Source organism: Salmo trutta, chromosome 6 (assembly GCF_901001165.1).
Source record: "Salmo trutta chromosome 6, fSalTru1.1, whole genome shotgun sequence".
Taxonomy (NCBI): domain Eukaryota; kingdom Metazoa; phylum Chordata; class Actinopteri; order Salmoniformes; family Salmonidae; genus Salmo; species Salmo trutta.
The window spans coordinates 44,846,035-44,990,213 of record NC_042962.1 but is presented as its reverse complement, the minus strand read 5'-3'; the positions used below and the strand labels follow the sequence as shown (position 1 = coordinate 44,990,213).

At 42.3% G+C, this 144,179-nt stretch overlaps 1 protein-coding gene across 2 annotated transcripts; it reads right to left on the bottom strand.

Annotated features, from left to right (window-relative positions):
• Positions 1–38,665: 38,665 nt before the first annotated feature.
• On the bottom strand, positions 38,666–110,759 carry LOC115196001 (neuroligin-4, X-linked). Of its 2 annotated transcripts, XM_029756432.1 has the most exons (7): positions 110,152–110,759; positions 104,491–105,271; positions 91,092–91,151; positions 83,443–83,595; positions 48,081–48,266; positions 44,131–44,920; positions 38,666–41,088 (listed from the first exon to the last, which is right to left on the bottom strand). In XM_029756432.1, the coding sequence occupies exons 2-7, from the start codon at positions 104,996–104,998 to the stop codon at positions 40,194–40,196; spliced, it is 2,592 nt and encodes an 863-aa protein (XP_029612292.1). In that variant the 5' UTR covers positions 104,999–105,271; positions 110,152–110,759; the 3' UTR covers positions 38,666–40,193. The 2 variants fall into 2 exon arrangements, with proteins under 2 accessions (XP_029612292.1, XP_029612293.1); XM_029756433.1 differs by lacking the exon at positions 91,092–91,151.
• Positions 110,760–144,179: the final 33,420 nt, after the last annotated feature.

The window sequence follows — 144,179 nt, the reverse complement described above, 5'->3', positions numbered from 1 at the left end:
AGCAACACCCAAACATGACGGAGAGTAAAAAAGGAGAACCAATCCCCAAAAGAAAACGAGACTCTTCGACGGACACAGACGATTTAAGCTTCTCACCACTGGGAATGGTAAAGGTAAAAACCGATCTGTGACAAACTGGGCATACTTGAATTAGTCAGCAAAGATATAAAGGAGTTGAAAGCAAGCCTCAAGATGAGTGACGAATAAGCTGCGACATTGGAGAAAGAAACAAGCTTAAAGGGACAGTCAATAAGATTGACACCGACGTTAATGAACTAAAAAAGGAGAACATCTTCCTGAGAGAAGCGTTACTTGACATACAGACTAGATCCATCAGAGAAAATCTGGTACTTACAGGTATCCAAGAGAAAGAAGGAGAAGTTCCTGATGGTGTAGTTGGGGAGTTCCTCCTTACAGTGCTTCAGATCCCACGCGAAGCTGTCGACAAAATCCAACTCGAATGTGTGCACCATTTCGGACAGAGAGTACAGAGATATGAGCCCCCAATCATTGCCAAATTTGCTTTCTTTAAAGATAAAAGAATGGTTAAAACCCTGGGTAAAAGACTTGCTGGCATGAAATAGGCATGAATGATCAACTCCCAATGGCAATTGCAGAACGGCGCAAAGTTCTGTACCCAATCTTCAAGGAAAATAGATTTAAAAGGAAACGTGTAGCTCTCGTAGTCGATAAACGGTATATTGATAATCAAATGTTCCAAGACACAAAGACTACTCCATGACTATTCTAAATATAGCAAAGTTTCCATAGGGGAGTCAATTAATGGAACACCCAATACTAGCCATGGTAGGGATTGAAATAAAAAAAAATACAGATTTCCACTCCACAAATTTCTTGTTAACAAACTATAGTTTTGGCAAGTCGGTTAGGACATCTACTTTGTGCATGACACAAGTCATTTTTCCAACAATTGTTTACAGACAGATTCCAGTGGGTCAGAAGTTTACATACACTAAGTTGACTGTGCCTTTAAACAGCTTGGAAAATTCCAGAAAATGACGTCATGGCTTTAGAAGCTTCTGATAGGCTAATTGACATCATTTGAGTCAATTGGAGGAGTAACTGTGGATGTATTTAAAGGCCTACCTTCAAACTCAGTGCCTCTTTGCTTGACATCATTGGAAAATCAAAATAAATCAGCCAAAAGTTCAGAAAACAAATTGTAGACCTCCACAAGTCTGGTTCATCGTTGGGAGCAATTTCCAAATGCCTGAAGGTACCACGTTCGTCTGTACAAACAATAGTACGCAAATACTAATTGAGTTTATGTAAACTTCTGACCCACTGGGAATGTGATAAAATAAATAAAATCTGAAATAATTCATTCTCTCTACTATTATTCTGACATTTCAAATTCTTAAAATAAAGTGGTGATCCTAACTGACCTAAGACAGTGAATATTTACTATGATTAAATGTCAGGAATTGTTGAACTGAGTTTAAATATACTGCTCAAAAAAATAAAGGGAACACTTAAACAACACAATGTAACTCCAAGTCAATCACACTTCTGTGAAATCAAACTGCCCACTTAGGAAGCAACACTGATTGACAATACATTTCACATGCTGTTGTGCAAATGGAATAGACAACAGGTGGAAATTATAGGCAATTAGCAAGACACCCCCAATAAAGGAGTGGTTTTGCAGGTGGTAACCACAGACCACTTCTCAGTTCCTATGCTTCCTGGCTGATGTTTTGGTCACTTTTGAATGCTGGCGGTGCTTTCACTCTAGTGGTAGCATGAGACGGAGTCTACAACCCACACAAGTGGCTCAGGTAGTGCATCTCATCCAGGATGGCACATCAATGCGAGCTGTGGCAAGAAGGTTTGCTGTGTTTGTCAGCGTAGTGTCCAGAGCATGGAGGCACTACCAGGAGACAGGCCAGTACATCAGGAGACATGGAGGAGGCCGTAGGAGGGCAACAACCCAGCAGCAGGACCGCTACCTCTGCCTTTGTGCAAGGAGGAGCAGGAGGAGCACTGCCAGAGCCCTGCAAAATGACCTCCAGCAGGCCACAAATGTGCATGTGTCTGCTCAAACGGTCAGAAACAGACTCCATGAGGGTGGTATGAGGGCCCGACGTCCACAGGTGGGGGTTGTGCTTACAGCCCAACACCGTGCAGGACATTTGGCATTTGCCAGAGAACACCAAGATTGGCAAATTCGCCACTGGTGCCCTGTGCTCTTCACAGATGAAAGCAGGTTCACACTGAGCACATGTGACAGACGTGACAGAGTCTGGAGACGCCGTGGAGAATGTTCTGCTGCCTGCAACATCCTCCAGCATGACCGGTTTGGCAGTGGGTCAGTCATGGTGTGGGTTGACATTTCTTTGGGGGGCCGCACAGCCCTCCATGTGCTCGCCAGAGGTAACCTCACTGCCATTAGGTACCGAGATGAGATCCTCAGACACTTTGTGAGACCATATGCTGGTGCGGTTGGCCCTGGGTTCCTCATAATGCAAGACAATGCTAGACCTCATGTGGCTGGAGTGTGTCAGCAGTTCCTGCAAGAGGAAGGCATTGATGCAATGGACTGGCCCGCCCGTTCCCCAGACCTGAATCCAATTGAGCACATCTGGGACATCATGTCTCGCTCCAGCCACACACACTACTGAGCCTCATTTTGACTTGTTTTAAGGACATTACATCAAAGTTGGATCAGCCTGTAGTATGGTTTTCCACTTTAATTTTGAGTGTGACTCCAAATCCAGACCTCCATGGGTTGATAAATTGGATTTCCATTGATTATTTTTGTGTGATTTTGTTGTCAGCACATTCAACTATGTAAAGAAAAAAGTATTTAATAAGATTATTTAATTCATTCAGATCTAGGATGTGTTATTTTAGTGTTCCCTTTATTTTTTTGAGCAGTGTATATTTGGCTAAGGTGTATGTAAACTTCTGACTTCAACTGTATATACACTACTGTGCAAATGTTTGGGGTCACTTAGAAATGTATTTTTTTTTGTCCATTAAAATAACATTAAATTGATCAGAAATACAGTGTAGACATTGTTAATGTTGTTAATGACTATTGTAGCTGGAAACGGCAGATTTGTAATGGAATATCTACATAGGTGTACAGAGGCCCATTTTCAGCAACCATCACTCCCGTGTTCCAATGGCACGTTGTGTTAGCTAATCCAAGTTTATCATTTTAAAAGGCTAATTGATCATTAGAAAACCCTTTTGCAATTATGTTAGCACAGCTGAAAACTGTTGTTCTTAATAAAGAAGCAATAAAACTGGACTTTTTTAGACTAGTTGAGAATCTGGAGCATCAGCATTTGTGGGTTCGATTACAGGCTCAAAATGTCCAGAAGCAAAGACCTTTCTTCTGAAACTCGTCAGTCTATTATTGTTCTGAGAAATAAAGGCTATTCCATGCGAGAAATTGCCAAGAAACTGAAGATCTCATACAACGCTGTGTACTACTCCCTTCACAGAACAGTGCAAACTGGAACTGGCTCTAGCCAGAATAGAAAGAGGATTGGGAGGCCCCGGTGCACAACTGAGCAAGAGGACAAGTACATTAGAGTGTCTCGTTTGAGAAACATACGCCTCACAAGTCCTCAACTGGCAGCTTCATTAAATAGTACCCGCAAAACACCAGTCTCAACGTCAACAGTGAAGAGGCGACTCCGGGATGCTGGCCTTCTAGACAGAGTTGCAAAGAAAAAGCCATATCTCAGACTGGCCAATAAAAATAAAATATTAAGATGGGCAAAAGAACACAGACACTGGACATGGGATCTCTGCCTAGAAGGCCAGTATCCCGGAGTCGCCTCTTCACTGTTGTTCTTCTTTCAAAACAAGGACATTTCTAAGTGACCCCAAACTTTTGAACGGTAGTGTATGTGGGTATGTGTATGTATGCATATATATATATATATATTTTACCCCAAGAATATATGGGGGATTGGAAATGATGCAGACAATTACATTGATGAAAGCTGAAATTTTTCCGCAATATTACAGCTAATTTACCCCCTAAAAGAACAAAAACAAAACACTGTTCACACTGAAAAGGACGTCATTAAAATTGTAATTTGTGTGTGTAGTCTGTTAACGTAGTTGGCTCTGAGACATACAGACGCTTTTGATAACCAGCCTATTGTGACTTGGACAGTGTTCCTCCTTGGTCTTGTTGTCTCTATTGGGATGAATTGAATATGGGCATTAATAGCAGCTCAATATCCCAGTTTTTATCAGTACTGTTGATAGGAGGAGGGACATGAACGCAATTCAACTCGTCAAACACCTCCTACCTCCAAATCCATTATGGCCGTTTATCTTCCTTCTCTCCCTCTGGTGTCATTTTGGTCTAACATCTCTTACTCAGTGAATCCAGGAGAGGGGGAGGAGGGGGAAGAGGGAAGGGGAGGAGGAAGGGAGGGAGAGGGTAACAATACATCTAAAAACAGCTGTGGAATAGAGTATGTGCAGTGACAAATATTTAACTATATTTTCCTAATACATATCTGTAGATCAAACAGGGTAAGGGGGAGTGAAGTAAAAATACCCCCAAAAAATACAGATTTCTTGGACTGTGCCAGCTACTCAGTTCTTTTGACTTTAATGAGCCACTGCAAAGGTCATTGAACCTAGGACTAAAATGTTATACCCTCTACATCTCTACAGTACATGACCCTCTAATACTCCATGCGTATTCTGGCTATTTATAGTTCCAATCAGAGTCAGTCAAGTGTACATGGGTCATACAGTATATTTCTCCTGAAGACCCGAGATATTATGGCAGGTGTGTGTATTACTATGGTCTGATGGGGAGACTAGTGCAGTGATTCTCTCTCTTAAGAAATACACCTCAATGAGATGTGAATCATTAAAATGACACAATGCTTTACAACTAATGATGGTTTATCCACCACAAAAAAAAGGGCATTTGTACGTGTACTTATTACAATCGCTAGTTTCAGGTCTACACACTACAGTTTAGTCAGTTTAGATGAACATGTTGGCTAGCAGAGTTCATACATGGTTGTGTGTCAACCTCAAGTGCACCCATCAGACCCATCTTCAAAAAATGCCATTTCTGTATGTATGTACGGGGCGGCAGGAAGCATAGTGGTTAGAGCGTTGGACTATAGTAACTGGAAGGTTGCAAGATCAAATCCCTGTGCTGACAAGGTAAACTGTCGTGCTGCCCCTGAACAAGGCAGTTAACCTACTGTTCCTAGGCCGTCATTGAAAATAAGAATTTGTTCTTAACTGACTTGCCTAGTTAAATGAAAATAAAAAAAAGGCTTTGAACTCAAAGTGCTTTTCTGTTAGCATAGTTTTCCTGATATGTCTGGAACACATAATACCATAGGGACCTGAGTAAGGTCTTCCTTTTGTGTTTCCTTTTGGGAATAGACTCAACGTTCATCTCTGTTTCACCTTGTTCTCTATCAGAGACATCTCTTATTTTCAAATTCCCTTGCTTCTATTTCTGCTCTTGTTCATTTAAAGTTCATTAGTTCTTACCTACAGATCCCCTCTTCTCCGTGTGATAAATAATTATCTCGCTCTCTCGCTCTCGCTCTCTCTCTCTCTCTCTCGCTCTCTCTCTTTCCTTTTTTCAAAGACGGCTTCATGAGTTTATCCAAAGAAGCAGCAGCATCCCACACTCTCTGATCAGAGTCTGATGATGAGATGAATATGAGGCTACCGCTATTGGGAGTAGGATAAGAAGCTCCGTGAGTCAGCTGCTTGAGTCAACAGTTGTTCTAATCTATTAAATCATTTTCAATCACTATGAAGTATTTTTTGTAGTGTGCGTGTATGTGTGTGCTTCGGGTTTGCGTTCACAACCCTTTGAAACAACAAGCATCGCAGATCACACTACTCTTTTGCACTACAAAAAAAGTGCCCCATGGTAATAGGAAATGTTCAAATAAATCTGAGCTGTCCTTTGGATCTTATGAATATAGACTTTGCAGTTCCCTTCGACTCAAAATGCCCATCACTGGAATTAAAATGTCAAGACACAAATGAGCTCCTAAGCCTCATATTTTATAATCAAACAGTGCACTAGGGATAATTTCAACGCCAGAAATAGAACCAAATCAAATGCTTCAATGGAACAAGACGAGGATCGTGCTCCCCCCTTAGACCATGTCTACACTGTGCTCAAAAAGGCATCGTGGCCAGATTACTCTGCATATGAATTTCCTTGCGAATATTGCCACTTCATAGCACCCATCTAAGAAATTCATTTACAGCCACTTACAACAAATTGATATTTTGAGGGACTGAGCAAGTGATTACTGTACATCGGCTGGTTCATGAATAATTTCCTTGAAATGAGCCTCTCGACGAAGAGTGGGAGAGAGAGAGGGGGAGAGAGAAAGAGAGAGAGAGATAGAGAGGGGGAAATGGGGAGAGAGAAGGAGAGGGGGGAGGAGATAGGAGAGAAGGAAAGGGGGAGAGAGGGAGAAAGGGAGAGAGAGAAAAAAATAGAGACAAAGGAGAGAGACAGGGAGAGAAAGAGGGTAAAAGAGGAAGAGAGAGAGGGAGCGAGAGGGTTCCTCTTCACCGTGTCACTCGACCATGGTGTTTGAGTTTCACACACTGAAGAGCCATCTTCGGGGCTGCATCTCTGATACAGAAATGGCATCCCATCCTCGTCGAGAGGAGAGTGGAGGAGAGGGGAGCCAAGGGCTGCGGGGCCGCAGCAGCAGCCTCCTTTGCATGGTAATTTGAATAGGAAACAAGGGCCCTGTCATTAGTGCATGTCATCTCACCCACTCAGACAGAGAGAGGGAGTGAGAGGTAAAGTGAGCAGAGAGAGAGAGAGGGAGAAAGCGAGAGAGAGAGCGAGAGAGAGAGAGAGAGCGAGAGAGAGAGAGAGAGAGAGGGAGAAACGGGTCGGCAGCGGGACTCGTTCGTGGGCTGCGACACCCACCTCAAGGTAGGGAGAGGTCCACAATACTAATGCCAACGTAATTAGTGGGTGAACAGACAGACAGAGAGAGATGGAGATGGATTTGTTCCTATCTCGCTTTTTCAGTGACAGACAGACACAGTTAAACACTGACATGCTAGACAGCCGACTGTTAGACAGGGCAATCCCACTCATTTGTTCGAGGAGTAATGATATCAATATAACCCAGTAATCCTTTTGTTTATGTTACTGGGAAAAAAAGGGTTATATGCTGTATTAATTGCTGAAGAATGGTAGACTTTGGCAGTGCTGTTGTTGAGAGGTTATGGCAGTGGGCAGGATACCCAGTCACCCTGTTACCCAGCTGACTTCATTCAAACTAATGAGGGTATGAGTCGCTCACGCCATACACACATACACGTGCGCGCCGTGGACACACACGTGCACATACACACACACACACGTGCGCGCCAGTACACACACAAACACCCCACACCACACACATGACAGTGTGTCTGGGCTGGGGAAGCTACATGTCCCAAAGAAAGGTCATGGTAGATGACGATAAAGGCTATGGAATCGAGAGGGTTCTCTACTGTCACTGACAAGAATCTCCCTTTCGCTCCCTTTCATCAATGGGCAATTATCAGATATGCTGACTGGGCCTTCACCAATACCTGTCAATCACACTAGCCCATTCCAACCACCATTACACTCACTCACCCTGCAGTAGAGAGAGGAGAGAGAGAGGATAAAGATACCATGTTAGGGTTGTCTGATCCAGTGCTGCCTGCTGTTATAAGTCCATTTCAGTCCAGGGCAGAATGCAGGGCCACGTTCAGTGGTCTAACATTGAAGAGAGAAATGCCATGATTAGAGCTTTGGTCTACATGTCATAGAGGCATGTTTGTTCCATATAACATATTTCTATCTGAAAGTTCCAAAACATTGAGTCCTACATAACCTAAAAATATATTTAGTACTACTGTGACCAAAAATAAAATATAACCAAATATAACCAAAATGAAGTAAACCAAAGTATCCTCAATACTTCTCTCATTGGCTTAGGCTACTGTTGCTGTTACCATTAGTAGCCAACAGAATGATCTACCAGGCTAAATAAATATCTGTACCTGTTTATCTTAAGTTGTTTTTCTCCGTTTTGCATTAGCTATACGTCCTGTGAGAAAAACACAGTTAAAGGGATGAGTAAAGCAACAGCTTTGAATGGATAGAGAGAGAGAATGTCACATCTACATTTATGATCTGGCAGTGGAAGCACAGCCTGAAACACCTCACTGTCGTCAAGGCAACACAAGAAGAATTTGCACACAAGAGGGATGAGCATCCATAGAAGAAAGATGAGTGTTACAGGGGCCAGATTGAAGAACCCTCTCTGCACCTGTTGTTTTCTCCCTGGGACTAGAGTATGGAAGTTAGGATGCTAATCAAGCTAAAGTGTAGAGAAAGACAAGGTTATTGTTATTATTGTTTTAGGCTATGAAAATAAGGGGAACTGTAAAAGTGCAGCTTTCGTAAAACCCTGGATTCTTGCCCTCCTCCATTTTAAACCTAGTCAGCGTAATTAAGTTTTAATTGCCTTAGAATTTGTTGTACAAAACAAAAAGGATTGCAACACACACACACAAATATGTTGCGTGTTCGTTCATGAGATTATATTAGCCACCTGTTGGTGTCTGGCATTTTGACAGGCACAGACAGTGAAATTGGTTCTCATAAAAAGCCCCTGTCAGGCACACGTCAGACTGCAGTCTGGCCGCAGCTGGAGAAATTAGAAACACAAAGATTATTTCTAAAGATGAATCATGCAATCTGCTTCTATTTTTCTAGCAACCTTTTTAAAGTCCTCTTTGATTTGTTCTATAACTTTACAGAGGGCTAAGAGTGTTTTGATCATTTGTGTGGGCGGTTGTGTCGTAACTTATGGTTCTTTACAGTATCATATTGTAACGTGCTGTGCTAATCATCATAAAAACTCAAATAAATATTTTGTGGAACCAAAAGCTATGTCGTTATTTTATTTAACCATAGAATAAAAAACATTTGACATGATACATGCCGAAATACTACCAATACTTTTAAGGCCTTGGTTTTATTCACTGCCAGTTCCCTCATAACCATCATCATGCAGTGATTTCCAAACAAGAATATCAAAATGCTATCCACAGTCCTGTTAGACACAAGTCTGTCACGTAGGATGACAGCAAGATTAATGGTTGGAGAGAGGAAAGAGATGCCCTCTTCCCCTTCCGTTTCTGTGCTTTAGAACACATAACTAGTGCTGCCTCGCTCCATCTCTCCCTCCCTTGGCGTGCTGAAGGACGGCTGAATTAGGTGTCTGACTGTAGGCTTGTTATGCCTGCTGGGTAAATGTATAGCGTGCTCTGGTGCCTAATTTACCACTGTGCCGTTTACAGACACGACTCCCCCGGATTATACACACCCAACCCACCCAAAATAAACAGCAAAGCGCAGAGACGCACAGCGGCGGCATCTGTGTTCTGTTACGCCAGCCGGGAGTGGAGAGGCGTTGGTTGGAATTGATGATTGATCAGCGGGTTGATTGATTATGATTCATTCATCTGTCGGCAACGTTCACCCGGAGGGTCTCTCCCGACGCTGGCAGCTCATTTGTTTATATTAGAGGGACATCAGGGTAAAGTGGCTTTGTGTTTTAAGGCCTGTGTGCATCAGTCTTCAGTCACTCCACCACAGCACCCATCTTTCTGGACTAGTTACATATAAAATGTAATGGGTCCTAGTATCCAAATGTCTATTCTTTGGCAGTTTTCTGTAGCATGCGACATTAATACATAGTCAATCATAAATGTGTTCCACATGGATGAATGACTGTGTACAAACTTTTTTCCAATACGCATGTAAACCACGGCCATCAAATTTGAGGACAAAAGTTTCAGCTGCCTGGTCTCGTGAAACAAAAATAGGCTCCTGTTTATCTGACCGTCTAGCAGTGGTACTGAACATTAAAGGTGGATATGATCAGTCAGAGAGTACGTGTTGATAATGTCAGACAGATCTGTCGGTTAGAGGAGCTTGATGCCTCCCCAGACTGCTGTACTTTCCTGATATCTGACCTTTAGTGTAATCTACCCATCTTTAATTGTCAGAGTGAACTTTATCTGAAATAGATTCATTATTGTACCCCCTCAGTGCTCCAACTATCTCTTTTCTCTGGCGGTGATGTATATTGATATTTTTTTATCTTATTCTTCACCCAGAGCTTTTTGCAGTTCATTTTTTCAGTAACTAAAAAACTGTTGGTCGATTTTTTGAATTTCAAACCTGTCCTTAAATTGACTGAGTTGATTGAATGGAAGGGAATGTAACATGTCAGTTATAGTAAAGTCCATAGAGCTGGTGGTCAACTTAATTAAGATCTGATTACTATACCAACGTGTAGTAATTCATCTTGGTAGTAATACATGTGTTCACCTCTTTAACACTAAGGGCAAACCCCTGACTTGAGATTTCCACACACACACACACACACACACACACACACACACACACACACACACACACACACACACACACACACACACACACACACACACACACACACACACACACACACACACACACACACACACATTAACACACACACACACACACACACACACATTAACACACACACTTACCACTTCACGCACTCCTGCACATGCCAAACACACGCTTATTGACACACACACACACACACACACACACACACACACACACACACACACACACACACACACACCCCACACACACGATCCTGTGCTGTTTCACCTGGAGGGACAGACTGTATACATACACACTGTCTGCTGTCGGTCGAAATCCCATTTTGTTTTACTTTACCGTTTCCCTGTTGCGCTTCCATATGTAAAGCCTGCAGACATTTGTTTTGTTAACACGGCACGGTAAGAGGCAGTTTTGATTTATTTTAGCACATTCGTTTCATTCTCTTGTCTCGGGTCTCTCTCGTGATACCCCTGTTTGCGTTTTTTCCCCACCCCTCTCTGGACATTATGTATGCGCCAAGCATGTCAGCCAGTAATTGGAGCATCAAGGTCATCGTTAGATGCAGGAAGCCTATAGTAATGAACCTTACAATCTCGGATCTAGAACCAGAATGCCTCAGAAGGCACTGCATTCTTCTCACTACAGGATGTTCACCTTATAAACAGTATAAATACAAAATAAGGTAAGACTTTATTTGGGGCTCCCGAGTGGCGCAGCGGTCTAAGGCACTGCATCTCAGTGCTAGATGCATCATTACAAACCCTGGTTCGACCCTGGGCTGTATCACAACTGGCAGTGATTGGGAGTCCCATAGGATGGTGCACAACTGGTGCTCAATTGACAGAGCATCGTCCGGGTTAGGGGAGGGTTTGGCCAGGATAGGCCATCATTGCAAAACAAGAATTTGTTCTTAACTAACTTGCCTAGTTAAATAAAGGTAAAATAAAAATGTGGATCGTCCATCTGTAGATGCTCTACAAACTATTAGTAACATTTCAACTATCTACTAACCCCTATTCTTTACCTAACTGTAACCTTAGTAACCAATTGCTTATCAACAGATAGTTTGTTGATAGTATGACCATCTGTAGAGCATCTCCAGATGGACAATCCTGACTATCCAAAATGTGTGACCAAATAGCAATTTTACAATGAATAGGAATATCTTTCCATTTTGGAAAAATACAGCTTTCACACCTGAAATATTTGTGATGTTTGTTAAAACCTCACTGATTATAGTAAATAGTGCTGTCCTCTTTGGGCACGTCTCCCTTGTAGAACACTGTAGTTGTGTAATTGTTTTTATTTTATTTTACCTTTATCTTACCTGATCACTGGAGGTTTACAGGTAACTGCCAAAATAATGGGAACACTTGAGTACATGAGGGATACAACGTATATTGAAAGCAGGTGTGGTTCATGAGTTAATTAAGCAATTATGTATAAAAATGCTGGGCAGACCATTATTTTAGCTACCATGGCTATGCCCCCATAGGATGACAATACCCTCAGCCACAGGGCACGAGTGGTCACTGAATGGTTTGATGATCATGAACACTATGTAAACCATATGCCATGACTGACTCAGTCACCAGATCTCAACCCAATTGAACACTTATGGGAGATTCTGGAGAAGCGCCTCAGACATCGTTTTCCACCACCATCAACAAAACACCAAATTATGGAATTTCTTGTGGAAGAATAGTGCCGCATCCCACCAATAGAGTCCCACATTTGTAGAATCTATGCCAAGGTGCATTGTAACCGTTCTGGCTCATGGTGGCCCAACGCCCTATAAAGACACTTGATGTTGGTGTTTCCCTTTTTTTGGCAGTTACTGTACCTGTATGTCAGAGGTTTTCTGTGAAAGTTCCCAGAACATTCGTTAGGTTGCGGCTGTTACGTGTGCTCCCTCTCCGGCCTCTAGGTCACCAGGCTGCTCGTTATGGCGCACACCTGTCACCATCGTTACGCTCAACAGCGTATTATGACACTCACCTGGACTCCATCACCTCCTTGATTATCTGCCCTATATATGTCACTCCCTTTGGTTCCTTCCCCAGGTGTCATTGTTTCTGTTCCTGTGTCTTGTCTGTGCGTTGTTCGTGTTTTCGTGTTTTGGATTCTGTTACGTTTATTTATTAAAACACTCACTCCCTGAACTTGCTTCCCGACTCTCAGCACACATTGTCACAGCGTCAAATATTCTCATAACAAAAAAAACTGTCCAACTGTGCTGATGATTATACAATGTTTGTATAAAACATTTGCCTGATGTTACAAGAACGTTCTCAGAACACATTTCATCTGTTCATTACCTGGATACCTAATGAGAACGTTTGGAGAATGGTGGTTGTTCTGTGGTGGTTCCAAGGATATTTAATTTAAAACATTTCCAGATGTATTTAATTTTTTTTCATCAAAAACATTATTTTAATGTTTTTAGGATGTTATCATCCTAATGTTAGATAAAACCCTAACTTGAACTTAATGGGAATCTTTGCACATTTTCCAGGAATGTTCCCAGTTTGCTCGAAATACAGTATTCCCAAGTGTCTCATCTGATCTGATTTCTTTCAAGTGGCCACAGTTACTACAACTACCACTGAGCCTTGAGCGGGTTTACTTTCTGTTCAAGTTGAATTGTGTTGCCGCACCAACGGATCAGTCAGGGAGCATTTACATTTCATGGGAAGATCCCAGAAAAGATCGACTCCATGACCAGCCATTCTGGCTCTTCAGTTCCCCAGGCAAAGCCAACATGGCCGTTAGTTTCCACACAGGAAGTGTCAGAAGCTGCCAGAGGGCAGCGACAGGTTGCCTGTCTGTCTGTTCCTTCTGCACCATTAGAGAGCAATGCTTCTCCCAGGGGCCATTTTACTCACTTTAAGTCTCACTGGCTTGTGTGATACTGTGACCATGGTGAGATATCACCAGCAGCACTGCCACTGACTGAAAGAAGTACCATGTCATAGATGAGAAGGATTGTGTTATGTTGAGAGATCAATCATCCATGTTCAGAGTAAAATCACATAGTATGATAACCTGCACTAGGACTAGACACATTGCAGCTGCTCTGTAAACCAAATGACAAAAATAACATAACATTAACAAAACAATGCTCATAACATCATGCATATCCATGCCATTACATGATTATTATTTGTAATTTTTTTGTATATATAATTTACATCACACTACTCACAGGAAGTTGACATCGTGACATGAAAGATTGAATCAAATAACCTCTAGATCTCTAGCCTAGAAGGCAATCATGTGTGACGGATTATTAATGAGATAGGGCTTATGTCCCAAATGGCACCCTACTCCCTGACCTTAACCCCATCGGCCCCGGTCAAAAGTAGTGCTCTATCAAGGGAATAGGGTGCCATTTGGGATGCACATACAGACAGAAGAATCACGCGAATTAAGAACATGAGAGCAAAGAAGCTGCTCATTATCATTCAAGAGGAGCTGTAAGACAATGACCTTTCCTCTGTCTGCAAGCTAAAACCAAGTTGTATTGCTAAATCACAAGTGGCCATCATTATTCACAAGTACTTGAATGAAGAAAAAACCCTAGACTTTACCTTTCAGGATTACATTCAAGAGATCGTGGACCTTGTGATGAAGGCTTGTTTCAAGGGTATATTTAACCTAACATAGCGGCTTTTCTTTCTTTCTTTCCCTGATGAGAAAAAAATAACTGTCTGGGGAGGTTCTCTTCTGCACTGTTCAACCAATTCAGTAAATATGGATGAAGAGTTAAGGTGGAGTGTCTCCTTGTTACCGTCCAAAAGTGGATGTGATGTCACGGGCTCTCTTTACAGTTCCCCTGAAAACCGGATGCATCCGGTCGTTGCCAACCTGCTGAGGGTGGTGCATATGCAACCTGAGATGTTTTTACAGTTTTTCTCGTTTGCTTAAACACAAAAACTGGTTCCTGTAGCACAAAAACCTTTACGTCATTCCCAAAAAAACACATTTCCCATAACCGTAAACACTATTCACCTGTTTACACACGTTTTAATATGCAAAACTCTTTCTGCAAAACCTTACACAAAAGTGGCCTAATAAATCATTCATTGCATTATATATTCATTCAGCAACCACATGCTCTCAATATAATTAACTCAAGTCATCACAACCTAAACTCAAAGAGCACCCCTTTCTCCAGGTGCAAACACTAAGCCTCAAAATTGTTAACACACCAATCAGAATTGCAGGATCAATAAATAGGGCCTAGATGCATGTCAATGTGCTTTGGAACAATGGATCCTAACAATGCCGAAGTTGCAAGACAACAGAGAGGAAGAGGACGACAACAACAACAAAGACAAATAATCTCAGATGAAATCCGTGCCACCCTAGTTCATCATGTGCTCATACATGGGAGGACTATGAGAGAACCTGGACAGCTAGTGCAACCCAACCTAAGCTGTTACATGGTTGCATCCATTGTCCGTACTTTCAGAAGGGAAGACAGGTCGTTTGCCTTGTTGTTACTGTGATACATGTAATGTTGTCGTGCATATAGACTGAATCTCCACTTTGTTCTCAGTGTACTTTTTACCACGGTAATGGATGATAGGTCAGTAATGGTCAAATAAAATTTTTGCAGAACTGAGAGGCGGCCATCTATTGGATGCAACCGGAGACTTCTCACAGCTGAGCAGGAGACTGCCCTGGTGAATATATGGTGATTGCCAATAATGCCATCCGTTTGAGGGAAATTCAAACCCAAACAGTTGTAGACCAGGTAGTCTTCCAAGGAATTGACACCATCAGCATTTCCGATAACGTGAGTTTCCATCGGGCTGCTCTGGTTCGCGCCTGGTTCAATGACCACCCCAGGTTCAGCGTTCTTTTTTTGCCAGCATATTCCCCATTTCTGAAAAAAATCTAATAATTCAGCATGGCGGTAAAGAGTGTATGACAGCAACACCTACGCACAGCAAAACCTCCTGGAGGCAATGGTGGACACCTGTGGTGATGTCTCTGGAGTCTATCCAGGGTTTTCTAAGGCACACAGGGCATTTTTCCCATGCTGCCTGGCAAGAGCAAACATAATGTGTGACTTTGATGAGATATTATGGCCAGACCCAGACCTGAGATGAGATGATGAGAATGCTGATGCTGATGCTGAGTAACCAGTACATTTGCTGTATTTGGAAATACAGCTTTTGGAAATTGGGTATTTTACTGTGCATGGACTCGTCCTTACATGTTTTGTCAGTGTGACATTTCAAAGGTCAGGTTTTTGGCCAAAACAGCATATACGGTAGTATTCCCATATGCACTAATGTAAGAGATATTTATTACAGTACTGTTTTGAATTTCTCTCGCCAGGGTGTTCCTGAAAGGGTTATCTGGATAGTCAGTGCTGTGATTTTCCAAAGTTCCAAATTATTTATCTGAAACCCTATTCTAAACATTTTGGTAGCAGTGTTCTGAATGAATCCCTCCAGTGTGTAACAAACAGTCATGTAGTCTGTGTTTTCGACAGCTTGTGTGTTATCTGAGGGCAAAGTTTGAATTGGGACGCAGAAGTTAGATGTTTGTACCGTTGTGTGTGAGTTGTAAAATTGTGTGTGAAGATTTGAGAAAATGGTGAGTTGTTTCAAGAATTGTGCCCAAGGAATTGAGAAAAACTGTAATTGAATTGGATATAAGGACATCAGGGCTGACATATCATTCTCTCATTCAGAGAACCAAGGTTACTCAAATCAACACGCTTTGGTCACCCTTCAGTCTGTTCTGTTGTTCTCCACCGTCTGAAACAAGTAACACAAAGCGCCAGTGGACAAACTGGACCAGATCCCAGAGGAATTGAGTACAACTTCAGTTTGGTCATTTCTAAGGCTGCCCGTCTAACCATACATACAGTGCAGCCCTTCCCTTTTTGCACATTTTGTTACGTTACAGACGTATTCTAAGATTGATAAAAAAAATTGTAATAATCCTCAAACATCAACACACAATAGCCCATAATGATGAAGCAAAAACAGATTTTCTTTAAAACATTTAGCAAATTTATAAAAAAGAAAAAACATGTCCCTTATTTACATTAGAATTCAGACCCTTTCCTATGATACTCGAAATTGAGCTCAGGTGCATCCTGTTTCCATTGATCATCCTTGAGATGTTTTTACAACTTGATTGGAGTCCACCTGTGCTAAATTCAATTGATTGGACATGATTTTGAAAGGCACACAACTGTCTATATATGGTCCCACAGATGACAGTGCATGTCAGAGCAAAAACCAAGCCATGAGTGTGAAGGAATTGTTCTTAGAGCTCCAAGACAAGATTGTGTCGAGGCACAGATCTGGGGAAGAGTACCAAAAAATGTCTGCATCATTGAAGATCCCCAAGAACACAGTGGCCTCCATCATTCTTAAATGGAAGACGTTTGAAACCACCAAGACTCTTCCTAGAGCTGGCCACCCGGCCAAACTGAGAAATCTGGGGAGAAGGGCCTTGGTCAGGGAGGTGGCCAAGAACCCCATAGTCACTTTGACAGAGCTCCAGAGTTCCTCTGTGGAGATGGGATAGCCTTCTAGAAGGACAACCATCTCTGCAGCATTCCACCAATCAGGCCGTTATGGTAGAGTGGCCAGACGGAAGCCACCCCTCAATAGAAGGCACATGACAGTCCGCTTGGAGTTTGCCAAAAGGCACCTAAAGGACTCTCAGACCATGAGAAACAAGATTCTCTGGTCAGCTGAAACCAAGATTGAACTCTTTGGCCTGAATGCCAAGCATCACGTCTGGAGGAATCCTGGCACCATCCCTACAATGAAGCATGGTGGTGGCATCATCATGCTGTGGGGATGTTTTTCAGCGGCAGGGACTGGGAGACTAGTCAGGATAGAGGGAAAGCTGATCGGAGCAAAGTACAGAGTTCCTTGATGAAAACCTGGGGTGAAGGTTCACCTTCCAAACAGACAACGACCCTAAGCACACAGCCAAGACAACGCAGGAGTGGTTTTTGAACAAGTCTCTGTATGTCCTTGAGTGGCCCAGCCAAAGCCCGGACTTGAACCTGATCAAACATCTCTGGAAAGACCTGAAAATAGCTGTGCAGCGATGCTCCCCATCCATCCTCACAGAGCTTGCAAGGATTTGCAGAGAATACTCTGAGAAACTCCCCAAATAAAGCTGTGCCAAGCTTGTAGCATCATTCCCAACATGACTCGAGGCTATAAATGCTGCCAAAGGTGCTTCAACAAAGTACTGAGTAAAGGGTCTGAATATTTGGTAAATGTGATATTCTCATTTTTTAAATTTTATATACGTTTGCAAAAATGTTTTTGCTTTGTCAATATGCGGTATTGTGTGTAGTTCGATGAGGATTTTGTATTTATTTAGAATAAGGCTGTAACATAACAAAATGTGGAAAAAGTCAAGGGGTCTGAATACTTTCCGAATGCACTGTACATACAGCAGGCCTACCTTCCCATACCCAGACTAATAACTCAGCTGTCAAGCTAGAGTTGACCTTCTGAGTGACCTCAATTCAACCTATCATAGATTATGTGTGCCCCCTGCTAGCCTCCCCTCAGCCAGTGGACAGCATGGTCTGACACTCACCCAATTATCCTCATTCTGGAGCTGGCTGGATGATTGTCAGGCAGTAAAAACACATATTTCTGGTCTTTGTGCATATTAAGTACAAGCAACAAAATAATTTGCAAAATGTTACAACAACAGAGTAATATCTTTCTAGCAGCCCTGTGTCACGTATTATTGCCCCCCTCAACATCCACATCTGTGATAATATTGGCAGATTGTCAACAAATTCTCACACACAGTGTTGTTGTAATTGATTTGGTATGTGTGTAGGTGTGTGTTTGTGTAGGTGTGTGTGTGTACATGTTTGCTTGCGTGCGCGTGTGTGTGTGTGTGTGTATTTAGAACCAAGCCTCAGTACTAAGCCTTAATTTAACAAAAGCTACCCCCTGTTGTGAGGGTGGGGTACAGTGTAGACACCGATGAAAGATGCTCTGTCCTACTTTGTTTGTGTTTTTTATGTACATGTGTGTATTTGTGCCTGAAAGTGAGTGTGTGTGTTTGCCTGTACGTGTTTTCACATGAGTAGCTCAGGCAAGTAAAGTGTTGATTAGGACTCACACTGTGTGTCTCTGTAGTAATTAACACATACTCAAAATTGCTAATTAGTCTGTTTTACTCGCTCTCTCTCTCTCCTCTCTCTCTCTCGCTCACTTGCTCTTGCTCTCATTCTGTTTTTTGTCCGAAGTAATGTGTTTACTGGGCAATATGGTGACATCCAAGAGCGCAAGGCAAAATAAATTGTCCACAAAAAAACAGATACAATTCCTGAAATCTTTGTTTGAATTTTATTTGTCATGTCATGACTCATAGGAAGTATATTTTTAAGAAAGGAACATTATTTAATTCTCGGGTAATGAAAACTGTTTCAGGAATCCCATACTGTGAGTTACCTCTCTACCCTGTATGTTTTCTGCCACTGTTGCTATGGTTTTTGATGAATATCCCTAATAATAACAATATGGCGGTCATCTAAGTCAGAAAATGAAACATTTTCCTCTGCTTTGAATTATCGAGAAAGCACAGAGCATTTACCTACAATACAAGGAAATATAATTAACTTCTATGACATTATATGACACACAGTTCTCTTCTAATCAAAGGTCAAATAGGCGGTGCTTATATTTGTCCTGTTTCATACATGTAACACGACCCATGATAAGACCCAGATGCAGCCACAGGAAGCAGACAATTCGAATCTCAGATGTTTATTACAAAACAGGGGCAGGGAAACGGCAGGTCAAGTGCAGACAGAGGTCGGTAATCCATGGCAGCGTCAATCAGGGGCAGAACGGCAGGCAGATTCAGGGTAGGCTAAATGGTCAGAATCGGGAAGACTAGAAAACAGAAACTAGAGATACTGAAAACACGTTGGTAAGACTTGACAAGACAAGATGAACTGGCAACAGACCAACAGAAAATGGACCATGGGTGGTGAGGAACAGGGAGTGGTTGAAGGAGGCCAGCCGGAGCTTGCCGCGGAGTCTTATTCTGAGCATACACAGTGCAGGCGGTGATGAATGCAGAGACGTCAGGAACCAAGGAGGCCAGCAAAAATGTTGTTGTACAAAGGCCAGGGTCTGATGGGAGCCAGGATGATAGGCAATTAGAGAGAAATGAGCCCATTCCAGGACCGGGTAACCGGGAAGAGTCCGGGACAAACATCTGGTTAGCCGGGACGGATCTGGATGGATTAAGATGGGAGCTGTGGTGAATCGATGCTTGAGGTTCGAGAATGCCCAATCAGCAGCTGGAGAACATGTGAACGGGACCTTGGGAGAGGTGAGTGCTGAAAGGGGGGAAGCCAGGGTCCTGTAACCCTGGAGGAAACGGCAATAGAAATTAGCATACCCAGGGAGAGTTGCAACTGCAGGAGAACCAGTTCAATGTCACGGAGAACATCGTTAACAAGGGCCTGGAACACTGCAGGAGTGTTGATCAGTCCAAATGGTATCACCAGGTATTTGTAGTGGCTGCTAGCCATATTAAAGGCTATCTTCCACTCGTCTCTTTCCTGTATCCGCACCAGAAAGTAGGCGTGCCGAAGGTCCAACTTTGAGAAGATCGAAGCCCCCTGGAGAGGCTCGAAAGTCGAGGTGATGAGTGATATCGGGTAACGTTTTTTAACCGTAATGTCATTAAGGCCACAGTAGTCAATACATGGCAGATGTACTTTTCCATTGCCTTGGACTCCGGACCCGACAGGGAATAAAGCAGCCTCTGAGGTGGTGTAGTGCCGGGTAGAAGGTCGATAATGCAGTTGTAGGGCCGATGCGGAGGAAGCGATGTGGCACGGGCCTTGTTGAAAACCTCCCAGAGGTCCTGGTACTCCGCAGGAATGGCAAAAAGGTCGGAGGCTTTTCCCAAGCCCGCAGGAAGACGTCCCGGGGCAGGCTGCGCCGACTTCAGACAATGAGTGTGGCAAAACGGGCTCCAACGCTTGATAGAACCAACAATCCAGTCAATAAGGGGATTGTGCCTCTGGAGCCATGAAAACCCCAAAACCACAGGTACCTGAGGAGATTCGATGTGCAGAAATTGCATAGACTCACTGTGGTTACCTGACACTCGCAGGTTGATAGGAACCGTATGGTGGGTGACATTGCCAATAGAGCGCCCATCCAGCGCTCTGATGTCTATGGGAATGGAGAGGGGTTGAGTTGGTGTTCCCATCTCTGACACCAGGGTAGTGTCCATAAAACTCTCGTCAGCCCCAGAGTCAATGAGAGATTTTGACCGGTCACCCCACAGCAGGATGGCATGGAGATGGGTACGAGAAATGGGAAATTGGAAATTCTCCCTATGGCCCACCAACATATTCATCCCTACTGATGAGCCAGGTCTTTTAATGGACAGGTAGAAATGTCATGAGCTGTAGTTCCACAATACAGACAGCTCTTGGTGTTCAGTCTGCTTAAACTTTTGGTAGTAGACAATCTAGCTCTGCCAAGTTGCATAGGCTCTGGAGGAGGCGAGTTGGCAGACCTTGGTGATTCCCGGGGGAACTCGGGTAACCTCGGATTCTCTTGGTAATGTAGATGCCGGGGACTTCCGGGATTCCTCGCAGGCGAGGTGGGATCCTTGGACAAGTGAGTGTGACTGGGAATAGACCTTCTCTCCCTCCTAGGTTCCCGTAGCCACCCATCGATCCGTATGGTCAAGGCGATGAGAGTCGAGATCCATGGGCAGCTCACGGGCTGCGAGCTCTTCTTTAACCTCCTCCGATAATCCATTAAGGAACATGTTGAACAGGGATTCTGGGTTCCAGGCACTCTTGGTGGCCGCGTGCAGGAAATCGACTGCATAGTCTGCCACACTAAGGGAGTCTTGACGTAGTAGAAGTAGCTTCGAGCAGCCTCTCTCCCGGACAACCGATTGTTGCTCACACACCGCCGTAGCCCAGGGCTCTCCCAGACATCAGCGTTATAAGGTACTCTATCTTCGAGCGGTCCGAGGGAAAAGAAGAGGGCTGCAGCTCGAAAGATGAGGGAGCACGGGTAGAGAAACGCCCGACAGGTTCCTGAATCTCCAGCGTAGCGCTTTGGAGGAGGTAAGCAGGGTTCTCAGGAAGCCGGGGTGGGCTGGGGAGACACGCTGCTGACAGCAGGGTTACTGAGATGCTGGAAGGTTACTGTTGTGGCTGGCTGCCTAATAGACAATCCACGGGAATTGCTCCAGCAATTTATTGAAAGCGCTGTCATGGCGTGCCGCCAATGTCTGGAATCATTCCATAAGATTTCGAAGTAACTCCTCGTGTTTTCCAATGGTGGCTCCTTGGGAAGAGACAGAGTTGCGGAGCTCGTCCGAATCTGCAAGATCAGTCATGGCCAGTTCGTTCTAACACGACCCGTGGTTAAGACCCAGATGCAGACACAGGAGGCAGACATTTAGAATCTCAGATGTTTATTACAAAAGAGGGGGCAGGCAAACGGCAGGTCAAGGGCAGGCAGTGGTCAGTAATCCAAGGCAATGTTAATCATGGGCAGAACGGCAGGCAGGCTCAGGGCAGGCAGAATGTTCAGAATCGGTAAGACTAGAAAACACAAACTAGAGATACGGGAAAAACACGCTGGTAAGACTTGACAAGACAACGCCGGTATAAGTGCACAGAGGATAATGGGGAGAAATGGGAGACACCTGGTGGGGGGTGGAGACAAGCACAAGACAGGTGAAACAGATTAGGGTGCGACAACATGTACAAATATTCACCTGTACAAGTGTGTGGTGTGAAATGGAAATATGTTTCTAGCATATCCCACTCCCCCTGAGACACCCTCAGAGAGGGGTAATGCCTCTTTATCAGTGAGTGGTATTTATGCTGAACCATAAAAGGCCCTGAAAGAAGATGTATTGTAGCAAAGGATATTAGTGATTATAGTTATTACATACAGGCATGTAGGCTTTGTATGGTTATGATTGTAGAACATTTAAGACAACACTTTTGCCCGGGGAAATATGGACATAGATTTTTCAATAAATACTGTGAATTCAGAGGAGGCTGGTGGGAGGAGCTATAGGAGGACTGGCTCATTGTAATGGCTGGAATGTAATGACTCCGTTCCATTTATTCCATTCCAGCCATTACAATGAGCCTGTCCTCCTATAGCTCCTCCCACCAGCCACCTCTATGTGAATCGTAGGCCATGTCATTTCTGTCACATACTGTAGTGTGACAAAGTCAACAAAGCTCCCAAGCTGCGTATCCTTACCTTGTGTCTAAACTCACAGCCATTTTCAATGGGTACATGTAAGCCTTGGTGAGGGTACTCACACACCTATCTCTCAATCAATCGTAGGCCTAAGAGTAACATTCATGTACTACATTTTACATTTACGTCATTTAGCAGAAGCTCTTATCCAGAGCGCATACATTTTCATACTGGTTCTCGTGGGAATCGGACCCACAACCCTGGCATTGCAAGTGCCATGCTCAACCAAGACTACTAACATAAAATCGACTAAACAAGATATCTGAAATGTAACATTTTAAATCATGATTTAACAAATTGAAATCACATTCACTGATATGGCCTGACATCAGAGCATGTAATATTCCCTTCGTACTTTCCCAATCAACAGAATCTCAGTGGAAATTTACAGGGCATTCCATTCTGTGGATCTGCACAGCTGGAACAGGAGCTGGGAATGCAATGTCTTGATTTTAGTTGACAGGTTTCCTTCGCACTGCGGCTTGCTTTGCTTGTGAGCTGCAGTGGATCCCATGCTTAAAGACCAGAGGTCTCTCTCCGAGCAGCTCAAGGACATTAGATGGAGTAACAGCCGTTTATTCTGCTACACCGCTCCTCGATGGGTTCGCTGGCGAGAAAAGCAGGCGCTGTGCTAAAGAGAAATCCTTCCTGGGAATTGTGTGTTGTACAATGATTGGTTAAAAGTTATACTACTACAGTGTCAGAGACATTAAAGTTTGTCAACCAAATCAGGAGAGTTGTAAATCATATATATTAATATAGTACAGTAAAATATTGTACAATTATACAGTATATAGCATATAGAACCCATAAGTATCCTTCCCGTGCCATAAAATAGAGCGTTTGACAAATACATTTAGGAATAATGGAGATGAACTGTAAAAGACAATAACAAATTCATTAAAAAAATGTACATAATGAGATGATCATAAGTGATCATATCAATGGAGCATCTCCCATTTGTTTAAACAACTGGGTCGGCTATATCCAAACCAGGCTATACATATTTACACTTTGCCCATGGAGGGAAACCACACGATTGTAAACGTCCTGGTGTTATAATTTTCTTTCAGCAGATACACAGGAGGTGTATTTCGCACGGGGTGTGAAAATTAAACTTAGCATTTAGTTACATTTGATGGTGACGGTGAAGATGGTGCTGGGGGTAGATTAGTGACATACATTCATACATCTAACTACTTTCAATTCATGTTGGGTTAGCACTTTTAATTTAGTGGGTATACCTGTGAGACAGTGTTGTTTATTTCCTCCTCGCGCCTCTTCACTGCCATTTGTTTTCTACTGCATATACAGGAGCTTTGTGTACATTAAACACGTAGAGGGAGGTGGTGAACTGAAAATCAATACAATCTCCTCCGGCTGTCACTACCTCCCTGTCTTCCTCCCGCTTTGACAGGTCTTTACCTGGCCCTGATTAGATCCCTTGGCATCCTAAGGGCGATGCTCGCTTGCATGATAATGTTGTCCATTTAGAATAGAGAACAGGGGCCTCCGGTGAAGAGAGAGCGAGAAAGAAAGAGAGAAAGTGAGAAAGAGAAAGACAACAACTTTGTCCTCTGTTAAGAACCTTTCAAATCGTTTTGTTGGATTGCTGCTTGCTTCGCTCTTCTCTTTTTATCTGGAGTTACAGGAAGGGCCACGGCGTTACATTATTGGCATGATAATTACGGGTGACCCCATTAACCACAGGATAGTTCTATGGGAGAGAAGAAAAGCTCTAGATGATAATGTCCTTTCTAGGGGTTTTCACTGAGCTCATTAACCCGTCCTAAAACTCTTAAACTTTCATTCGTAATGAAAAGGAGAGGAAAATAACATTACATTTTGTGGGGATTTAATAATGCATGTATTGCTCCACCTTTGACATAACGATGCAAAATGTTTCCCTCATTCCTAATCTTTGTTCAGTATCAATATTAAAACCAACTTAGTGTCCAATAAATATATCGGTCTGCATATACTGCTGCAATCGGAACGCTGAAATATCAGTTGGGTATACAAAATATCTATGAGATTCAATGGAATATATAGTATGTCTGCCAAATATATCTATTTTTAAATGTCCCAAAAAATAAATGAGAACGCATAAATAAGACCTCTTTTGGTCATATCTGAATCCTTTCATTTTAAAAAGTTGTTCGCCTTATTACTTGTTTCATGTGACAATGCCATCGGTCTATTGACAGGGTCAGAGGCCTTACTCAGCACTCTGCGACTAGAATACCAATTGTATTATACATAGACTATCCATAAGCCGAGCAACAGCTGTAAACATGTACAGTAGCTTTCAATTATTGTGATATAACTTAGAATTTAGAACATTAAACTAAAGCTACTGTTGAATGGAAGCCCTAGAACACAGGTATCAAACTCATTCCACGGAAGGCCAAGTTTCTGTGGGATTCCACTCCTCCCTTGTACTTGATTGATGAATTAAGGTGACTAATTAGTAAGGAACTCCCCACACCTGGTTGTTTAGGGCTTATTAACTGAAAGGAAAAACTAAAACCTGCAGACACTAGGCTCTCCATGGAATGAGGTTGACACCCGGCCCTAGAAAATACTCTAATCCCCTAAATATAATAGAGTAGAATGGAACAACTGTAGCGAATGTAACTTGCATGATACAGCCTCTTATTTACAAATGCCTATTTTACAATGATAGAAGTGGCCCTTTGAAATTAAAGAAAAGTATTCTAATCTCACAAACACACTACTCCCTCTATGGAGAGAGAGAGAAAGATAGAGAGAGAGAGAAAGACACAGAGAGAGAGAGGCTGCTGTGTGTAGTATGGGTTGCGTGAAGCATAATCTTTAGGATCCCTAAGAGGATCGAAGCCAGGTAATTACAGATTTCTGATCCTGTAAATTGAAGTCAGTCACTGGTCTATCAGATTTGATAAAAAATATAGCAAATATGGAGTGAAAATAAGTGCCATATCATTCATTCACACCCAAGCCTTACATACAGAGTGGAGAGATTTGTTAGCCTGTAAGACCATGACAAATATCATTGTAATACCTGCAATTTTGTAATACCTGCAATGAGGTATTCCAGTTTTCATAAAGCATTATGAAGCTAATCCACTACAGGCATTTGACTACAACAGTAACCTACCAGGGTTGATGCTGAGTTTCTGTGAAGGAGCTGTCCCTTGCTGTGGAAGCCTACATTAAGCAAATGTTGAAGTGGCCAGAATTCTAAATTACACAAGAGGAATTCAAACACCTCTCGAGGCCAAAGATACAGTAGTACATGGTTAACGTTAGCTAGGCTAGGGGTTAGGGTTAAGGTTAGTGTTCATTTTAGGAGTTAGATTAAAGGGTTAAGGTTAGTGTTAGGGGAAGGGTTAGCTAAAAGAGTTAAGACTAGGATTAGGGGAAGGGTTAGCTAACATGCTAGGTAGTTGCAAAGTAGTTAAAAATGTGTTAATTAGATCGCTCATCAAGACCAGTATCATAGGGCTGCTTGGAATGTTTGATCTGTGAGATAAGCTTAGACAGATGATCACTAACTGCCTTGCATTTGCTCAATTCCATGTCCATTTTACATTTTACATTACATCTTTCTCATCATCACTCAATGCCTAGGTTTACCTCCACTGTATTCACATCCTACCATACCTTTGTCTGTACATTATACCTTGGAGCTATTTTATCACCACCAGAAACCTGCTCCTTTTACTCTCTATTCTGGACGTAATAGACGACCAATTCTCATAGCTTTTAGCCGTACCCTTATCCTGCTCCTCCTCTGTGCCTCTGGTGATGTAGAGGTGAATCCAGGTCCTGCAGTGCCTAGCTCCACTCCTATTCCCCAGGCGCTCTCTTTTGATGACTTCTGGAACCGTAATAGCCTTGGTTTCATGCATGTTAACATTAGAAGCCTTCTCCCTAAGTTTGTTTTATTCACTGCTTTAGCACACTCTGCCAACCCGGATGTCCTAGCCGTGTCTGAATCCTGGCTTAGGAAGTCCACCAAAAACTCTGAAATCAGTTTTTCTGGACCCATACAAAAGCCTGTTCAACCTAACTTTCGTGTCATCTGAGATTCCAAAAGATTGGAAAGCAGCTGGTGTCATCCCCCTCTTCAAAGGAGGGGACACTCTTGACCCAAACTACTACAGACCTATATCTATCCTACCCTGCCTTTCTAAGGTCTTCGAAAGCCAAGTCAACAAACAAATTACCGACCATTTCGAATCCCACCGCACCTTCTCCGCTATGCAATCTGGTTTCAGAGCTGGTCATGGGTGCACCTCAGCCACGCTCAAGGTCCTAAACGATATCGTAACCGCCATCGATAAGAAACAATACTGTGCTGCCGTATTCATTGACCTGGCCAAGGCTTTCGACACTGTCAATCACCACATCCTCATCGGCAGACTCAATAGCCTTGGTTTCTCAAATGATTGCCTCGCGTGGTTCACCAACTACTTCTCTGATAGAGTTCAATGTGTCAAATCGGAGGGCCTGTTGTCCAGGCCTCTGGTAGTCTCTATGGGGGTGCCAAAGGGTTCAATTCTTGGGCCAACTCTTTTCTCTGTATACATCAATGATGTCGCTCTTGCTGCTGGTGAGTCTCTGATCCACCTCTACGCAGACGACACCATTCTGTATACTTCTGGCCCTTCTTTGGGCACTGTGTTAACAACCCTCCAGACGAGCTTCAATGCCATACAACTCTCCTTCCGTAGCCTCCAACTGCTCTTAAATACAAGTAAAACTAAATGCATGCTCTTCAACCGATCGCTGCCCGCACCTGCACGCCCGTCCAGCATCACTACTCTGGACGGTTCTTACTTAGAATATGTGGACAACTACAAATACCTAGGTGTCTGGTTAGACTGTAAGCTCTCCTTCCAGACTCACATCAAACATCTCCAATCTAAAGTTAAATCTAGAATTGGCTTCCTATTTCGCAACAAAGCATCCTTCACTCATGCTGCCAAACATACCCTCGTAAAACTGACCATCCTACCGATCCTCGACTTCGGCGATGTCATTTACAAAATAGCCTCCAATACCCTACTCAATAAACTGGATGCAGTCTATCACAGTGCCATCCGTTTTGTCATCAAAGCCCCATATACTAGCCACCACTGCGACCTGTACGCTCTCGTTGGCTGGCCCTCGCTTCATACTCATCGTCAAACCCACTGGCTCCAGGTCATCTACAAGACCCTGCTAGGTAAAGTCCCCCCTTATCTCAGCTCACTGGTCAATTCCTCCTTTGGCAATCTCTCCTTCCAGTTCTCCGCTGCCAATGACTGGAACGAACTACAAAAATCTCTGAAACTGGAATCACTTATCTCCCTCACTAGCTTTAAGCACCAGCTGTCAGAGCAGCTCACAGATCACTGCACCTGTACATAGCCCATCTATAATTTAGCCCAAACAACTACCGCTTCCCCTACTGTATTTATTTATTTATTTATTTTGCTCCTTTGCACCCCATTATTTATATTTCTACTTTGCACTTTCTTCCACTACAAATCTACCATTCCAGTGTTTTACTTGCTATATTGTATTTACTTTGCCACCATGGCCTTTTTTTGCCTTTACCTCCCTTATCTCACCTCAATTGCTCACACTGTATACAGAGTTATTTTTCTACTGTATTATTGACTATATGTTTGTTTTACTCCATGTGTAACTCTGTGTCGAACTGTTTTGCTTTATCTTGGCCAGGTCGCAATTGTAAATGAGAACTTGTTCTCAACTTGCCTACCTGGTTAAATAAAGGTGAAATAAAATAAATAAATAAATACAGTTTGAGCAAAATGAACAGATATTGACATTTGAATGGAGATAATAGTACAAGAAATACCCATAACTTAATATTTGTATGGAGAGGATACTATAGTGAAGGTTTGAATTAATACGCTCGTCATTGTCGGTGATATGTTTTTCTATATGTGAAAAAAACACCAACACCCAGCAACAAACATCATCCACAGATCACACACCAGCTAGGGCCAAAAAAAAATCATGTTTTTGAATTCCCGAAAGAGGCAGAGGAAAGATTCCATTTTGTGTGGCCAGAGAGCTCCCTGTCATCCCGCAATATTAAAATGACCTCACGGGAAGGAATGACTGATTGAATTTGTTAGCCTGAGACAGAACCCTTTGCATTCTGTGAATAACCCAATTTTCTGTTGCATCTGCTAGGCCACTGAAAAGTTGTTCGCTGTGCTCTTGTCATCCTGAGATACAACATAAATCATAGCCGCCATTTTATCTCACTGTGGAAAGTGACAGGACAAAAATAATCCCTGGCGACCTGTTTGTCATTCAGTGTGTGCATTTTAGGTGCACTTATACAGGTACTTGATTGTGATCACATCAGTATTCATTTGAATGTTTCCATCACAATTAAATCTATATTAAGACACATTTGACTGATGTGTAAAGTTAAATGGTTATTGTTTAAATTGCCTAAGCATAATCTGTATAAAAAACCTGCTGTGTCTTAGAATCAAATGGGACACACAAAACAACAACAAGAGCTTATCTAATGAGTGACATTCTTGGTCTCAAACCAACTTAGTCTCAGAGCATTTCATATTATTCAATACGTAAATCCAAAACACCCAATTAGCATGATTTGTTGCGTTTCTTATGGCATGTATTAATTTGTGGATCCATTTCGTATATGTTATGATTTACAATTCGTATGATATATTATGAATTGCAATTCATACAATATGTTATGAATTGGTAAACGTATGATATGTTACTAATTCCAATTTGTTGTGGCTAGCATTAGCTAGGTGGCAAACGCTAACGTTAGCTGGCTGGCTGGCTAACGTTAGCTAGGCTAGGGGTTAGGGTTAGGGTTAAGGTTAGGTTTAAGGTTAGGAATTAGCTAAAAGGGTTAGGGGAAGGGTTCGCTAACATACCAAGTAGTTGCAAAGTAGCTAAAAAGTAGTAAGTCATTGAAAAGTTGCTAATTAGCTCAAATGCTAAAGTTGGTTTCTGACAGATTGTGCAGAAACTCTTTGGTTCTGCAAATCCACAATTTCATCAGCTGTCAGGGTGGCTGGTCTCAGACAATCCCGCAGGTGAAGAAGCCGGATGTGGAGGTCCTTGGCTGGCGTGGTTACACGTGGTCTGCGGTTGTGAGGCCGCTGGACGTACTGCCAAATTTTCTAAAACAATGTTGGAGGCAGCTTATTGTAGAGAAATTAACATTCAATTCTCTGGCAACAGCTCTGATGGACATTCCTACAGTCAGCATGCCAATTGCATGCTCCCTCAAAACTTGAGACATCTGTGGCACTCTGTTGTGTGACAAAACTGCACATTTTAGGGTGGCCTTTTATTGTCCCCAGCACAAAGTGCACCTGTGTAATGATCTTGCTGTTGAATCAGCTTCTTGATATGTCAAACTTGTCAGGTTGTTGGATTGTCTTGGCAAAGGAGAACTGCTCACTAACAGGGATGTAAACAAATTTGTGTACAAACATTTTGATAAATAAGCTTTTTGTACGTATGGAAAATGTGTGGGATCTTTTATTTCAGCTCATGAAGATACGCATTTATAGTTTTATTCAGTACAATTTAAGCTACCCGGATTTTGTTTACTATGTTACGTCTAGTCTATGAGACCAGGTTGCTCAGACAGATATCCTCAAAAGCAGATGCAATTCTTCTGACAACTATCGAAATGGAAGAGCAAACCATAATAATACAGTCTATCTCTCTTTAACGCCTCACACATGTTTGCCATCCGCTAAACCGAAAAGTTGGATCAGATCCATGGCAGAGCTGCTTAGCACACAAGATGGCACTGCATCTGTGCTGTGAAGTCACACACTTCCAATTACATAATTATATTTCATCTCCCCTGAAAAAACGTTTCTCATTCATTTTCTCCCTCTCTCTGTTTCCATCTCTCTGTTTCCATCTCTCTGTCTGTCTGTCTGTCTGTCTGTCTGTCTGTCTGTCTGTCTGTCTGTCTGTCTGTCTGTCTGTCTGTCTGTCTGTCTGTCTGTCTGTCTGTCTGTCTGTCTGTCTGTCTGTCTGTCTGTCTGTCTGTTTCCATCTCTCTGTTTCCATCTCTCTGTCTGTCTGTCTGTCTGTCTGTCTGTCTGTCTGTCTGTCTGTCTGTCTGTCTGTCTGTCTGTCTGTCTGTCTGTCTGTCTGTCTGTCTGTCTGTCTGTCTGTCTGTCTGTCTGTCTGTCTGTCTGTCTGTCTGTCTGTCTCTCTCTCTCTCTCTCTCTCTCTCTCTCTCTCTCTCTCTCTCTCTCTCTCTCTCTCTCTCTCTCTCTCTCCGCATTTGCTATGTACACTATACATCATTTAATTGACTGGTATTAGTCGAATGTTGCTGTGATGAGACGGTGGGAAAGTAAAACATTGAGAGGAGCGAGCTACATTAAGGAGGCACTGCTGTCTGTCCAGATGCCCAGAGTTATATGTTCCAAATGGTACCAAATTACCACTCCTTTTGAACATGACACACAAGGCTCTTATCAAAAGTAGGGCACTGTATAGGGAATAGGATGCCATTTGGGAAGCATAGTCAATCTCTAAATATTTCAGCAAAATGTCCTGCAAAAAGTATTTGCTCAGCCTCGCTACTTAATACCAAGCAAATCAATACAACAGGAAATCAGAAGCTACTGTGTAGTCATGATAGTATCCTTTCAGTAACAATGCTGTGAATAACAAGCGAAATCCCTGAGCCAAGGCTCAAATATATTGTTTATAAAGGAACTACTGTACTAGACACAAACAAGACTTGTTTTATCCACTTGTGAGCGTACAGTCACACTACTGCATTTCAAAAGTATTCAGACACCTTGACTTTTTTCACATTACAGCCTTATTCTAAAATGTATTAAATTGTTTTTCCCCCTCATCAATCTACACACAATACCCCATAATGACAGAGCAAAACAAGTTTTTTTAAATTTTGCAAATGTATAAACAAAGAACTGAAACACAGAATTTACATAAGTATTCAGACCCTTTACTCAGTACTTTGTTGTACTTTGAGTTTCTCCCATTCTTCTCTGGAGATCCTCTCAAGCTCTATCATGTTGGATGGGGAGCGTTGCTGCACAGCTATTTTCAGGTCTCTCCAGATGGCTGGGTCACTCAAGGACATTCAAAGACTTGTCCTGAAGCCACTCCTGCGTTATCTTGGCTGTGTGCTTAAGGTTGTTGTCCTGCTGGAAGGTGAACCTTCGCCCCAGTCTAAGGTCCTGGGTGCTCTGGAGCAAGTTTTCATTCTCTGTACTTTGCTATATTCATCTTTCCCTCGATCCTGACTAGTCTCCCAGTCGCTGCCGCTGAAAACAATCCCCACAGCATGATGCTGCTACTACCATGCTTCACAGTAGGGATGGTGCCAGGTTTCCTCCAGACGTGACGCTTGGCATTCAGGCCAAAGTGTTCAATCTCGGTTTCATCAGAACAGGGAATCTTGTTTCTCATGGTCTGAGAGTCCTTTAGTTGCCTTTTGGCAAACTCCAAGCGGGCCGTCATGTGCCTTCTACTGAGGAGTGGCTTCCGTCTGGCCACTCTACCACAAAGGCCTGATTGGTGGAGTGCTGCAGGGATGGTTGTCCTCCTGAAAGGTTTTCCCATCTCCACAGAGGAACTCTGGAGCTATGTCACATTGACCATCAGGTTCTTGGTCACCTCCCTGACCAAGGCCCTTCTCCCCAGATTGCTCAGTTTGCAATCTGGGGAGCCAGCTTTTGGTTCTTGGTGGTTCCAAACTTATTCCATTTAAGAATGATGGAGGTCACTGTGTTCTTGGGGACCTTCAATGCTGCAGACATTTTTTGGTACCCTTCCCCAGATCTGTGCCTCGGAGCTCTACGGACAATTCCTTCGACCTCATGCCTTGTTTTTTTCTGCTCTGACATGCACTGTCAACTGTGGGACCATATATTGGCAGTTGTGTGCCTTTCCAAAGCATGTACAATCAATTGAATTTAGCACAGGTGGACTCCAATCAAGTTGTAGAAACATCTCAAGGATGATCAATGGAAACAGGATGCACCTGAGCTCAATTTCGAGTGTCATAGCAAAGCGTCTGAATACTTCTGTAAATAAGGTATTTCTGTTTTTTATTTACAATACATTTTCAAAAATGTCTAATAACCTGTTTTCACTTTGTCATTATGGGCTATTGTGTGTAGATTGATGAGGAAAAAATGTAATTTAATACATTTTAGAATAAGGTAAATGAGACAACAAAATGTTGAAAAAGTCAAGGGGTCTGAATACTTTCCGAATGCTCTGTATAATGGTGAATGACGGCAAACCAAAGAGAGAACATGAAAGGCCTTTAGGTCTTTCGATATCACTTGGTATGAACACATCCAGTTACATCAACATCTACATCAATTTAGCGCATTCTGTGTTCCTCAGAGGCCTGTCAGCTAGGAAGACAACAACAGACAAGCTGGAAGGCCTCAATAAGACAGACAAAGCTATCAGGGAGTGTCATTAGTTTGCAATGCTGCAGATTTTTTAATTAAGACAACATACTAGTCAGAAACACTTGCAAATGCCAATGAAGAATTGTGCACACCCACGCACCACTCACATGCATGCGCACACATGTACACATATACACACACACTTACACACGCACATGCACACCCGCACACACACAGACACCTGATGTATTACTATCTGAGTCATCAAACAGCAGGCAGTCGGCTAATGGTTATTCTGTGGGGGTGTCAATGTGTTTGTTATGACAGAAGCTGCACTGATAGAATAAATAAAAATCCATTTACATAAGGAAAGAAATTGGTAACACTTTACTTGACACCCAGTGTCATAACACGTTATGACATGGTCTTAACCAAGTTATAATATGTCATAACAGCTGACATAACTTGTCATATAATATGGTATTAACACTGTCATGACACATATACAGTACCAGTCAACATTTTTGACACACCTACTCATTCAAGGGTTTTTCTTATTTTTTAATTTTTTATTTACATTGTAGAATAATAGTGAAGACTTCAAAACATGAAATAACACATATGGAATCATCTAGTAACCAAAAACTGTTAAACAAATCAAAAAAAATTATACTTAAAATTATTCAAATAGCCACCCTTTGCCTTGATGACAGCTTTGCACACTCTTGGCATCACCTGGAATGCTTTTCCAAGTCTTGAAGGATTTCCCACATACTATGCTGAGCACTTGCTTTTCCTTCACTCTGCTGTCCGACTCATCCCTAACCGTCTCCATTTGGTTGAGGTCGGGGGATTGTGGAGGCCAGGTCATCTGATGCAGCACTCCATCACTCTCCTTCTTGATAAAATAGCCCTTACACAGCCTGGAGGTGTATTGGGTCATTGTCCTGTTGAAAAACAACTGATAGTCCCACTAAGCCCAAACCAGAAGGGATGGCGTATTGCTGCAGAATGCTGTGGTATCCATGCTTGTTAAGTGTGCCTTGAATTCTAAATAAATCACAGACAGTGTCACCAGAAAAGCACCCCCACACCATAACACCTCCTCCTCCATGCTTTACGATGGGAAACACATATGCAGAGATCATCCGTTCACTCACACTGCGTCTAACAAAGACTCGCTGGTTGGAACCAAAATTCTCAAATTTAGACTCCAGACCAAAGGACAAATTTCCACCTGTCTAATGTCCATTGCTCGTGTTTCTTGGCCCAAGCAAGTCTCTTCTTCTTATTGGTGTGCTTTAGTAGTGGTTTCTTTGCAGCAATTCGACCATGAAGGCCTAATTCACACAGTCTCCTCTGAACAGTTGATGTTGAGATGTTTCTACAACTTGAACTCCGTGAAGCATTTATTTGGGCTGCGATTTCTGAGGCTGGTAACCCTAATAAACGTGTCCTCTGCAGCAGAGGTAACTCTGTGTCTTCCATTCCTGTGGTGGTCCTCATGAGAGCCAGTTTCATCATAGCGCTTGATGGTTTTTGCGACTGCAATTGAAGAAATTTTCTAAGTTCTTGAAATGTTCCGTATTGACTGACCTTCATGTCTTAAAGTAATGATGGACTGTCATTTGTCTTTGCTTATTTAAGCTGTTCTTGCCATAATATGGACTTGGTCTTTTACCAAATAGGGCTTTCTTCTGTATACCCCCTACCTTGTCACAACAAAACTGATTGGCTCAAAAGCATTAAGAAGGAAAGAAATTCCACAAATTAACTTTTATGAAGGCACACCTGTTAATTGAAATGCATTCCAGGTGACTACCTCATGAAGCTGGTTTAGAGAATGCCAAGAGTGTGCAAAGCTGTCATTAAGTTAAAGTGTGGCTATTTGAAGAATCTCAAATACAAAATATATTTTCATTTGTTTAACACTTTTTTGGTTACTACATGATTCCATATGTGTTATTTCATAGTTTTGATGTCTGCACTATTATTCTATAATGTAGAAAATATAAAAAATAAAGAAAAACCCTTGAATGAGTAGGTGTTCTAAAACTTTTGACCAGTAGTATATTTAGACCTGTTGTTCCATATATTGTGCTATTATATGGCTGGTTATGACACCTACATAAGAGTGTAAAAACCCACAAAACCTACCACGGTAATTCTTTTATGACTGGTTATGACACCTACAAAAGAGTGTCAAAACCTACAAAACCTACCACACAAGGCAAAACATTCCATTACACCATAACCTACATGTCAACAGTAATGTAAATTGACCATTTTAAATGATAATTGTAATTGCTCACACATTGATGTCAGACACGCGCTTATCTATATTGCTGATGGCTGGGATGAATGCAGGAGCAGATTTCAGGGGCATGACAAGTCACCCTCTTTTTGACTGATGACTGATATAAGGGCATGCACATGATAGGCCTATCTGCCATTAACATGGTCATAATGCTTCTTGACAGTGTCATGAAGTGTATTTTCTTAGTCCAGGTAAAGTGACACAGGATGGTCATAATGCTTCATGACAGTGTCAGAACAAAGAAAAGGAAACTTCTTTGCAGGAAAAAAACTAATTGGAATAAATTTGGGTTTTGAAACTTTTACTGAGCAAGAGGAGAAGTACATTAGAGTGTCTAGAGAAACAGACACATCACAAGTCCTCAACTGGCATCTTCATTAAATAGTACCCACAAAACACCAGTCTCAACGTCAACATTGAAGAGGTGACTCCAGGATGCTGTGTTCTTTTGCCCATCTTAATATTTTCTTTTTATTGGCCAGTTGAGGACTTGTGAGGAATCTGTTTCTCTAAGTAGACACTCTAATGTACTTGTCCTCTTGCTCAGTTGTGCACCGAGGCCTCCCAATCCTTTTTCTATTCTGGTTAGAGCCAGTTTGCACTGTTCTGTGAAGGGAGTAGTACACAGCGTTGTACGAGATCTTCAGTTTCTTGGCAATTTCTCACATGGAATAGGCTTCATTTCTCAGAACAAGAATAGACTGACGAATGTCAGAAGAAAATTATTGTTTTCTGGCCATTTTGAGCCTATAATCGAACCCACAAATGCTGATGCTCCAGATACTCAACTAGTCTAAAGAAGGCCAGTTTGATTGTTTCTGTAATCACACAACAGTTTTCAGCTGTGCTAACATAATTGCAAAAGGGTTTTGTAATGATCAATTAGCCTTTTAAAATGATAAAATTGGATTAGCTAACACAACGTGCCATTGGAACACAGAAGTGATGGTTGCTGATAATGGGCCTCTGTACACCTACATAGATATTCCATTAAAAATGGATTCAACCAAAAACGTTTCCAGCTACAATAGTCATTAACAACATTAACAATGTCTACAATGAATTTCTGATCAATTTGATGTTATTTTAATGGACAAAACAATGCTTTTCTTTCAAAACAAGGACATTTCTAAGTGACCTCAAACTTTTGAACAGTAGTGTACGTTCAAATGCCTCTCCTGTGAAGACGTGCGACATACGCCTAGCTTCTTAAAACGGGACACATTTCATTTTAAAACTAATTGCAATATTCATTCAAGCTTAATTTATGAATTCAATGATTAGATTTGGGCATTACAAATTAAAAAGTTCAAAATTCAAATGCAATATCCTAATACAAAATTCAAAATTATGGAATTCTAATTCAATATCCTAATACAAATATTAAATTGTGGAATTCTATTTAACATCCTAATATAAAATCGACATTATGGAATCCAAATACAATTTTTGTTGGCACTAAAATAGCTCCACATCTCTCTCTTTCTCTCTGCACAACTGATTTGAAAACTATTGACAAGTACTGAGAATGGGAAAAGAGGACAATATTTTTCTCAAAGCAAAAATCATAAAAACCGTTAAAGGGAATTTTTTCTAGGCCATTATCATTACCTTGGCAGCCGGTCAGGTCTTCACCACACACAGATGAGAGTTCCTCTCCACTTAACTGTTCAGCATATATATTGGCTCAGAAGATTTCATATTCATCTATTAGGGTCCTGCCACCTAGGGAGGGAATGCAATCAACTGACTTCGATGCAAGAGGTATTTACCTGCATCTTAATTCATGGTTGGAAGAAAAACACCACACACAGCAATAATGTGAAGGGAGGGTGTAGTAGTAGCAATAGCTGTGTATTAGCGAGCTATAGGCTGGTCACAGTGGGCTTGACTTTATGCCTTCATGGGCCCTTCCCCAATGGTATTGAGTCAGACTCCTCCCTCATTCCTGCCCACTCTTTATTTGGTTCGCTACCTTGTCACCGTGGCGATCGATACCACTCGGTAATGGCTGCTTGGAGAGCCGAGGGACTTGAATGACAGACAGTGGTGGGACCGAGCTGAGCATGTCCCCGGCTGAGCTGCCTGACTCTGAGCTGAGTGATGGAACGCTGTAGCTGGCTTAATTAACTTCCAGTCGAGTCTGGAGTATTCATGCTCAGTGAACCCCACCCCATTACCCCTAGCATAAACAACCTACCAATTAAGAAGAAGAGCTGTTTGCGCGTCCAAAACGATACCCTACTCACTTTATAGGGCCATAGGGCTCTTCAAAAGTAGTGCACTGTAAAGGGAATAGGGTCCAATTTGGGACGGAGCCCTGGTTTACTCTACAGACACACTCCATGCATGGTCGTGTGTTTTCGCTGGTTGTCTTAAGATACATATTTTAACATGCAGTTTGAGACATAACCAGACTAGATAGATAATGTAGACAATGAAGACAACATATTAAATGATCTTGGCACTTTGGCAAAGTTTTTTTTCTGTCTCATAACAATTTTCTTTGCCCCCAATCTCTTGCATCAGGGCCTTATACACTGTAGGTCTACAAATGTCAAAGAGATTGTATAGAGACCTCTACTTCACCCCAGTAACTGCAACAACAAAAAACGATTAAAAATGTAGATTTTCTTTCTGTCAAGTTAGTTTGAAGAGAGATCATACACTGACCCGTGGGAAGGAAGGAGGGACAGCATTGCAAAGCAATTTCACGCCGTACAGGATGCAAACCCTTGTATGCAAATACCACTAGAGACACTGCAAACCCAATGCAGCTACACACTTGGCTATTCAGCTCATAAGTGGGTCTGTTTTTTCTTTCCTCTTACTGAGCAAAGTGGCAATTTATCAAGTCTGTAAGTCCGTGGTTTTTTCTTGGCTAAACTATTTACAAATTCCGATATAACATTTTAAAAGTTTTGGTTGTTAAATTGCCAGTGTTGATAAACTCTAAATTGTTAACTTCATGAGGTTCATGAAGAGTGCATCTGCACAAAGTGAATAGGAGTAGAGGACGGAATTGCAACAAGATACAGTACATCCATTTATATGGAAACGCATGTCTTCATTGTGTAAGATAGCAAACGAAGGAGTCTTTTTCAATAGCACGTGTTCCAAATCCTGCATATCATCCAACATTTCTTACACAGACTGGCACACACACACATTTAAAAAATGTCCATGAAGCTTTTCTTTAGAAAATACTGTGATATTTTATTAAAAATGCTGCAGAAAATCTTTATACAGGTGTCCAGCCAGAAATATCATCTATCACTTAAGGCAAAACTGCAAACAATATCAGACAAATTAAATGATTTCAAATCCTACATCAAAACCCTTGGTGTCTTGACAGTTGATGGACCATTGGTAAGGATATGTCTTTCATTGAATTTACAAATGTAGCATTATTATAAACCTTTTTATATGTACTTGCTTTAGTTTTTCTCTGTAATAGGATGCAGAACGGAAAATCATTTGGGTTAATGTTGACTTTTTATTGTACTTATAATTGTTATTATTAATAATATCCTTTATCATTATTATTATTTACACTCATTCACTTGTGTTGTAGTAACCCAAGATATCAAAAGCCTGGCACAATACTTTACATATTGCTAGCATATGACAATTTGAAATATCTAACATATACTTCTTTACAAACATATCCAACTAATATTGATACCAAAATCCACTGCCTTTTTTCTAAGTAATACATTGCTGGTCACATTTGAAGCTCAGACAGTGGTGAGATTGCTGCTAGACATAAATAGCCTACAAACAAAATGATTAAATGCAGAACAAGATGAATCAGGTGACAAAAAAATGGACTCACGCTATCAAACCTCATTTTGAGACAGAATCAGAATGCTGTCTGAAAATGTAGATTATAAAGCAGTTCTCAGACATGCATTGTGTCAGAAATGGATACAAAGGATACACAGGACAATATAATGGTTGTCTAGACGATGCACAGTATGCTCCCAAAATGGATAGTGTTTGCACTTTTTTATCTGCTGCTGTGAAAACAATGAAACACAGATTTTTATTTTAAAAAAATGGATAATGACTGATAGTGTTTATTTACATGCACCTCAACAGAAAGAACACGCTTGGAAAAGCCATAGTTAAACTCAAACAACAATAGAAGCTCTTTAAAGTTCTCTTTTTTGTTTATTTTTACTCACAACTATATACTGTTTTTACAAAGTTTTCATAAATACATGTCAGGCTGGGGGGGGGGGTTTAAATTCAGTGCCCATGACTAGTCTGTCATAATTTACCAATGTAGTAGAGTGGTAATTCACTGTACAATTGTGTGTTGTTGTCCTATGATGTACTTGATGGCACAAAAAGCTTTTTGAGTAATCCTTATCATCACTGTAACCCTTCATGTTTTGTACTGTCTATTCAAGCATTCTACAGCAGATTATTCGACTTGTCTTCCGGTGTTGTTCTTCTGGTAAAACTCTCTTCGATTCATTCGAGAAGCTTCACTCCGAAAACAGTATTACTGTGGTAACATTCACTTTTCAAACATGTCATTAGAAGTTCATATTTGACTTTGATATACTGTTCAAGAAGGCATGGTAGCAAAATAACATCTCATCCACTGAGATGAGTTCTGTGGGAAACACAGTCAGTCACTCTGCTCTCTTTTCTTAGCGTTTGTCCAACATAGGCCAGGCAACATTGACGTTTGACTTCTCCACAAAGAGCTATACCCTGGTGGTGGAGTGTCCATGGGGCAGGTTGGTACTGTTCTGACTGCCGCCAAACGTGTTGAAGTTGTGAAGCGGCTGCATGGCGGCCAGCGAGTTGGGGATCATGGTTATGGTGCTGGGCGTCATGAGGGGGATGTCGTCTGGCGACCTACGTAGCGTGAGGGTGTAGTCGGGCGGGCAGGTGAGGCGCAGCGTGTCGTGGGCCTGGAGCGACTCACACTCGTGGTGGTGCTCGTGATCCATCTGCTGCTGCTGCTTCATCTGCAGGGACATCAGCTCCTCGCTCTGCAGGTGGGCGATGTCATTGGCGTTGGCCGCCGCGTTGGCCGGACCGGCGGAGATGCGCTGTGGGCTTGGCCCGCGCCGGTTTGACTCATGCCGCCGCTTGTCCTTCTTGTAGTAAAGCGCAGCGAACGCCAGGATGTTGAGGAAGAGCAGCGAGGCTCCCACGGCGATGGTGACGCTCAGCTCCGTGGAATAGTCCCGTTTAGTCTCGATAACCACGGCTGATTCGTCGGTGAGGTCCTCACCTTTCCGCTGGTCAGTGGTCTGCTTGGTGTTAGCGGAGGGAACCCCAGGGTGGCGGGTGGTAGAAGGCCGATTACCTGGGAAACGCTTGGTGTAAGGAAACGGGGTGGTGTCCTGCGGCGGTATCTTGGTCGTTGTGGATACATACTGGAACAACTCATTTATGTTGTGGAGGTGTGGAACTAGTTCCAGCCAGAAGGCTACCTTAGTGGCCCGGTAGTGGTCCCTGACCCTGGGTTTCAGGCCGATGTGCAGGTAGAGCTGGTCCTTGGGGTTGTACTTCGACCAGGCAACCTCTTCAAATCGGTTGGGTTTTGTATGGATGAACTTGGTGTCCTGAGGAACGGGCTGGTTTGGATCTCTGAAATAGAGAAGATAAAAAAACATTAGTCATGAAATTATTATACAATTGTCCTTTTCAGGACAGTGTTCTACAAAATGTTTAAAAAAGAGAGAAAAAAAGGGCAGCATTCTGAATAATGGCCACCTAAGCATTATTTTATCTCTAGGCTTGTGAAGTCAATGCTCGTGAAATTGAAAATTATTGACCCAAAAATATACTAGAAAGAAATGTTATGTTATATTCCTCCCAAGTGAGTCAATGTGGTCATTATTACCTCTGTAATATATATATATATTTTTTCTTTAAGCCCACTGAAGGGAATCTTTATTAAAGTAAAGAAGATGAAGTCACAAATGGCCACTAAAACTACCCATTAGATTCACTTTAGAGCTGAGTCATCCTACTGTACAGTTACAAGACTCATATAATTGATGAATGCAAAGCATATCCTGTGCCCCCATGTTTAACGTTCATAACAAACACCTCGGTTATTCATAGAACAAATCTGCAATAGTATGAAATGGCCCAATATCCTAGATCATGTTAACATTTTACTGTAGCGTAGCCTTTTTATTCTCCCATTGACATTTTGAAGTAGATATTATAGTTGACTGCCTCAGAGTTGGAATCGAACAACTTTCCTGTGACATTGTGACTGTGATTTCATTAACTTTCAAAGGGAGACAGAGGCAAGGAGTACAGTCGAGACGACAACCTTGGAGCCTGACACTGTTGAGTGAGTGGAAGCGTAAAAGGAATGGAATGGGAAGGGGGAATGTCCAGCTGAATGCTGAACAGAAAAAAAGGCCTCATCTTGAGTCATACACTGCACTCAGGCACCATGGGACACTCAGGACCCATCAGACCATTCAAGATGACCTCGGATGCAGACCTGGGTTCAAATACTATCTGAAATCATCTAAAATACTTCAGCTGGGTTTGATTTTGCTTGCCTGACCCAATGAAACCGATTGAATAGGCAGAAAACAGCAAACCACGCCCACCTGGCACTCCAGGCAGACTAGAGCCAATGCTAAAATACATTTGATAGACGTCAAAATAGGTATGTACCAGGAGGTCTGCTCTGCTTCCAAAACGAGCTCTTAGAGTACTGAGAGACTGTGAGACTGGGAGAAGGCTGCTTTTATCACAGCTCCATCCGTCCATCAGGTGGCCTACTAGATAACAGTGGTCTCAGGGGATCAGGATACATTTAACTGGCTAATCCTGCATGACAGTATCTCCGGCTGATGGAGCACTGTTTAATCCTGTCCTTACCGATTACAGCAGGATCTAAGTATGCCATTCATTTGTAAATGGAAGGATGGACAGAGAGAGAAAAAAAATAGGAAATTATGTCTGTGCATCCCCGGAGAGTAGGATTCAATTAGATCTGATTCAATACAAAGCTAATCTTGTGACATTTTGCTATGTCATTCTACTCAAGAGAACTTGTGTTTGTTTGCGTCACTCTGAACGTCGTGGGCCACATTCACTCTTCCACAACTGCAAAAACATTACCAAAATGGGTATATTGCTCGCAGTACTTTGTGTCAAACCCTAGTGCCTTGCTGAATATTACACTACAGTCTTTGTTAGTAACATCTTCCCATTTGACATGTTTTACACTGTTAAAATGTCACCTCTTGGTAAATTAAACTAATCTCCCTGAAATGGATCCATGTGCATATGTTCCAGCTAGCATGTGGATCCCAGTACAATATCACTTAAGGCCTGTAGCCCTGATAGAAGCATATGGAAGCGTCTGCTGTAACAATATGCCATTTTCTCCAATACCAAAGACTTGGAATAAAGACAACGCTCCAGGCATCCCATGCCCATCGGACTGATAAATACTTAGCAAGCTATTCACATGTATCTCAGAAGGTCCATAAAACATATGCTTTCACCATGCTGTCAATCTGTTTTGTGTGATAACAGAAGTACATTCAGATGGAGGGCTAGTCTACACCTCCTAAGAGACTTGTCGTCGCAGGTTTCTGGAAATAGCAAAGTCCTGGATATAAATAAACCGCACGTCGGTCTACCCAGCTTCTGCTTTTTCGCCAGAGGGCCGTGGCTTGCACATAATACTTACATGTATCTACTCAGATGCTCACAAAGGTATCCAATCCTATCTCCCTCTGTTTGACACAAAGCCTCTCTTTGCAGGTGAAATAAAAAAAATCTGCTTTTCCAGTCTGCCATGTGTTCCCAGCTGTCTTCATTTTTAGTTGACTATAGCCTGCATGTGCAGTGTATACTAAGAAACACGCACGCATGGATACACATACACACAAGCCTCACCCATTGTTCAGTCCACTATCCACCACGAATAAGAAGAAGGCTTCCCTGTGTATTGTACTTTTCAATTTTGTACATCACCCCATTTCAAAGCACTGAGATGAGTACTTAATGATATGCCTCTCATCCCTCCGAATCCCCTGTCTGTCGTTGGGAGCCTTCTTCTGGAAAACCCTCAATCTAGCGAGGAAATTGAGGATCGCAACGGGAGTGTTTGCCTGCAGTTGGAGAGACTCTTGTGAAAAATGGACACTCTCAAATGCCATGAATTTGCTTTGGATTCGTGCTTTGTTTGAAGCAGCACTATGGGAAAGCAAAAAGCACTCAGAGAAAAAGAGCCTCCCCATGTCAATAACGTTGCCAATCTATCCCCTTATGAACTGGGATCAGTTGGACACTAGCCAAGCCGGAGAGCTGGGGGAGGGAATGCTACAGCCTATGAAGCTGTTCAAGAATTTATTTATTCACCTTAAAATTAATTTTCAGTGTGACTGGGTCGCAAACATCCTGCTACCTGGCTAATCCCAGGGTTCAGGAAACAAAGACGTGATCCAAATATCAAGTGATATCTGCAAACGGCAAAGCCTTAATGAAAACCAAAGCCTCTATAAGACTTGCTGATGCACTGATTTGTTCAGTTTAGTTGAAGCTATGCTTCCATAACTTGCTAAGTGTCTTCTCGATCCATGATGGATATTTATCCACTTCAAATAAACAATCTGACAGACAGTATAAAAACAGAATTGGACAACCTACCCTGTCTTGGCGAAGTTAGTCCAGTAGGTCATAACCACTGCGCTGAGCATGACGTCGTTCTTGGAAAAGTTGCAGTTGAACAGGTCCGTGGGTCCGATCATCGGGATCCCGAACACATAGGGCACCTCGTCTCCATGTGCCGAGTCAGCCCAGCTAGGCTTCATGTCGCTCTGGCAGTGGTGGTAGAAGGCGTAAAAATATGTTGGTGAACCATACTGGGCATGGAGGTCCGCTGTGGCTACGGCCGGCGCCACCCACTGGTGGTCGGTGAAGAGTGCGACTAACGTCTTCCTCCTTGTCTCGGGGTTCTCCTTGTCGGCCCAGTCAGTGTACATGAACTTAATGGTCTCCCTTAGTGTGTCCTTGCCCTCCGGGTAGCCGTAGAGGTGATCCACAAAGTCCGACACGGCAAAGTCGAAGTCGTTGGCCGAGACGCCGTCCTCGCTGTCCACGCTGCCCTCCACAAACTTGAACCCTTCGCCTTGGTTGACCCCCAGCATGATGTCGTAGTTGAGGAACTCGCCCTGTTCCATGAGGATCTGGGGGTCGTCCGGGATGACATCGCCGTCGATGACGGGGCCGAAGGCGATGTGGTACTTTGCGGGTAAGATGTTCTGTTCGATCAGCTCCTTGTAGTTCTTGCTCTGGAGGCACTCCACCAGGTCGATGGTGTCCAGCATGTTGCAGCCCACCTTCTCAGCCAGCATCCGTGTGTACTTGGCAGGCTGGTAGTTAACCGCCCAGCTGGACAGAGCTGTACCACTCTGGATGATGGCTTTCTGGAAGAGATCTGAAAGGGAGACAACTGATGTTAGACACAACAAATCTCACACATTGTGTTTGGTGTTTTTCACATGTTTTGCAATAAAACTACTAAAAGAAAATACACACACCTGGAACAGCCACATTGGTATTTACTCAGTATATAAATAATTTGTATTTTCTGGTCTGTTTATGGTAGGTATGTGTATATATGCAGTGTGTATGTATGTATGTATGTATGTATGTATGTATGTATGTATGTATGTATGTATGTATGTATGTATGTATGTATGTATGTATGTATGTATGTATGTATGTATGTATGTGTATATTATTTTACTGCTCTAGGGATGTAATTATTGTTTGGATAACCTTACTGACTATTATGTATTGATGTATTGTATTCTTTTCACTCTATGTGATGCGCAATGCAGAGAACGCCACAAGAAGAATTATCATTTAATTACCATGGTGAATTATTGTAATGTTTGTTAATGTGTCAATTAATCCCATAAGGGATTGCCAATTGGTGATTTGACGCAAAAATAAAATGTAATTCATTAGTTCGGTATTATTTAAGTAATTCTGATGCAACATCTTCTGTGAGTGCTATAATCAGTAAAAAATGTTTTGCCTGATTACGCCTGTAACATCCACACAGATCCATAGAAATCAGACAGAGATACATGTTTACTGCATATCCTCCTATACTGACAAAAATACACAGCAAAAGGATGATTAAGGACATGGACAGGGACATCACATCTTGTCAACGCTGGTCATAATAAATGAATAAGACTGAAAATAAAAGACACATTTGTTTATTCTGCAATGAGGCCTCAGGCCACTTATTCATCCTGAATTATGTTGGAGCTGCATGTCACGATCTGTCTGCCACTGCCACTCTGAAAATAGGCCACAGCGCACTAGGAACACTTCTTGTATGTTACATTTTTTTCCCCCAGTATTTTCGAAGTTCTATTTATATCCTTATGATGGTGACTCAACAAGGACGACTTGAAAAGTATGCTTCCGAGCCGCAGAAGACAAAGTCTCCCTCAAGGCCTAGTTAGCAACAGAGGTTTATTTAGCTTTTTTCCCCCATTTCCTCTGGTTAAAGAATATCAGTTAAAGCCTGACTCACCAGAAGTTCATTTAAATATGTTGCATCTGCCTCCTGTGTTTACCTCATTCTGCTTGCTGAGGCGTGCCTGTGGAGCCGTGAAACAGAAACATATCATGTCCTACAAGGGGAGCAGCGATGAGGGGCTACGGCTCCCATGCCACCTGGGTCTGGCTAAAGGGAGTGATGCAGGAACATAGCTGCTTGACTAACAACAGCCCTAGCAAATCCAATTCCATCACAACACCAATACAGGTGATAGGATACAGGGCTAACCAAAACTAGTGTGAGGGATTTTATTCCGGTGGGTGGGGGGGTATTGGTAAAATGTTTGGCCGTAGTGTGAGTGAGGGAACCAGGCTGGCGGATGTTAAATAAATAATCCATTCAAAAACTATCTTGTCCCTTCAAGATATACAACTTTCATAGCGCTAATTGTCACTTACTACATCATAATGATGATGCAAAATGCATCACATTATGCAAAACACATCATCATGATGATGTGGAAATTAGGATTTTGAAAGTTATATATCTTGAAAACTTGATTGCTGAAATGCAAAACATTTTGGGACTGTATCAAAAGTGGACTAATGAAACAAATTATTATATATATATATACATTATATATATACATACAGTACCAGTCAAAAGTTGACACAGCTACTCATTCAAGGGTTGTTATTTTGACTATTTTCTACATTGTAGAATAATAGTAAAGACATCACAACTATGAAATAACACATATGGAATCATGTAGTAACCAAAATCAAAAATATATTATATATTTGAGATTCTTCAAAGTAGCCACCCTTTGCCTTGGTGGCAGCTTTGCACACTCTTGGCATTCATTGTTTGAATTGGACTTCTGAGAGAACGACGATGAAAGAAAGGACTGAAAGCAGAGGATTTATGTTTTATTTTTAGCAGCAGCGGGGCGCATGGAGAGAAATGAAAGTCCATTGACGAGTGCAAGACATGTCCATTTCCTGCCATAACTGATATTGATTTTGTATTGACGGGAATAAAGCCTGAAGTTGCGAGATGTGCCGGTTAAGATCCATCTGGGGCTTTGCCCTATGGAGACTGAGTAGGTAATGCTGTTATCACAGTCATTTACTCAAACAGCTCCTGGTGAGATTCAGCTGCAGAGAAAGAGAGCGAGAAGGTACACCTAGCTATTCAATTGTCTATCTCTGTTTGCGTCCCAAATGACATCCTATGCTCTGTATAGTGCACTACTTTTGACCACCATAGGGAATATGATACCATTTGGGACGCAGCCTTTGTTTGCCTCTCTACAATGTGCTGTGCACTGGGCTGAGGAGAGCAACAATGACACTTAATGACACTCACATTTCCAGGATACTGTTTTCTAATGATAATAAAAGAAACAGCGAGATGTAAACGTACTATAATGTCACGGAGGTGAGCCATTCTAATATTCTTGATATCCACCTACCACTTTTCTCGGGCTGGTCACACAAATATCTAGTGGCTGAGGTAGGCAATATTGTACACTTGAGTGAACCTGTGAACACACTCTAGTTGTTATCTCTGCTACGTGGCCATCAAATGTGACGCTACGTTCTCTGAACAGTCATGATGGTGCATCCTGACTGTTTAAACAACGCACAGGTTGAGTCCCAAATTGAACTGTTTTCCCTATGTAATGCAGTAGGTTTGATCAGGCGCCATGTAGGGAATAGGGTGCCATTTGGGACACAGACATACCCTCCCAGCGAGAGAGATATTCCTGTTTGAAACAAAATCCCTCTGTAGATATCTATCATATAAAGCAATACATATAATAAAACATTTCCCCACAGGTATTTATTTTATTACCATATTCTACAATTATTGCTGAAGTTCATATGACCATATGAATTGAATTAATAATCATTCAGTGCAGTGTATAAATCTCACAGTGGACGCCGAGAATTATTCCTTTTCTGATTCATAAAAAATTCAAAAGGAATTGTATTCACTGACTTATATAAAAAATATTATATAATCTCAATGATTTCCAAGGAAGTAAGGGAATATTTTTGGGGACTATACATACCTTCTGAGTAGTGAGAGAGCGTGAGCAAGCTAACACACGATGCCCCTGCACCAGAGCCGAAGATTGTCACTCTCTTTGGATCTCCTTTGAAGGCCTGAATGTTCTCTTTGATCCACCTCAGGGCTTGGATCTGGTCCAGCAGTCCATAGTTCCCCTTGGCTGCCTGGTCCCCTGTGCTTAGGAAGCCTGTGTGAACAACAAGAGACAGAATAAACTCATTGATCACCTCCTTGATCTCCCTCTAAAAACAGCTTGTCATTGAAACAAAGGGGAGACAGAGGGAAAATTCCTATTGGACAATATTCTGTACCTGGTGGTGATTTAGAAATGTATCATAAAGCAAATAAAATAAATAAAGCATAAAGTGTAAATACAATGAAATTGAATTCAAATGAATACATTATTGCACCTGCTAACACTTTTCATTGTAGATATTGTTGTCTTTGGGACCATGGGACAAGGAAACACAGTACAGTTACAGTCACACACACACACACAAAGAACAGTACTTAGATCCCTAGAGGGTGTCTCAAAACATACAGTAATAGCCCGTCTTAGACTATATTTATCACCACAACGGATGGAGGTAAATGTGACGTGAATACATTGAAGTTCCAACGATCAGTGAAATAATGGATGACCCCACCCAGGGATAAATGGCCTGTACAACACAACACAAAGGGACAGGAAGGAGTTACCTGGCATTCTCAAGGAACCCTCCTTATGGAACCAATTGTTACTGTTCTATAAGAATTTAAGCACTCAGCGAGTCAGCAACACCCGCATGCTTCTAGTCTTATTATCCAGTCAAGTAACAAAACTCCTCAGTAAGTCACAGTGGTTCCTAATGACCTGGGAATCATCACTTGCTGTTTAGATCAAGAGAATAATGTAGGATAATGTAGGATTGTACTCCCTCAGTCATTTAACCTGAGCTGGCAGGAGGGATTCTAACCGAACCACCATTATACTGAGAGTAGCGGAAGAGAAGACAGAGAGACAGACAGAGAGAGGCAAAGCTCCTTTTCACAGTCAACATTCACTTGCTTTGGCTTCGACTATACAGTCTATAGAGAAACAGACAGAGAGAGAAGGCAAGTTCCTTTTTCATAGTCTGAATTCAACCACACGGCTTCGACTTGGATTCGACTTTATACAGCCGAGTGTCAGGCCAGACAGACAAGCTTGTTGATATGCTTGTCGAAATCAGAAACTTGTTGACAAATTAGCTGATTAGTCTAAACCCATTAGGTGGTGGGCCTTTAGAGTCTGCGAGAGACGGCCACCGGGGTGTCTGGTCCTTGCAAGCGCCAGGCCTTGGATGTCTAAGCCGAGTCCCTGGCACAGACAGCCCCCAGGCAGTGTCCCAAATGGCGCCCTATTCCCTACATAGTGCACTACTTTTGACCAGAGCCCTTGCTAAAAGTAGTGCACTATGTAGGGAATAGGGTGCCCTTTGGGACACACCTCAGCTCTCGGCTTCCATCCCGGGGGGGAGAGCCCAGACAGAGCAGTCTACAGGCTACAGGACAAATCGGATGAAAGTATGGAGAGAAGGAGGAAAAGGAGGAGAAGGGAGAAGAGGAAAGACGTGCTGTGGCCCTGTGATAGGGAGCAGATCCAGTTAGTCATGGACTGGCTGTGAGGTGGAAAGGATAGAGGGATGGAGGGATGAGGAGGGGTGGAAGGGATGGAGGAGAGGTGGAGGGATGGATGAGGGGTAGAAGGGATGAGGGATGGAGGAGGGTTGAGGGGTAGGGGGATGGAGGAGGGGTAGAAGGGATAGAGGGATGGAGGAGGGGTAGAAGGGATAGAGGGATGGAGGAGGGTAGAAGGGATAGAGGGATGGAGGAGGGATAGAAGGGATGGAGGAGGGGTGGAGGGGCTGGATGAGGGGTGGAGGGATAGAGAGATGGAGGGGGAGTAGAAGGGATGGAGAGGGGGTGGAGGGATGGAGGAGGGGATAGGGGGATGCAGGAGGGATAGGGGGATACAGGGAGAGGACAGACGGGTGGTGGAGGGGATAGCAGCAGAGGGTGTTGTGGGATTACAAGTCCCCTGGCAGGACTCACACTCCTGGGTGTATGACCTCCAGGCCTCAGCTTGCTCCTCTCTCTCCCCATCTCCCACTCTCTCTCTCTCTCTCCTCAGTCTCCACTCACCACCTCTGTCTGAGAAGAGGAGCCGAGGAGAAGGTGAGCGGAGCAGAGAGGATAGCCCACTCCTCAGGGTGTGTGAAAATATGAGTGAAAGCTTCCATTTTAAGAAGTTGCTGCGCATATTACTGAGAAGAACATTGCATTAAGATGTATTTATGGACCTGAGCTTTGAAGCTATTTTCTATTATTTGAACTGATATTGATAACTGCTATAACTGACATTACAAAGCTTGTAAAAACACACTATGCTAGTATATTTAACATCAATATCAATGTTTTGCATGGAAGAGCCTATCTTCATCTGTATCAAAAGAAGTGCAACACAATGCCTGATTTAAATGCACTGTCACAGCTTAAACCTCCATTAAAATGTAGCTAATCAAACATGCTCTTCAGAAATAAAATATTCCTTGAGCAATATCATTTTAGTATTGATCTTACTCTGCCTGGGAATGCATCTGAGTAAAATGTTATTTGCAGGGTTGGCCTCACAATGTGCAGAATGTTAATATTGTAACAACAATATCACAGGGTCGACGCAGGAATAACAATGTCTTTCCAATGCATTTTTTACGTCTCTGGCTTAAGGCATCCGCACGCTTCCCAGACATTTTGTGGCAATTTTGTTCGTTTTGGACTTCGGTAAGGGTTTTTTTGGCTGCTCGGGCACACAACATTTTTTCTCGAGGCCAGCCGAAGTTCGGAAACCAAAATCTCAAATCAAATCAAATTTTATTGGTCACATACACATGGTTAGCAGATGTTAATGCGAGTGTAGCGAAATGCTTGTGCTTCTAGTTCCGACTATGCAGTAATATCTAACAAGTAATCTAACAAATTCACAACTACCTTATACACACAAATGTAAAGGGATGAATAAGAATATGTACATATAAATATATTGATGAGCGATGACGTGTGGCATAGGCAAGATGCAGTAGATGGTGTAGAATACAATATATACATATGAGATGAGTAATGTAGGATATGTAAACATTACTAAAGTGACGTTATTTAAAGTGACTTGTGATACCACCATGTAACCATTATTAAAGCGGCATTATTTAAAGTGACTAGCGATACCTTTATTAAGTCAGTTTATTGAAGTGGCCAGAGATTTGAGTCTGTATGTTGGCAACAGCCTCTCTATGTTAGTGATGGCTGTTTAACAGTCTGACGGCCTTGAGATAGAAGCTCTTTTTCAGTCTCTCGGTCCCAGCTTTAATGCACCCGTACTGACCTCACCTTCTGGATGATAGCGGCATGAACAGGCAGTGGCTCGCTTGGTTGCTGTCCTTGATGATCTTTTTGGCCTTCCTGTGACATTGGGTGCTGTAGGTGTCCTGGATGGCAGGTAGTTTGCCCCCGGTGATGCGTTGTGCAGACCGCACTACCCTCTGGAGAGCCTTGCGGTTGAGGGCGGTGCAATTGCCATACTAGGCGGTGATACAGCCCGACAGGATGGTCTCAATTGTGCATCTGTAAAAGGTTGTGAGTGTTTTAGATGACAAGCCAAATTTCTTCAGCCTCCTGAGGTTGAAGAGGCGCTGTTGTGCCTTCTTCACCATGCTGTCTGTGTGGGTGGACCATTTCAGTTTGTCTGTGATGTGTACGCCGAGGAACTTAAAACTTTCCATCTTCTCCACTACTGTACCGTCAATGTGGACGGAGTCCACGATCATTCCCTTTGTTTTGTTGACGTTGAGTGAGAGTTGGTTTTCCTGACACCACACTCCGAGGGCCCTCACCTCCTCCCTGTAGGCTGTCTCGTCGTTGTTGGTAATCAGGCCTACCACTGTAGTGTTGTCTGCAAACTTGATGATTGAGTTGGAAGCGTGCATGGCCACGCAGTCATGGGTGAACAGGGATTACAGGAGAGGGCTGAGAACGCACCCTTGTGGGGTTCCAGTGTTGAGGATCAGCGCGGTGGAGATGTTTCCTACCTTCACCACCTAGGGGGGGGGGGGGGGGGGGGGGGGGGGGGGGGGGGGGGGGGCCCGTCAGGAAGTCCAGGACCCAGTTGCACAGGGCGGGGTTGAAACCCAGGGTCTCGAGCTTAATGATGGTGGGTACTATGGTTTGGTGGGTACTATGGTGTTAAATGCTGAGCTGTAGCCAATGAACAGCATTATTACATAGGTATTCCTCTTGTTCAGATGGGATAGAGCAGTGTGCAGTGTGTTGGCGATTGCATCATCAGTGGACCTATTGGGGCGGTATGCAAATTGGAGTGAGTCTAGGGTATCAGGTAGGGTGGACGTGATATGGTCCTTGACTAGTCTCTCAAAGCACTTCCTGATGACAGAAGTGAGTGCAATGGGGCGATAGTTCAGTTACTTTAGCTTTCTTGGGAACTGGAACAATGGTAGCCATCAGACTGGGATAGGGATTGGTTGAATATGTCCGTAAACACACCAGCCAGCTGGTCTGCGCATGCTCTTGAGGACGCCCGTAGCTAGGGATGCCGTCTGGGCCAGCAGCCTTGCGAGGGTTAACATGTTTAAATGTTTTAGTCACATTGGCCACAGAGAAGGAGAGCCCACAGGCTTTGGCAGCGGGCTGTCTCAGTGGCACTGTACAGTATTGTCCTCAAAGTGAGCAAAGAAGTCGTTTATTTGTCTGGGAGCAAGATGTCGATGTCCGCAATGGGGCTGGTTTTATTTGACTGTAGACCTGCCACATATGTCTTGTGTTTGAGCCGTTGAATTGCGACTCTACTTTGTCTCTAAACTGAGGCTTTGCTTGTTTGATTGCCTTGTGGAGGGAATAGCTGCACTGTTTGTATTCGGTCATGTTTCCAGGCGCCTTACCATGATTAAAAGCGGTGGTTCACGCTTTCAGTTTTGCGCGAATGCTGCCATCAATCCACGATTTCTGGTTAGGGAAGGTTTTAATGGTCACAGGGGGTACAACATCTCCGATGCACTTGCTAATAAACTCGCTCACCGACTTAGCGTATACATCAATGTTATTGTCTGAGGCTATCCCGGAACATATCCCAGTCCACGTGATCGAAGCAATCTTGAAGCGTGGAATCCGATTGGTCAGACCAGTATTGTATTGACCTGAGTACGGGTGTTTCCTGTTTTAGTTTCTGTCTACAGGCTGGGAGCAACAAAATGGAGTCATGGTCAGATTTGCCGAAGGCACGGTGGGGAGGGCTTTGCATGCATCGCAGAAGTTCGAGAAGCAATGATCCAGAAAGCTACCAGCTCTTGCCGCGCATTCGATATGCTGATAGAATATAGGAAGTATGGTTCTTAGGTTAGCTTTGTTAAAATCCCCAGCTACAATAAATACAGCCTCAGGATGTATGGTTTCCAGCTTATATAGAGTCCAGTGAAGTTCTTTCAGGGCCGACGAGGGATCTGCTTGGGGGAGATATACACGGCTGTGACTATAATTGAAGAGAATTCTCTTGGAAGATAATGTGGTCGGCATTTGATAAGGTAAGGAATTCTAGGTCGGCTGAGCAAAAGGACTTGAGTTCCTGTATGTTGTTGTGATTACACCATGAGTCGTTAATCATAAGGCATACACCCTCGCCCTTCTTACCAGAGAGATGTTTGTTTCTGTCGGAGCGATGCATGAAGAAACTGGGTGGCTGTACTGACTCTGACAACATATCCCGAGTGAGCCATGTTTCCGTGAAACAGAGAATGTTACATAGAGAGGTCCGGACAACAGGCCCTCCAATTTGACACACTGAACTCTATCTGAGAAGTAGTTGGTGAACCAGGCGAGGCAGTCATTTGAAAAACCAAGGCTATTGAGTCTGCCGATAAGAATGCGGTGATTGACAGAGTCGAAAGCCTTGGCCAGGTCGATGAAGACAGCTGCACAGGACTTTCTTTTGTCGATGACGGTTATGATATCGTTATGGACCTTGAGATTGGCTGAGGTGCACCCATGACCAGCTCGGAAACCAGATTGCATAGTGGAGAAGGTAAGGTGGGATTCGAAATGGTCAGTGATCTCCTTGTTAACTTGGCTTTCGAAGATTTTAGAAAGGCAGGGCAGGATGGAAATAAGACCATAACAGTTTGGGTCTAGAGTGTCTCCCCCTTTGAAGAGGGGGATGGCTGCGGCAGCTTAACTAATCTTTAGGGATCAAAGACGATACAAAAGAGAGGTTGAACAGGCTAGTAATAGGGGTTTGAACAATTTAGGCGGATAATTTTAGAAAGAAAGGGTCCAGATAATCTACCCCAGCTGATTTGTAGCGATCCAGATTGTGCAGCTCTTTCAGAACATCAGCTGTCTGGATTTGGGTGAAGGAGAAGCGGGGGGGGGGGGCTTGGGCAAGTTGCTGCAGGGGGTGCTGAGCTGTTGGCTGGGGTAGGGGTAGCCAGGTGGAAAGCACGGCCAGCCGTAGAAAAATGCTAATTGAAATGATCGATTATCGTAAATTTATCGGTGGTGACTGTGTTTCCTAGCCTCAGTGCAGTGGGCAGGTGGGAGGAGGTGCTCTTATTCTCCATGGACTTTACAGTGTCCCAAACCTTTTTGGAATTAGTGCTACGGGATGCAAATTTCTGTTTGAAAAAGCTAGCCTTAGCTTTCCTAACTGACTGAGTATATTGGTTCCTGACTTCCCTGAAAGTTCCATATTGCGGGGGCTATTCGATGCTAAAGACCTAGTAAAGACTGTTTCATCGTGGAGGTATTTGACAGCCTCAAGGTTAGCCTAGCATCGTGCGAGACAGGATGTTTTTGTGCTGGTCAAGGGCAGTCAATTCTGGGGTGAGTCAAGGGCTATATCTGTTCTTAGTTCGAAATTTTTTGAATGGGTCATGCTTATTTAAGATGGTGAGGAAAGCACTTTTAAAGAGCAACCAGGCATCCTCTGCTGATGGGATGAGGTCAATATCCTTCCAGGATACCCGGGCCAGGTCGATTAGAAAGTCCTGCTTGCTGAAGTGTTTTAGGGAACGTTTGACAGTGATGAGGGGTGGTCATTTGACTGCGGATCCATCATGCACGTAGGCAATGAGGCAGTGATCGCTGAGATCCTGGTTGAAGACAGCAGAGGTGTATTTAGAGGGCATGTTGATCAGGGTGATATCTAAGAGGGTGCCCATGGTTATGAATTTAGGGTTGTACCTGGTAGGTTCCTTAATCATTTCTGTGAGATTGAGGGCATCTAGCTTTGAGTGTAGGATGGCTGGGGTGTTAAGCATATCCCAGTTTAGGTCACCTAACAGTACGAACTCTGAAGATAGATGGGGGGCAATCAATTCACATATGTTGTCTAGGGCACAGCTGGGGGCTGAAGGGGGTCTAAAACAAGCGGCAACGGTGAGAGACTTGTTTCTGGAAAGGTGGATTTTTAAAAGTAGAAGCTCGAATTGTTTGGGCACAGACCTGGATAGTATGACAGAACTCTACAGGCTATCTCTGCAGTAGATTGCAACTCCGCCCCCTTTGGCAGTTCTATCTTGTTGGAAGATGTTATTGTTAGGGATGGAAATTTCAGGATCTTTGGTGGCCTTCCTAAGCCATGATTCAGACATGGCTAGTCCATCAGGGTTGGCGGAGTGTGCTAAAGCAGTGAATTAAACAAACTTAGGGAGGAAGCTTCGAATGTTAACATGCATGAAACCAAGGCTTTTACGGTTACAGAAGTTAACAAATGAGAGCGCCTGGTGAATGGTTATCTAGAGATTGGACATTGGCAAGTAATATGCTCGGAAGCGGTGGATGGTGTGCTCGCCTTCTGAGTCTGACCAGTAGGCCGCTACGCCTGCCTCTCCTGCAGCGATCGCGTTGTTTTGGATCGGCCTCTGGGATAAGATTGCATGTCCAGGGTGGAGGTCCGAACAGAGGATTCGCTTCGGGAAAGACATATTCCTGGTCGTTATGATGGTAAGTTGACATCGCTTTTATATATAATAGTTCTTCCCGGCTGTATGTAATAACACTTGAGATTTTCTGGGCTAACAATGTTAGAAATAATTAATAAAAAAAACAAATAACTGCATAGTTTTCTAAGGACCTGAAGTCTACGCCCCTTCGTCCGTAATTGGTCAACTGTAGGGTTTCTTCGATAAAGTCTGTTGTCATTCAACTATAGACGACACGTTTTCATGCACATTTTTTCATTTAGAAATTGTAACCCTCTCAACAGGCTCGAATTTGACTCTGACAATATTACCTTACTTAGAATATCTGAGCAGCATGGGATATTAGGTGAGAAGGACATCTCCAATAAGAATCCCTATTGTAAACTCACTAGGGCGATGACAACCAGGGTATTAACTTCAGATAGATTGATTGTAGATTTTTGTTATTATATAAGGATATGCATTTAAATGAAATTGAAACAGTAAATAACTCCTCCAATGCAACAGACAAGGTTCAAGATGTATATTATCACATTTTTTACGTACCACATCAAAATAATTCAAAATGATAAACCCCAGTGATTTCTCACAACCCATGTCCAAATTACTTGGAAGCTTGCTTAAACCTGTTGGCACGCGTTAGAGCTATAAAAAAAAATTACAACACACAAGTCCCGAAGCACCCCACCGTTGTAGTTACTCACTACTTGTATATATTTATTCAGCAAAGTATAGCAGTTCCATCCAGCAGGTGTCCTCACAAGATCCACAGCAAGCACAGCTATTTATGCTCACAGTACTCCTTAGCAGCAACAGATATCCCATGGAAACATGAAGTCGTTAATCTTCCACTAGCAATTCTTTCCAGGTCTCGCACGATGCTAGGCTAACCTTGAGGCTGTCAAATACCTCCAAGATGAAACGGTAGATTGTCTTTACTAAGTCTTTCTTAACAAAACAAAAATAACTCTCTTATAAAATCAAAGCAGTATTTTTTCCTTCAAAACTCAGTAGGTATGGGTTTTGTTCTATTTTTATTATCTTCTTTTATTGTTTTTCTTCACCAACACTAATAATGTATTTCCATATTTTTCAACGTCTCTCCCTCTTTTTTCAACGTCTCTTTCCCAGGCCTCCTGTTAACCAGGTCAACTCTCCCATTGGCCTCAGCTTAACAAGTTACCTTATTGTTCAAAACTTAAACTTAAAAGTAAACCAACCCATTCACTTGTACATTAAATAAATATTTATTCAAAAGAAATACATTAACCACATTACAATTCAGCAGCAATTCGATCACCTTTTAAATCTAATACCAATTAATTATAACAAATAAACTCTATACTTGGTTTTAACAAGGGTATTTCAAAATACTGCACCAAACATTTTAGTTAAGATGTAAAATTGCGTGACTAAGATCTCCTCGACCAAAAAAACGTAAGAGATTTCTTGAGTTAATTATTATTATTATTATTATTATTAATTATTACTATTTCGAGAAAGTGTATACTGGCTACGGTGTCTCAAAATGGCCAAACAGTACTATTGACTTTTTTTTTTTTCAAGCGAAGGTCTTTTAAGACAGTATGCGAGCACACTAGTTTGTTTCGCCTAGCCGACTTCGGCTAGCTGCCAGCCGAACTGAAGCATGCTGACTCCGTTAGAGGGAGATTGCACCATCAGACTAATCTCTCTCTTTCGCTCTCTCTCTCTCAACCGGCCTTGTACTAATGCTGATGCTGCGGCAGGGCAGGGGCTGCAAGCTTAATGGAAGTTGGACAGCCATCATTCAGCCTCACAACAGTACAGCTTGGACAGATCTGGGTTTGAATGGCAGCAGTGACATAAGAGGTCTGCTTGGCCACACTGTCATTTAATGCCACTTTGAAAGGCCGGCAAAGGGCTCCATCTATGTTACCAAGCATGTAGCGGTAGGTAGCCTAGCGGTTAAGAGTGTTGGGCAAGTAAAGATCTAGTTGAAAAATCTGTCGATGTGCCCTTGAGCAAGGCACTTTACCCTAGTTGCGCTGGATAAGAGCAACTGGTAAAATGTGATGTTACCGAGCAAATGTCTCTATGGGACAATAAAGCATTCATTCCCCCCTGCATGATACTGGGTGACACATGCATTGCCTAAGGACTTTTTGGGGGGTATTTATTCCAGAATGCATTTCCTGTGCTTTGTGTAGACATAGAGTTCTTGTGAGTATGAAGGTGAGTGAAGCATTAAAATGAAGTACAAGCTACAATCTTCATGCAGTTGTTTTTCTTTGATACTGTGTGTGCCAAAGGCCTACAGTATGATACAGGACTATGACAAATGCATGTACTCTCATTGAAATGTCAAGATACTGTAGTCACACACACACATCCCTTCCATGTTCAGGCCATTTGGTGCTGCTGTCTATTGGATATGTTTGGACACCAGTGGAAGCTGCTGAGGGGGGAACGGCTTATAATAATGGCTGGAACGGAGCGAATGGAGTGGCATCAAACCATGTGTTTTATGTATTCGATACCATTCCACCTATTCCGCTCCAGCCATTACCACAAGCCAGTCCTCCCCAATTAAGATGCCACCAACCTCCTGTGTTGGACACTTTACCTAAATGGTATTGATCCTGTGGAACCATGCTGTGCATTGACAGGACGATTGCACCGATTACACACCATGGGTCTGCAAATTTTCCACGTACTGTGCAAGCCTATTGGCCAAATGCAATGTAGGCTAAGAGCACAACATACACTGAATGTACAGAACATTAAAGGACCCCTGTTCGTTCCATGGCTTAGTCTGACCAGGTGAATCCAGGTGAAAGTTATGATTCCTTATTGATGCCACTTGTTAAATCCACTTCAATCAGTGTAGATGAACGGAAGGAGACAGGTTAAAGAAGGATTTGTAACCCTTGAGACAATTGAGACATGGATTGTGTACAGTACCTTGCAAAAGTATTTGGTGTTTTTCCTATTTTGTTGCATTACAACCTGTACTTTAAATTGATTTTTATTTGGATTTCATGTAATGGACACACACAAAATAGTCCAAATTGGTGAAGTGAAATGAAAAAAAATAATTGTGTTTCAAAAAATTCCGAAAAAAATAAAATAAAATGAAAAGTGGTGCGTGCATATGTATTCACCCCTTTGCTATGAAGCCCCTAAATATGATCTGGGGCAACCAATTACCTTCAGAAGTCACATAATTAGTTAAATATAGTCCCCATGTGTGCAATCTAAGTGTCACATGATCTGTCATATGATCTCAGTATATATACACATGCTCTGAAAGGCCCCAGAGTCTGCAACACCACTAAGCAATGGGCACCACCAAGCAAGCAGCACCATGAAGACCAAGGAGCTCTCCAAACAGGTCAGGGACAAAGTTGTGGAGAAGTACAGATCAGGGTTGGGTTATAAAGAAATATCTGAAACTTTTAACATCCCACAGAGCACCATTAAATCCATTATTAAATAATGGAAAGAAAATGGCACCACAAGAAACCTGCCAAGAGAGGGCCATCCACCAAAACTCACAGACCAGGCAATGAGGGCATTAATCAGAGAGGCAACAAAGAGACCAAAGATAACCATGAAGGAGCTACAACGCTCCACAGCAGAGATTGGAGTATCTGTCCATAGGACCACTTTAAGCCGTACACTCCACAGAGCTGGGCTTTACGGAAGAGTGGCCAGAAAAAAGCCATTGCTTAAAGAAAAAAATATGTTTGGTGTTTGCCAAAAGGCATGTGGGAGACTCCCCAAACATATGGAAGGAGGTACTCCTTCAAAAAATTTAGCTTTTTGGTCATCAAGGAAAACGCTATGTCTGGCGCAAACCCAACACCTCTCATCACCCCGAGAAAATCATCCCCACAGTGAAGCATGGTGGTGTCAGCATCATGCTGTGGGGATGTTTTTCCATCAGCAGGGACTGGGAAACTGATCAGAATTGAAGGAATGATGAATGGCACTAAATACAGGGAAATTCTTGAGGGAAACCTGTGTCAGTCTTCCAGAGATTTGAGACTGGGACAGAGGTTCACCTTCCAGCAGTACAATGACCCTAAGCATACTGCTAAAACAACACTTGAGTGGTGTAAGGGGAATCATTTAAATGTCTTGAAATGACCTAGTCAAAGCCCAGACCACAATCCAATTGAGAATCTGTGGTATGACTTAAAGATTGCGGTACACCAGCGGAACCCATTCAACTTGAAGGAGCTGGAGCAGTTTTGCCTTGAAGAATGGGCAAAAATCCCAGTGGCTAGATGTGCCAAGCATATTGAGCCATACCCCAAGAGACTTGCAGCTGTAATTGCTGCAAAAGGTGGCTCTACAAAGTATTGACTTTGGGGGGGGGGGGGTCAATATTTATGCACGCTCAAGTTTTCAGTGTTTTTGTCTTATTTCTTGTTTGTTTCACAATAAAAAAAGATGTTGCATCTTCAAGGTGGTAGGCATGTTGTGTAAATGAAATGATACAAAACCCCCCAAAAATCAATTGTAATTCCAGATTGTAAGGCAAAAAAATATGAAAAATGCCAAGGGCGTGAATACTTTTGCAAGCCAATGTATGTGTGCCATTCAGAGGGTGAATGGGCAAGAACAAAGATTTAACTCTAACGCTGCTAGGTTTTTCACGCTCAACAGTTTCCTGTGTGTATCAAGAATGGTCCACCACCCAAAGGACATTCAGCCAACTTGACACAACTGTGGAAAGCATTGGCGTCAACATGGGCCAGCATCTATGCTTTCAACACCTTGCAGAGTCCATGCCCCGATGAATTGAGGCTGTTCTGAGGGTAAAAGGGGGTGCAACACAATATTAGGAAGGTGTGCTTAATGTTTTGTATACTCCATGTATAGTACACTGCTGTATCACGTCTGTAAACGCATGGAAGTCAATGCACAGAGAATATGCAGTTGCTATATTTCTGGAGCAATATATTTCGATTTGACTCCAAACATTACAGTGTTTTTTCAAGCTTCTTGCCACCAGCTGGTGCTCGCCTCATAGCCTGTATCTACACCGTGATCTGACCAGTTAATAGCACTGGTCTTTCCTATTGTACGCCTCTCTTAATAGAGAGAGACAAGTCTTTTCATTTTCACAAGCCTTGTCTTTCAACAAGACAAAAAAAAACATAGTTGGTATTGAATTGACAAGCCTGACTTTCTTTGTATGAACAGAACACATGGGAGCAAGGAAGAAAAAGCTCTGATCGGGGTCTACCCATCTATCCAGACATTCATTGTGGCGGTAATAGTGTCTAATTGTGCTCTCTGTCCAGAGAATAATCCACCCCATGGCTCCCAGATGAAATGGTAATTATCAAAGGGAGAGATGTGAGGAGGAATGTTTGGAATTAGCTGCTCAAGGAGGTCAGGTCACAGCTATAGCTAGCTCAGTGAAAGCCAGTGATTGACTAGCATCCCAAATGGCACCCTATTCCCTTTATCCCATAGGGCTCTGGTGAAAAGTAGTAGGGAATATAGGGAATAGGGTGCCATTAGGGACACAGAGAGGTGAACCAACCTCTGTCTGTATGTCTGTCAAAAATGAATCTCTCTGGCGAGTCCCGGGGAATTGGGAACTCTCACAACATTGCCATCACTGGCCAGTCTGTCATATCAACCCTCATTACGCAAATGTATGTATAGTGGTTTAGAATCCTTTATAGATGTACATCTGCAAGCCACCAAATAACCCCATCACAATGAAAGACATTGCATCCAGCGTAGGCTATATTTGTCTATCTTGTCAAGTGGCTATGTTGAAGTAGAGCCTGTATCTGTTTGTTTGATATAGCAACGGGATAATGTATGCGAAAATGTGAAAATGTGCAAAATGGGGACGTAATAGATAATCCATACAAAGGAAACAGGCGTTGTCCTGCTATCTATCTTGTTCAGTTTGAGTCTATAATCATGGTTTCAGAATTAGAGTACACCAGAGGCAGGTGGGCTGGTTGTATTTACCCATAATCCCCAGTGATTGACAGACAGCGACCCGGGGAAGCAAAACATAGCAGCTGTCAAAGTGCATTCACTGATGCTGGTAAATTTGGCCATATTAGTGGTGGCGGATTTAAAATAACAGCAGAGCGATTATTCACACTCCAAATGGCATAATAATTATGAGTGAAAAAGACAAATGTGGACATTTTCCCCCCAGTTCCTTTTTTTCTCTTCTCCTCCCCGGTCGTCATCGTTTACACATCCAGCAGGCTGTGCCGTAATGCGGTTGCTGCTGCTACGCGTTTGTGTGTGTGTTCAGTTTGCGCAGGCAGGCAGGCCAGGGGCTACACAGAATCATTTGGATTAAAGCTGCCATATTAGAGGTTTGTGATGAGGGGAAAGATTACAGGTCACTCTGGGTTGTCAAATCAGGAGCTAAGTAAACAATTCATAATAGTAACAATAAATGAAAAAAAAAAAAACATCCTGTCATCGTGTTCTGCTTTGATGGAAAGTCGGGATTGATGATTGCTTCATTAACCTGGAAAACTCTCTTCCTAAGAGTTACATTATTATTGACATGTAGATGTGTTTATTTCCTGGAAGCAATTTGATGTTGCTGAACAATGCATTACCTGATATGGGTTTTTGAAGACACATCTTTCGATGAGAGCTGACTTCTCTCTCAGTATGAAGCCAAATGTCTCACTGGTCAAAACAGCAGCATTTCTGTTACCTTCATGAAAATATATGGATTTGGTAACGTTAGGTTCAAGAGGATATTAACATTTTGATTGGCTTTTTGACAGATTTAATAATATTCATTCATTTGTGCTTTTTAATGAATAACATTCATTCAAATAATGTGACAATAACTTTTGCAGTTCTCTCTCTCTTTCTCTCTCTCTCTCTCTCTCTCTCTCTCTCTCTCTCTGCCTTATTACAGATGTAGGATCTCCTTTGTTGCTGACAAACTTGTAGTGTATTCAAGGTTTAAAAAGGTGTCTAAAGTTTCTAATTTCCACTTTAAAATGTCAGACATTATTTGCCCTAATGAAAAATGTGTCATCCCCTACAAAAATTGTCCATTAATTATAATCCACATAATAATTCACATTTCCTTTTGCTGCAGGAATATATTGCTGCTGTAGCAAACTGGCTCATATTAAGATCCTACGTATGTGCCATTAGAACAGCTCATTTGAAATACCTTAGAATGTGCATGAAATTTGAGAACCTTTCCTCCCGCTAACAATCAATTAAGTTCTGTAATACAGAGGGAGAGAGAGAAAGAGAGAGAGAGAGAGAGCAGTATGTTTCTCCCAACCGTGAAGAGTGCAATTGGTTACATCCACGGAGTTAGGGTACAACCCCTGCGATCCACCAGCGTATGTTCATTAAATTGTGCAGAGGCAATTAGAATCTATCGGACACCAGACCAGAGACATTTGCACTGCTTGCAGAGTTCAGAACTGCCCAAACATTCCCCAGGCCGCACAGCTCTGAACTGCATTACAGTAGCAACTGTTTTACAGGAAATTCTGCAGTATGAGGTACAACACAAGTATAGTGTGTTCAACAGCTTAAGTACTTGTAAGACTAATTTCTGTATGCCTACTGTGAATGTATAAAAGAATAACCAAAGAAAAATCAATCTAAGAAAAATAACGGTATACTAAATTCCACCCCTGACGATTTGACACGTCTGTCTGTTTACCAGTTATGACTTCTCAAGTGTTGCCCTACTCTAAAAATAGCCATGTAAATCAAGTATGGACGACCCCGCTTCTCCATACCTGAGTCAATGCCACTTCCTACTTATTTCTTGTCATTCTGTGCCTGCATGGCATCTATGACACATCCATTCCCCCTCAGCCTGAGGCAGGGCTGTTTGCTCCCCTCTAATTTGGTCTCTCACATGATATCAAGTCTTGTGGAATCATCAGTCTCAGAACAGAACTCCATGTGACAACATTCTGGAAACAACCGAGTCACAGCGCTTCACGTGACTGATGATATTCTGCCAAGAGACCGAGAACATGAAGTATGTTGTATCTCTGACAAACCTCCATACTTCCAAACACGATCACTGAAGAGGAAGGAATGGCCTCCTTTACCCACCCACTTGCCTGACTAACTGTACCCTGCTTGCGGAAGCCCTGGCCCTCTAACATGCTAGCCCTGTCTCTTTTCCATAACATCGGGGGTATGATGCTAGCCAGTTAGTCACGTAGACAGAATTACCCTTTGGACCTTCCACAAGGACACAGAGATGATTGTGATGATTTGGACGGTATGCTATGAGTTTTGCATGAGTAATGGACCCAAAGTCTAATAAAATGATAATCCCTATCTAGCTGTTATAAATCCCTCAGTAAAATAAATCCCAAAACAGATCTCAATAGTGTCATTTTTAATATAGTATACATAGATGATGGTAGATAATTAATAGTTAATGACACGCAGGACAAATGTAAAGGGTTTACAAAATTAATCTCCATTTGCATCTGTTTTGTTTAGTTTATTGTGACACGATAAAGAGAGGTTATCAGCCATTCTGGCTAGGTGATGCGCTGAATCAACACACTCTGTGACTGAACACAGCTTCTCCACATGTTCAGTACATGTTGTCTGAGGCTGTAACTACAGATGGCGTGTACTGTATGTCAAAACAGTACTGTAGTAGTAGTATGACATAGTAGTATGACATGTACATACTACCTCAGTTGGGCCGACCAACCAGTGCTCCCGCACATTGGCTAACCCGGGCTATCTGCATTGTGTCCCACCTACTAACCGCCAACCCCTCTTTTATGCTACTGCTACTCTCTGTTCATCCTATATGCATAGTCACTTTAACCATATCTACATGTACATACTACCTCAATCAGCCCGACTAATTTTTATAGCTTCACTACTGTAAATAGCCTGTCTTTTTGCTGTTGTTTTATTTCTTTACATACCTATTGTTCACCTAATACCTTTTTTGCACTATTGTTTAGAGCCTGTAAGTAAGCATTTCACTGTAAGATCTACACCTGTTGTGTTCGGCGCACGTGACAAATAAACTTTGATTTGAACAGTACTGTAGTATGACAGAGATGTTAAAGGTATCAAGCCTCTGGGTGTGTGTTGGGGTAGAGAGAGAGAGAGAGAGAGAGAGAGAGAGAGAGAGAGAGAGAGAGAGAGAGAGAGAGAGAGAGAGAGAGAGAGAGAGAGAGAGAGAGAGAGAGAGAGAGAGAGAGAGAGAGCGAGAGAGAGCGAGAGAGAGAGAGAGAGAGAGAGAGAGAGAGAGAGAGAAATATGATGACGATGACAGACTCTGTGGAGTGACAGGTCGTCCAGGTAGGGGACAGCTGTGTGACAGTGATGGAGGAGGAGGGATACAGAGCAGCTCAAGCACACACACACACTCTGCCACACGTCCCAGATGTCACACACCCAAATACACATACAAACGTACTCACAGCTGTCCCAGTCACTCCTCCCTTCAGCTTCACCATTTCATGCACACACACAATGTCTATGTCACTCTTCCTTCACTTTATTTGAGCGTCACCACACACACACACGCTGGGGAAACATCACTGCTCAGTGCGGATCTGGGTCATGGAGCATTAAATCCCCTTCCTACACACACACACACACACACACACACACACACACACACACACACACACACACACACACACACACACACACACACACACACACCACAACCACAGCCACAGCCACAGCCCATCACCTCAATGCACACCATCTGTCCTCCAAAGCTGGGCTACCAAATCCATTAGGGCCTCATGCAGCATTCACAACATTTCGGAAACTTGGATATTGTAGAAAGAAAGATGATACCATGTTTCCCACTTAAGAAGTATCAGAATCAACCAATAGGAAGCTCTGTGCAAATTACTTACTTTAATTTGAACTCGGAAGTCCCGGGTTTCCAACATGACGTGAATGCGGCATCACAGACAGGTCTCTCTCCCTCTGCAGGAACGGAACACATGAACCAGCCATCTGATAGACACCCTGGGGTCTCTGGTAGCCATGCTACGGCCAGAACTACTCTGAACTATCTGTTATCCGCAGTGGTGCAGTGGTGCAGTGGTGCCTGGAGAAGTGGGTATACTCTAATTTGGATATAAATCCCATATATTGGTCTTTCACAGACAGGCCAACCCAAGCTGTACTTTGCAAGTAGGCTAATAGTAGGCCAACTATCAAAACATAAATGAGTCTGTCAGAAATTCCCAGGTTTCTGATTAAAGTCACACTTTTTAATAGAAAAACAACACAATTGGATGTTCTAAGTACACAACAATGCTTAAACCACATCAGGGGACCACTTTTGAGATCTTGGAAAAATCCAAGATATTGAGTTATTTCTTTGTAGTTACTCTTTAATTCAACTACCCAGACATCTAGCACTGTTGCTTGGTTAGTGGTGTTTCTGTAGCATACATAAAATGGAGTTTGCAAAACAAATGGCCACTGGATTGGTGCAAATAATCATGATATCATTCTGCCATGTCTGACCTTGCTTCAAAGTAGCCTTTAGAAAAATTGTTGTTCAAGCTGCCAAAAGCATTATCCTAGTCACATTAGCAACCCATGATAGTTGTTGCATCTTTAGATCTCCCCATTTCTAACGGATATTTCCATCGCTGTCCATGAAAACGCTCACATGTGCAGTGTACATTTTAGAATGGTGTTTTCCCACAAATTGCATTTTGGAACATTCGCGCATGTGCCATGTGCACATTGCTGCGCTTAAAATGTGAAGAAATAATAGTTTACCAACATTTTAAGCTAAACATTCTGATCTGCTCCATCAGCCTTTATTAATTGATATGGCGTATACCTCCACTACACTACTTTGATACGCATTGGGGGGGATTAAGAAGTGAGTATACACAATGCCCACAAAAAAAGTGTACATAAGTCATATACCTGCGTATACCCTCCATTACACCACCGGTTAGCCATGCTACAGCTAAAACTACCCTGACCCTTCTGTTAGCCATGCTACAGCTAAAACTACCCTGACCCTTCTGTTAGCCATGCTACAGCTAAAACTACCCTGACCCTTCTGTTAGCCATGCTACAGCTAAAACTACCCTGACCCTTCTGTTAGCCATGCTACAGCTACAACTACCCTGACACCTCTGTTAACCGTGCTACAGCTAAAACTACCCTGACCCCTCTGTTAACCGTGCTACAGCTAAAACTACCTTGACCCTTCTGTTAGCCATGTTACAGCTAAAACTACCTTGACCCTTCTGTTAGCCATGTTACAGCTAAAACTACCCTGACCTCTCTGTTAGCCGTGCTACAGATAAAACTACCCTGACCCCTCTGTTAACCGTGCTACAGCTAAAACTACCCTGACCCCTCTGTTAACCATGCTACAGCTAAAACTACCCTGACCCTTCTGTTAGCCATGCTACAGCTAAAACTACCCTGACCCTTCTGTTAGCCATGCTACAGCTAAAACTACCCTGACCCTTCTGTTAGCCATGCTACAACTACAACTACCCTGACCCCTCTGTTAACCGTGCTACAGCTAAAACTACCCTGACCCCTCTGTTAACCGTGCTACAGCTAAAACTACCTTGACCCTTCTGTTAGCCATGTTACAGCTAAAACTACCCTGACCTCTCTGTTAGCCGTGCTACAGATAAAACTACCCTGACCCATCTGTTAACCGTGCTACAGCTAAAACTACCCTGACCCCTCTGTTAACCATGCTACAGCTAAAACTACCCTGACCCTTCTGTTAGCCATGCTACAGCTAAAACTACCCTGACCCTTCTGTTAGCCATGCTACAGCTAAAACTACCCTGACCCCTCTGTTAGCCATGCTACAATATACAAGGCCAAATTAGTCCACTTTCCCAGTTGTAGGTACAATATGCAATATTTATAGCGGTACAATAGTCATTTCAATTATATATATGAAATACACCCACTGAGTTTTGAAGAAAACAAATTAAAGGGCATCATAAGGATAATCCACACCTCTGTTAGCCATGCTATTGCTTTCCGTTTATAATTGGAGTCCTAAATAGATCAATATCTACATAGTGGAAACCATCACACTCGCCCAGGCTTGTGCATAGTAGTTTAGGTTAAACCATTTCATCTAGAAATACAAAAACACAGTAAGTCCACACTCAAAAAGCATTCCAAAAAGCTAACTTAAATGTACAATTTGCGTAATGTTTTTTTACCACCAGCATAATAAGGAGAACCAGCACAGCCTCATTATCTTGCAGCTCAAGCTCAGCAGCATGGGGAAGTTCAGTGTCTCTGTCACCCTTCAAAGCAAACAGGTTTGCAAGCCAGCCAGCAGAGTAAGATGCTTAATGATTCAGTGGCACATAAACGCGTCGGAGGAACTCCTATGGATTGTCACTCCGGCACAGCTCAACGAGAGATAAGGGACTCCAAATGTCCTTCCTTTGGAATTGATAAATGGAGTATATGGGGTACAGCAGTTATACATCTATTTGTTCCAGTCAGGATGAGGGGAGCGAGTTTTAGAAAACATGAAACAGCAGTAATCACTATCTTTTCTATACAGACAAGACTATAAGACGACACGGCATTGTCTGCAACCAAATTCTACATTTGCTGTACATAAAATTATGTTTGACCATGGTGTACTGCCAGTTAGCTGTGACTGGTCCATCCATCCAAACCCTTAACACAGAAATGCATCTGTTTTTCCTCAACCAGGCATCAGCCCAAGTCCTGTAGATGCGTAGCCCCAAGCAGCATGCTGCCAGATAATGTGTTATAGCACCATTATAGCATCTTCTGAGCGGTTCTCCAAGACCCACACTGAGCATGATTTGCCCCAAATAGTTTAACCAATAAAAAACATCAAGACACCCCTGTATGAAGCAACTGTCTGCAAAACGTAAAGAAATACAACCAAACTGTTTATCTAAAATGGGAATCGTTGAGGATAATACAGTCAAAGGACCCCAAAGTGACACTGATCGAAGAGTGCACGTGTCATTGGTTGTTGCAGTATTTTTTATTGGCTTGCCTGGCAGTACATAGGGTGCAACTCCACACATCCTCTCCACCAATGTTTAGTCAACAGAAGTAGGTGCCTGGGATCGAGGCAGAGAACACATTACACAGGGAATCGATACTAAGCAAATACATAACCATGTCAAGAAGTGGATAATCCTTTTTGTCTACAAGAGGCACAGCTCTTACAGTGACTCAATCCAACAACAGCACTGTCTGATGGCTGATTGCATCCCAAATGGCACCCTATTCCCTACGAAATGCATTACTTTTGACCATAGCCCTATTGAACCTAGTAATAAGTAGTGCACTAGGGACTAGGGTGCCATTTGGAATGGAACGAGCGCTGTGTGTAAATGAGGTGAAGAGGAGGCTTCCAAAAACCCTCTCTAGAAAATCAATGTGCCACAGTGCTCTAATTGAGTGATAAAAAAGCCTGTCATACAGTAATTGCATAGATGGTTATTTGTTTATTTTGTTGTTTGTCCTTGGTTTCCCCTTACGACATGTTAAAAAAAAAGCCCTTCAATAATCAAACTGTAATTTGCCAGAAAAAACACCCTGTCTTCTCTTGCTGTTAGTTATAAACTCAGCAAAAAAAGAAACGTCCCTTTTCAGGACCCTGTCTTTATAAGATAATTCGTAAAAATCCAAATAACTTCACAGATCTTCATTGTAAAGGGTTTAAACACGGTTTCCCATGCTTGTTCAATGAACCATAAACAATTAATGAACATGCACCTCTGGAACGGTCGTGAAGACACTAACAGCTTACAGGCCGTAGGCAATTAAGGTCACAGTTATGAAAACTTAGGACACTAAAGAGGCCTTTCTACTCACTCTGAAAAACACCAAAAGAAAGATGCCCAGGGTCCCTGCTCATCTGCGTGAACGTGCTTTAGGCAGGAGGCATGAGAACTGCAGATGTGACCAGGGCAATAAATTGCAATGTCCATACTGTGAAATGCCTAAGGCAGCACTGCAGGGAGACAGGACAGACAGCTGATCGTCGTTGCAGTGGCAGACCGCATGTAACAACCCCTGCACAGGATCGGTACATCCGAACATCACACCGGCGGGACAGGTACAGGATGGCAACAACAACTGCCCGAGTTACCACAGGAACGCACAATCCCTCCATCAGTGCTCAGACTGTCCGTTGGCTTGTTGTAAGGCAGGTCCTCACCAGACATCACCGGCAACAACGTCACCTATGGGCACAAACCCACCGTCGCTGGACCAGATAGGACTGGCAAAAGGAGATGCACTGCAGTACTTAATGCAGCTGGTGGCCACACCAGCTACTGACTGTTACTTTTGATTTTGACCCACCATTTTTTCAGGGACAAATTATTCCATTTCTGTTAAGTCACATGTCTGTGGAACTTGTTCAGTTCATGTCTCAGTTGTTGAATCTTGTTATGTTCATACAAATATTTACACATGTTAAGTTTGTTGAAAATAAACGCAGTTGACAGTGAGAGGATGTTTATTTTTTTTGCTGAGTTTATGTTTTCATGGTGACATTGTCATGGTGTCATGGTAGATCATTTTCTTGGAACACCTCATTCTCTCCTCCATACAACCTTTGCACTGTTTTGATGTGATTGATGATGTGATTGACAAAGACTGTTGCTTTTGACAGACTTTTCCTTGTATATGACAACTGATGAACGCTAGGCTCACTTATTGCTATGACGAACTCGCTGTCTGTGAATAAGAATATGTTATTACGTTGAGTAGTAATAATAATTTCTTAAACTTTTATAGAGCTTTTCATTACAGACAGAATCTCAAAGCGCTTGTTATGCAAAATAAACAACAATTAACAATTAAAAAATTAATATATGCTACAAGTGTAGCTAGATACGCTAGATCAAATCTGTTTGAGTGAGCATAGGACTTTCCTGCAGTCACATGACCAAATTACCCTCTAGTGGCCTCATGGGTTGAATGTTATGAATATTTTTCATCATTTCATAATTAATAAACATTCTCTTTTTTAAACACTGAAAATCTGGTGTTTCTTTATCAAGCGGTTTTGTTATATTTCAGTCTTCTGTGATGTATATAAAGTGTTATGTTGGGATGCAAATTCAAAATTGAATACATTTCAACTCTATATCTGACATGGTACAGATGTCTTCTTCTTTTTTGGAGCCCATAACCATGTGTGTGAGGTGTATACTTTTGTTTCAAAGTAGATTTGTTTAAGACTACCAAGAATCCCTCTGTGTGACCCTGATTTAGCCCACTGCAGTGAAAAGATAAATACAATTTTAGAAATATGCATTATTTGTAAAAGAGAAGATTTACATGAGTTCCTAATCAAATTAATATCTATCAGAGAGGAAAAGCAATCTGGTGAGAATGTACTGTATGTATGTATGCGCATTCATTTGGATTCAGTCTGGTTAATTAGGGAAAGTACAAACAGTCTCTGAACATCCAAGACTCTACGTTTGGTGGTCGGCCTCTCTCTCTCTTTCTTTCTCTCTCTCTCCATCACTCTCTCTCTCTCACTCTCTCCTGCACCCACACTCTCTCCCCTACCTTTCTCTATCACTCTCTCTCTCTCTCACTCTCTCCTGCACACACACTCTCTCCCCTACCTTTCTCTATCGCTCTCTCTCTCCATCTTCCCTCCAGTTTTCGAACGACATTACATTTTAATAAGCTTTTCATCTGGGGAGGAGAATTATACCCTGAAGAAATCTGATGCAAATGAACCCAACCCAAAACTCTTTGCTTCATTGATTTCTTAATCTGAGGAATCACTGTGGCAAAGACTGTAGTTAATTGGTACTCAAAGTTTCACGTTATATCTTTGTCATAAAGTATTGTTAAATATACATACTGTATATACTGTATCCAGCTGTGCGAGTACATAATATCATAGGTTGGTTGCACAGGTTAAGTTTGACCAATAAGAGAGTTCCCCTGTTATTCCCCAGGCTTAGAGGAACAGAATTGTACCCCTTAACCCACCAATTCAGCTCTGGGCATAGTGGGGTGGCCTGTTTGAGCTTCCAGCTGGATGGAGCGAAAGTGATCCGACGCTCCTCTCCAGAGAGGTGTCTGCCGGGTGGACACACACACACACGCACATGCACGCACACACACACTCACATGCACACACACACACACACACACAAACACAGTGTGGGTGGCCACCTGGGTCAGTGAGCCCGCTCGCATTGGCTTGTTGTGCCTCCCCCTTGTCTATCAAGTCTTAGTGGTGTGTCGATGGCCAACAATATCAAGCCCCAGCAGAATGTACTGGCAAATGCTCCAGACAGAATAAAGCCATGACTTCCTAGATGTTCCTATCCGTGAAGAAATACAATATCATATCCTCTCTGAAGATACTATAAGACAAAATGGCCCTGAAATGTCAGAGCAGTATGAGGCAAAGATAATTGTGTAGCCTATGTTTGTTTAACTGTAGAGGACAGAGTGAACCATTAGATGCTATCTTAAAATGGATTCAAAGATGTATGTTGGGGCTATATTTAAACCTTTTTAAGACTTTTCTTTCAGGTTATACACATCTTGTACTGTATGTGCCCAGCTCATGATCACATTTTATTCATTGAGTACAGTGGTAAAGGAAGGAACAGACTAGCAGAGATAACATTTACAAGGATAGACTGGAACGCTATAAACACACAGTTGATTCATGTTGATTTATTGCAGTAAACTAGCATCTGTATTTAGCTGTCAGAAGAATACAGTTTGTTCCTTACTGGGGTTAAAATGTTGTTGCTTTGTATTTCCAAGTGAGATAACTGCTAAATGTTATATTCAACAGGAATATTTTTCAAAATAATAAGTTAAAAGAATAAAATAAAAACAGTAGGCATATCTAAAACGTCTGCAGTATATCATTGACTTAGTACCCAAATACTATGATAAACTCTGTCACCCGAAGTAAAGGACATAGCGTTTAGAAGATTTTTAAAGCGTGCAAAGAGACTATCTCAAGTGTTCTTAATTAGCAATGTAACACGGTCCTTTAACAACCAGGCATAAATCCACATTCTTAAACTTTGTCTTAAATCATCTTTTCATTACTTTTTTTACGTTTTTTTTTTTAAACGTTCTCCCTCCTTCTCAACAAGTAGCTTCTTTGAACAATACTTAAAAGCCGGCAGGATCAATATTTTCCAGCACGCATCCAGGAAAAGTGCTAATCGGATTCAAGCTCATGAAATTAAAATGACTCAGCAGGGATCAGGCTGTAATTAGTGTCAAGCTATTAACTTTCTTTTATATGTCTGTTAACTGAATACTTAAACATTGACTTTACTTTAATCAGGAACATCCTACACAAACTGAATAGCACTATAGACTTCATTTTAATCAGAGCACCATACATGTCCTGCATCGACATGTGTTATGAGGAACACATAAGGCACATCAACTATAATCCCCTGACACGGGAATGCCATGCTCATCAACAAATCAAACACATCTTTAACCAAGCACGATCTGGAAAAATCCATTATCTGCAAAACAGTGCATTTTGGACACAAAGATGAAGTACCTGTTGCATCTCCCTGGTATTTAAGAGCCATAATGTTTCAGAATATCAAGAATAATCAATTCTCTCCTCATTTCCAGAGTCATACAGCCGGGCCGTACTGCGTGTGGCTTTGCTGTCATTAAAGTGCTCATCTAGGTGCTGTTGTACTGTCATAATTCAAAATGTCTTCATCCCTTACTTGTGTAGAACATCACAGCAATGTTGACACCACTCTTGGAAAGAAATTGCTATCTATAACCTTAAAGGGTTCTTTGGCTGTCCCCACAGGTACATGTACAGGTCACAACCTGATCAAAATAATCCCTGTGGCTATATGGCTATGGCAGGAAACATCACTTCTTTCCCGTTTCTCTCTCTCACGCTATCTACCTCTCATTTCCATACCACTTTCGCCTGAGCGTAGGAATAAGCATGAACAGATAAGAGCATTTTCGTAATATCCTCTAAAAGAAGCTTAAGAAGTCTACACTGGATGATGTGCTGTGTCTCTGATGTTACCAGGGGCGCAAGTGGGGGGGACATAATATAAATTGTTCTTATCTAGTCGGATAAACACTCCAAACAGCCTACCCGACCGCTCGGAGGCGTCCACATGGTCCTAATGCACACGTTGCCTAGTTTTCTATCACATTACAATTATAAAACTGGTGGGGGGCGAAAATGAAATTTCAGAATGTGGGGCGGGGGACATGTCCCCCCGTCCCCAGTGAAAGTTGCGCCCCTGGATGTTACGGGCGAAGTAGACTATTTGAAAGAATAGTATCCAACCAAGTCACATTGCCCGGTCTTCAATCATGTAGGGGAGAGAAGAGGATGATAAAAAGGCATCTGACATTTAAAAAATGTAGATGTTGGTTGTGTCAATAGCTAAATGTAGCAAAAAATCTAGAATAGGATTGAAATCATGCCTCCTACAGTATACATAATGCAGTGTAATTTTGTGTAAAATTACACTATCTAGTCTTGCTCAATTCCTTTCCTCAGTGTTATCCATTGCCAGTCTGTTACTGTTAAATTGAGTCTTCATCACCACCTCAGGAACTGAAGCATTTTAACACCTTGAGCTTTGCAAATAAACAAACTCTGAACATGAATATGCAAAACATTTTACACTGCTAAATTGTGATGCTTAGAGGCTCCCAAAACCTTTAAAAATGGAATACTGTGTAAGAGAAGGTCAAACATAAAACATTTTCTCTTACTTGCTAGCTTTTACAATAAGACTACAGCACAGCTGAGCAGAAATGAACAGCATCAGTGCTGGTACTATACTGGGAGATGACATAATAATAATAATGATGATGATGAAGATGAAGATCATCATCATCATCATAATATAAAATAACAATAATATGACAACCTTTCTTCACTATTCCTCTACATATACAAGTGTATGGCCATATTTCACAGTAAACTGCAACAGGAAATCATATCTGGGTTGCAACTCATGTGGCTTAATATAGCTGTAACGTCACAGATATTTTCAATCTGTATGTGTATTCAATTCAGAGCCACTCTACAGCAAAGTCCCATACTGTGGAACCATAACGTTGAGCGATATAAGTTTATTGTTGCTTGGTTGGGTGGGTTTTGATTTAATCTGTCTCTTGATGTCTTCTAAGGTCAACAGACTCACTGTAATCTCAGAATGATAGTGATCATCAACTGATGACGCGTTTGCTACGTTAAATCCGTCTTATGGTTTTAGGCTCTTTTTGTTACTCTCTGACAATTACGTTCATACATAAAACTGCAAGAGACTCTTGATATATGTATTTTTTGCAACTATAGCAAACAGTATCCACAAGAAACATGCAGGCACACCCACCCACCACACTCTCCTAGGCTTCTACTGCTTCACATTACAGCTGGTATAATAGCAATTGAACCTGGAACGTGTGGGTCGTGAAATGGGCGACCTCCAAACACCGAGGGAGTCACAGGGAGAAATAGACTGTGATGACCTGGTGTTGTTCAGCCGCACAGTCCGCCATAATGGTTAACCCAGAGGTGGAAACATTGCCACCATCCTTACCCGTTTACTAGCCCCCAGCAGAACCAAATCAACTCCCCCATTGTGTTGTGACTGTCACAACTAAACAGCTATTACGGCCACCACGCCATTCCACTTAGCCATTTGCAAATCAGTCATTTTTCGGCAGTCTGAGTCTCATTTAAAAATGTTTACTGTGGCATTTTCCATCCTGCCTCATTATCCACCAGACTGGATAGCGGAGGCTGAGGCTTTTTTAAACCATGGAGGGAGATGAGCGAGCGATGCTCGGTCATATCAGCCGATTGTAATTGCCAAAATTCAATGCAGCGTGCAATTCCGTTCACTATACTCTGTGTACCAGACCACTTACTTAAAACAAACTGTACAGGATAAACAATGCATTAGGGAGAGGAAAGGAAGACAGAGAGGGTGAGAGAGGAGGGCATCAGCCATGCACTCATCCTCTGGCGTAACAAAAAAAAGGATGCTATTAGATTTGGAGATTTACTGAGCCACTGACCAAATCAATTTAAAATACCACCCAACTTTCTTTCTTTTTATCATCCCTCGATCTTTCTACTCTTCTGAGATTCAGTATTTGCTGTCATCAGTACAACTCTTTTTGTCTGTGTGTGTGTGTGTGTGTGTGTGTGTGTGTGCGTGTGTGTATAATGTGTGTGTCTGTATGTGTATGTAATGTGTGGCGTGTGTGTGTGTGCGTCCGTGTCACGTCCTGACCATAGAAAGCTGTTATTTTCTATGGTAGAGTAGGTCAGGGCGTGACAGTTTTTTTTCTAGTTTAGATTTTCTATGTTATGTTCTAGTTTTGTATTTCTATGTTGGGCTTTGTTTGGGATGATCTCCAATTAGAGGCAGCTGGTCATCGTTGTCTCTAATTGGAGATCATACTTAAGTAGGTGTTTTGCCTACCTGGGTTTGTGGGAGATTGATTTTGAGTATGTGCATGTTGTAACTCTTCGTCATGGTTTGTTGTTTTGTTCATTGAGTTTATTTTGTATGTATTGCATAGTTTCACAATTTAATAAAGAAAATGTGGAACGATACACATGCTGCGCTTTGGTCCGCTCCTTCATCCTACGACAGCCGTGACAGTCCGTTCGTTTCTGCGTGCGTGTGTGTGTTGATCCACATACTGATGATGTCCATGTCCCATCTCTCCATCTGGGCCTGTGTGGCACTAGCCTAATCTCACCAGTGCATCTGGTGCACTGTAGCTTTGCTTGACAACTGTGTCAGCTCAAAAGCTAAGAAAACACTTAAAGGTGAAAGAATGTGGATGTGATAAAATATCTCTGTATGGTGGTCTTGGAGAGAGTCTGCATGCCTACTTCCAGAAAAACATAGCTGGCTTGTGTGTTTAGCTACTGCCTATTTTTATATTTATGTGCTTTATGAGGACATGAAAATAATGGCCACTTTTTTTCCTGAAAGGAACATTTACAGACCATAGAGAAGAGACAGAAGATATCAACATCAATATATTTCTGTGTTTTGTTTACAATTACAATGGGTGCTCTTCTACCGAACCGTCATGACAACAATGACCTTTAAAAGTTAACCTGTCTGCGATCAGCCTTATTTTGCTAAATATTGTTACAAAAAGCAGGACGTGAAAAGCTCAATCACATCCCTCCTCTAAAGGTCTTCCAAACAAAAACAAGCTATTAATATTCACGATAAAAGCCAACCGTAATCCATAATGATCTGACAATTACTCAGAAATAACTGCTAATTTGTTTCCTTTCTGATTTGCAAAGTAATTTTCAACAACTCCTTTGTTGTTATGGTCATATGCTTTATATAAACAAACAGTCAACATGACGCCAATGTCATTTTTATTTACACTTACTGTATTTTACCAGGTAAGTTGACTGAGAATGTATTCTCTTTTACAATTATTTACCATTACTACAATTTAAGTCCAAATCAACTAGTGTGAAATAAAGAAAGAACTAGCCTAGTGGAAGTCAAACAAACAGTAGCTCAATGTGATTTATAACACACCATAAGAAAGGAAAAACTCACTCATTGAAATATTACATTTGAATGGTTTCAGAATGTTCTGACCTATGCTGCTAAAAGATACATTGCAACGTAAAGAATATGTTTTCACTTTCTTCCAGGATATGCCTTTTTGAACCCGGTACCCGAAGACTTGCTGCTACAAACTTTTGAGCTGAGCACGTCAATTTCTCTTTCTATCTATCACACACCGCCATCTTCCCTGGGACACAACAGAGCTGAATCTGAAGAAGCGTTTGAAGAAGTAGGCATGAGACCGGTGCACATTTTCAAAAGGAGCGTAGTGAGAGAGGACCATTTGTCATGCTAACGAATGCTTTGCCCTTGTTTTCCTGCCCTGGCCCATTCCTTTCACATGCAGGCCTAAAGGAAATGTATGTATGTTTGTTTGTTTTCTCCTTTTTAAATGAGCTGGGGCTGCTGAAAGAGAGCTGACCAGGCATCAACACTGGGACAGTTGGCTGCCTCTGTGTTCGCTTCTCTTCTCTGTCACGTCAAAGCGGCCTCTCCTCTCTCCTTTCCGTGACTCAGAATTGGTGTGTTTATTGTACAGTATATGTCATGAACAGCCTCCCAGCCATACACATATTCTCTTCCCAAACAAGGGTGATACGGCCGACATGTCTTCATCCCTCACTAGCTGGGGGAAATCAACAGGGGGTTCAGATCTCCTCCTGGCACTAGCTGGCCTTGGCCCAGTGTGAGTGGTGTCAAGCAAGCTCCCCTTTAGGCCCCCTGGGGGTCCCCTTTAGGCCCCCTGTGGGCCCCCTTTAGGCCCCCTGGGGGCCCCTAGGGCCACCACCAAAGACCAACAGCAGCCCTAATAAAACACATCAGCATAGAGAAACCACAAAAAACACAGCAGTATATCTGTAGATAGTGGAAACACAAATACTATGACATGTTGTTTTGAGACACATCATTCACTGTCTCTCTCAGTTGTTGACATAGACATTACAGACTTACAGTGCATTCGGAAAGTATTTAGAACCCCACATTTTGTTAAATTATAGCCTTATACTAAAGTTGATTAAATAAAAAAATGTTCTTCATCAATCTACACAATCTAATACCCCATAATGACAAAGTGAAAACAGGTTTTTAGAAATTTTGGCAAATGTATAAAAATATCTACATAATTATTCAGAACCTTTGCTATGAGGTTCGAAATTGAGCTCAGGTGTATGCTGTTTCCATTGATCATCCTTGAGATGTTTCTACAACTTGATTGGAGTCCACCTGTGGTAAATTCAATTGATTGGTCATGATTTGGAAAGGCACACACCTGTGTATATAAGGTCCCACAGATGACAGTGCATGTCAGAGCAAAACCCAAGTCATGAGGTCGAAGGAATTGTCTGTAGAGCTCCGAGACAGGATTGTGGCGAGGCACAGATCTGGGGAAGGGTACCAAAACATTTCTGCAGCATTGAAGGTCCCCAAGAACACAGTGGCCTCCATCGTTCTTAAATGGAAGAAGTTTGGAACCACCAAGACTCTTCCTAGAGCTGGCTGCCAAACTGAGCAATCTGTGGAGAAGGGCCTTGGTCAGGGAGGTGACAAAGAACCCGATGGTCACTCTGACAATGCTCCAGAGTCCCTCTGTGGAGATGGTAGAACCTTCCAGAAGGACAACCATCTCTGCAGCACTCCTCCAATCAGGCCTTTATGGTAGATTGGCTAGACGGTCAATAAAAGGCACATGACAGCCTGCTTGGAGTTTGCCAAAAGGCACCTAAAGGACTCTCAGACCATGCGAAACAAGATTCTCTGGTCTGGTGAAACCAAGATTGAACTCTTTGGCCTGTATGCCAAGCGTCACATTTGGAGGAAACCTGACACCATCCCTACGGTGAAGCATGGTGGTGGCAGCATCATGCTGTGGGGATGTATTCAGCGGCAGGGACTGGGCAACTAGTCAGGATCGAGGGAAAGATGAACGGAGCAAAGTATAGAGAGATCCTTGATGAAAACCTGTTCCAGAGCTCTCAGGACCTCAGTGGTTCATCTTCCAACAGGACAATGACCCTAAGCGGCAGCATAGCCTAGTGGTTAGAGTGTTGGACTAGTAACCAGAAGGTTGCAAGATCAAATCCCTGAGCTGACAAGTTACAAAATCTGTCGTTCTGTTCCTGAACAAGGCAGTTAACCCACTGTTCCTAGGCTGTCATTGAAAATAAGAATTTGTTCTTAACTGACTTGCCTAGTTAAATAAAGGTTAAATAAAAAAATTAAGAAGTGCCAAGACAACACAGAATTGGCTTCAGGGCAAGTCTCTGAATATCCTTGAATGGCTCAGGAGGAGCCTGTACTTGAACCCGATCAAACATATCTGGAAATAGCTGTTCAGCGATGCTCCCAATCCAACCTGACAGAGCTTGAGAGGATTTTCAGAGGAGAATGGGAGAAACTCCCCAAATACACGTGTGCCAAACTTGTAGCGCCATACCAAAGAAGACTTGAGCCTGTAATCACTGCCAAAGGAAAAAGTACTGAATAAAGGGTCTGAATATGATATTTAAATGTTTTTATTTGAATACATTTGCAAAAATGTCTAAACCTGTTTTGGCTTTGTCATTATTGGGTATCATGTGTAGATTGACGAGGGAAAAAAAAAAAAAGTCAAGGGTTCTGAATACTTTCCGAATGCACTGTATACCATATGGTATATATATATAAAAAAAACTACAACAATAGACACATAATTTTACATTACATTTTCTTTGATATAATAGCATGGAATAAATGTAATGCTCTCTCTCGTAACACTGTTCACAGTGCAGGAAACATGCAGTTAAATATGTGTCATCTGACAATCAGCAGGGGCAGGGAGGAAAAGAGGCTTCAAGCTGTATTAGATCTACAGAAACTGACAAGTCCTGCTGAGGCAGAGGCTATCCTAATATGGACACTGGAACGAGATCAATCAGCTAAAATAATATTGTGCTAGAATTGTTCTCCTCGTCCGACTGAATAGGACATATCGTGTTCCCAAAACAATATTTCCATTCCATTACAGATTCACCAGTAGAACAAACTATTGGTAATCCCCCGTTATATTTCCAGACCTTGTAGGGGTATAAAAGCCCTCATCTGGACCTATATCTGGACTGGATTAAGTTGGCATTTAATTGTATTTTAAGACCTAGATGCCAAACACTCAGAACCTGTGTTTACCAGGCAGAGAGAGAGAGAGCGAGAGAGAGCGAGAGAGAGACAGCTAGAGAGCGAGAGAGAGAGCGAGAGACAGAAATAGAGACCGAGAGAGATAGGCAGAGAAGGTGTGGGGGAAGGTAAGGATAGAGAGGGTTAAGTGCAGGCAGCCAAGACACATGCGTCTGAATCAGGGAGACATCAGCAGGCCCCTCACGTCTCGCCATAATGGGATGGAGAGAGGAGAGAGGAGGAGAGGAGGAGAGGAGCGGAGTGCCATGTGGCTCTGACACATCCCAGCTCAGAGTAATGGAGCTCAGGGAGAGCTCGTCAAACAGATCGGCCCATGTGGAGCTTGGACACAGATGGTGCAGTGTTACGAAAACAGCGTGGCAGCATGGCATGGTACCAATGCGGTCACAGCCAGGGCCAGCCACTGGATACAGAGCCGGAGATGCTACACCACACACACACACACACACACACACACACACACACACACACACACACACACACACACACACACACACACACACACACACACACACACACACACACACACACACACACACACACAGAGATGACCCACATACTGCTCTTGATTCCATCTCACACACACTCTGCTGCACGGACACCATGCCATCCTTCTGCGCGTTTGTGAGATTAAGAGGCTAAAGATACCATCCGTCACCATGATAGTTGGTTACATAATATAGCACTGGTTGGTTACATAATACAACACTTCTCTTGTTTATAAAATTGATTTATTCTTCAAACCAAGTGGAGTTAGTTTGAAATAAATGAACAAACTATTCAGACATTAAACTATCTGAACACACTATTCAGACGTTAGACTACCTGAACACACTTTTCAGACATTAAACTATCTGAACACACTATTCAGACATTAAACTATCTGAACACACTATTCAGACATTAAACTATCTGAACACACTATTCAGACGTTAGACTACCTGAACACACTATTCAGATGTTAGACTACATGAACACACTATTCAGACGTCAGACTACCTGAACACACTATTCAGACGTCAGACTACCTGAACACACTATTCAGACATCAGACTATCTAGCAAGAGACTGCCCAATGTTCTGGGAGAGGAAGGTGGTGAGCGTCTGAGGAGAATTTACATTCTGGTCCTTATGTTTATCTGGGATGAATACATTTCTATTTCTATGGCAGAATAGAGACCATGTAGCTGAGGGATGCTCTAGCCTGAACCTCTACTCTGAGAGACACACAAACACGCGTGCATTTATAGGTACCCACAAAATGTACTGTACGCACACACACACACACACACACACACACACACACACACACACACACACACACACACACACACACACACACACACACACACACACACACACACACCCACCCCTCATCTCTCTCCTCACCCAGTCCATCAAAGAAGTAGAGAGACAGACTTAACAAGGGCCTTCTTTCTCCTCTCTCTACGTTTTTTTTTCTTCTTTCTTCCGCAGTGCATACTTTTCCAGAACACCTTTTCCCCCTGGCTCTCAATCGCGAAACTAAATATAGCGAGCAGTGCAGACAGCTCAGCTTTATAGCAAATGGAAAGCAGAGCAGCAGTGGATACCGGGGTGTGAATATGAATTGAACACCCCTGGATGTAGCTTTGGTTTTCTTATGGGCTTAACAACACTTCAGCATCTTGGCCTCCATGAAACTACCAGGTTTAGTCTCAGCTCGTCCCCAGGCTCAATTATTACCGTGTATACACAGTGAGGTGTAGTACTCATAGACAGAGAGGTGTGACAGAGACAGAGCCGGCTGGTGGACGAGATTAGGAGTTTATCCGAACACTGCAGAAAGAACTGCGAAATGTACTGTACTGTGGATTTAGAAAATAGACATGGATAAATCTTGCAGATGCTTCTGACTAATATAGCTGTTGGTAAAAATAGATCCATGAACAAAGCATAATGTGGGCCCACATAGTATAATCAAGACAGCATAGCTTGAGTGTTTGGTTATCTTCCAATTCGTAGGTCTGGTATAATTTGCTAAAACATTCACAGTATCACTATGGACTGGGATGACAAAGCCTATCAGCTTGATAACCTCTCCGACTCCATTATCCCCAGAGTTCATACTGGAGTTTCAGGAGTTGATATGCTGGGGGAAAATAGCTTAATTCCATGTCGGAACATTTAACATTGTTTTACCAGAATCCTCTCCTATTATAAATATTCTCTCCTACCATCACATTCTCCTCTCTTGTACTATTAGAGCAATCTAAGATGTAAACTTCTGCCAAATCAGGTAGAAGTAAAAACAAAATCAAAAAATTCTCTACTTATTTACTCCCCATTCAATTTGTATGGGTTTATTTCCTGCTGTGCCATCAGTTGAGAAAATACTGAATTACAATCCAATTTAACTTTACAAAGAATACACATTTTGAAAAATACAAATTATACCACACAAACCTCACAATGTTAAATCGCCAGCATTTAGAGTACTACAGCCAACCAAAACACACAAACGCACAGCATGGATGAATCCACCAATCCATAGAAATCACAACACAATGCGCTAAGAACACCCAAATGTTACGCTGTGACTTACCTAACACTCCGAGCCTGTAGTTTATGGTGATGACGATGACGTTTCCGTAGCTCGCCAGGATACTCCCGTCGATCATGTTCCCCGTTCCCTCCATGTAGGATCCACCATGGATGTACACCATGACCGGCTTCAGCCCGTTCTCATCGTGGATGTCTGGAAACAAGAGCAACGAGCATGAGCGCCTGTAGATAACACTGAGTCTGACAGTACGTCCCAAATGACACCCTGTTCCCTATGTAGCGCACTACTTTTGACCATCGCCCTATGGACCTTTGTCAAAAGTAGTGTAGGCTCCTACGCAGGGAATAGAGCGTCATTTGGGTGGCTAGGAAGGAGCCAGCCACATCCTTTACTTTGGATGCATACGTTTTTTATTTATTTTAAAAATCAGCAGGCCAATGGAATATCGGTAGTTCAAAGTGGGTGTCATATGTAAACGCTATTGGACAAGATAGGTCCACTGTAAGTACTGTACTATTGGAGATACTGTAAGAGGGGAAACTTGCTCCCTTAGATATCTGATAGCGGCATCATTCTGCAGATATCTGCACAGGGTCTATGTTCTTGAAATTACACCAACACACAAGGACTGTTTCCCAAATGGCACCATGTTTCTTATATAGTGCACCACTTTTGAACAGAGTCCGTATAAAGGGAATAGGGTGTAATTTGAGACGCGGCCAAACATGACTGCTACAGTACAATTAGGCAGGGTGAATAGCTTCTTTTGGAGCTTCCCTACTCTGGTTCTGATTAAAGCTGGTGATTAGTGCATGTGTAGGAGTTGGTTATAAACTAAGAGGGTAGAGTCTTAGCATGAGAGAAGATTGGAGAGAGATATCATATTCCACAAACAACCAGCCTGCTAGCATGATAAATCACAATTCAGTTCAGCCAGCAGTCACAGGCCTCAATAGGGTGTTGTTCAATGACTTATAGTTGATTCCTATGGGTCCAGCGTTGCAGAAGTCATAGCTCAGCATTCTACCACTGCTTTCCACTTTCTACCTCCTTAGGACATGGAGGAGAAGCAATGAGTTTAGAATCAATGATTTGGGGAAGGAGGAATTTTCAAGGATTTCATTACTTCAACACAAAAAAAATGTAAGGTGTTCTTCTAGCCTCTGGGTAGAAACACTATACAGTGCAAACCAACTTTTTCTAAACCTCAATTTAGAGTGTATTCGGGAAAGTACTCAGAACCCCTGACTTTTTACACACGTTATAGCCTTATTCTAAAATGGATAAAATAGTTTTTTCCCCCTCATCAATCTACACAATACCCCACAACAACAAAGTAAAACTGTTTTTTAGAATTTTTTGGGCCACTCAAAGACATTCAAAGACTTGCCCCGAAGCCACTTCTGCTTTGTCTTGGCTGTGTGCTTAGCGTCGCTGTCCTGCTGGAAGTTTAACCTTCACCCTTATTTGAGGTCCTGAGTGCTTCGGAGCAGGTTTTCATCAAGGATCTCTCTGTACTTTGCTCTGTTCTTCTTTCCCTCGATCCTGACTAGTCTCCCAATCCCTGCCGCTAAAAAACATCCCCACAGCATGATGCTGCCACCACCATAGGTGCTTTAGGTGCCTTTGGCAAACTCCAAGCGGGCTGTCATGTGCCTTTCATTGACCGTTGGCCAATCTACCATAAAGGCCTGATTGGTGGAGTGCTGCAGATGGTTGTCCTTCTGGAAGGTTCTCCCATCTCCACAGAGGAACTCTGGAGCTCTGTCAGAGTGACGATCAGGTTCTTGGTCACCTCCCTGACCAAGTCCCTTCTCCCCAGATTGCTCAGTTTGGTCAGGCAGCCAGCTCTAGGAGAGGTCTTGGTGGTTCCAAACTTCTTCCATTTAAGAATGATGGAGGCCACTGTGTTTTTGGGGAACTTCATTGCTGCAGAAAGGTTTTGGTACCGTTCCCCAGATCTGTGCCTCGACACAATCCTGTCTCGGATAAAAGTTTCTAAAGTTACATAAGTATTCAGACCCTTTGCTATGTGACTCGAAATTGAGCTCAGGTGCATCCTGTTTCCATTGATCATCCTTGAGATGTTTCTACAAATTGATTGGAGTCCACCTGTGGTAAATTTAATTGATTGGACATGATTTTGAAAGGCACATAGCTTATGAATGAATACTTATGTGAACAAGGTATTTCTGTTTTTTTATACATTTGAAAACATTTCTAAAAACCTGTTTTCGCTTTGTCATTATGGGGTATTGTGTGTAGATTGATTATTATGTTTTATTTTATTTAATACATTTTAGAATAAGGCTGTAACGTAACAAAATGTGGAAAAGGGAAAGGGGTCTGAATTCTTTCCAAATGCACTGTATATACGAAAGTATGTGGACACCCCTTCAAATTAGTGGATTCGGCTATATCAGCCACACCCATTGCTGACAGGTGTATAAAATTGAGCACACAGCCATGCAATCTCCATAGACAAACATTGTCAGTAGAATGGCATTACTGAAGAGCTCAGTGACTTTCAACGTGGCACCGTCATAAGATGCCACCTATCCAACAAGTCAGTTCGAAAAATTTCTGCCGTGCTAGAGCTGGTCAACTGTAAGTGCTGCTATTGTGAAGTGGAAACTACAAGGAGCAACAACGGCCTCGTATTGGTAGGCCACCCAAGCTCACAGAACGTGACCGCCGAGTGTTGAAGCGCCTAGCGAGTAAAAATCATGTGTCCTCGGTTGCAACACTTCCTACCGAGTTCCAAACTGCCTCTGGAAGCAACATCAGCACAATAACTGTTTGTCTGGAGCTTCATGAAATGGGTTTCCATGGCCGAGCAGCCGCACACAAGCCTAAGATCACCATGTGCAATGCCAAGAGTCAGCTAGAGTGGTGTAAAACTCGCCGCCATTGGACTCTTGAGCAGTGGAAAAGCGTTCTCTGTGGTGATTACTCATGCTTCATCATCTGGCAGTCCGACGGACGAATCTGGGTTTGGCGAATGCTAGGAGAACACTACCTGCCCGAATGTATAGTGCTAACTGTAAAGTTTGGTGGAGGAGGAATAATGGTCTGGGGCGGTTTTTCATGGTTTGGGCTAGGCCCTTTAGTTCCAGTGAAGGTGTAAAGAACCCTGACTTCAACAACATCAAACACATTTGGGATGAACTGGAACGCCGACTGCAAACCAGACCTATTTGCCCAACATCAGTGACCGGCCTTACTAATGCTCTTGTGGCTGAATGAAAGCAAGTCCCCTCAGCAATGTTCCAACATCTAGTGGAAAGCCTTTTCAGAAGAGTGGAGGCTGTTATAGGGGGGACCAACTCCATATTAATGCCCATGATTTTGGAATGAGATGTTCGACGAGCAGGTGTCCACAAACTTTTGACCTTGTAGTGTATCTCGTAAATATCTACTACACTGGCTGAACAAGTGGGGTCATACATCCTCCGTGACCATATCATCAGGGCTCTATATGATTCTTCATAATGTCACCAAAGATGAGAGCATCAACGATGGAAAATCATAGCACGGCCCCTCCACAGGATTGGATAACAGTCAATGTGAGCGTGCGTATGTGTGACTCACCAATGTATTTTTGAGTATGTATGATGATCCTCAACGTATGTGTGAGATAATGTTAGTCAGCGTGTACAGCAATGTAAATGTGTGTGTACTGCAATGTTATTTCAAATCATGGAATTCCAAATAAATAAGATTCCACTTGGTCTAGTGTTCCAGGGGCCAACGCATTGGTCATAGCAGGCAGCGGGCTAAACGAGTCAAGGTTTACCCAGCCATGACCCGAACTACGTAATTGGTATTCAACCAAGGCCTTCTCAGTACACTCCGATTATTGGTTTCTGTTGCATCCGCCATTGGCTGCTGCTGCAAGGGGGCGGGCCAGCTGCCTGGCTAGCCTCTAGGTCACATTGCTTCTGCCTCCGCAGGCTTGGCAGTGAGTAGCAGGGCCTATGGGCAGACAGATGACTGCATTGCATTGGAGCTCAGCTGTGTGTGTGTGTGGGTGTGCATGTGTACGCTCGTGTGCGTGCATGCGTGCGTGTGTTTATATCGCTTCCCCTCCTCCGCAAGAAAACCCACCAATATATAGAAAAGAGAGGTGAAAAACAAACCACAGTGGTAATTAATCTCCGCTGTGTTCTGAGTGGGCGCCTAGTGCTACGCCAATGTGAACGTGTCTATTTCACAACTCCTCACGCGTTAGCACAGCCTAGCCTGGGCAGTGTGTAGCCTGCAGTCTGCTGTCGTGGCCGAGGCGGTCTCGAGAAGGACCCCCGTTCACCTCCGCCATGCTCCTCTTGGGCAGGCAGCCAAATGCAGTGCACTTCACAGATAGACTGGGTCGACAAGACGAGCCGGAGGAAGGGTAACTAACTCATATCTTCTAACTTATTTAATGGGCCACTTTCTCCATTCCACGCCGAGGTTCTTACTTGAATTCATTGGTAGGATAGGAGCTGCTGAAACCAAGTGGAAAATTCCAGATGCACATTAAACAGGAAGGGCAGTCCATAAAGTGGTCAGTGGCTCCAGTCTAAAACAGATACTCATCTGATGCAGGCTCTTCTTTAAAGCTAGGCTCTGAGTTCTATGTTCTGAGATGGAATTTGGCGGGCCTTCGATCGAACATAGAAGGCAAATTGGCTGTCGCTCTACATCTCGAATGTTGACTTGCTCTGGGGGAGGTTGAACTGGAGGAGATTAAGACAGATAAGCAACTCTAATCCATTCCAAAAGACCATGACAGATTTTAGGAGCATGGTTTTTATTTTTGATCTTTTCGGGAAGGGGTCATTTTAGGGTCTACTTGTCCCAGCGTGTTCCCATCCGGTCACTGCAGAGCACTTAAAACAGATAAATAGAGAGCGAGAGGGAGAGGGAAGAGAGAGTGGAGACAGAGATGAGGGAGAGAGAGCGCCATGAAAGAGAGAGAGAAGAGAGAAGAGTACACCTCTCTCTCTCTCTCTCTCTCTCTCTCTATTCTCTCTGTGCTCTCTCTGTAGAGGAGCTGCATGGAGCTGCCTAGCTGAGAGCTGCCTGGCTGGGTGACTCTGCAGTGAGCATGCCCTACATATTCATCACTGCCACACCGGGCCGGGGGGATAATATATTCCTCCACGGGCACAGCGGCGCCGCACACATTACTCATCTCTACATGGTGTGGGAAGGAGGGAGAGGTGGGAGAGGAGGGAGAGGGAGAGTAGGGAGAGTAGGGAGAGAGGGAGAGGTGGGAGAAAGGGGGAGAAGGGAGGGATCGAGTAGGGGGGGTCATCAGAATTTTCCATTGGTTTCAGCATTTTCCAAGTGTTAGTAATGGGATAGAGGGATGAAAGGGAGAGATGGAAGGAAGGGATGGAGGGTTGGAAGATGGCAATTAATGACCATGCAGGGGGAACAGTGAACTCCTCCAACCCCACAGTCAGACAGGAAGTAGCTGGTCACTCTTCCTGTTCCTGTTTGATAGAGCTGGGTCGTAATCATGAGAGGACATTGTAGCAAAATGTTTCGCAACCGGTAACTAGTGTTTCTTATTGGACAAGTTAAGGTAATCCCTCCCTGTTTCAGGACGTTTTTTTCCGAGTTTCTTGCCTAATGGATACGATCTTGCTTTAACACAATCTCTACACACGTCTCCATGTGCCATACAGAGACCTGTCAAGGAAAACAGAAGAGGAATTCCAAAAAGAAAGCTTAGTGTCAGATGTCTCAAAGGCATTATATTAGCTATAGTATTGAAGTACGTACATACACACTCCACACCTCTAATGTACTTAGACATGGTCTCAATTACAGAGATATTTCAAATAATACCCTTTCTTTCTTACTCCAAACTAAGTCATGAAATAATAAGGATATATTTGATCGCTCATTTCAAAGTCTCCTTGGGGGCAAAGCAAAACAACGGTTTTCAAATGCAGCCATTTAAAACCTCCAAGAGAATAGGAATACACTTCTATCTCATTTAAGCCTGAGGTGAGTGTTTTTAGTGAGGGAACTGCAGCAGAGGAGGTGGGAGCTAGAGGAAGGGGGGACTCAGTGAGCTGCATTGCTGTGCTCTGAGCGAGGTGTGCATGGGCGCGTGTGTGTCCCTTCCGTGCGTCAGTGTGGCTGTGCGCGCGTGCGCACGTGCGTCCTTTCCATGCGCCAGCGTGTGTGCGCGCGTGCATGGGAATACGTGCATGTGTGCGTGAGGTGTCTCTGCTCTGCAGCACTGTACTCTATGGCAGCAGAGTTATAACCTCAGGGGAACGGGGGGGGGGTAATTCATCACCAGCGCAGACGTTCAAACAGTCAGTGAGCATCGATCCTCCGCCTGCACTGGTCGTAGCACTCCCGAAAAACACAGGCGCGGGTTTGACACGACACGGCAGTAGTTCTTAAAGCGAAGGGTTTATCCAGGCACGTTCAGTTAGTCTGAACATTTAGTTCAAATGGTGCAGCTGTACACACAAAGTACGCGCCAAGAGATAGGTTCTCACCCAGCTGATCGGACAATACACACTGAGAAAACAGTAATAAATGCATTCATGGTAATGATCGGTAGATTCTAAAGGTTACAATATATATATGTCTGAAAAACCATTTGACCATTTCTGAGGGGAACAAAAAGAAGAAAGAAACATATCGGACAACGCCAAGAGAAAAAGGTTATGGAGAAAAGGTAATGCACACAACATGCCCTTTTAGTAATCTCCCCTAATAAGGATTTAAGGTGAACCTTATTCACAGCTTTCACTCCTGCCTATCTAAGCCTATTACCATTTCACATCATCAAGGCGGCTATAAGAAGGCAATCTGGATTTTTTTACAGTACGTCATTGAGAGGTAGAAAATGCCTAGATAAAGCCTGGTATGTACTGAGGAGATAAAAAGCACACTTTCTAGTGTTGCAGCTTTTGAGAAAGAGAATGCCAACCGTCGTAGCACAGTGATCTAAAAATGTCAGCGCTCTGCCCTTTGATTTTAAAACCATGAAGACAACCTGTGCCTTAACATCACTGAAACATTTCCCCAGTGCTTTCACTCATCTCCTAGCCATCCCCAGATCTTTAGAGAAACACAATCGAACCACCATTTTGGGTTAATAGTACCATGCACAAGAAAGCGAGCAGAACACATATGACAGAGATTTTGACAGAGTTACAAATGAACAAGGTCTCCAACTGTCAAAACTGAACAAACGTGGGTTAGTGTAGTGCTCATGCTTCACCGAGCAATGAAGAAAAAGAAAGAAGAAAATCAACTAAAGGGAAAACATGACTATTTAATAACTTCACCTCCGAGGAGGCCAGAGAAAATACATGCAGAGTTTCAATTTAACATCTTTCACTTTGCAGCAAAGGGGAGTGAGGGGGGAGATTCTTGTAAGTGGTGACTATTGGAGCGTACACCTCATTCCCCATTTAGAGGTGACCTTTCACCCTTAGTACACGACCTTCTGATTCGCTGTAAATTATGATCTGCATCTCCAAAGAGGAAAGAGGTTGTTAAAAAAAAGGAAGATCCCAGAGGTGCCCATTGATACGCACTTCAAGGGTTAAAAATAGAAAAAACTCAACAAAAAACTTCACAAAAAATGTATCTATAAATAGTTTTGTACATGCACGAATATCAGGCTTTTCTTTTTTTGGGGTCAAAAATGGAAAAAGACAGAAAAATACCTTTGTCTTCGTCACCATCATTATTGGTGAAATCACCGCCTTGACTGTTTGAGTTGGCTCCTACGGTCAACAACAGGAGGGAGAAAAGTAGAGGGAATGAGGGGAGACAGGCTCTTATAAAAACCAAAACATTTTTTTTTGTGGAAACATATTCATTCTAACAGTAAGTGGTTCAACCAATTGGATAGCATGACACAAAATTAGGAGCACCAACACAGTATTCTGATAAGAACAGTTCACAAAACACAGCTGTTTAGTACAGGTAATATATCTAATGAACAACTCTCCTTCCTATTAGACAATAGATATGGTGGCCCTAAAGGGCATAGGAGCTTTTAAAATGAATTGCCCCTTAGGGACACTGTTGTCATGACGTTTCCCTGTTGGGTGAGGTTTATGACCCTCCCATAAATACCTTTCCCCCTTTTCTCTCCACTCTACAGAATGTACTCTTGGAAAGCCCTGTGTTACCACAGAGAAAGTATGGTAACATCAAAAGGTTAGGGAATGGAACAATATTTCCTTTTCTCAACCAGTTGAAAGTATCCGGTGGTACTTAAAGAATATGATGTCAGATCAGTTGTTGTCTGGGACATTATATCTGATGATAGGACGACATAAATTGAATCTTGGAAAGTCTACACATTCTAGTTATCAGATTCACATGGAATTGTTGTGCAATTTAAATGTTTAAAGATGAAACTATTTGTGAGAAGATGAAATGTGATTTTAGCTCCTAAATGAGAGAATTGTTTTCATAAGTAAACTTATGCTCACTCAGTGGCCACGCCCAAGTGAACAGACATTGTTTGGAGAGGGATGAAACATACTCTTCTCTTCCCCAGTACAAAAGCCCCGTGACCTAAATTCACGTTAGACTAAGCAAACCCCGGTGTGAGCTGTGGTTGCAAATGGTTGAACGACTACTCTATCTAACAAAATGTACATGAGACCAGATCACGTGGAGGTGACGATCACCACGCTGGAATGGTGAATTCCGACTAGACCAGCCAGAATACAGCACGAGCTGATTATGGCAACTTGGTATGAACTTTGAACTATTATTCACCAAAGATCAAGTGATACATCCTAGAAGTTGAGTTATCAGCTGCAGCTGTAAACGGACGTGGCCTAAGAAAGGACAGACAATCTCCTAAGAACGACAGCGTACTTCAACGTATCCGCTCTACAACACTACGACCAGAAAGATTATACAAAGGACAATGGCGATCTCTGCTGGGTCAACCATTCTTCCATCTTACCCATCTATCGAAGCGCAGCTCAGAGTAAATATATATCTTGCATTTTTCTTTTCCGAATGGCCGGTTATTTGAATGCATAAGATTCTGTATTTACGGTAGTATAGCTTCTAATGGTCCGATAGAGACCCCAATCCCTTTGTCCATCAGTCTTCCTGCTCTTTCATTCAAACCCAGCCCCTTTCCTTTGTGTAACCAGCCGTCATATCGGGTTAGCCAGCTAGGGGCTTTTCATGACATGATTTGTAATCGTGTATGATCTATCATGTGTATATTTATGTAATTCTGTGTGATTATTTCGGTATTTAGTAAATAAATAATTAAGTAAATTTGTGTATTGCTCAGTCAACTTGTTAGCCAGGGTTCGTGCAGATAACCAAGTACTTTACGACCATCAGAATGAGACTGAATAATAAGGTGACGATTAATAATTGACTGCTATTGATATTAAAGATCTTCAGATCTTTAAGAGAGTGGATTCGGGAGATAACCGCTCTATATAAATTAATGCTTCTGTGGTGCCCCAGGTTATTAATAGTTGAATTGTTGCATGGTTTAATTCAATCATGTAATCAATTAAACGTTAGGTAATCGATTTGATAAAATAGCATGTCATATAATTTAATCATAGTCAGAGACACGATACTGTATAGACTACACCCCTCACACTAGGGTAGAAATCACAACAACATACTAAGAACTCATGTGAAGGACACTGATAAGTAGAGAACAGAACATCAAGGCTAATCAAGTCCACTCCAATCTTCCTCCTAATTTGAATCAATGATCAAATATAATCAGATTCTATCACTAACTCATCAAATATCCCGAGGTCAAATTCCATGTTTAAAAAATGTAAATCACCTTATGCTATGTGAGTGTTGTCCCTACCTTCATATAAGACGTGGTAGACTGGTAAGGTCTACACCAAATCAAACAATATTTTACTGGTCACATACACATGGTTAAGCAGATGTTAATGCGAGTGTAATGAAATGCTTGTGCTTCTAGTTCCGACAGTGCAGTAATATCTAACAAGTAATCTAACAATTCCCCAACAACAACCTAATACACACAAATCTAACGGGGTGACTGAGAATATGTACATATAAATATATGGATGAGCGATGGCCGAGCGGCATAGGCAAGGTGCAATAGATGGTATAAAATACAGTACACAGTCATGGCCAAAAGTTTTGAGAATGACACAAATATACATTTTCACAAAGTCTGCTGCCTCAGTTTGTATGACAATTTACATATACTCCAGAATGTTATGAATAGTGATCATATGAATTGCAATTAATTGCAAAGTCCCTCTTTGCCATGCAAATGAACTGAATCCCAAAAAAACATTTCCACTGCATTTCAGCCCTGCCACAAAAGGACCAGCTGACATCATGCCAGTGATTCTCTCGTTAACACAGGTGTGAGTGTTGACGAGGACAAGGCTGGAGATCACTCTGTCATGCTGATTGAGTTTGAATAACAGACTGGAATCTTCAAAAGGAGGGTGGTGCTTGGAATCATTGTTCTTCCTCTGTCAAACATGGTTACCTGCAAGGAAACACGTGCCATCATCATTGCTTTGCACAAAAAGGGCATCACAGGCAAGGATATTGCTGCCAGTAAGATTGCACCTAAATCAACCATTTATCGGATCATCAAGAACTTCAAGGAGAGTGGTTCAATTGTTGTGAAGAAGGCTTCAGGGCGCCCAAGAAAGTCCAGCAAGCACCAGGACCGTCTCCTAAAGTTGATTCAGCTGTGGGATCGGGGAACCACCAGTACAGAGCTTGCTCAGGAATGGCAGCAGGCAGGTGTGAGTGCATCTGCACGCACAGTGAGGTGAAGACTTTTGGAGGATGGCCTGGTGTCAAGAAGGGCAGCAAAGAAGCCACTTCTCTCCAGGAAAAACAGCATGATGGAGCACCTTGCCATAAGGCAAAAGTGATAACTAAGTGGCTCGGGGAACAAAACATAGATATTTTGGGTCCATGGCCAGGAAACTCCCCAGACCTTAATCCCATTGAGAACTTGTGGTCAATCCTCAAGAGGCGGTGGACAAACAAAACCCCACAAATTCTGACAAATTCCAAGCATTGATTATGCAAGAATGGGCTGCCATCAGTCAGGATGTGGCCCAGAAGTGCTGTGTTGACATGCTGTGTTGACCCTTGAAAAAGAAGGGTCAACACAGCAAATATGAACTCTTTGCATCAACTTCATGTAATTGTCAATAGAAGCCTTTGACACATGAAATGCTTGTAATTATACTTCAGTATTCCATAGTAACATCTGACAAAAATATCTAAAGATACTGAGGCAGCAAACGTTGTGGAAATTAATATTTGTGTCATTCTCAAAACTTTTGGCCAGGACTGCATACATATGATATGAGTAATGTAAGATATGTAAACATTATTAAAGTGCCATTATTTAAAGTGGCATTGTTTAAAGTGATTAGTGATCAATTTATTAAAGTGGCCAGTGATTGGGTCAATGTAGGCAGCAGCCTCTCTGAGTTGCTGTTTAGCAGTCTGATGGCCTTGAGATAGATAAAAGCTGTTTTTCAGTCTCATGGTCCCAGCTTTTATGCACCTGTACTGACCTCACATTCTGAATGGTAGCTGTGTGAACAGGCAGTGGCTTGGGTGGTTGTTGTCCTTGGTGATCTTTTTGGCCTTGCTATGACATCGGATGCTGTAGGTGTCATGGAGGGCAGGTAGTTTGCCCCCGGTGATGTGTTTTGCAGACTGCACCACCCTCTGGAGGGCCTTGCAGTTGAGGGCGGTGCAGTTGCCATACCAGCCCGACAGGATGCTCTCGATTGTGCATCTGTAAAAGTTTGACAGGGTTTTGGGTGACAAGCCAAATTTCTTCAGCCTCCTGAGGTTGAAGAGGCACTGTTGCGCCTTCTTCACCACACTGTCTGTGTGGGTGGACCATTTCAGTTTGTCTGTGATGTGTACGCCAAGGAACCTAAAACGTTCCACCTTCTCCACTGCTGTCCCTTCGACATGGATAGGGGGGTGCTCCCTCTGCTGTTTCCTGAAGTCCACAACCATCTCCTTTGTTTTGTTGATGTTGAGTGAGAGGTTGTTTTCCTGACACCACACTCCGAGTGCCCTCACCTCCTCCCTGTAGGCTGTCTCGTCATTGTTGGTAATCAAGCCCACTACTGTTGTGTCGTCTACAAACTTGATGATTGAGTTGGAGGCGTGCAAGGCCACGCAGTCGTGGGTGAACAGGGAGTACAGGAGGGGGCAAAGCATGCAACCTTGTGGAGCCCCAGTGTTGAGGGTAAGCGAAGTGGAGATGTTGTTTCCTACCTTCACCACCTGGGGGCGGCCCGTCAGAAAGTCCAGGACCCAATTGCACAGGGCGGGGTTGTGACCCAGGGCCTCCAACTTGAGGATGAGCTTGGAGGGTACTATGGCATTGAATGCTGAGCTGCAATCAACGAACAGCATTCTTACATAGGTATCCCTCTTGTCCAGATGGGATAGGGCAGTGTGCAGTGTGATGGCGATTGCATCGTCTGTGTACCTGTTGGGGCAGTATGTAAACTGAAGAAGGTCTAGGGTGGGATATAAAGAAGGATTTTATCTAACAAAACAACACTACCTGTTATAGATGGGACCCTTTGGATGACAAATCAGAGGAAGATTCTCAAAAAGTAAGTGACTATTTAATCTTTATATGTGAATGTATGAAACCTGTGCCGGTGGAAAAATATTTTTATGTGGAGCGCTGTCCTCAAACAATCAAATGGCATGTTGTCGCTGTAATAGCTACTGTAAATTGGACAGTGCAGTTAGATTAACAAAAAATTTAGCTTTATATGTACCTAAATGTTTAAAATCCATACTAACTATTAGAATTTATTTGAATTACGCGCCCTCCAGTTTCACTGGAAGTTGTCCTGCTAGCGGGACACCGATCCTTAAGAGGCTTTAGCGGGCCGCGACGGTGGCACTGTATTATCCTTAAAACGGGCAAAGAAGGTGTTTAGTTTGTCTGGAAGCCTAAAGTCAGTGTCCGTGAAGTGGCTGGTTTTCTTTTTGTAGTCCGTGACTTCCTGTAGACCTTGGCATATACGTCTCGTGTCTGAGCCGTCGAATTGCGTCTCCACTTTGTCCCTGTACCGGCATTTTGCATGTTTGAATGCCTTGCGGAGGGAATAACTACACTGTTTATATTCAGCCATATTCCCAGACCTCTTTCCATGGTTAAATGAGGTGGTTCGCGCTTTCAGTTTTGCGCAAATGATGCCATCCATCCACAGTTTCTGGTTAGGGTAGGTTTTAATAGTCACAGTGTGTACAACATCTCCAATACGCTTCCTTATAAATTCCCTCACCGAGTCAACGTATATATCGATGTTGTTCTCTGAGGCTGACCGGAACATATCTCAGTCAGTGTGATCAAAACAAGCTTGAAGCATGGATTCTGATTGGTCAGACCAGCGTTGAATGGTTCTAGTCACTGGTACATCCTGTTGTACACCTGTTGTATTCGGCGCATGTGACAAATTACATTTGATTTGATTTAGTAGTGTTATGACCTCATGGCCTTAGAGACACTGAGGTGATTTCTCTCGCCAGCCCGGTAACAGTGTGCGATTTATGAATACAGGGGTTGTATGGGTTGTAATATTTTCTGTACTGTCATGTGCAGGTTGTGTTAGACCCTTTCTCTACAGGGGTCTGATTGGGGTCTTATGCTGTTTGAGGTGGGCGTGTTGTTAAATTCAGATGACGTGATTAGCCATTGCTGATCTTCAACTGGACCTTTAGCCTGCTGTGGTGTGAGAATACCTGGTTGATAATAGACATCATTCTCAGATAAGCACTGCAGATTGACTCACTGACAGACCCATCAGAGTAATAATGATGATCATTAAGATTAAGACAGCTGAGACAGGAGTAGCATCCTGTAACATTGAGTAGCCACTTTGCTGGTCTTAGACTGTGGTTGCATCCCACCTGCCTTCAAGAAAAACCACATGATTTGACATGTGAAAACGTCTTTTTGGAACACCTTGTATGCCACTGGGCACACACTGGTTGAATCAATGTTGTTTCATGGAAATGACGTGGAACCAACGTGGAATAGACGTTGTATTGACATCTGTGCCCAGTGGGATGTGATCACATGTTTTCACGTGTAGCTTCACATGTAGTTTCACATGTAGTTTCACAGTGTCGCTTTACACCTTGTCACGCTATCACAATAACTTCATATAAGATCACGTGATCACATGAAAACATGTGTTTTTGGAACACTTCATGTGTTAATGTGAAATTCATGTGATCTTTCCATAAGGGTCTATCCTCTATATAGTGCACTACATTTGACCAAAGCCCTATAGGCCCTGGTGACAAGTAGTATACAGGGTATTGGGTGCCATTTGGATTGCATTCTAGTTCCAATTAAAATATTATCTCATTTAAAGAAAGCAACAAATATTGCTATGATAACTGTTTGTTTTGACACTATGTTGGTCAGGTGTCTCTGAGGCGCTAGATCGCTAGCTGGTTGGTACATAATGAGGCCTAAGGCTTAACACACACACACGCGCACACAACTGAACAGGCCTGTAATCTCACAGTTAACGGTATCTCAAGCTGTACAAACAAAGGCAAGTGGCATGTCAGTTTAACGCAGCAAAGCATAAACTCCCACATCGGTCCTGTACAGAATGTCCATACACACACCCACACACGTGCACATGCATGCACTCGCGCACACACACTCACTGTACAACCATCAGACAGACACCCAGCACATCTGTCAGAACAGATGAAAGAAGAATCCAGTCTCTGTGTTTGACTGAGTCTTGGTTTGTTTGTTGCCCTTGAAAAAGTCAAAGGGAAAACTGAGAGCATGCAGAGTTGTCCAAGGCGGAATCTCGAATGGCACCCCATTCCATATAGTGCACTACTTTTGACCAGAGCCCTCTTCCTCTTCCCCAAATAGGCACCTTAGTCCCTATTAGAGGTCGGATGATTAAGATTTTTCAACACCGATACCGATTACTGGGGGGCCAAAAAAGCCGATACTGATTAATCTGCCGATTTTTTTACATGTATTTATTTATTTGTAATAATGACAATTACAACAATACTGAATGAACACTTTTATTTTAACTTAATATAATACATCAATAAAATCAATTTAGCCTCAACTAAATAATGAAACATGTTCACTTTAGTTTAAATAATGCAAAACAAAGTGTTGGAGAAGAAAGTAAAAGTGCAATATGTGCCATGTAAAAAAGCTAACGTTTAAGTTCCTTGCTCAGAACATGAGAACATATGAAAGCTGGTGGTTCTTTTTAACATGAGTCTTCAATATTCCCAGGTAAGAAGTTTTAGGTTGTAGTTATTATAGGAATTATAGGACTATTTCTCTCTATACCATTTGTATTTCATATACCTTTGACTATTGGATGTTCTTATAGGCACTTTAGTATTGCCAGCGTAACAGTATAGCTTCCGTCCCTCTCCTTGCCTCTACCTGGGCTCGAACCAGGAACACATCGACAACAGCCACCCTCGAAGCATCGTTACCCATCGCTCCACAAAAGCCGCGGCCCTTGCAGAGCAAGGGGAACAACTACTTCAATGTCTCAGAGCGAGTGACGTCACCAATTGAAACGCTATTAGCGCGCACCCTGCTAACTAGCTAGCCATTTCACATCGGTTACACCACCCTAATCTCGGGAGTTGATAAGCTTGAAGTCATAAACAGCTCAATGCTTGAAGCACAGCGAAGAGCTGCTGGCAAACGCACAAAAGTGCTGTTTGAATGAATGCTTACAAGCCTGCTGCTGCCTACCACCACTCAGTCAGACTGCTCTATAAAATATCAAATCATAGACTTAATTATAACATAATAACACACAGAAATACGAGCCTTAGGACATTAATATGGTCAAATCCGGAAAATATCATTTCGAAAACAAAACGTTTATTCTTTCAGTGAAATACGGAACCGTTCCGTATTTTATCTAACGGGTGGCATCCATAAGTCTAAATATTCCTGTTACATTGTACAACTTCAATATTATGTCATAATTACGTAAAATTCTGGCAAATTAGTTCGCAACGAGCCAGGCGGCCCAAACTGTTGCATATACCCTGACTCTGCGTGCAATGAACGCAAGAGAAGTGACACAATTTCCCTAGTTTAATATTGCCTGCTAACCTGGATTTGTTTTAACTAAATACGCAGGTTTAAAAAAATATACTTCTGTGTATTGATTTTAAGAAAGGTATTGATGTTTATGGTTAGGTACATTCGTGCAACGATTGTGCTTTTTTAGCAAATGCGCTTTTGTTAAATCATCCCCTTTTGGCGAAATTGGCTGTCTTTGTTAGGAACAAATAGTCTTCACACAGTTCGCAACGAGCCAGGCGTCCCAAACTGCTGCATATACCCTGACTCTGTTGCACAGAACGCAAGAAAAGTGACACAATTTCCCTAGTTAAAAGAAATTCATGTTAGCAGGCAATTTTAACTAAATATGAAGTTTTAAAAATATATACTTGTGTATTTATTTTAAGAAAGGCTTTGATGTGTATGGTTAGGTACACGTTGGTGCAACGACAGTGCTTTTTTCGCAAATGCGCCTGTTAAATCACCCGTTTGGCAATGTAGGCTATCATTCAATGATAAACTAACAGGCACCGCATCGATTATATGCAACGCAGGACAAGCTAGATAAACTACTAATAACATCAACCATGTGTAGTTAACTAGTGATTATGTTAAGATGGATTGTTTTTTCTAAGATACGTTTAATGCTAGCTAGCACCTTACTTTGGCTCCTTGCTGCACTCGCATTACAGGTAGTCAGCCTGCCACGCAATCTCCTCATGGAGTGCAATGTAATCGGCCATGATCAGTGTCCAAAAATGCTGATTACCGATTGTTATGAAAACTTGAAATCAGCCCTAATTAATCGGCCATTCCGATTAATCGGTCGACCTCTAGTCCTTATAGTGTACTAAATTTGACCAGAGCCCTTTGTGGCACAATTGTGCTGCCTCATGACCTAGCCTGGAGATATTGTCCCCTCTCTGCCTGCCTGGCCTTGCCTGCCTCTCCATGCATATGACTGGCTCTCTGAATCACACACTCACAACAGACAGACTGGCAGCTAATAGCTCAGGCTCCAGTGCTGTGAACCCAACTGGCATTGGCATGCTACTTATGCTGAGAGAAGGGCCTGCGTCCCAAATGGCTCCCCATTCCCTTTTAGTGGACATTCCCTATGGGTCCTGGTAAAAGTAGTGCACTATATAGTGAATAGGTTGCCATTTGGGAAGGACCCAAAGGGCACGGCTCTCTCTTACACAAGCCACTCACACAAGAAAAAGCATTAGAGCAAGGTAAACCTACTATAATACTGTATTGAGCTGTCATTCAAGCCTTGTGAATGTATTTGTTCTCTTTCTTCAATGCACTGTAGCTTTTCTCCCTCCTGTGTTTTTATTTTATTTATTTTATTTCACCTTTATTTAACCAGGTAGGCAAGTTGAGAACAAGTTCTCATTTACAATTGCGACCTGGCCAAGATAAAGCAAAGCAGTTCGACAACATACAAAAACACAGAGTTACACATGGAGTAAAACAACATACAATCAATGATGCAGTAGAAAAAATAAGACTATATACAATGTGAGCAAATGAGGTGACATAAGAGAGGTAAAGGCAAAAAAATGCCATGGTGGCAAAGTAAATAAAGTATGGCAAGAAAAAACACTGGAATGGTAGATTTGTAGTTTGAAGAAAGTTAAAAGTTAAAATATAAATAATATGGTGCAAAGGAGCAAAATAAATAAAATAAATAAATACAGTAGGGGAAAAGGTAGTAGTTTGGGCTCAATTAAAGATGGGCTATGTACAGGTGCAGAGATCTGTGAGCTGCTCTGACAGCTGGTGCTTAAAGCTAGTGAGGGAGATAAGTGTTTCCAGTTTTAGAGATTTTTGTAGTTCGTTCCAATCATTGGCAGCTGAGAACTGGAAGAACTGGAAGGTTTCTATGTAAAGGAGAATTTGATTCATAATGAAATACAATAATACATGTTATCTGCTGCATATTGATGGATGTGAGTCTGAAACGGCACCCTGTTCCCTATAGAACACACTACTTTTGACCAGAGCCTCATGAACAGAGCCCGGTACCGTATATAGGGAACAGGGGGCCATTTTGGATGTACTGTAGCTAAGGTGTGGGCCACAGCCATACACCCCTATAACCAACAAAGATCTGATAAATCACAGCTCGCCATTGAATTGTAGAGGCCATTATCTCTGGGAGCGCACATGAAGGTAACAAGCAGTAGATTTATTGTAATTTCTGCTTTCTATTTCTGTTCCAGTGTTGAATACTAAAACAGAACTAATGTAGGACGGTGTTCATAATTAAAGATGGAGAGAGAAAGAGATGAGGCCTGGTATGTATTCCAAATTGCACCCGATTCTCTGCATAGTACACTACTTTCGACCAGAGCCCTATGGGTCCTGGCCAAAAGTAGTGCACTACATAGGGAAAAGGGTGCCATTTGGGACGTGGGCCCTGCTGTGGTATTGTCTTCTCACCCAGAAGAGCCCTCAAGAGGCTCCATATTCACTCTGATTAATTCACAATAAAACAGGATCACCTCCCGGGTCTCCGCAGTAGTACCCAGTCTGCAGCCACTGCAGAGGCAGATAAAGCCAGCTCCAGCAACAGCTCCAGGAGCTATCACGCACACACACACACACACAGACACACACACACACACACACACACACACACACACACACACACACACACACACACACACACACAGAGAGAGAGACACTGCAGCTTTTTGTCTGCACAGACAAACATAGCACCCAAAAGATAGTAGCTCTGGCATTAAAATACAATCCCAAATGTACCACTTTTCACAAGCCAACCCCTGCTAGCCAAAATGGTGTTCACCACCCACGCTGCCCAATCAAATAAGGATACAAAAGAACAGAACTTGTGCAGGTTATCAATATGTCACACCCTGATCTGTTTCACCTGTCCTTGTCTCCACCCCCCATCCAGGTGTCACCCATCTTCCCCACTTATCCCCTGGGTATTTATACCTATGTTTTCTGTCTGTCTGTGCCAGTTCGTCTTGTTTGCTAAGTCAACCAGCATTTTTCTCTCAGCTCCTGTTTTTCCCAGTCTCTCTTTTTCTCATCCTCCTGGTTTTGACCCTTGCCTGTCCTGACTCTGAACCCGCCTGCCTGACCACTCTGCCTGCCCTTGACCTCGAGCCTGCCTGCTGCCCTGTACCATTTTGGACTCTGCCCTGGCTATGAGCACTTGCCTGTCCCCATCTGCCTCCTGTGTCTGCATCTGGGTCTCGCCTTGTGTCGTGATACAATATTTAACTATATATGGCGTAGTCTTTTGTACTTAAATCAGATGACACAATAGAAGGCCTTTTCTTAATCTGTCAGTCCATTTCAAGAGGAGAACTATAAAACTATAAATCCTCTTTTCTGATCCTGGGCTGGCAGGATGTCTCTACATTACACAGGATTTGAAAAGGCCAACACTGAGGGCGTCTGTAAGGATGATGGGCAGCCGGCAGTAGGGAGAAGAAGAAAATGAACAGAACAGGGAGAGAGAGTTGTCTTCCATGAAGCACTGACTGACTCCTCAAGAGGAGACATGGCCTGTGTCCAAAATAGTGCACTACATTTGCCATGTAGTAGGGACTAGGGCCCTGGTCAAAAGTAGTGCACTATGTAGGGAAAAGGGTGCCATTTGGGATGCAGTCAAAAAGAATATGGAGAGAGTTGTCATCTTGACTCCTGAAGAGGAGTTGTTGAGTTTTTCCTTCAGGCCAATTACATTAAGCTAAGAACTGTAGCTTTAGTTCAGTTGATTTTTAATACATCAACATTCATGTTCTGCATTCATACATTTTAATGCCAGCAAACGTATCGTAATATACTGATACTGAAATTGCCTTCATTCTGTAATTGACATCTATGAATTCAGGTTAGAAGGCATAATGTATCAAAATGAAAGATACCTGAGGCTAGTTACTTTACCTGAGGGTATACTATTACCAATACACAGACCAGGGAGTTCAGATGCCTCTGCTAAACCAATGGATAGACAGCAGCACTGTCTGTCCACAAGAATTCTAACCCTTGATCCATCCACTCCACTCCTACGTTGCTTTCCTATCACATTATTCCTAAAGCCACAATACAACAGAAATGACTGGATATAATGGATAAACTTGGACATCAAGCATATTTGAGTACTATTGCCTACATGCAAATGAAAAAGCACACAGGGATTTCAGTTCACGTCAGTGATTTATAAGAACTTTCTTTAAAATTCTCTGGAGATTGTGGAATAGTATGTAAGAGTAACGACCCAGGCTGTGCATCCGGACTGGGATTGTCAGATTATCTATCCCCTACTGTGGTATTTAATCTAGCAAGAGCTCAGAATAAATGTAGCATAGAGAGGTGTAGAGTTCGGTATGAATAGATTAGAGAATTCTCTTCACATTGACCTTCATAGACCAGAAAGAGTCTGTCTCTTCAGAAGAGACAGCGACAGCCCAGCAACAGTTCATGTTTGACCTTAAACACCTGTGTTCCAGTTGCACTAAGTTAACCAACTCTTTATTTTCTTTTATCTTGCTGTAGGAGTCTGATAGGGGGGGGCTGAAGGGGGTAAGTGCATTACATCTGTGGTGTAAGTGTCAGGACTACTCTGAGTCAGGAGTGCTCACTCAAACGGGACCTCTGCACGGCACCTAATCAACAGGAGAGAAGGCTAACTGCTACAGAATAGAATAGACAGGAGTGGGACATGTAGGGGGGTCTAAATATCTATTTTCTCTCTATTAGACCACATACAGTAGTCCACATTCATTTCAAGCCTTCAGTCAAAAAAGCATTTTGCCCTTTGGTAAAAGTATCGCACTTTGATCAACGTTGCACCACCGTTTCTGGTTCAAGAAGTAATCCCAGCCACTTTGAACTGCTTCAGAACAAATGGACCTGCAAAGTGAAATGCCAATGCAAACACAAAGGCAAACAGAGGATAACAAGATATTTGTGTTAATCAAGGTGTGACATACCATCCTCAGTTGGCACGTAAATGTTTAAATACAGGCAGTCCTCGTTCTGATCCTGCATATAGGTTACCACTGTATCCAAGTTCGCTGTGAACCACACCGGCAGCATATCGTTGAGTAACTTTTCCTCCAGGTACTGTGGACACACAGGGGCGAACTGGGTAGCATTCCTGATCCCAGGCCAGGACATGGGAGGCTCGGGGGGCTGGAAGCGTCTCTCCCCTGTAGGGGCCAAAGCGTACGGGATCCCCAAGTACTGCTCCACGGGCCCTAGGATCTCATTGGGCAGCGTCGTCTTTAACCCCCGCAGCTTCCCGTAATTCGTGGTGACAACAGGGTGGACTGGGGTCTGAGCCACGACCGGCAGACACACAGACCCTAACAGGAAGCCAATCCATAAGAGAAGGTAGACCTTGGATAGGTAGACCATCCCCATTCCATGGGCTATAGTGGCTCCTCCAGAGCTCCATGGAGAGGTACTGGTTCCCCCTGGCCTGGTTCCCCTCAACATGCTCCTGCTGCGGTCAGCCAAGCAGATTGTGGTCCTGGAAATTCTGGAACTCCTCTCCCACCCCCCCACAGCTCCCAGACCAATAACCTGCTCCTCAGGCTGTGATTGACAACTGACAGACAGAGCTCCAGCCAATCAGAGCAGCTTTGTGCAACTCGGTGCCCCCCATTATAAGAGAGTGGGTCTACTTATAGATTGTTGGTCGGGAGCAGTGTCTGTATTTGTCTCCAGATGTCTTTGCTCGTCGACCCAATTCCAGCTTGGTTGGTTACCCTGCAGGGAAGACAGAATGGGACATGTAAATTAATCCTCGACACATCAAAGGCTACATACAGTATGATTTCCAAATCCCTTCCAATAGATGTCCACTTGTTGAGCATATAGCAAATATATGACTGCAAGTCCCCTCTGTGTCGAATCAAAATGTGAGAGACGCAAGGCATGAAATTGTATCTTTCTAACAAATCAATAGCCTGGAAAAGACAACAACATAAAAGTGTGGTTTCGAGTGGAATCAACAACAGAGATACTATATTGGCAAACTGCTTTATTTCCTTGTGTGATGTCATCGTTATTGTCAGGATAATGGTGAACATAGCAGCAGTTTCAATAAAATAAAACTCCAAGGTTGCATTCCGATGATTCTCCACCCATTTCCCAAAGTGTGCACTTGCACACTTGCCATTATGGAGTTAACAATGGTGGAAACTCTCTAGCCAATGATTACACCAATCAAATGCTTGCAAATGTATGACCGAAAGTGTACAAGTACACACTTCTGGAAAAGGGGGGAGAAAAAGGATGCCGCCCAAAATTTGACAACACACACAAAAAAATACTACACTTTACTATAGAATACTACAGTACTATCTATAGAATTCTGTAGTTAACTGTAGGATACTGTAGAATACATTACTACACACTGTAGTATCCCTTGATCATGTGTACTATAGTACTTAGTACTGTTGAATACTAAAGTATTATCCACACACACAAAAAACTGTAGTAAGTACTACAGAAATGTCTGCAAAAACACTACAGTCCGCAAAAACATTATTAAAAAAACTATAGTAAATATGACACAATTTAATTTGCATATACCCTACCCATTCCCCTCTCCCATATCCCAAATTGTGCCATCTGTAAGTGACAAACCTACATGCCAAGAATAGACCATATATTGTGTAACCTATGATTATAGAAAACAGAATAAGCTCTGAAATCTCTGTTGAGAACCCAATTCTACCTACCTGCAGGTTATGGAAAATTTGCTTACAGTCTATAGCATTTCTCCAGTAGGTTTCCTCAAGGAAAAAGCCCCCCACTACTATGTAAAATATAATAAAACAAAAACACTGTACTAAATACTACAGTAATGTCCCCAAACACACTAGAGTAAATATTACGGTATACCGCACTACAGTCCGAAAAAACACTATAGTAATTACTATAGTACATACTACTCTTTTTTTACTACAGTATTTATACTATAGTAAACTGTAAATACTACAGTATTCACTGTAGTGTTTGTGAGGACTTCAGTCGCAAAAACACTACAGTGAATACTACAGTAAAGTCCTCAAACACTACAGTGAAAACTATTGTATTCCTACCATAGTATATACACTATAGTATTTTTTGATATATATGGGAAGGTGCCTAATCACAACACAGTGTCAGAAACATTTCCTCATGGTTATCCATATAAAACCAGAGCACCCCATTCACAAAACTTGCCTACCTAGGTCCTCCTACACTTCAATACAACCTATAAGTATTCTGTTAGTAGTATCATAGCCAAGCAAGGGGGGGATATACTCCAGTCTACTGAGTAGATTATTTCTCTTCGAGTATTTTACTCCACCAAGAAGCTTACGTGTGAAGCCTCATGAATAGGAGAGCTGGCCGGTTAAGAAGCCTCTCAAAGACATTTGTGTCAGAAGCAGATGGCTTATGCATGCAGCAGGTAATTTCATTTCGGAGGAGGAAGAAGAGACTCTCCTCTCTTTCCTCATTCCGCTACATGCCCTCGGATGGTGTTGAGACTGAGACGATGGTGGTCTGCTAGTCAAATCAGGGACGTGGATGAATTACTTTACCACTCTTGTAACACAGCATGACAATAATACTCACACTGCCAGGGGGGATTACATCCGATGCCTAACTGCCATTGTTGACTTCATATATTCTGTTTGACATCAAAAATTGAATACTTCAATAAATAAGTAACAGTTTAATGTGAGAAACAGAACCAGAATCTAAACAAAGACAGGATAAAGAATGTGATCCAACAATATGGTCCAGTTTAATGTTGAAATAATAAGATGGAATGGACTATGTTCATATATTTCAGCAGTTCCTGTATGAATGCAATACATTCAGTCTGCCTCCTTACCAGTAACACACAAGAAAGAGAGAGTGAGGAGAAAAGGAGAGAGATGGAATATGAAGAGATTGGAGAGATGGGGCAAACTATTCTCACTCTCGGTATGATTACAAGAGATAAGTCTTTTGAATTTCAATAAAGGCTGAATCCATCATTTGCATTTTAATTATTACAAAACATGTGGTTCTGGTAGCTGTATCTCCTCACTGAAGTAGGTAGTCAGTAGAAAATGTTGTAACACTCTTCAGGTGCCAATGTCCTTGAACGGACCAAAAATAAAACATCACTAAGCGACATCCAAAAGGGCACCCTATTCCATATTTAGTGCACTACTTTTGACCAGGGCACATTGGGAATAGGGTGCCATTTGGGACGCGATCCAAACAAAACTCAACATGAACTGTACTTGACCTTCTCATGATGCACATACAGGACATCTTTTACTGATCTCTTAAAGATGGTGATAAACACTGCACAATAGAAAGGAAGCCAGACTTCCTCCCTCACTAAAACGAGATAGAGGGCCAACAGAGATCCTTGACAACCAATAAAGGAATGATATTTATCAACGTTGACAGTACTGAACGCAAAGATATTGTCAACCGCTGAGCCCACACTGGAAAAAAGTGTGTGTGTGTGTGTGTATGTGCGTGTGCGTGCATGTGGGTACATGTGTGCACCATTTGTAAGGATAGTTTTGTTGACAATTCATGTTGAACTTGGACAGAGCAGACACTTTTTTTTAACAGGATTGATTTGATAAGGATAGATCATGATGTTGTGATACTGTAATAACCTTGCTTTATGTAACCATGCCAGCAGACATGGGTAAAATGTGTCTTCCAGTAACATCCAAATATACACTGATACATGTAACAAAGTTGTTGAACTATTGAACTTTACTTCACAGTGTTGGTCCTGTGTGGCTCAGTTGGTAGAGCATGGCACTTGCCAGAGTTGTCGGTTTGATTCCCACTGTGGCCACCCACACAAAAATGTATGCAGACACAATAGTCACTTTGGAGAAAAATGTTTGCTAAAAGATGTATAATTGTATATTATAATAATACAGTTGTTTTATGCAGTCTTACAGTGAATTACTATTCCTAACATTGGATTGCAAATTGAAATGCTGCACAGAATATTTGGATAGACAGGTCTACGTTCTATTTTGACACTTATGCCATATTATAACCAGGATGTCATCCATAGGCCTGTCACCCATAGGCCTATTCTTGAGGAAAATTGCACTAGTGAGGTAAAATGTCTCCCAATTGTGAATGAAATGTCTTATTTTCTGATGGGGAGGCCTGACTGACTGACTCAAATAGGCCTATAATGATGTCACCAACAGGGAGAGCTATGATAACAGTATGCCACTCCAAATATGTAAAGTGTATTTGAAATAGGCCTAATTTTCAAATAATGTGAAAAGTAGGCCTATTTTCAATTCGAATAGCGCACGCCTATTTAGAATCTGGCGGAAGGCAAGGTTGTAGCTGGAATAGACTTGATGACAGCTTGACGAATCATTCATAGGAGAGTGACAGCCTTCTCTCATGCTTTCCCGCCTACGTACTGTAGGTTACTGCCTACATAGACATGAGAATATGATATCTTGCTTTCCCAAAGATTAAACATCTTAACTGGCCCACTAGAATGCAACCAAGATTTATTTAAAAAAAAAGGGTTTCCAGTGTGCAAGGAAACAGAACATAGCAGGATTCTTTAAGGTGAATGTTCAAAACAGTAGCAAACGCATTTTACCCAATTCGTCTCATCCCCAGATATCCACCAGATATCCACAGTACCATCTTGTGGTTCTCCGCTGAACTCACTCTGGTAATGTGGTGCCATATTTCAGCCTGGATGGGAATCTGCAGTCTACAATGCACCTCGCACCTTTTAATAGGTATACGGAGGTGATCCAATTAAGCCGAAAGGTGGGTCAAAAACACATTCACTGCAAGACGATCCTCTTCCATTCTAAAAGCCTGCTATTGTATGGAGTCTAGATGACAAACAGACAGTGGACCTGGCCCCTCAACACTGGTGGTGAGTGTATGGTTACAGTTGCACTCATAGCAGCCTAGTTTCTTAAATTGCATTAATTATGGCATCTCCATAGCAGTGCTGCCAAGAGCCGCTTTGTCGTCTGCAGGGATTAAATAGCACTGGACATCATGGGTGCTGCTCTCTGTTCAAACACAGTTAGCCCTTTCCTAGGGCTTGTGTGAAATAATGTGGCCACGGGCGATTAGGGTTATGAATGGCATGTCCCTTAGGCTATAATGGGCTTTTGCGAGTTTTTCTCCACAGCCAATTTGTCATTATCGAATCCAACGCATGTTGCTGTGGCTCTACATAAGAAGCGAATAAACCCCAATTTGATAATTCTGGCTTTGAGCAAAGAAACCTCTCAACACGTCTTTAAAGTGCGTAGAACATGGATCAATCGTCTTTGCAATGCCAGGCGATTTCGTTCAACACATGGCTTGTTTTCATAATTACATTGAATGATGATCATACACATTTCTGAAAAACTGGTTGCGCGCCACGCACTTTAAGCAAATGACAGAATCAATTCCCCGTAGTAGCAAGCTCTTCTCAAAATGTCTGCAGCGCGAGTCCGGACAAGCCATATAACGGGAAAGCCGCCAGAAAACAGCCAGAAAACAAACACATTATAGGTGGTCTAAATGAAACTAAACTGTGTAAAAGACAAAATTGGTTTACTGACTATTTGTAGGCTAATAACAATACTTACCTTTGCGGTATTCCCACTGTATGAATGTCGCTCGTAGTCCTGACTTCAAGGGACGTGGTAATAAAATATACACCACCACACAGGAAAAAATAAATCTCAACAGTGTGCGCTCCTCTGAAAATCCCAACGTGATAGTGCGGTCCAGATAAAAACAGTCAAACTCCGCTTCAGGTTCTATGCAGAAAAGAAAAAATGAGCTTTCCGTTTGTTAATGACACACATAGCCTATACGGTCATTTCAGTGAGTCATTGTGGTAGCACAGTCAATTGTGCTGAATCTAATTGTCGTAATAGAGAGAAAGCGCGGAGAGATCGGACAGCAAAGACGAGAAATTAAGGATGGAAAGACCAGGGCTGTTCAGTCGCGCCCCTCTCTCTCTCGCTCTCTCTCTCACTTTCTCCCTCTCTCTAGCTCCAGTTGCTATTGGACTACACTAAATGAAATGTACAAAGCCTGCAGCCAATGGATTGCCGCATTCTCTCCATCACTGTTAACCAGCTGCCAGTATGGACCAGTTTTGGCATCCGTGAGGAAAGGACAGGAGGGTAGCAGGTGTAGTAGTGCATGCTGTTGTTTTGTTTTGCTGATCATATTCGCCCAGGCAGGCTGTTATACCCATGTAGGTACCTGTAATGAAACGTGTATCAACTATCTATTAACTAACTATTCAGCTATACAACGAGCCAATTCCTTACACCTGATATGCAACATGAATTCAGCTTAAGCAAAGTTTCGATCCAGTAGCCAAGCATTAACATATCTTATTTGAACTGTTAAGTGTTTTCGTATATATTTCATTACGCTTAAATGGAGGTAATCTGCCCTTAAACTGGGTGAGACACCGTGCCCTATAGCTATCAATAACTGAATAATAACACAAAGTGAAAAGTCATTTGGGATGTTCAACAAGCAGATTGAAGCCAACAGAGCCAAAACGCAAGAAACAATTATATGTAAACACACATTTACATTTTAGTCATTTAGCAGACGCTCTTACCCAGAACGATTTAGAAGAGCAATTAGGGTTAAGTGCCCTGTTCAAGGGCGCAAGGACAACTAGATTTCTAGTTGTCTCGGGGATTCGAACCAGCAACCTTTGTTACTGGCCCAACGCTATACATAGTTTATCCTGCATTGCAGAGAAAACATGTAAAAGTTAAGTACAGTATGGATTATCACACATGCAGAAAGACAGACCACATGAGACATGATCAAAGGGACCAGGAGATCTCCCTCTGAGTTCTGTTTCCAGCATAGACGAATGTGGTCGCCCCGGGCAGACTAGCGTCAATACGGATAGCCAAACTTGCTTTGATTCATGTTGGTGCTAGCTTGCAAGCAAGCAGCTAGGTAGTTCTAGGTATCAACAGCCAATCCAGTAGGGGCAGGAAACTATAGTGAGCTTCGATTGGTCAATAGCAACGCGATGTCACGGAGTATTTATATAAAGTTCAGCTTTCCCCAACTTTGGTCCCACGCGGTTCACTCTTCCGTCCCCATGTTCGCATCGCCCAGCTTTATTGAGACGGCAATAAGGAAAAAGGAAACCCTCAATTCCCTCAGTCAATTATCCCACTGAGCTAGCTAGCGCACCGAACCTATGTCAAATCATTTGTCTATTTAAGGCAGAGATTTGTCAATGAATTTTGTGTAAGTCAGCCTTTAATTCACCAAGGTGTATTAGTATGTAGCCTTTGCTGAATTTGTTTGTTAAAGGTAAAGACTTCCTGTGTATCTTTTTTCTCTCTCTCTCTTCGGGGATCCTCTGACTGCACGTTACTGTCGCTGCCCAACGTCCTTTGGAGCTGAACATTAGATCGCGGGATCGAAATTGTGCCGCTGTCCGTGGTGCTGAAATAACCTCTAACCACTATTTGCTTGTCTGTTCAGGCCAACACATCTGAACTTTCTACACACGGAAACGTCACTATAGTAGGCTAATGAATTGCCTTCAAGTCATGTTTACCATTTCCCCCTAGGGTTGGGTTGCCAAATTCCTCATAATCAATACAACACCTCACCACAGCATGGGTGTCGCCAGTCAGAGGTCAGTGTGGACAGAATCACGTACTTTGTGTCCCAAATGGCACACTATTCTCTACATAGTGCACTATTTTTGTTAGGGATTTTGGCAATGAAGCCCTTTATCTACTTCCTCAGAGTCAGATGAACTTGTGGATATCATTTTAATGTCTCTGTGTGCAGTTTGAAGGAAGTTGCCAACTAGCATTAGCGCAATTACTCCAAGTCTATGGAAACAACTAGCCTTAAAGGGATAGTTCTACCGCTGTAATTTCCTTCATACTGGACACAAAGTTCATCTGACTCTGGAGAAGTTGATAAAGGGCTTCATTGCCAAAATCACTAAGTATCCCTTTAATCTCAAAGCCACTGCCAAGCACACATTGTTTTAAAACATAGAAGTGACAAAACATCACTGAACATATTCTTCTAATCTAAGGCTACACACACACACACACACACACACACACACACACACACACACACACACACACACACACACACACACACACACACACACACACACACACACACACACACACACACACACACACACACACACCTGTACAGTCTACGTAAGGTTAGTGTCTTGCAGAACCATCCAACATTCTAGTCAGAAATATAAACATGATCGTTCTCATCACATGTTAACAATGACATCATTTTGTTAACAATGACGTCATTTAAAAAAAATGTTGTTAATACAAAATCCGATGTGTTCTGATAATCATTTTAGCCAATTAACTGCTGTGAAACTGAAAGTTTGCCTAGTCTGTAGACGACAACCATTCTCTCTCTTCACTTTTTGAATGCACGGTTCTTATCGCAATAAAACTTTTCCCCTTCCTGCAGAATCTATGGGAGGAGCTATAGGAGCACGGGCTCATTGTAATGGCTGGAATGGAATGGTACCAAACACATCAAACAAATGGAAACAGTGTGTTTGACTCCCTCGAGTTCATTCCTATAGCTCTTCCCACCAGCCTCTGGTGTATACTGTATCTACCGCCATACATGGATTCACTCATACAATATTTGGGATGTTTGAGTTTCTCCAAGAAATGCAGCACTGCCAACGGCATTGCAAACCGCATTGTGCGTAAATTATAACAACTTTTTCCTTTTTCCTTTTTTCCTATTTTGGAGGAATGATTTACATAAAACATAGAATTAGGGTCTATCTCTATAATAATGTTTGAAAAAAATTACAACAGCTGTATCATTTGGGTTGAGCATTGAACACCAGACTGCACATCAGTCTAAGTTATATTGAAACAGGAATTACTTACAGTCTTGAGTTTGGGTATCTACTTGGCTTAGTAAATATATAAATGCAGAGCTGCTATACGAATATTAACATGTCTGTTAAATATGAATGAATTCATGATTAAATAATGATTTATTAAACTTGCTCTGCCTAGATAAATTAAAGGGGATTCTTTAATGCAAGAAATTATTCAACAGTTATACGTTTCTTTCGGATTATAATGTTATGCAAATGATTAAATAAAACAGTTACTGGAGGAAAGAGATGCTAAAGCTACTGTAAAAATGTAATATTCATGTAATTTTCCTTTTTAAAATGAACAGGAACACAACAGGTCAATGGTCACACCGGTAGACATACAGTAAAGAGCTAAGTGGCTTTGTAAACTGTTTGGAATCTGCCCCTGCATGTCAGTGGTCTGTTTACTCTAAAAGACACAGCTATTTCTAGATTTTCAATTGTTTTCTTTTTCTCCTGACTCTGGGCTTGGCCCCTCCTTGATCTTACTGTGATCGTTGTATTTGAATGAGGAGAGTGAGGTGCCTAAATGACTCTGAGCCTCATGAACTTGGAGTGATTTTATGCCCATCGGGGTTTCCCCAGCCCCACCTCTGACAATGGAAAGTCCAGACCTTTTGATCAAAATCACAAATGGCAGCTGCCTGAGCAAGATAGACAGAAACGGTTTATTATACACTCAGATAGAAATAGGTTCTGTAGATATCCAACATAACAAAAGACCACGATCACAATAATGAAGAAAGGTCAAAGTCCTCTGACTATCGCTGTTAGCTATTTCTTACTGGAGTCTCTCTCATCATTTACTGTACCACTGATCCCCTTTAGCCGCGTCTATGATGTCTTGACTATAGTGTACATGTTGGATCCTGGTCAAGTATGACCTCTACTGACTCACCATTTCCCAATCAACTTGGCTATGATCACCACAAATCATCTCCAGTCACACCCGCTTCTATGACCGAATCTGAATCCTACAGTAACATACTGGATCACGGTGTGGTGAATTAATGAAGTTCTCTGTATGTCTGATCTACAGTAAAATGGCTTTCAGCCAGATTATGTTGATCCCTGATCTATAACACAGTGGGGAGGAGTGTAAAATTCCTCCATTCTGAGGGTGATTAGGAAGTCTTTAGACTAGCTAATTTGTCAACGAGAGGCCCCTTCAATGGTTGGACTGTGAATAAGGATGGGATGCTCAATAAAGGACTCTGTTAATCAGGGGATTGAGATTACGAGGACTGTTGACCATGTGGATTCAAAATCCCCTCCTAAATGGGGTTTATGATGATTGACTGGACTCGGGAACACATTGAAAAATCATTAGGAGCAATGACTTCTGTTGTCACAGGAGTAGCCTTCAATCTTTCTCCATATCCATATTTTTGTGATGATTTGTTTATTTGTATGGTTTCATGCTTTTTTTTCTTTGAACATTACTGTAGTGTAAAGTGTAAACCGGCCTCCAAAAGTAATGTTCACGTTATACCCTTGCACCTTCCACTTCAGTCGGTGATTACCTAATATAACATGCAATGCTCTTACCTAAGCCCCTAAGTCACCTCTTGTCCTAGGTGACTGTGGAGTGTGGAATGCACAGGAGGCCTCAGGTTCTGTTGCCTCCATGAGGAGTCTTTGCCGAACACCTGAGCCCGTATACATAAAACAGTGTGCTGATCTAGGATCAGGTCTTCTCTGTCAATATAGTCTTATTCATTATGATCTAAAAGGAAAAACTGAGAGGGTCTTACGTAGTGGGTCTCAGTGGATGACAGCTTCGTTCAACATTTATCCACAGAGTTCCTGTCTTTCTGTTTTAGGGAACGGTTTCTCAGACCCAGAGTAAGCCTAGCAAGAAGCATATTTAATGGATTTTCGCCATTTAAAGTGCTTTTTAGTCTACGATTAGGCTTAATCTGTATCTGGCAAACCGGCCCTAGAGTTTGTTTGTTTAAGGGTGTTAGTTTGGATCAGTAGCATCGATGTCAAGATCATTGAGGGGCAAACATGGCAACATGGAGTGTTTCCTGACAGCCTGTGGCCTGGGAAAACACACTGTTAAAACCTGTTGGGGATCGAGGGTAACCTAATCCCACTGACGGGATTGCTAGCAAGGCGGGAAATTCAAAACATCAAAAATGTAATAATTTCAATTTCTCAAACAATCAACTATTTTACACCATTTAAAAGATAAACATCTCCTTAATCGAACCATCTTGTCCGATTTTAAAAGAGGCTTTACCGCGAAAGCATAAAGTTAGATTATGTTAGGAGAGTACATAGCCCAAAAAGTACACACATCCATTTTCAATTCAAGGACAGGCGTCACCAAAAGCAGAAAAACAGCTAAAATTATGCACTAAACTTTGACAATCTTCATCAGATGACACTCCTAGGACATTATGTTAGACAATACATGCATTTTTGTTATATCAAGTTCATATTTATATCCAAAAACAGCATTTTACATCGGCGTGTGTCGTTGAGAAAATGTGTCTCCCCCAAAACTGCCAGTGAATTTACAAAAAAATACTCATTATAAAACGTGGTTAAAGTATTAAACTGTTATATTCAAAGAATAACGATTGCATTCTGAATGCAACCGCATTGACAGATTTCAAATAACTTTACTGGGAAAGCATACTTTGCAATAATCTGAGTACTCTGGTCAGAAAAATACACTAGGCTATACAGCTAGCCGCTATGTTGGAATCCTCTAAAACCATGAATAACATTAGCAATATTCCCTTACCTTTAATAATCTTCATCAGAAGGCACTTCCAGGAATCTCAGGTCCACAACAAATGTTGTTTTTTTCGATGAAGTTCATAATTTATGTCCAAATAACTCCATGCTGTTCCGTGTTGTTAGCGCGTTCGGTAGACTACTCAATGGGAGGGAAAAGTCACGACGAAAAGTAAAAAAAAAAATCTATTTACGTTCGTTCAAACATGTCAAACATTGTTTAGCATCAATTTTTTGGTCCATTTTTAACGTGAAACATCAGTAATATTTCAATCCGACCTCTCCTGTGTCTTGAAACAAGTTTTGAAAAATGTCTCGCCTCACATGAACGCGCATGTGCGCACAATAATGAAGTGACGACCTCCCAGGGACGTCAACTTCCCTTCCTTCTCATTCGTTCTCTGTTCATCATAGATGCTTCAAACAACTTGATAAAGATCGTTGACATCTAGTGGAAGCCATAGGAAGTGCAAAATGAATCCTTTGTCACTGTGTGATTTATTACCAATGACTTGAAAATAGTACAGCCACCAAATGTTCATTTCCTGCTTGTATTTTTTCTCAGGTTTTTGCCTGCCATATGGGTTCTGTTATACTTAGAGACACCATTCAAACAGTTTTAGAAACTTCAGAGTGTTTTCTATCCAAATATACTAATAATATGCATATTCTATTTTCTGGGCCGGAGTAGTAACCTGTTTAAATTGGGTACGTTTTTCATCCGGCCGTGAAAATACTGCCCCCTAGCCCCTAGAGAAATGCTCATGTACTTACCCTCGGCTCTATGCAAAACATGTTATGATTGCCACTGCCATGAAAAACAATGATATTTTATGTATTTATTTGCCATAAGCAATCTGAAAGCTAATTTGTTGAAGCAGCCTATTGGTGGTGTCTGTCTAGGGATGTCAAAATGCTGCAGCTGCTGAATTAAGTAGCAAAACAGCTATACTTATTCATTATTCATTCATTTCACATTTGTGAACACCGATAATATCAGGGTTCAAGGTAAGACCCAGATGCAGACCGTGTCGAAGAAACAATGTTTATTACAGTAACAGGGGCAAAGGTACAGGACGGCAGGCAGGCTCAGGGTCAGGTCAGGCAGAGGTCGGTAAACCAGAGGTGGGGAAAAGGTACAGGACGGCAGGCTCAGGGTCAGTGGCAAACAGAGTAGTCAGGTGAGCGGTCTCAGGGTCAGGACAGGCAAGGGTCAAAAACCAGGAGGATGAGAAAAGAGAGACTGGGAAAAAGCAAGAACTGAATACAAAAACGCTGGTTGACTTCACAAACAAGACGAACTGGCAACAGACAAACAGAGAACACAGGGATAAATACACATTGGATTATGGGGTGTCACGTCCTGACCATAGTAAGATGTTATTTTCTATGGTAGAGTAGTGTGACAGGGGGTGTTTTGTGTTTTTTTAATGTTTTCTATTTCTATGTTCTTAGGTTCTAGTTTTTGTATTTCTATGTTGGCTTGTTTGGGATGATCTCCAATTGGAGGCAGCTGGTCCTTAGTTGTCTCTAATTGGAGATCATATTTAAGTAGGGGTTTTTCTTCCTGGGTTTTGTGGGGGATTATTTTTGAGTAGTGTTTGTTCTCTGCATCACGGTTTGTTGTTTTTGTCTATTCAGTTATTTTGATGTATTGCATGAGTTTCACAGAGTAAATAAAAATGTGGAACTACACACACGCTGCGCTTTGGTCCCCTCTCTACGACAGCCGTGACATGGGGAAGATGGGTGACACCTGGAGGGGGGTGGAGACAATCAGAAAGACAGGTGAAACAGATCGGGGTGTGACAGATAAACGTCAGAGAAATGCGATAGAGATTTTAAAGCTCTTAATTGCATTTAACAGTTAAATTTGCCTTGTGTACATGTTTATTACTGTTGCTGTGATTTTCTGGTTTGTTCGTTATTAATGACTAACGGTCTTCACGTTGATGTCTCTTCCTCAAAACGGCGTGAGGTGTCACAGAAAGGGAGACGAGAGAGAGGACACCAGGGAAGAAGATCTGGGCAAGTTTAGCAAGATATATATATATATATATATATATATGGAATAAAAGAGCTTCCCACTGAAAGTGGATCAGGGGAAGGGGTTCCTAAACACATAGCTGCAGGCCTTGTATTCTTTCCAAGCAAAACCAAAATACAGTATGATCACCAAACACCGTTAAATACATGGTTCCAATTTGTCATTTGCCGTAATTGTGTTTTTGCAACACTATTCCACTCATTGAGAAGAAACCCATGACCTATTATGAAAGACAGACATTACATAAAACAATTACTGCTATATCAATGACTGTATCAATTTACAGCGAAATATGGCACTGAAGCTACAGTATATTTAGATATGGGCACCAAGCGTGAAATCCTTCACCAGCGTGTGTTTTTTTGCATTGGGACTAATAGTCTCTCTGAAAAAGAACCATCACCCCTCAACCCCTTCTTGTCATGTATTTCACACTGTCAACGTGTTAATGGTAAGGTTTGAGGCATTCCCATACTGTATACTATTCCTGTAGGGGTCCATCTCACTCCCATGTTTTATACATGTCACAGAGACCTGTGTAATAGACTGTGTTCCTGTGTCCCAAATGGCACCCTTTTCCCTATTTAGTGCACTACTTTTGGCCAGGGCCTATAGGGAAACCCATAGAGCTCTGTTTCAAAAGTAGTGCACAACATATGGGATAGGGTGCCATTTTGTGATGCAACCTGTGCTTTTTCACATCTCTCCGTTTGACCGGAACATTCTGACCTGGTCTAATACCGTGTAGCACAAGCTCAACCTCAACCATTCCTGCTCTCTTTGCTGCAGTCAAACACACAGGGAACCAACTTTTTTATTTATAAAATGCATTTTGAAAAAGAGCAGATAGTTGGCCATGTATGACATCACCAAACCAGTTATATCACCCACAATTCACCTTTAAGACTTCAACTGTGAACATCTTTAAGGTTGAGGCCAAGCGGGCTCATGGGTTCTGGTCTTTAAAGCAAAGCTAAAGCATAATAGTAGCCTAGTGTACCAGTGAATCGATGACGGTCCGTTTACTAAAACATAACAACCAGCTAACAGGGAGTACAGATTCAACTCACATGACACACACACAATGTACACTGCTCTTCCACATGGCTTGGTAATGTGAACATGGCCAGCCAAGGTGCACCTGGTGCACAGGGTCCAACCTATATACTTTTCCCAGAAGTTCTCTCTCTCGCTCTCTCTCTCGCTCACTCTCTCGCTCTATCCATTTGTTTGTTATTCATCAGAAACTCTCTGAAACATCTTAGGTCTTCCGTGTGTCTGGGACAATGTAACTGTAGTCGTCAAGCTCTGGGAATTCATTTCGTTTCTCTTGTTATTTTGGTTGTTGTTGTTGTCTCTAACCTTGTGCTCTCATACTGTGCATGACATGATGTGAGGACATGACTGGCCCATGACTGACCCATGACTGACTCCGAGACATCCAGGCCGTGGAAGAGAGAGGCAGAGAATGCCCACCCCTCACTTCAGACTCAGAGGCTCTGCTTTGGGCAACACTCCCTCTGACATGCAGCATCCCTCCACAACCAATGGCTCTCCACACCCCATGGAACTGGCTCGCAGCACTGCCCCACTTCTCTCTCCCCTTGTGAAAGCATTATGCATGTCCTCTCTCGGCGCCCGCCCGCGCCGAGAGAGGACATGCATAAAACAAGACTGAGCTGAGCCCCAGAGGTTAGTGTGTGGACGAGGGCACAGACGCAGAAAATTCACTGACACAGAAAACCTCTTATAAAACAAGAGAGGAAAGGATACGCTGCTGGACATGTTGGGAGTTGTATGCACAGTGTAAAAAAAGTACGACTTGGCGTGTATTTGTTTCTATATTTAATGAGGAGAGTACCGAGTATTTCTGTTGTTGGGTACATTCTATGTAGTGTATTGTATGTAGTGTCTGCAGTAATATGACATCTTGAGGTTAGATATTGTACACGAGAGTAGTCTTCTGTATGTTTGTGGATATTACTCTAGGATCACAGAAGCTGATCAAGGTAGGAGAAAAAATCATTCATCCAAACGCATCAAAGAAGGATAGGATAGCTTGGCTTGCGTCCTTTATGATGTACAGCAGAGTACCCATCAGTAAGGGACAACAGATCACAGAGGTTGCATCCCAAATCACACCCTACATAGTGCACCACTTTTAAACAGAGCCCCTTCATCTCCTTGGGCCCTGGTCAAAAGTAGTGTACTATTTAAGTGCCAATTGGGATACACCCAGAACGAGCTACGAACAGGGTGTTGGATCCATGGGACATTTTCTTGGAATGACTTAATGGGTTTTGGTTCGGGTCGATGCAGTCACCACCTGCTGCCCATCTGTAATGTGTGGCTGGCTCCATCCCTCACGTTAACACCTGTGTGCCGCCTCTCTAACCCTGCAGCTTCTCCTGGAGAAAGCTTCCTGTCCAAGCAGTTACAACTTCCTCTGCTAAGAGGGCAATGGGAGGTCAGAGCCATATATAGCCTTGATGTATAGTCAGGGCTCTGGACGTGGTTGTCAAGCCTACTCCCGCTCCGGCGCTCAGCGTCGCCGGTCCACTAACCACCGGCCCTCAGTAGCCTCAGTCTTCAGGCAATATTGGATTTGTTTTTATGTCCAGTACGCTTCTCTTGTTTTGTATATCTTCATGTTCTTGTTATTATACTCACCAACTGCACTTGCTTCCTGACTCCCTGCGTCTTCGTTACACTGGTTCCTGTTTTGTAGTTGTTGTTGTTCTGTCTGGTGCGTTCACAATCAATCTTGGGAAAATAAAGTAAGAAAAATGTTTCAGAATTGATTTCCCATTATTGAAATTAGCTTCTTTTAAAGTGACATATTGACAAAGAGACTTAATTACTTTTGAATGGGTGTCAGATATATGTACCATGTGATGGGAGGGAGGCCTTGCCCTCTGAGCTAACCTGGCCAATACAACGTCTCCATTCTGCTGAGCTAGGAAGGGGGCTTTAGCTTGGACCATCCATCAACTCTACTAGGGTCTCTTGATAGGCTACAGGAGCCTATGTTGAGGGAAGCAGTAGTACAGTACATTACTTCCATCAAGATGCATTCAGACTGAGGTGTTCTGGTGACTTCTAGACTAGAAAGGACACATTTCATTGAACCATTCATGCCAAATGAAGCTTCTGCATTAGCCACTTCTGGCTCTCTCTTCAGAAAAACTAATTTTCACTCATTGACATTTTTTATAAGGAGAAAGGCATCACTATAACAGGAGAGTGTGGAAGTCATGTCATATAAATCAGAAACATCTTAACATGGTTCTGATTGATTAATCATAGTAGACTCCATGGGTTGGGAGGTCCAGTTAAGTATTGAACCAGCCTCCGGCTAATAGTAACCATTTAACTGGGCCTAAACAGACTTTTCAGACATTTGGCGATTGCATAAATCACAATCTGTTTGTGTGTGTGGGTGTGTACGTATGTGCGTGCTTGCGTGTGTGTTTGTGTCTGTCCCAATCTTTCACAGGCATTACTGATTACTCTATCCAGCTCTAGCCACAGGATCATAAAGGAGAGGCTGACTATCGTGTCCCCAGATACACTCTCCCATCCAGTAATGGTCAGTCATTGGATCTATCTAGAAATACTGTGGTTGCGGTGCAACCCATGGGGATGCTGCCAACGATGTCTTCATTTGAAGGTGGAAATTGTGTGTGGAGATTAGAACAGTCACCTCTGTGTGTGTGCGCGAGCGCGTGTGCGCGAGTGCGCGCATGAGTGCCACTGAGTAAGTCCCATCAGCTTTATAGTTCTGTGTCTAAAAAGTATCAAATGTAAGTTTACTATGTGAAAAGTCTGTTGATATGACATGAACTCGGTTCAACCGTGCCAGGAACTGCCCATGCTCAGGAGTTCCAGTGAGACTTACTCAGAACCCTATGGGCAAATAAGTAATTGGATCACAGGTGGAAAACTAATCCCCGCGTGGACTATAGTAGTTGCTAGGCGGATTTGTCAACAATTACAGAACATGTCCTGGATTTGACAGCCATGAAGTAGGGTTATTACAAAAGACAGACAGGCAGATGCTGCCTCCCCCTTCTTCCTGAAATGTCTTCCACAGCCAAGGACACATCAGACAACACAATTAAATAATCAACACATAATTTATTTTGAATTATACTCAAAATGATTCAATGCTTTTTGTATTATTATGTTACAGTGAATAGACACATTAGTCATCACAATTCAAGAGACCGTCCTTTAAATTATGATGCTTCAGGTTATAATCATCAAATATTTATTTTAATTGTGCTGAAAATGATCCCATGCTTTTCCTCATGATTAAGTCATAGTGAATGGTTGACAATAATATCTCTGAGCTGGACTGTTGGCTGACAGTAGTGTTGCAGCTGGTCTCTCTCTCTGTTGAGCTGAGCTGCCTCTGTCTCAGTCTAACTGTCACAGTCTGAACGTCTCTCTCTCTCTCTCTCTCTCTCAGTCTAACTGTCACAGTCTGAACGTGTCTCTCTCTCTCTCTCTCTCTCTCTCTCTCTCTCTCTCTCTCTCTCTCTCAGTCTAACTGTCACAGTCTGAACGTGTCTCTCTCTCTCTCTCTCTCTCTCTCTCTCTCTTATTGATGTCACTTGTTAAATCCACTTCAATCGGTGTAGATGAAGGGTAGGAGACAGGTTAAAGAAGGATTTTTAAGCATTGAGACAGATTGTGTTTGTGTGCCATTAAGAGGGTGAATGGCAAAATATTGAAGTGCCTTTAAACAGGGTATGGCGGGCATGCAACTCAATATTAGGAAGGTGTTCCTAATGTTGGTATACTGTACTCAGTGTAAGTCAACTTAAGATCCTACACCTGTGTGGATCAATTGGTAGAGCATAGTGCTTGCAATGCCAGGATCATGGGTTTAATTCTTTCCACCCATACAAAAAGTATGTGTGGACTAATGTAATTTGCTTTGCGTTCTACTCATTATTTTGAAGTAACTATCAAGTTTATCCATCATCAAATTAAATTCGACTCAACCCTGTAAACGTTCCTGCAGTATTCTAATTATTAATCAAGCTGAATAAAGTGAATTGTAATAGGCTCTTAATTGCTATTGATCTTATTGCTGTCTACATTTTAGAATAATTCAATTTGGCTTGGGTACCATGTTCCACCAGCTGGTCTCTAAACTAGCCTAGTCTCAGACCAACAAATGACTCACAAGTCAACAATACTTTATTTTGCTTGTGATGAGAAAAAAACTAAAGGATATTCATTTGCTTCATTGTACTATTAAGTTACAGAATAGCCCAACGAAAGTATTTCTGATTCTGAATAATAATTAATTAAGCCGGCTCATTTTATTCTCATTCAAATATCCATTTCAAACTCTCAGAAAGAAGATTATTCGGTATTCTGTTCATTCGCTTTGCATTGTTCTAGATCTGCAACAGAGTGGACAGCCTCCCCAAATCCAGTGCTCTCTGGCATTAAGCCTGTCTAATTCAGTTCGAGTTAGAGCATGAGGCTGAAGCAGCAACTGCAGACAGTGTCTATAAACACTATGGGTGCCATTTGGTAAACAGCCTATATCTGAACGGTAGTCTAGCTATCTGGCCGATGGCACAAAACTCATTTGTAAGCCATGATGGAACATTGGCTTTTTCATAGCAGATCAAGATTTGGCGGAACGTATGCCATATGTGACATTGGTGAGGAGGTTTAGAGAGACTGGATTCAATTGGATGTTTGATGAACGGTCTATACAGTAAAAGGCAATTGACGTGGCTAAAACTTGAAGAGGAGGTGGGGATGGGCTATGTGTGTTTGTTGGTTGCAGTGATCAAGTTTGCTTACAATTTTTACATCCACCATGCTTCAAATATATCCAGTCTTGGTCATGAATACAACATGCATTGTGTGTTTTGCACATTAAAAGCCAATGGCTTCTGCAGACACCAACAAAGTCTCAAGGTCTCTATCAAAACTGAAGAAAACATTTGCTACCCAAAAGTGTCAATGGAAAAATATGCGATCTGACATGCAGGTTGAGTTTGGAAAAGTAGATGTAGCCATGATTCATTGAAACAAATGATAACTCCATGTCAAACAGTAAAAAAGTGTACACCATGATATCAAGCACTTTCTGAAAATACTTATAAATAGAAAGAAAAGCAAAGGTGCAGTTTCCTGGACACAGATTAAGCCTAGTCCTGGACTAAAAAGCAAACTCAATGAAGAATCTCCACTGAAAGCAAACTCAATGGAGAATCTCCACTGAAAGCAAACTCAATGAAGAATCTCCACTGAAAGCAAACTCAATGGAGAATCTCCACTGAAAGCGAACTCAATGGAGAATCTCCACTGAAAGCAAACTCAATGGAGAATCTCCCCTGTGTCCAGGGAAAAAGTCCTAACTTTTCATTGATAAAGGCAAAGAGTATTTGTTGTTCCCCACTTCCAAAACATGAAACTTTTCACCTTGGATTATCCACCCACACCATTTGAAGGAGGGAGAGAAAGGAGGGAGGAAGGAGGGAGAGAAAGGAGGGAGGAAGGAGGGAAGAGGGAGGAAGGAAGGAAGGAAGGAAGGAAGGAGAGAGAGAAAGGAAGGAAGGAGAAAAAGGAAGGAAGGAGAGAAAGGAAGGAAGGAAGGATGGAGAGAAGAAAAATGTTCCACTTGAGCTGGGATCACACAGGGAGAAAACTTTTAATTAAAGATCATTTCTGCATTATTTATGAATGCACCCTCTCTGCTACCCAAGTTCCTGGGTTGGCTTCTTTCTCTTGCATCCCAAATGGCAACCTATTCCCTATGTAGTGTGCTACTTTTGACCCAGACCATTTGGGATGCAGTGGGTGACATGAAGGAACACAGCCCATTGGAAAGAACTCCTTTCAAGACTTCAATTAACAATACATGGTTTAAGCATTAGCACAGAACAACTGTCTACTCTCTTGCTGCTGCCTGAACAATAAACAATGAGAGAGAGTGAGAGAGAGAGAGAGAGAGAGAGAGAGAGAGAGAGAGAGAGAGAGAGATAATGAACCAAATTACAACACAGTCAAAACAAAACTACATTACTTATTGGGAAACACAAGCACAAAGCAAAATGCAGTGCTATCTGGCCCTAAATCAACAGTACACCGTGGCAAACTATTTGACCATGGTTACTGATCGAAACCTTACAAAAATCTTGACGGGCCTCCCGAGTGGCGCAGTGGTCTAAGGCACTGCATCGCAGTGCTAGCTGTGTCACTAGAGATTCTGGGTTCGAGTCCCATGGGGCGGCAGCCGGCCGCGACCGGGAGACCCATGGGGCGGCGCACAATTGGCCAAGCGTTGTCCCAGTTAGGGGAGGGTTAGGCCGGCAGGGAAGTACTTGTCCCATTGTGCACTAGCGACTCCTTTGGCAGGCCGGGTGCAGTGCATGCTGACACGGTCACCAGCTGTACTGTGTTTCCTCCGACACATCCGGGTTAAGTGGGCATTGTGTCAAAAAGCAGTGTGGATTGGTTGGGTTGTGTTTCAGAGGACGCACGGCTCTCGACCTTCACCTCTCCCGAGTCCGTACGGGAATTGTAGCGATGAGACAAGACTGTAACTACCAATTGAATACCACAAAATTGGGGAGAAAAGGGGTAAATAAACAACAACAACAAAATCCTGGACAAAGTACAGGCTCAGTGCACACAGCCTTGCCATTGAGAAGGGTAGACACAGGAAAACCTGGCTCCCTGTAGAGGAAAGGCTGCGCACCCATTGCACCACAGCAGAACCTGAGACGGAGCTGCATTTCCTGACAAAATGTAAAAAATATAATTTCCACAAATTTGAAACCCTTAGACCTCTCTGGTGAGAGTAGGCTACCCGTCCTGTTGGGGGAGGACTCAGAGAGCTGTGGGTTGGCAGACCAACCAACCTGCATATGTCCTCTATGCCATTGTTATTGTACAATGTATGGTTATTTTGACCCTTGATTATTGTTGTTACTGTTCTACCGTTGACAATATTGATTCTTTTAATTTTAATTATGTTAATATTGTAAATCTCCAAAGTTAGCTTTGGGAATATGTACATTGTTGCGTCATGCCAATAAAGCAAATGTAATTGAATTGAAATGAGTGAGAGAGTGAGAGAGTGAGCGTGAGTGAAAACCAGAGACACAGGGACAGGGACAGGGACAGAGAGCTACTACAGTGCAGTTGGAGACTTGTTCTTTTTGGCACCAATTATATCAACAGAGAGATAACATAACATACTGTGCATCCATGGGGACATTATTTAGTGAAGTTGGCCGATGTTAGTTACAGCTCTGTTAGGACTATGCGTTTCAATCTACAGTAGTTTGTCACTCAATATATGGAAAGATATGATTGAACATATAGTGGCTCACTCATTTCAAGTTGCCATTCAAGCTTATAAATGTAAAGTCTGTTTTTAAAAAAACAAATGTTCTCCACATTATGCAATCATGCTAGCTAGAACAACCTCTTCTTTCTCTTTCACTGGTTTCACCGTCTGCAGAGTAAACTAAGCCAGAGCTACAGCCCCATACAGTCACTGTTGTCATGGATGTGCCCTGACCAGCAGTTGTTAGACGCTGTCCTTTTGTGTTGAACAATGGAAATAAGAAAGTGAGTCATTGGCTCAGGCAGACATCATTGGGTTGTGATAAACACAAAATAGGTCTCCTTCTCAGAAACGCACTCAACGGTTACTCACTCTATATAGAGTTCTGTGTGTTGAAAATAATGATACAAATAACGGAATAAATAAACCCGAGCAGTGACGTGAAGTAGGGAGTTTGAAGGAGAGAAGAGAGACTAAAGCTTTGTACAGCAGTCCTTGGCTCTTTCAGCGTTAGTGTTCCCAAAGCCTGTCCATCCAGACCACACATTTTATAGTACAGATTATTCTGTTCCGGTAAAAAGACTGCTGTGGTACGTCAACCAATATTGTATCTAGTCTCTGTATCAGTGTCTCTCTGATTGTGTCAAAACAGAATAGTGGTTGTCTTTTTAGTGTTAATACCTGTAACTACCTTGAACATGTGTGGAGATCAGACGTTAAGGGACAATAGAATCCACTTCAGGACATCATGGTCCACTTTATAAAAGTGCCATATTCAGCCGGATTTAAACTCCTTACACCACATCATCACATCAGGGTTATTTATTCAGAGATTTCTTTTGTGTTATTGCTCTCCTCAGTGATTCTGTTTTAAAAATGGGAAGATTTCCCTCAAGTATCTTCTCTTACTTTCATTCATACTTATAGTAAGAGACACACTTTTTCTTCTGCATTGTTGCTGACCATACAGAATGGTCATAGGCAGGGCTGATTCTAGGATGATATTTCTGGGTGGGCACAGGCCAGACATACTTTTTTTTGTCTTTTTCTGAGCTAATATCCTGCAATTTACAGTTTAACATGACTCAAGCATAATCATTTGGGTGGGCAGCAGAGAGAAATATGGATGTTCCCAAAAGCAGAACAGTATAGCAAATGGACTGTAAGGTACAGTTCTCAACACATTGTGTACAAAGTAGTAGAAACTCTAGATGGTTGACAGATATGCAGATAGGCTGCGATAGGCCTGTGGCTGTCATGTCATCTCATCAGACGGTGATTGTCAAACAAATAACTTCCAGTCTCACGATAATTGACCGTTAATTAATAAAGCATCTATAACATTTAGCATCTCCTGGCTTCCACACATAGCCTACAAGCCACTGATGCAGACCTTTGGAACATCTACAGTCTAATAAATCCATGTAACCTTCACAATAAATCCATTATTTATTTTAGCCGTGTCTAAAAAAAAACATGATAATGAAGAAAATGTAGTCTATTTCAGAAGAACAGAATAGCATACTCTGAGTTGTCCTTATGTTAGGTCTATGAATACCTAGTGATCTCAGTTTAAAAAAAAAACGTCTTAATTGAAAAGAACATACTGAGTAGGGTTCAGTCTGGCTTTAGATCGGGGCACAGCACCACAACTGCAGCTATGGCAGTGGCAAACGACATCATTAATGCACTTGATGAAAAGCAGCATTGTGCTGCTCTGTTTGTGGATTTATCAAAGGCCTTTGATTCAGTTCACCATGAATTGTTGCTAGCTAGACTCAGAAACATTGGTCTCAGTGAAGGGGCAGTAAATTGGTTTAGGAACTATCTTTCTGACAGAACACAATGTGTATACATTGACAATCACAAGTCTAGCTTTCTTGAGATTAATAGAGGTGTGCCCCAGGATTCCATTTTAGCTCTTGTGTTGTTCTCAATTTTTATTAATAATTTGGGAAATGGGATGCAACCAGCAAAGACATCTATATGCAGATGATACAGTCATATATTCATGTGCTCCTTCTCTGGTTCAGGCTGTTGAAGAGCTCCAGACTGCTTTTCAGTCACTGCAGGCCTCCCTTTATGGTCTCAAACTGGTCTTGAATATATAAAAAACTAAATGCATGACCTTTACCAGAGCTAGAACTCTGTCAGAGAACGTTAGCATTGTCACATCAGGTGGCTTATCCATTGAAAAAGTGTCATCCTACAAATACCTAGGTATTTGGTTGGATGACAAGTTGTCCTTTAAAGTTCATGTGGATAATCTTGTGACAAAGCTTAAATTGAAATTGGGTTTTTATTTTCGTAATAAGGCTTCGTAATAAGGCTCACTTATGGCTAGAAAGAAGTTTGTTCATGTCACTTTTCTCTATGTAATTGATTATGGTGACTTGTTGCATATGCATGCAACCTCCTCCGTCGCACAGAGACTGGACTCTGTTTATCATGCATCCTTGCGCTTTATTACAAATGCCAAGTCACTCACCCACCATTGCACATTGTACCAAATGGTAGGCTGGACCTCACTTTATATGCACAGAAAGATACATTTGTATGTGTTCATCTACAAAACCCTTTTAGGTAAACTCCCTCTTTACCTCTGTAGTCTGGTCTCCTTCACCAGCAGCAGTTACCAAACCCGGTCTGCTAGGTGGTGCTACTTAAAGTCCCCACTACGTTCACAGTATTAGGCAAGACTGCCTTCTCTTCTTGTGCGCCAGACGCATGGAATAATCTACAATCCATGAATTGTAAATATTGATAGGAGACTCTCCCTCTCACAGAGGAGTGTACATGCCTTTTTTTTAGGCTGGATCATGTTGTTTATTGTATTTTTGTATGTTTTAATTATGTAATGTTTTGATTGTTGCTGCCTTGGCCAGGTCTCCCTTGAAAAAGAGACTCTGGGTCTTAATGGGCTTTTCCTGGTTAAATAAAGGTTAAATAAATGTAAAGAAATTGGCTATGGCATATGGCTGTGGGCTACCCTAGTTAACTTAGCAGACAAGATTTGCTTAGAATTACTTGGCATTATTTTGTGGTATTTTATAGTACGAAGAGTACAACTGAACAAAGCTGAATAAAATAGAAAGGATATTTTCTCCAAACAATTTGAGGTAGTGTGCACTATTCTGTGTTGAGCGGTTAACAAAGAAACAGGTACTCCAATATGCTTCATTTAGAGGTATTTATGTAACTTTAGTTGTGATGCAAATGGTGGGCTATATGTTTAGGTTTGTAATACATTCTTTCTATTGATGATTTGAAAAAAGTTGCATGAAAGGCATGAGCTCTGCTTTGTTTTTTACGCAGGCTGTACACACTTCATCAGTCTCTCATTAATAATTTGACAGGCACTTGATAATGCCTCAAAATTCTCAGCTGCATCGCTTTGTCTGGCATAATGCCCCCTAAAAACATCCATGCCTTTTGAGGCCAGTGGCCATTGTGCCCTTGGGCTGAATATAATAATTAAAATCCTTCTCCCTGCGTGCTCCTTGCTCCAAAGCACCTCTCATTCACATGGCTCTCTGTCATGTGATCTGGTCTTTCTCACAGGCTACAAGTGAAGACAACACATCGGGGACGCAACTGCACGCGTCCTTATCCAATTCGGAGGCACATATTGAAGATATTGGAAGAACTGTCCACATTTACTTTTTCTCAACCAACAAGATGAGTAGGCCTAATGTCAATCTAGTATCCTCCATAGTACAAAAGTTGACCTACTCTCTGCGAGAAAGAAATACTCCAAACATAGCCTGGGACAGTTGTGGAATGCGATAGATCCCAAATTAATACAACCACTAGCATAAAAAAAGTATGCTATAAACGCAAATGTTCCATTAGCGGAAAACACCATCAGAAGTGACAGCAAATGCGATTATGCATGTTCTGATTTTATTATAATGGTGCGTTTTTATGGTGGCAATTATCTTCCACAAACTCACATGCTGCTTATGTAAGCCAGTTAGGCTCTACACCCATTGTAAAGCAGATTAATGTGCTTAATTTTAAGAAGTTATTTGGCCACTTTAGTTGGGCTAGGCTACATGAGGTGCGGAACTATGATTTGAAAAAGTCGCAAAAAAAAGGTATGCATTGTTTCTTGCCTTAACCTGAGCATTATTCACAAGTGATAATATATCATTCATAAGTGATAGGCTACTATTGTCACCCATCAGAGTATTCTTAATTTATACTATTTAGGCAAGATTATTTGATTTGATGAAGCCAAGATTGAACTCTTTGACCTGAATGCCAAGTTTCACATCTGGATGAAACCTGGCACCATTCCTACGGTGAAGCATGGCGGTGGCAGAAACATAATGTGGGGATGTTTTTCAGCGGCAAAGACTGGGAGACTAGACAGGATTGAGGGAAAGATAAACAGAGAAAGTACAGAAAGATCCTTGATGAAAACCTGCTCCAGAGTGCTCAGGACCTCAGACTGGGGCGAAGGTTAAACTTCCAACAGGACAACGACCCTAAGCACAAAGCCAAGACAACGCAGAAGTGGCTTCGGTACAAGTCTCTGAATGTCCTTGAGTGGCCCAGACAGAGCCCGGACTTGAACCCAATCAAACTTCTCTGGAGAGACCTGAAAATAGCTGTTTAGCAACACTCCCCATCCAACCTGACAGAACTTGAGAGCATCTGCAGAGAAGAAAGGGAGAAACTCCCCAAATACAGGTGTGCCAAGCTTGGGGCGTCATACCCAAGAAGACTCAAGGCTGTAATCGCTGCCAAAGGTGCTTCAACAAAGTACTGAGTAAAGGGTCTGAATACTTATGTAGAGGTGATATTTCAGTTTTGTATTTTTAATACATTTGCACATATTTCTAAAAACCTGTTTTTGCTTTGTCATTATGGGGTATTGAATGAAGATTGAGGCGGAAAAAAACGATTTAATACATTTTAGAATAAGGCTTTAACATGAAAAAAATGTGGAAAAGGTCAAGGGGTCTGAATAGTTTCCGAATGCACTCCTCTTTTTAATAGAAGCCATCACTCTTTCACACCGCCGCGGTGATAGAGTTAAGGATAACCCAGTGACCTCTTTCAGTCACAGACACTGCTCAGCTATGTGAACTTCAAAGTCCCACGGGTAGTTGCTTTCAAAAAAGCCAACACTACATTGTACCAAATGGAGGTTTTAAAATTTTATCAGGTTTTCAATTAAATATAACCGGTGGCAGAGATGGTGTCATTGTCGTGTGTGTAGGTGGCAGGGAAGTCAGACGCAGGAGAAACCAACTTGGTGTAACTGGAGTAGTTTCATTTAGATAAAACAAACTCCAAAAACCAACGTACATAAAAAAAAACATCGGTAAAATAACCCGTCGCGCACCAATACAAAATACACGAGCACATAACACCAAACAATCTCCGTCAAGGACATGAGGGGAAACTGAGGGTTAAATAAACAACATGTAATGAATGGGATTGGAACCAGGTGTGTAAGAAGACAAGACAAAACCAATGGAAAATGAAAAATGGATCAATGATGGCTAGAAGACCGGTGACGTCGACCGCCGAGCCCACCTGAACAAGGAGGGGCATCGACTTCAGCACAGGTCGTGACAGATGGATATGGTAGGAATAAGGAGGTTGCGGAATAAGCACTCAAAAGTACAACACAGATAACATATTTTCAATGTACAGTGGCTATAAAAATTGTTGTAGGATAATGTGTTTTAAAAGGAGAAAAATATGTTGTATACACTGTTGAGGCTATGAAAAAAAGGTGTGATAAAATTTCCATTCTCTCTCCCATGCATAAAGATAGCTAGATAGAGAAATCAAATGACTAACATAAAACATCTCAAAATATAAATGACCTCTTGCTAGTCTACAGTCATGGCCAAATGTTTTGAGAATGACACAAATATACATTTTCACAAATTCTGCTGCCTCAGTTTGTATGATGGCAATTTGTATATATATTTGCCATGCAAATGAGGTGAATCCCCAAAAACCATTTCCACTGCATTTCAGCCCTGCCACAAAAGGACCAGCTGACATCATGTCAGTGATTCTCTCGTTAACACAGGTGTGAGTGTTGACGAGGACACGGTTGGAGATCACTCTGTCACGCTGATTGAGTTTCAATAACAGGAGGGTGGTGCTTGGAATCATTGTTCTTCCTCTGTCAAACATGGTTACATGGAAGGAAACACGTGCCGTCATCATGGCTTTGCACAAAGAGGGCTTCACAGTCAAGGATATTGCTGCCAGTAAGATTGCACCTAAATCAACCATTTGTCGGATCATCAAGAACTTCAAGGAGAGCGGTTCAATTGTTGTGAAGAAGGCTTCAGGGTGCCCAAGAATGTCCAGCAAGCGCCAGGACCGTCTCCTAAAGTTGATTCAGCTGTGGGATCGGGGCACCACCAGTACAGAGCTTGCTCAGGAATGGCAGCAGGCAGGTGTGAGTGCATCTGCACGCACAGTGAGGCGAAGACTTTTGGAGGATGGCCTGGTGTCAAGAAGGGCAGCAAAGAAGCCACTTCTCTCCAGGAAAAACATCAGGGACAGACTGATATTCTGCAAAAGGTACAGGGATTGGACTCTGTACCTTTTGGACTCTGTACCATTTTCTCTGATGAATCCCCATTCCGATTGTTTGGGGCATCCGGATAAAAGCTTGTCTGGAGAAGACAAGGTGAGCGCTACCATCAGTCCTGTGTCACGCCAACACTAAAGCATCCTGAGACCATTCATGTGTGGGGTTGCTTCTCAGCCAAGGGAGTGGGCTCACTCACAATTTTGCCTAAGAACACAGCCATGAATAAAGAATGGTACCAACACATCCTCCGAGAGCAACTTCTCCCAACCATCCAGGAACAGTTTGGTGACGAACAATGTCTTTTCCAGCGTGATGGAGCACCTTGCCATAAGGCAAAAGTGATAACTAAGTGGCTCGGGGAACAAAACATCGATATTTTGGGTCCATGGCCAGGAAACTCCCCAGACCTTAATCCCATTGAGAACTTGCGGTCAATCCTCAAGAGGCGAGTGGACAAACAAAAACCCACAGATTCTGACAAACTCCAAGCATTGATTATGCAACAATGGGCTGCCATCAGTCAGGATGTGGCCCAGAAGTTAATTGATAGCAAGCCAGGGCGGATTGCAGAGGTCTTGAAAAAGAAGGGTCAATACTGCAAATATTAACTCTTTGCATCAACTTCATGTAATTGTCAATAAAAGCCTTTGACACTTATGAAATGCTTGTAATTATACTTCAGTATTCCATAGTAACATCTGACAAAAATATCTAAAGACACTGAAGCAGCAAACTTTGTGAAAATTATTATTTGTGTCATTCTCAAAACTTTTGGCCACAACTTTAGTCACCCATGTCCTCAAGCTTCTGAGGTGAATGACATTTTTGATCCTGTATGTATACAGGTGATCTCATTCACACGTGTGGATGCAGAAACACACACACACACACACACAACCTGAAGTCACAGACACTTAGTTACTCAATTCCAAGAAGTTCACACGGTCCTTTCTGTGAAAACTAAAGACACTGGAAACATACACTTTACTTCATGAATACCTTTCTAACACAATCCTTTCATCACCTTTATTTAGTTCATCACTTGTATTAGTTCGATAGTTGCCAAGGCGCCTAGTGGCAGCCTAGACAGAGAGCTCATGTCAATTACAGTGCATTCAGAAACTATTCAGACCCCTTGACTTTTGTTGTTACAACCTTATTCTAAAATGGATGAAATTAATTATTTTCCTAATCAATCTACACACAATACCCCATAATGACAAAGCGAAATTAAAAGGTTTTAAGACTTTTTTGCAAATGTATAAAAAAAATAGAAATGCCTTATTTACATAAGTATTCAGAACCTTTCCTATGAGACTCAAAATTGAGCTCAGATCCATCCAGTTTTCATTGATCAGCCTATTTCTACAACTTGATTCGAGTCCACTTGTGGTAAATTCAATAGATTGGACATGATTTGGAAAGACACACACCAATCTATATAAGGTCCCACAGGTGACAGTGCATGTCAGAGCAAAAACAAAGCCATGAAGTCAAAGGAATTGTCCATAGAGCTCTGAAACAGGATTGTGTTGAGGTATAGATCTGGGGAAGAGTACCAAAAAATGTCTGCAGCATTGACGGTCCCCAAGAACACGGTGGCCTACATCATTCTTAAATGGAATAAGTTTGGAACCACCAAGACTCTTCCAAGAGCTGGCCGCCCAGCCAAACTAAGCAATTGGGGGAGAAGGGACTTGGTCAGGGAGGTGGCCAAGAACCCGATGGTCACTCTGACAGAGCTCCAGAGTTCCTCTATGGAGATGAGAGAAACTTTCAGGATGTCAACCATCTCTACAGTACACCAATCAGGCCTTTATGGTACAGTGGCCAGACTTAAGCTATTCCTCAGTAAAAGTCACATGACAGCCCGCTTGGTATTTGCAAAAAGGCATCTAAATGACTCATCAGACCATGAGAAACAAGATTCTCTGGTCTCCTGAAACCAAGACTGAACTCTTTGGCCTGAATGTCAAGAGTCAGGTCTGGAGGAAACCTAGCACCATCCCTACGGTGAAGCATGGTGGTGGCAGCATCATGCAGTGGGGATGTTTTTCAGCGGCAGGGACTGGGAGACTAGTCAGGATTGAGGGAAAGATGAACAGAGCAAGTACAGAGAGATCCTTGATGAAAACTTGCTCCAGAGCACTCAGGACTTCAGACTGGAAAGAAGGTTCACCTTTGAACAGGACAATGACCCTAAGCACACAGCCAACACAACGCAGGAGTGACTTCGGGACAATTCATTGAATGTCCTTGAGTGGCCCAGACAGAGCCCGGACTTGAACCCGATGTAATATCTCTGGAGAGTCCTGAAAATAGCTGTGCAGCAACTATTCCCCATCCAACCTGACGGAGCTTGAGAAGTTCTGCAGAGAAGAATGGGAGAAACTCCCCAAATATAGGTGTGCCAAGTTTGTAGAGTCATACCCAAGAAGACTAGAGGTTGTAATTGTTGCAAAAGGTGCTTCAGCAACATATTGAGTAAAAGGTCTAAATACTTACAGTTGAAGTCGGAAGCTTTCATACACTTAGGTTGGAGTCATTAAAACTTGTTTTTCAACCACTCCACAAATTTCTTGTTAACACACTATAGTTTTGGCAAGTTGGTTAGGACATCTACTTTGTGCATGACACAAGTACATTTTCCAACAAATGTTTACAGCCAGATGATTTCACTTATAATTCACTGTATCACCCAGTGGGTTAGAAGTTTACATAGACTAAGTTGACTGTGTCTTTAAACAGCTTGGAAAATTCCATAAAATCATGTCATGGCTTTAGAAGCTTCTGATAGGCTAATTGACATCATTTGAGTCAATTGGAGGTGTACCTGTGGATGTATTTCAAGGCCTACCTTCAAACTCAGTGCCCCTTTGCCTGGCATCATTGGAAAATCAAAAGAAATCAGCCAAGACCTCAGAAAACAAATTGTAGACCTACACAAGTCTGGTTCATCCTTGGGAGCAATTTCCAAACGCCTGAAGGTACCATGTTCATCTGTACAAACAATAGTACGCAAGTATAAACACCATGGGACTACGCAGCCGTCATACCGCTCAGGAAGGAGATGCATTCTGTCTCCTAGAGATGAACGTACTTTGGTGCGAAAAGTGGAAATCAATCCCAGAACAACAGCAAAGGACCTTGTGAAGATGCTGGAGGAAACAGGTACAAAAGTATCTATATCCACAATAAAACGAGTCCTAAATCAACATAACCTGAAAGGCCGCTCAGCAAGGAAGAAGCCACTGCTCCAAAACCACCATAAAAAATCCAGACTACAGTTTGCAACAGCACATGGGGACAAAGATCATATTTTTGGGAGAAATGTCCTCTGGTCTGATGAAACATAAATAGAACTGTTTGGCCATAATGACCATCGTTATGTTTGGAGGAAAAGGGGGGAGTTTTGCAAGCCGAAGAACACCATCCCAACGGGGGTGGCAGCATCATGTTGTGGGGGTGGTTTGCTGCAGGAGGGACTGGTGCTCTTCACAAAATAGATGGCATTGTGAGGAAGGAAAATTATGTGGATATATGGAAGCAACATCTCAAGACATCAGTCAGGAAGTTAAAGCTGGGCGCAAATGGGTCTTCCAAATGGACAATGACCCCAAGCATACTTCCAAAGTTTGGCAAAATGGCTTAAGGACAACAAAGTCAAGGTAATGGAGTGGTCATCACAAAGCCCTGACCTCAATCCTATAGAAAAGTTGTGGGCAGAACTGAAAAAGTGTGTGCGAGCAAGGAAACCTACAAACCTGACTCAGTTACACCAGGAGGAATGGGTCAAAATTCACCCAACTTATTGTGGGAAGCTTGTGGAAGGCTACCCAAAATGTTTGACCCAAGTTAAACAATTTAAAGGCATTACTACCAAATACTAATTGAGTGTATGTAAACTTCTGACCCACTGGGAATGTGATGAAATAAATAAAAGCTGAAATAAATCATTCTTTCTACTATTATTCTGACATTTCACATTCTTAAAATAAAACGGTGATCCTAACTGACCTAAAACAGGGAATTATTACTAGGATTAAATGTCAGGAATTGTGAAAAACTGAGTTTAAATGTATTTGGCGAAGGTATATGTAAACTTCTGACTTCAACTGTATGTAAATGTGATATTTCAGTTTTAGCAAACATTTCTAAAAACCTGTTTTTGCTTTGTCATTATGTGGTTTTGTGTGTAGATTGATGAGGGAAAATAACTACTTTAGAATCCTGTTTCCAGTTTAGAATAAGGCTGTTATGTAACAAAATGTGGAAAAAGTCAAGGGGTCTGAATTCTTTCCGAATGCATCGATTGTACATATTTACTCATACTTAATAGGTATTATGTCAATAGCTAAAGAAATTACTGCAATTCAAGCCTTGATGTCATGAACTGGATTCCTGGCCATAACTTGATGAAAATCAGCGTTGTCAACAAGCTAGCTAATGCTAGCTAGCAGGAGTGTGTTTTAATTTGAATTACACCTACTGAATTTGGGTTGTTTTCCAGCAATGATGACCCCAGAGTTGGCAATGGGCCAGCTTTTACATTGCTCAGGATGACACTTCCTAAGTAAGGAGTGGGCTGTGGGGAGCTCCAACTTCATCACTGAGTCTCAATACAGAGAACTTGCAGACAGCGGACACGCCCTGATGCCATTGAGCTGCTTGCCTGCCTGCCCGCCCTTGGACATGCTGACATGACCACCATCTTCAACCACCACCTCCGCTGACCATCTACCAGCGCTATCAGCTTTCAGATCCCCTCATGACCATGGCTACCCATCTGCTGGATGCTTCAAGAAGCCCTCGAACAGACTTGATCAAGCTGATCTAGCTACTGTAGGGCGGCAGGTAGCCTAGCCGTTAAGATTGTTAGGCCAGTAACTGGAAAGTCACTGGTTTGAATTCCCAAGCCGACACTGTGAAATTGTGCCTTTGAGCAAGGCACTTAAACCTAATTGCTCCTGTACAGTAAGTCACTCTGGATAAGAACATCTACTAACATGTATTGTGGTAGTGTGACATTCGTCGTTAAAGGTAGACCAAGGCGCAGCGTGAGTTGGGTTCATCATACTTTATTTTAAATGTGAACCAGCAAAAACAATAAACAATACAACGAACGAAAAGCTCGACATGCAACACAAAGACAAGATCCCACACCTGACTGTGGGAAAAAGGGCTGCCTAAGTATGATTCCCAATCAGAGACAACGAATGACAGCTGCCTCTGATTGGAAACCATACTCGGCCAATCAAAGAAAAAGACAACATAGACATACAACACATAGAATGCTCACCCCATGTCCCACCCTGACCTAACCAAACAGAGAAAAACGGCTCTCTCAGGTCAGGGCGTGACAGGTAGCCTACATTTCTTTTAAAACATGTTTTGTTTATTTTGCTTAACAAGTGCTTTGAGATTCTGTCTGTAATAAAAAGCACTATAAAAGTTTAATAAATTATTGTTATTATTTCCTCACACTTAATGCTTCTTCCTTAAATGTTCTGTTAGAGAATTACATGGCTGTTGAGATCCCTTGAGATTACCTAAGTCAAAACTTGAAAATGTCAAAATTGCTTGCAAAGTAGATTTATTCATAAAACTTTGAATAATAAAGAAGCACTTTAAGGAACTTCCACTGACCTGCAAGACTTGCTTAATTTCATCATCACTTTAATATATACTGAACAAAAATACAAACGCAACATGTAAAGTGTAGGACCCATGTTTCATGAGCTGAAATAAAAAATCCCAGTAATGATCCATACACACAAAAAGCTTCTTGCCTCCAAATTCTGTGCACAAATTTGATTACATCCCTGTTAGTGAGTATTTATCCTTTGCCAAGATAATACATCCACCTGACAGGTGTGGCATCAAGAAGCTGATCAAACAGCATGATCATTGCACAGGTGTCCCTTGTGCTGGGGACAATAAAAGGGCCACTCTAAAATGTGTTGTTTTGTCACCCAACACAATGCCACAGATGTCTCAAGTTTTGAGGCAGCGTGCAATTGGCATGCTGACTGCAGGAATGTCCACCAGAGCTGTTGCCAGATAATTTTATTTTCATTTCTCTATCATAAGCTGCCTCCAATGTCATTTTAAAGAATTTGGCAGTACTTCCAACCAGCCTCACAAATGCAGACCACGTCTATGGCGTTGTGTGGGTGAGCGGTTTGCTGATGTCAACGTTGTGAACAGAGTGCCCCACGTTGGCGGTGGGGTTATGGTATGGGTAAGCATAAGCTACAGACAACAAACACAATTGCATTTATCAATGGCAAATTGAATGCACAGAAATACCGTGACGACATCTTGAGGCCCATTGTCGTACCATTCATACGCCGCCATCACCTCATGTTTCAGAAGATAATGCATAGCCCCATGTCGCAAGGATCTGTATACAATTCCTGGAAGCTGAACATTTCCCAGTTCTTCCATGGCCTGCATACTCACCAGACATGTCACCCATTGAGCATGTTTGGCATGCTCTGGATCGACATGTACGACAGCCTGTTCCAGTTACCGCCAATATCCAGCAACTTTGCACAGCCATTGAAAGGAGTGAAACAAAATTCCACAGGCCACAATCAACAGCCTGATCAACTCTATGCGAAAGATATGCCTCATGCTGCATTTACCTCGCGCTGCATGAGGTTAATGGTAGTCACACCAGATACTGACTGGTTTTCTGAACCACGCCCCTACCTTAACATTTGCATATTTGCATTCCCAGGCATGTGAAATTCATAGATTAGGGCCCAATTTATGTATTTCAATTGACTGATTTCCTTATATGAACCGTAACTCAGTAAAATCTTTGAAATTGCATGTTCCGTTTATATTTTTGTTCAGTACATAGACTGTACGTATTATCACAATGAGAACACTGAAGTCTTAGTACTGTTCCACAGAGATGGAAACTGCAAATCTTACATATTCAGATGCATCCTGCTCAGTTGGGAGAGGCTAGACGGACAAGTCTGGTGAACAAAATTGATGACAATCTACTCTGAGTGTACAAAACATGACATAGACTGACCAGGTGAATCCCTTATTGATGTCACCTGTGAAATCCACTTCAATCAGTGTAGATGAAGGGGAGGAGAGGAGACAGGTTAAATAGGGATTTTTAAGTCTTGTACAATTGAGACATGGATTGTGTATGTGTGCCATTCAGAGGGTGAATGGGCAAGACAAAATATTTAAGTTCCTTTGAACAGGATAAGGGAAGTAAGTGCCAGGCGCACCGGTTTGAGTGTGAAGAACTGCAACGCTGTTGGATGTTGTTGTGTTGCCTGCTTGTAGCGCAAACTCTCCCCAATGAGCAGTACTGTATCACGGTGACATCTCAATTGGTTACTATATTACCAAATACCAATATTACAAGTTATTTCTCCTGTAGGCAGCTATCCTACTCAAAATATAATTGAGTGGGATGGAACAAATTGCCCACTTTGCTACCACCAGTGACACGTGATACAGCTGCCCGGTGAAGCAACTGCTGCCCAGTGGGAAGCAACACTAGTGGGAACTGGGAAGCACCTCGATACAACGTCGTTGCACTGGTCATTCACACCGGCTTGTCATTACGTTAGCTAATTGGCATGTCACAGTGATACTCCAAGTTATTTCTCTCTCAGCCATCGAAATAAACATAACTTTCTTTTGCAAGCGCCATTATGCTGTTGTTGCCAGCTAGCCAGCATAAACTAGCTAGCTGGGAAGGGCTCATCATCAGGAGGATTGATTGAACTGACTGAACCGAATCTATTCGTCTCGACTCTCAGCTGCGCGACACACGTCATCAATTTGGGCACCAGGCGTGTCTGTATAGCCTCTCCCTACTCAGTTCAGTAATTTCCCCCAGTCTTTTGGTCAACAACAATTTACCCTTCGCTAATGTCATTTTCCATGGAAGGCCAATTCCCCATTCAACCACTGACGGAATCCCCTCACAATGATCTCAAACTGTGTTTCTAATAATACCTTTAAACAGGTCAACATTCACAAGGCCGCAGGGCCAGACGGATTACCAGGACGTATACTCCGAGCATGCTCTGACCAACTTGCAAGTGTCTTCACTGACATTTTCAACTTGTCCCTGACAGAGTCTGTTATACCAACATCTTTCAAGCAGACTACCACCAAGGTAACCCCCCTAAATGACTACCGACCCATAGCACTCATGTCTGTAGCCATGAACTGCTTTGAAAGGCTGGTCATGGCTCACATCAACCCCATTATCCCAGAAACCCTAGACCCACTCCAATTTGCATACCACCCCACAGAAAGATGCAATCTCTATTGCACTCCACACTGCCCTTTTCCACCTGGACAAAAGGAGCACCTACGTGAGAATGCTATTCATTGACTACAGCTCAGCGTTAAACACCATAGTGCACTCAAAGATCATCACTAAGCTAAGGATCCTGGGACTAAACACCTCCCTCTGCAACTGGATCCTGGACTTCCTGACGGGCCGCCCCCAGGTGGTAAGGGTAGGTAACAACACATCTGCCACGCTGATCCTCAACACGGGGTCCGTGCTCAGTCCCCTACTGTACTCCCTGTTCACCCGTGACTGCATGGCCAAGCACGACTCCAACACCATCATTAAGTTTGCAGACGACACGACTGTGTTAGGCCTGATCACCGACAATGATGCTACAGCATATAGGGAGGAGGTCAGAGACCTGGCAGTGTGGTGCCAGGATAACAACCTCTCCCTCAATGTGATCAAGACAAAGGAGATGATTGTAAACTACAGGAAAAGGAGGACCGAGCACACCCCCATTCTCATTAACGGGGCTGTAGGGGAGCAGGATGAGAGCTATCACCAACAAACTATCATGGTTCAAACACACCCAGACAATCGTGAAGGGGGCACAACAACGCCTATTCCCCCTCAGGAAACTGAAAAGACTTGGCATGGGTCCTCAGATCTTCAAAAAGTTCTACAGCTACACCATAAAGAGCATCCTGACTGGTTGCATCACCGCCTGGTATGGCAACTGCTCGGCCTCTGACCGCAAGGCACTACAGAGGGTAGTGCATACGGCCCAGTACATTACTGAGGACAAACTTCCTGCTATCAAGGACCTCTATACTAGGAGGTGTCAGAGGAAGGCCCAACAAATTGCCAAAGACTCCAGCCACCCTAGTTATAGACTGTTCTCTCTGTGGTACCGGAGCACCAAATCTAGGTCCAAAAGGCTTCTTAACAGCTTCTACCCCAAGCCATAAGACTCCTGAACAGCTAATCAAATGGCTATCCGGACTATTTGTATTTTCTCTGTTTATTACCCATGCATAGTCACTTTACCTCTACCTACATGCACATATTACCTCAATTACCTCGACTAACCTGTTCCCCCGCACATTGACTCTGTACCGGTACCCCCTATATATAGCCTCACTACTGTTATTTTATTGTTGCTCCTTAATTATTTGTTATTTTTCTATTTTACTTATTTAAAATGTTTTATTTAATAGATTTTTTTTTACTTCAGTTTATTTTAGTAAATACTTTCGTAAAACTTTTTTTTCTTAAAATTTCACTGTAAGGTCTGCATATGTGACAAATATTTTTTTTTATTTGATTTAATATACAATGAAATCAAACACAGACTAGCCCTTGCTAATCAGGAAACAATTGTGTTTGTAGTGTGGCTCTGCTATAACCTATAGTGCTATAACCACTTTTGGAGCCAACTAGTACTCTCAAATGGTATCCTGATGTCGACAGCAGATGAGAGTTCTACACATAAAATTGCTAACTTAGCTAGCTAACATATATTTTGAGAAAACAAGTTCTATTAATTAGTTCTATTAATTAAGTCTTGGAACCGGTTCAAGGAACAGAAACAAAAACCAGAAAATAACAAAATTATTTGAGGAACAGAACCCAAACCTGAAATTAAAGTGATCTATACATTTTTATTTTAAAAGCATGGGAACTGGTTAATAACATTATTTTACATTCCAGGCATTGTTTTCCAGTCCCACAAAAATCACAACAAAACACCTATGCAAAGCCCACACTGTCACTAAGAAACTTATTCCAGCGTCTGCCAGCTGGAAATCTTTGCCTGTGTGTGTGTGTGTGTGTGTGTGTGTGTGTGTGTGTGTGTGTGTGTGTGTGTGTGTGTGTGTGTGTGTGTGTGTGTGTGTCTGTGTGTCTGTGTGTGTGTGTGTGTGTGTGTGTGTGTGTGTGTGTGTGTGTGTGTGTGTGTGTGTGTGTGTGTGTGTGTGTGTGTGTGTGTGTGTGTGTGTGTGTGTAAACTATCTGACCCTCCCTTCTGAATCTGACATACTGACAACATTACAAGCATGGTTCAGAAATTAGGGAGAGATGTTTAATTAGAAAAGAATGTATTAACTTTTTCAATGCTAGTTAAGGATACTATAGTTATCACGTTTCACATTGGATTTATGAACTACTTAAAGGTAAGGTGTTTTTCAATTCTAGTGCTGCTCTGCACACACAAGCTTGTTAGCTAGCTAGTATTTGCTCGAAAAATACTACATCAACAGGCTCTGCATTTCAGGAATCACAGTAACAAGTACTCCTCGTACACTATTAAATTATTTAACCATTAAAATGTCATTTTTGAACCAGTTCAGAACTTTATTTTGCTGCTCGAAACAGTGGAACAGAGAAAAAAAAATGTTCTGTTCGGAACGAAACAACTGGAAAATAATTTTAGTTCCAACCCCTGATATTAAGTGGCTAGGTAGCTAGCTTTAGCAACATTTGATGGCCAATGAGACTGACAGCTAGCTAACCAGCTGAGCTAGCAAACAATGTAACAAAAGTATAATTTTGAATTCGAAAAATACTCCATCAACAGGCTCTGCATTTCAGGAATCACAGTAGCAAGTACTCCTGCTACACTATTCAATTATTTAACCACTAAAATGTAGCCATGAAAACTCTCTGGTTTTGCCATAGCCCTGACACTGGTTTCCATGCGATTTAAACGTCTGCTTGTCTGAGGTGTCGGACTCGACGACAGTTGC

What these genes read in the sequence shown, in the direction of transcription:
- LOC115196001 (XM_029756432.1), bottom strand. Translation starts at nt 104,998, where the DNA reads ATGTTGAGGGGAACCAGGCCAGGGGGAACCAGTACCTCTCCATGGAGC. An exon ending in GCTCTCTCACTACTCAGAAG is followed by an intron (nt 44,921 to 48,080) that starts GTATGTATAGTC and finishes TCTCCCTTTCAG; the next exon opens with ATCTCTTCCAGAAAGCCATC. An exon ending in ACTAACTTCGCCAAGACAGG is followed by an intron (nt 41,089 to 44,130) that starts GTAGGTTGTCCA and finishes TCTCTATTTCAG; the next exon opens with AGATCCAAACCAGCCCGTTC.